Raw genomic sequence first — 108,197 nt, 5'->3', positions numbered from 1 at the left:
ATACACAGTATACACAACAACGAAAAGCAAACACCCACCCAAAGACCGGGTTCACATACACATTTGCACGTATCTCCAACACTCTCATCCTATTCAGACATAATCTATAAAAACATAACATAATCCAGAATATAACATAACCTATTAAAGGCATAACATAACATAACCTAAAACCTATCTCATTCCTTCCTACTCCCTGCTTGCTCTTTAGATAATGTTTCTTTTGTTCTTGTCATTCATATTTTGAATGTGCATTCTGGTTGCTGGTTGCTCATCCTTGCATCTTCTAAATATTGTTATTCAAGGCACAATCTATTTCACAATGAAATTAGGGATGTTTGGGGCAACAGGTTTAGGGTCCAGACTGACCAGGTGACTGGGATTTACACTGGGTGTGTGGCAGTCTGTTGGCTTTGATTTGCATTCTGATGGCTTCTGAGCAAGCTGCAGCAATCTCAGAATCTTCATGCCATCCTTGATGCAGAGAGATGCCTGGTTACACGACATTTCCTGTGATTTCTGTCCAGCTGCATACATACAAAAAACCCCAAACAAATGATAAAAGTTTCATTGTCCAAATGATAGAAGAATACTGCCTAAGGTTATCCAGAATGAAAATCCACAAGCCTGTGAAACCAGGGTGTATCATATCTTGATACCTTTACGACTTCAACATCCAGTATATTCCATCTGCGTTGCTGTACTAAAATGGAAATGCTAAGTTTATCCCTGGGTACCTGCAGCAAGCCTGTCTCCAACAGCAACTAAAGACAGTAAACTAGAGGTTATTGAAAGAACATGACAGGATATTACTACAGCAAAACTAGTTTAGTGGGGACAGATGGTGAGCGTGTTTCAGATAAATATTGGGAAAATGTAATTGTGTAGAGTTCTCTGGGGAATGGGGGAAAAACCCCTACATTTATTTCTCAACATGCAACACCACAACATTCAATAGCCAAGGTTTTAAAGAGAAAAAAAGCTGTTTGAGTGTGAGTGGGTGAGTAAATCAATCAATCAATCAATCTAGCAACTTTCTGGTTTTGGCACAGTACCAAGGTCAGGTGTCAAGACAAAGAGATTGGTTGCCAAAGTAAAGCATGCTTCTATTGTACTCATGCTGTGAGTTGGTGACAAGCATAACCAAGTGCAAACTCACACACAAATAAGGAACCCTTTATTTCATGCCATGCAGCCTTTAAAACCTCAGTGCACACCAGAATAAACAGCAGCTTTCCCATGCTAACAGCATTTTGCCTAACCACCTTCCCCCCACCCTGACTCTGTGAATTGCTCTATCCTTCCACACTAGATCACAACACAGCAATGACTGTGACTCTTAGTGTTATATAGATGGCAGCCTGTAGATAATGCTAATGCTTAGTTGGGTCAGTTTCACATATCAGAGGAAAAATAAGAACATCTTTCCATAGGTGGGCATACCGTAGCCAAGGGGATGCAATGACTATGGTCAAACCCATGTATATAAATAGGATTTCCATTGGGATCTTTATTTGGCAATTAAGCAAGTATGTCTTCATCTTAATATCTCAGCGTGGGTTTAAAATAAATTAACAAGTAACCTAAGTAACAGAGCAGATGAAATGTTTATACATAAAAACTGAAAATCAAACATAACATTTTGAGCCAATTCAGCTGCTTACAATAAAGAAAGTTGTGTTATCAGTTCAAAAAAAGCCTTGACAAACAGGTCTTAAAAAGGTAAAGGTAAAGGACCCCTGACAGTTAAGTCCAGTCACAGACGACTCTGGGGTTGCAGCGCTCATCTCGCTTTACAGGCCGAGGGAGCCAGTGTTTATCCGCAGACAGCTTTCCGGGTCATGTGGCCAGCATGACTAAGCTGCTTCTGGCGAACCAGAGCAGCACACGGAAACACCGTTTACCTTCCTGCCGGAGCAGTACCTATTTATCTACTTGCACTTTGACGTGCTTTTGAACTGCTAGGTTGGCAGGAGCTGGGACCGAGCAATGGGAGCTCACCCCGTCGCAGGAATTCGAACTGCCAACCTTCTGATCACCAAGCCCTAGGCCCAGTGGTTTAGACCACAGTGCCACCCGCGTCACTAAGCAGTCTTAATCTAGTGCAAAAATGTCAGCAGAGTCGGCACCAGGTGCCCCTGCCATTACAAGCATTTGCATGGTAGTAGTTGCAAGTTGGATGCTTGTAACATGGGTTGGTAGCTTCAGTTGCACAATAGCTTCAGTTGCATAGACCTCCATGCATAGACCTCCAGTTGCATAGACCTCCTTGAGCAGACAAATTGGGGGCTTGCCTCCACCACTGTGCCACTAAAAGGCACCAACGACAAGGCAGATGGAAAGCTAATGTGGGAACCACTTTGGAAATTATGGCAGCCACTGCCAAGGCTTCTTTTCCAAGCTATAATAGGGAAGTTGGAAAGGCTGTAGCTCAGTAGTGGAGCATCTCCTTCACATGCAGAAGGTCCTTGGTTCAATCCCCCACAGCTCCAGGTACAACTGGGAAAGACTCAATCTGAAATCCCGGAGAGCTACTGATAGCTTGTGTAGGCAATACTGAGCTAGATGCCCAATGGTCTGAAGCAGTGTAAGGCAGCATCCTAGGCCCAGTTGCAAATCAGAGCAGTTGTAGCGTAGCCATTATTTTATACTGTTGCAGCCCAGACCCAAATATTTTTAAACACTGAAAATAAAAACAATTTGTTGCATGCCCTGCTTTTCTTGGATAATGATAACAGGAAGTGACAAGGCTGAGCGGTCAGGTACATTGTTTTAAGAAGTGTTGCTTGTCCATAAAACCAGATTGACACCCCTGATGCTGTAACATCCTGCTCCATAATTCTCTGTAGAACAGACACCACAGCTTAGGAGTGTTCTGTATTAAACTAAAATTTCAACCGGACCACCTTGTTGTAGGCAGAACTGGTCAGAAAACCTTAACCACAACATCCTGTTTTAGTCAGTTTCAGGTCCTGAGATGCTGGAGTAGAACTATGCACATAACTACAGTGGTACCTCGGGTTACATACAGTTCATGTTACATACGCTTCAGGTTACAGACTCCACTAACCCAGAAATAGTGCTTCAGGTTAAGAACTTTGCTTCAGGATGAGAACAGAAATTGTGCTCCAGTGGTGCGGCGGCAGCAGGAGGCCCCATTAGCTAAAGTGGTGCTTCAGGTTAAGAACAGTTTCAGGTTAAGAACGGACCTCCGGAACGAATTAAGTACTTAACCCGAGGTACCACTGTATTAGAGACACGGGTGGCGCTGTGGGTTAAAAGCCTCAGCACCTAGGACTTGCCGATCGAAAGGTTGGCGGTTCGAATCCCCGCGGCGGGGTGCGCTCCCGTCGTTCGGTCCCAGCGCCTGCCAACCTAGCAGTTTGAAAGCACCTTCAGGTGCAAGTAGATAAATAGGGATCGCTTACCAGCGGGAAGGTAAACGGCGTTCCGTGTGCTGCGCTGGCTCGCCAGATGCAGCTTGTCACGCTGGCCACGTGACCCGGAAGTGTCTGCGGACAGCGCTGGCTCCCGGCCTATAGAGTGAGATGAGCGCACAACCCTAGAGTCTGGCAAGACTGGCCCGTACGGGCAGGGGTACCTTTTTACCACTGTATTGGAAGAAGAAAGAAGCTTCCTGAGACATGCACAAAGGTGAACACTTAGCTGCTATTTTTTTAAAAGAAGACGAAGAAGGAGCATACTCTGAATGAGATTATATTATATTATTTGAGATTATATGAGATTATATTATATATTTGAATGAGATTATATTATATTAAGCCTTTCACTTCACAGCAAAGTTGTCCTTTGGTTTCTAAAAGGCAGGGTGCATCATACAGACACTAACATTTCATGAAATGCCACAGTGATCACTGTTTCTTATGGGGGTTGTTATAAAAAGACATTAGGTCATCTAATTATTGCAGAAAGACTAAAGAACTAAAGTTGTGAGCTCTGGAAATGCTAAAGATTAAGTGTTATAGTGTGTATTGCTTCACAGTTCCTTTGATCAGTACAAAAACCCTTCTTAGTGAGCAGAAATCTCTTCATTTATATTCTTCTCATGTTAAATGTCTTCTTAATGAGAACATTTGTACTGAATGGAAACTAATTCTGGAGAAGCTAAAACGTACATTCACATCCAAACAACAATTAGACCCCTGCTGAGTGGGGTGGGGGGAGCCCTAAAAGGTATCTACAGATGAGAGAATACTAAACTGGAATTATCCTCTTATAACAGTCCCTCTCCTCTTCCCAGTCATATTCTGGATAAGACATTTTATTTTTGGTAACAAGCATTACATGTCTTCAGCAATTCTAAAGTTCTGATAAGACATTTAACTTCAATTTTTTTAAAAAAAATCATTACAAATTTCTTGCGCTGTGGAAGATGAATATGAAAATTTTAAAAAATGAAGCTCTGTGAGGAAATGAGCCCAGCTTCAAGGTTCTAATTTCAGGGCATTCTATAATCAATTCTGGTTGAACAAGCGAGACCTGCAATAACAAAATGTTGCAGGGTTGACTGCCTGTATCTGGTGTTCCAGCTAGTCTCCATTCCACCTGCCCACCCCCTGTTTACTGTCCCACCCTCAACCATCAGCATTCTGTGTCCCCTAAACATGGTTCAGTTCTCATTTGGCTGTTTCTGAGGTTTCTCCTCTCTTACAGTTTATTTTCTAAAAATTGCTGCAATTCTGCAAAACTTGGGATATCTCCGAGCCTGTTAATAACCTCCTTGCCAATGGCTGGTGCCATTTTGGATACACATGGGTCCAACCTCATAGAAGGAGTTTGCCATTGGGGTAGAGGATTCAGCCAGTGTGAAGTCAGATTCAAATGTGCAGAAATAATTCATAGGTCAGTCTTTCCCAGACAGGGTCTCTTCAAACTGCAGATAGAAATTGCATACTTGTGCGTTCACAGGCACAAAAACACACAGGGAACGTTCAAACCTGTAACTCCTTACCTGCAGTCTCAAGTGGACAGTCAAGGATTGTACTACAGACTCTTGGCATTCTGAAATAACTCATAATTATACATGTCACAGGACCTCTGTTGCTATTAGCAGCTTCCTGACTTGAAAACTGCATATTAAAATTCAGTGGAATTTTAAGCACTTTTGCCGGAGTTCCAAACTGTGCAGGGAAAAACAGCTTTGGAGGTGATGGTAGTGGAGAAAAAGAGGCCGGTGGAAAAAGGGATAAGCACACCTCCCCATCTGTTGCTTCTCTGCTCAGCAAGATCTCTCGCAAAGATGCTTCGGGAAAACTGGTCACCAGGGTTGTGCTATGTGCCTTTGTGTCCATTTGGTACTTGTCCCTGAATATTGGCTTTATGCATTCTGTCTTGCCTACTTCTTGCCCCTGCATTTCCAGCCTCAGAACACTTACTTCACTGTCATTTTTGGATACGTAATTAGCAATTGCACCTGAAAGCACACAGTGGAAGCTGCCTTATACTGCATGAGACTCTTTGCCCATTAAGTCCAATATTACCTACTCCAGCGGTATCCAACACGGTGCCTTTCAGTTTTTGTGGGCCATTATTTCTTTATCAAGTTCCTATCCCACCCTTCTTCCCAAAGCAACCCAGGCCATCAAGCAACAAAGTAGCAAAGCAGTTCTATGAAAAATAAAAACTTTAAAAACAGAGCATCTAAAAGACATTAAAAAATGACAACTCCTGTCAGCTCCAGTCAGCAAGGCCAATGGTCAGTATTGAGCACTTCCCATAACCGGCTACTTGGTTTTGCACATTTTTAAACTAGTGATTGGACTTGCACTTTCTGCATGCGAAGTATGTGCTTTCTACCACTGAGCTTTCCCATCTCTTCCTGGGCTAGATGCCAGCCTCAGGCAATGAGATTTCTGGTTCTGCCTGGAAAGTTGTGTCCTCATTTATCCAATTCACAGCGCACTGCTTCAAAACCAATCCAAGGACAGACCAGCGTTGTGTGAGCTGAGGATCACAATGAAAAGCTATGAAGAGTCCTCCTCTCACTGGTGGCTTCCTGCTGGTTCTCTGCTACCCAAGGTAATTTTCATCAAAGCATTTCATATTTCTAGTAAACACTTGTGTGGGATGGTGCCTGTATCGGATGACTGGATGGTTGCCATGGAGAATTAAGTGTGTGTTTTGTGAACAGTGCAGAAGTAAAAACCCCTCATTACACAAAGCTCTCAGCTGCCAAGTTGGAAGAGGGCAGAGTGGTTATGTGCAAAACAGATTGAATTGTAAACATGGCTGGACAGAATCATGGCCCAAACATCATTTGACAAAGGTCAAATGAACAGTATTTGCATTGTTCAACCCTATGAGATATATCTTAAAATATAGGTACTTTTGGCAGTCATCAGGTGCTACGTGTCTGAGATGTATCACTACATAGTGTAGGTGTGGAGGAATGTCACGTGACTAAATGCTCCTTCATGTAAATAAATAAATATCCCAGTACATAGAAAACGTAACATGCCAAGGAGAAAGCTAATCTAGAACTCTTATCCCTGATAATTAGTTTTATTTGTGAAAGTTTGTTTAAAAAGTTTGGTATTTATTTATATGCAGCATTCTGCTACTTTCCCTTGAAGTCTAAAGCAGTACAGCCAAGACACAGATTTACCTCACTAGTAGGAAGTAGGCCTCAGTATCAAAGAATATACAAAAATAAATAATTGCAGTGGGACCTGCTTTTTCACATGGCAGTTCCTTTCTTATTCTTTGGAGAAAATATGGTTATTCTTTCATATTTATGAAGGTGAACTGGCCTACTCAGTGATGATTTTGATCTTGTTTCCACTCTTGAAGTGCTACCTCCTCATTCCTTAGTCCACACATAGCCATTTTCAAGAGGGAACATGAGTACTGATTAAATTATCTTACATTTGTTTTGGGATGCTGTAGAATTATAACCAGTTCTCTTCTGCCACTATGTTTGAACAAGTTTTCAGTGAATATACAGAAAGAAGACTTTCCTAAGACTTATCTCATGACTCAAAATATTGGTGCATGTGTACTGATGGTGTCTCAAATACACGCCTTATAATTTTGACTCCTGGGAATCACATTTCTCTGCAACAGCTATGGCAAACAGCTGCTTAGAAACCAGCCCCACTCTACTCAGAGGAAACAGGAACTAGAAAGGATTTTAGATCTGGATGGTTGACAACAACTGCATAAAAATGTTTGCAAGCAGTTGCAAGATGCAATTAGAGAATGATATGCCATTTTAGGATCAGAATTAAAGCTATCTCCTATTGACTCAAGCTCCACACACCTGGGATATTGTACCTTGTGATCAGGGATGATAATGTGCAGTGCCACAAATTGTGCTTGCTTACAATTTCCCCTCCATATCGTCACAGGGGTGCAAAATGTCCTGCAAAATTTAGAAGTTAGATTTTCTATATGTCCAATAAGACAAGAGAACTGCTTTCTGACCAGCAATCCACCTACCAGTTGTCAGACCCAGTTTTTTAATGCTCCAGTAACTATAGGGCACTTGTGTCCTTAAACCACAAAAATAAGCAGTCTTTTGAGCATTTGTTATCAATGAAACTTCATTTAAGATAGTGTTCCAAAACTCCTCCACCACTGGACAGTTCCACCACATATGGCACCCTCTCTAATACAATTATGAGCCTCCCTCACCCTAAAAACCCAGATTGAGTTATAGTGCCATCAGTATAGGATTTTAAATAAATTTTCCTTCCCCACGGGCACAGAGTGCAGGTGTTTCCCAGCAACTCTCTCATGGTATTGTAGCATGGAACAATTTGAGAATTACTGTACTAAGGCATGACTCTTACCAATGTATGTAGCAATGCATAATAACACAAATGGGAAAGTGCTCCAGTTGTCATGGGTACCACTATTTCAAAATCCCAAAGATTACTGTTCAGAAATGTTTTCATCCTTCGATAAATTATACAGATAATAAATGTGCATTATATAGTCAGTTCTCCGATTCCAGGGGCACTAAGCTGCTAGGTTGTTGTGAAAAACCTGACTGGGAAATATGAAGCTTTGTTAAATGAATCAGTCTTGTGGTCTATCTAGCCTGGGATTGTTGCTCTGTAACTGGCTGTGGCCTTCCAGGTCTTCCACATCCCTTCCTACCTCAGCTGGTTTTTTGAAACCAGAGATGCCATGGATTGAACTGGGGATCTTTAAAATGCAAAGCATTTACTCTGCTCATTGAGTTATGGTCTCTGCCTAGTTATTCTTATCAAACATTCTCCTTTAAATTACACTAAGAATGACTTTGGGGGGGGGGGAGCTTTGATTTTTGAATGCAAAAATACAAATAAAACTTCCTTTGAAGATAATTATTAAATTACTCATTTTCCCCATGAAGTTTGAAGCAAGATTTTAACCTTCACAAGAGTCATGTGAGAGAAGTGAGACTGGGAGAGAGGGATGTGCCATTTGGTGGGCTTCATGGCCAAGTGGGGATTGCATCTGAGCTTCTGTCAGGAGTGGGGGTTAGGAGTAGATCGGGGTGGGGGGAACCCACAGCGTCAGTGCAGTTAGCTCTTTATTCAAGGAAACTAAAGTTGGCTCAGGAGGCCAAGCCTAGTGAGCACAGCAAGTCGTCCCAGTAGATCTTGCCCCTATGAGTCAGTTGTGAGGACTGAAGGTTCCCGCCTTCCCACAGTTGTCTCCTCCTCCCCTGCATCCTTCCCAAGCAACCTGAGACTCTGTTACCTTGCCTGTCTCTGCTCTTCCCTTTTTATACCTCTTCTTGTTCTGAGGGACCAAAGGGGAGGGGAACTGGTCACAGCAGGAGGGGAAGATACCCTGGTTTCTTTACCAGCCTGAACCATCTCTGCCTCTTGCCCCCCCCTCCTTTCCAGCCTCTGCTTCTGCCTCTGATTTTGGACTGCTCCCTGCCACAGACTCTTCCTGCTCATTAAACTCTGTTACCTCTTCAGCTTCTGACGCCTCCTCCCCCCAGTCTGCTCTCTCTTCTCCCTCTGACCACTCACTGTCATCCCATAACCAATACCCTGGCTCAGAGCCTTCTTCCCCAGGGTTTTTCTGTGGGGTTCCCCAGCTGGTGCCTCTCATCACTTCTCTGCATCCAGCCAGTCCATTACAGTTTTCCACATATAAGCCCAATACTCTAGTCCAGGGACAAGGAACCTGTTGCCCTCTGATGTTGTTGGATGACAACTATCATCCCTGACCATTTGCCTGTACTGGCTGTGGCTGATGGAAGCTGGAATCCAAACGCATTTGGAGGGCCACAGGTTCCCCAGACCAGCTATAGTCATTGCACTACACCAGCCTTCAGAACTAAACGGTTCACATTGCCACAATTCAATGGTGATTACATTCAACAATCAACTTATTCTCTGCCTTGGTCTTTTGTTGTTGTCATAAATTAAATAAACTTCACATAACCATTAAAACACACTTTGTTCAAGTGTCAGGTATGCCTTTTTGTGGTATATTCCACTTTTGTGTAGGGTGCCAATCTTTAGTGTTGCCAGTAAGCAAGCGGGCAAGATTGCATGTGAGCAAAATTAATGGATTAATTAATTATAGTTCTACCCTGCTTTTCACATGAATATTGAATATCTCCCGAGTGGTTCACATTGATTTTTTGTTTTTAATGGTGAACACACCCTGTCCTCGGGTTTATAAACTAAAAAACAAGATATCCAAGGAAAAGAAGTCAAGAGAAAGGAGATCAGTTTAACACTGAGAGAACCAAGTAGTGAGTTGTAAACTGGATATTTTATCCAGCTGGGGCCAGGATGATCTTCCCTTGCTGGTGATCTTGCATGGATAGAGGTGCTGCAAATGATCCAACAGCTCTTGTTCATTTTTGAAGTATGAGGGCATCTGTTAGTTGGAGCCAAAATTCCACAATATGGGTGCCCACCATCAAAGACACATCCTGCTCCTGCTGCTAGATGGACTCACCTCATGTCATATCCTATTCAGTGATCTCAACTCATGCAGGGCAGGTAGGTAAAAAGGTAACGGACCCCTGGATGGTTAAATCCAGTGACTACGGAGTGTGGTGTCATCTCGCTTCAGGCCAAGAGAGCCGGTGTTTGTCCACAGACAGCTTTCTGCGATCAGCATAACTAAACTGCTTCTGGTGCATCAGAAAACTGTGACGGAAGCCAGAGCACACAGAAACACAGGGCAGGGCACATATGGGAAAAGGTATGTCCTAGACCAGGCCCCATTTACATCTATAAATCATTAATTGAGCATGGAAACTAACTAGCATTCAGTGTGTTCTCATAAGGTCAGTGTTATATTCTATGTGCAATTGGCCCCAGTCAAAAAACATGCTGCTACATTCTGCACAACCAGTTCAATCCAGGTAGGGCTGGGAACTATTCCTGCCTGAAACCATGGAGAGCCACTGCCAGCTAGTCTTGACAATACTGAGCTAGAAATGCTAATAGTCTGACTTGGTATAAGGCATCTGCAAGGAAGATCTTGCTCCTGCTAGGCAGGGAAAGAACACTTATACAAAATGTGAGAATTATGTGTTTCATTCTAGATCCAAATATTATACCTGTGTAGAGAGGGAAGGGAAAGTGTCTAAAAGTATGTGGGTAAAGTAACATTCAAGTGACAGAACTGGGCAATTAAGGCAGTGAAACGAAGCATGCACATCTTCAAACATGAGTGCAGACTAGAGTTAAATATTGGATACCTCTTCCCAGTTGTTTTTGTGTGTGATGGTACTCACCAGTCTAGAGTACCATCACCTCCTTTTTGTTTCCTATGGCAGCTATTTTCAGCCAGCACTCACAGCACTTTGATACATGTACAGTACCAGCACTTCATTTTTTACTAAAAAAAAAAAAAAAAGCACTGCCTCTGCCATTTAGTCTCCGCTATTATCTTCTTAGGGATGCGGGTGGCGCTGTGGGTTAAAGCCTCAGTGCCTAGGACTTGCCGATCGAAAGGTCGGCGGTTCGAATCCCCGCGGCGGGGTGCGCTCCCGTCGTTCGGTCCCAGCGCCTGCCAACCTAGCAGTTCGAAAGCACCCCCGGGTGCAAGTAGATAAATAGGGACCGCTTACCAGCGGGAAGGTAAACGGCGTTCCGTGTGCTGCGCTGGCTCGCCAGATGCAGCTTGTCACGCTGGCCACGTGACCCGGAAATGTCTGCGGACAGCGCTGGCCCCCGGCCTATAGAGTGAGATGGGCGCACAACCCTAGAGTCTGTCAAGACTGGCCCGTACGGGCAGGGGTACCTTTACCTTTACCTATTATCTTCTTATTTATATCCTGCTTAAAAGTACAGGTGTCTATCCCAAACTACGGATGCAAATCAAATTATTGTGCATTGCTCCAACACAACAGGAATGCTCTGAAAGCATCATATGTTGAGCTAAATAGATGTAGGTCTGCTTGGTGACTGACTGGATGAGGAACAGCCTGAGAACCATCTGTGCACTGCCTCAAGTTCAGCGATAGAAGATATAAGTGAAATGAATTTAAAAATCTAGTGTAGAGTTTTTGGATGGGCAAGATGGGTTCATTGATTCTGCAGAAATCCTCTCCTCCTCTGACTATACCTGTTCTATGTATTTAAATAACATATACACTACAGAACTAGGGCATCCATGTCCACATGGGTTCTTGGATCACTTATTCTGTATTGAGCCAATAGCTTGTTGATCTTGCATACTCATGAGTCAGCATTCAATGTCCAGAGAGTGAATCTTCTCTCTGTGATTTCCTTCACACAGTGTACTGTGTCAAAGCAATGAGAGGGCCCAGCCATGCCTTACGAACGAAACATATGTCTAGCTTTGCATGCATAAATTCCTCCCGATGTCATTTCAGGCCATGGGCTTTTCAGCCTGGACGCACACTTTGTTTCTCCTGATGCTGGTGTATTTTAATGCTTCTGCATGGTGTGCTGGCTCGCAGCAGAACCCCTTCTGTCACGATTTGCTGCATCTAAGTAGTATTAAATCAATCAAGCATCACTAGTAGATGGCTTTAGGGCTGGACTCGTTTCCAGGTGAAACGCTCATTGCGTGCTGAACCAGACTTGGCCAATATCTTACATTGCACATACTGAAATAAGCACATTTGTGGTCATTTTGTATGTGACATGGAGGACTTGGAAACACCTGATAGTATAGCAGCTGAGGTTGCCAACTAGGCTGAGGGCCAGGGCTGGGGGAACTAGCCTGACTTTGCTTTTGTCTCTCCAACATAGATTTGATCTTCAGAAATCAGCAGGTGAGGCTTTCTTGGCAGTGAACTAAACACGTTCACCTGCTAACTGCTGCCAAAGGGACAAGGGAAGGTTCAAAAGCTGGCAACTTTAGGCAGTACTGATCAAAGTATATGGCCATGGGAGTGCTAAGGGCTCCATTGAGAGCACTACATAGTATTTAGTTACGCATTTGTCAGAGACTGCCTCCAGGTCCCAGCTCACAGAAGACCAACGCTAGCCAGTAGAACTGTACAAAAGTCTTTATTGAAGTTTAGTTTCCATTTTCAAGCCCTAGCGTGCGTCTCTACGTCTAGACCCTAGACCAGCGAAGCCTCGTCTGAGTCTCCGCCCCCTGTACACCAGTTTAAGACTCTAGCCTTACTCCACCTTCTTCGTTTCTCCTTCCGCCTCTGGGTCCTACTACCCCCCGGGGTGCCTTCCTTCCTGGACGCCTCGGAGGCGGACCCCTCGGACTCCTCCCCCTCTCTTCGGCGGGCTTTGGGACCTGGCTCCCTCTCCGGGCTGCTCATTGCGCCACCCTCTTGTACATTTGAACTTGGCGCGCGCGCGCTGCCTCTGACCTTCCTTTTGACCGTTTCCTCGCTCTCTGATGCAGGCGTGGCTAACCCTGACTCCTCTCCTTCCGCTGACGGAAAGCTGCCTGCTGCCGATGCCTGGGACTCCTCCCCCTTACTGCTCTCCGGTGGGGAAGCTGGTCCCGATTTCCAACTGCTGCTTTCTGAGTCCCCTCTGGCCCCTCCTTCCTGGGGTGTTCCCTCTGGCAACCCCCTAGCTCTGACCACGGGAGCCCCTTTCTGTGAATCCTCTGATTCGCTGGAGAGACTTAGAGACCTCGGACGGCTATCCTCGCTGACCTCTCCCTCGGATTCCTCTCCCTCGGTCTCTAATTCCTCCCTTTCCTGTCCCTCTGCTCCTGAACCCCTGACATCCATCCCCCCCTCGAAGCCCCCCCTTCCCCCCTCCCCTCCTTCCGGTGTGGGTACTGGGTGCTCCGTCGTAGCGGGGGTGCGTGCAGGATACAGTTCGTCCCCCATGTACTCGTCGACGTCACTCTCCTCTGCTTCCATCTCTCTGCCTCCTTGCTCGAACCCCACGTCTTCCCCCAACACGTCCATGTCCGTCTCGCCCCCGTTCCCCTCTGCGGGTGATGCCTGCCAAGGACCCCTCAGCCACTTCCCGCGCCACTGCTCCTCTGGTCGATCGTCCCACCAATAAGAGCGGTCTGAGGCAGACCCCGGTGGCGAACCCTCTGGGGAGCTTGTGACTGGGGCCTGTTCCTTGTCCGAGGCGAACCCCTGGAATGTGCTGGCTGAAAGTGTGGGTGTGAAGAGCCAGTCGTCGAAATACTCGGCTGGCATGGGCCTGTGTGGGAAGAGGGCATGAAACTCCTCTTTGAGCAGAGGCTCCTCCAAGGCATAGTCCGGTACCCAGCTGTTGGCACTGGCCGGGGTACCCTCTCTGGCTAGGAGATATTCTACTCCCTCTTCCCCCCATCTCGAGTCTAAAATCTCTGTGACCTCGTTGATGTGCCCCCTTCTTGGCGACCCCCCCTTTCTGGGCCCTTCTCTGAGCGGGTCTGGTGCTGTGTCTGGCTCCTGAAATCTATGAGGTGCTTTGTAGGGCGTGAGCACCGATCTATGGAACACCGGATGCATTCTGGAACCCTCCGGAAGAGCCAACCGGAAAGCCACTGGATTGACCTGTGCCTGGACTTGGTAAGGTCCTAGCTGCTTATGTCCTAGCTTCTTCTTCGCTAACGATCTGGTCGGCACTGCTTGCGCTGCTAACCAGACCCAGTCTCCCACCTGTATGTCTTCCCCAACTCTTCTGTGTCTGTCGGCCTGCACTTTGTATGCGTGCTTTGCTAGTTCTAACTGCCTCCTAAGCTGTTCGTGAACTTCCTGCAACTCCGACGCTAAGGCTTCCGCTGCCTGTGGCTCCCCCTCCCCCACTCTCTCTAAACCCGGGAAGGTTCTGGGATGCCTCCCGTTGTTGGCGAAGAACGGCGTCACCCCCGTCGACACGTGCTTCGTATTGTTGTAAGCGAACTCGGCGAGTGGCAGGTAGTCCACCCATGTCGTGGGCTGCTGATTGGCGTAGCATCTCAGGTACTGCTGCATGATGGCGTTGACCCTCTCCGCTTGTCCGTTGGTCTGTGGGTGTCTCGCCGACGCTAAATTGACTTTGACGTTCAGAATGCCCATCAGCTTCTGCCAGAAGTTCGAGATGAACTGTCGCCCCCGGTCGGAGAGAATAGACCGTGGCAGACCGTGGACTTTGAACACGTGGTCTATGAACAGTTTGGCGGTCTGCTCTGCCGTGGCTACCTTCGCACACGGAATGAAGTGTGCCATTTTGGTAAACATGTCCACCACCACTAGCACTGCTGTCTTTCCCCTCGAACTGGGCAGATCCGTGACGAAGTCCAGGGCCACCCTCTCCCACGGTTCAGACGGTGTCTGCAGCGGTTCCAGCAGTCCCGCCGGCGGTTTGTGAACTGACTTGGCCCTTTGGCAGGTGTCACATCTCGAGACGTAATCCGCTACTTCCCCCCGCATCTTGGGCCACCAAAAGTCTCTGGCTACTAGTTCGACAGTCTTTTCTTTGCCAAAGTGCCCGGCGGTGGGAGCGTCGTGTAGCTGCTGCAGTACCCTTGCGCGGAGGTCGTCTCCCGGCACGTAGAGTGCTCCCTTGTGGAGGAGCAACCCATCGCGTATCTGGAACTCGTCGGCCTTCGCTGTGCCCCTGTGCACCTCCTCCATCTTGGCCTGTGCGAAGGGGTCTTCCCGCAGCGCGCGACGTACGGCGTCCAGGTCCACGGTTGCCGACGCGCATGCCCACGCTTCCGGTGCGAAAATGTGCTTGGCCGCCGACGGTGCCGCCTCCTCAAGGTATTGCGGCTTTCTGGACAATGCATCCGCCATCACGTTGTTGTCGCCTGGAATGTACTCTATCTTGAAGTCGAAGTCCGCGAAGAACTCTGCCCATCTAATGTGTCTCTGGTTGAGGAACCTAGCCGTGCGCCAGTACTCCAGATTCTTGTGGTCCGTGTGGACCTGCACTGTGTGTCTGGCTCCGATAAGGAAGTGCCGCCATGCCTTGAACGCTGCATGGATGGCTAGCAACTCCCTGTCCCAGATGGTATAATTCTGCTCCGACTTGCTGAGCTTCCTCGAGTAGAAGGCGCACGGCCTCCAGTCCCCCTGCTGGTCTTGTTGCAACAGGACGGCTCCCACGGCTCTGTCTGAGGCGTCTGTCTCCACCCTCATGGGTCTGCTGGGATTCACATGCAGCAGCTGCTCTTCGGACGCGAAGAGACGCTTGAGTTTCTGAAAGGACTGCTCCGCTTGCTCCGTCCAGATGAATTTCTTCTTCTTGGAGCTGAGCGTGTCGGTGATGGCCGCTGTCTGCATGGCAAATCCCTTGATGAACTTGCGGTAAAAGTTGGCAAAGCCGACAAACCGCTGGACTTCCTTCCGATTGCGTGGGCTTTTCCAGTCTAAAACTGCGTGAACCTTGGCGCTGTCCATGGCGAGCCCCTTGTCCGACAACTTGTAGCCCAGGAAATCCACCTCCGTCATGTCGAACTGGCACTTCTCCAGCTTGGCGTACAGCCTGTGCTCCTTCAGTCTCTGCAGAACTTCCCTGACATCCCTCTCGTGCGCCTCTCGCGATTCTGAAAAAATCAGGATGTCGTCCAGGAAGCATACGCACTTCTTGTAAAGGAGTCCCGCCAGCACATGATGCATAAAGGCTTGAAAACAGTGAGAGCCATTTTGTAATCCGAAGGGCATAACTCTGTATTCGTAGGTGCCCAGTGGCGTGAACATGGCCGTCTTCCACTCGTCGCCTTCGCGCATGCGAATCAGGTTGTACGCCCCACGTAGATCCAACTTGGTGAAAACGCGTCCTTTCCTCACCGTCGCGAGCAGGTCGTCTATCTTGGGCATGGGGAAGGCTGAGGGCTTGGTTTTCGAGTTTAAAATTCGATAGTCCACCACCAGCCTCTTTTGGGGCGTGTCCCGCTTCTTCACAAAGAATACTGGACTGCCTCCCACAGCTTTTGACTCCCGGATGAACCCGCGCTTCAAATTGTGATCTATGAACTCCCTGAGTTCCTGCAGTTCATCCTCAGACATGGAATACAGTTTCCCAGTTGGCAGCGTCGCCCCCGGCAGGAGGTCAATCTTGCAGTCATAGGGTCTGTGAGGAGGTAGCTTGTCCGCCTCCTTCTCGCAGAATACCTCCAAAAACTCCGCATACTTGAGGGGTACTGCTTGCAGCGTGCCCAACTGCAACTGCGGGTCTTCCTCTTCCCCTTCTGGGCCAGGTATAATGCAGTGTTCCGCACAGTAGGAGGAGCCAAAAGTCAGTTGGCGCTGGTACCAAGCCAATGCTGGGCTGTGCCTGTGCAGCCAACTCATGCCTAATACTACAGGCGTGTCCGACAGTTGGGTAACATTGAAGCTGATGACCTCCCGGTGATTCCCAATTTGCATCACCATCGGCGGCGTCTGCTGTACCACCTGCCCCCCTAGCAGTTCCCTGCCATCCACCGTGACAACCTTCAGGGGCAGCGTGGCTGGCAGTAGCGCTATGTTGTGTTGTTGAATGAACTCCAGTCCTATAAAGTCTGCATTACTGCCAGAGTCAATTGTAATAGGCACTTCTAAGGTGAGTCCATTGGGCAGCTGGAGCGATGCGGTGAGCTGCACCACTGGTTTGGGCGGGAGGGGGTCTGTGGGCTGCAAAATCTCTGGGGACTTCTTCACTGACTCGTCTGGCTGGGCCCCAGTGCCTCCGTTTCCAGCCAGACTCCGTCGTTTCCCTGCTGTGGTTCTCTCTGCTGAGTTGCTTCCAGTACTGTCACTGAAGCTGCAGTGTGCTTGTGGAGCCTCTGGGGACACTCTTTCGCCATGTGCTGTCCACTATCACATATATAGCACTTCCTGTTCCCTCTAGGCAGCTTCGGTTTGACTGCTCCCGGTGTTAAGGCTCTGGTAGCTGAGTGAGCCCTAGCACCGCCAATTTCCATCAGCTCTTCGCCCCCTCCCTGTGGAGGCGTGGACTGCGCACGCGCTGCATCCCTGGGCAAGAGGGGGGGCACTCTCGCTGGTGTGCGTCCCCAACGCCCTTCTTCTTTGCTCCATGGGCGTTCTTCCTGCCTCACCCCAAGCGTTAGCGCTCTTTCAACCACTTGCTGAGTGGTTGTGGGTCTCTCTCCCCGTGCCATCTCATCCTTGATCTGTGGGCTCAATCCCTCCAAAAAAAGGTCTCTAACTGGTGGAGAATCCTTATCCCAATTCAGCGCGTTGACCAATGCAAAAAACCGGGAATGATACTGCCTTACACTTGCTTTCCCCTGTCGCAGCCCATGTATGTCCTTCCGGGCAATGTCAATGTCTATGTTTGATAAGAAACAGGAATCCATTGCTTTAATGAATGCATCTGCGCTTTGGAGCGCTGGATCCTTATCCCTCCACAGATTGCGCAGCCATGCTTTCGCGTCCCCATGCAAATGGGACAAGATAAACCCCACTTTCTCTTGCTCATCTCTAAAGTCTTTATCCAGCAGCTGCAGCGCAAACAGCACGTCTGCTCGGAAATTGGGGTACTGCTGCAAATTCCCATCAAAATGAGATACAATGCTGCCTCCTCTCTTCCCCAACCCAATCCCCTCGGATCTGGGTCCCGGTAGCCCCTGCTTCGCAAGCCCTTCCAACCTGGCTTGAAGATCTTTGCAGGCAGCCGCCGCTTCTTCCTCTCTCTTCCTGGATGCGATTATTTCAGCGCTGAGTTGTGTCACCGCTTCTTGCAGGGAAGCTATTTTCTGTTCTGTAGTCATCTCGCCTGACTTTTGTGAGCTCGCAAGGCACCAGTCTTCTTCCCTCCCTGCCTCGCTCCCGTAGCGATGCTTGAGGCGAAGAAAACCGATGAAATTGGAGACGAGGCTTACTGTCAGAGACTGCCTCCAGGTCCCAGCTCACAGAAGACCAACGCTAGCCAGTAGAACTGTACAAAAGTCTTTATTGAAGTTTAGTTTCCATTTTCAAGCCCTAGCGTGCGTCTCTACGTCTAGACCCTAGACCAGCGAAGCCTCGTCTGAGTCTCCGCCCCCTGTACACCAGTTTAAGACTCTAGCCTTACTCCACCTTCTTCGTTTCTCCTTCCGCCTCTGGGTCCTACTACCCCCCGGGGTGCCTTCCTTCCTGGACGCCTCGGAGGCGGACCCCTCGGACTCCTCCCCCTCTCTTCGGCGGGCTTTGGGACCTGGCTCCCTCTCCGGGCTGCTCATTGCGCCACCCTCTTGTACATTTGAACTTGGCGCGCGCGCGCTGCCTCTGACCTTCCTTTTGACCGTTTCCTCGCTCTCTGATGCAGGCGTGGCTAACCCTGACTCCTCTCCTTCCGCTGACGGAAAGCTGCCTGCTGCCGATGCCTGGGACTCCTCCCCCTTACTGCTCTCCGGTGGGGAAGCTGGTCCCGATTTCCAACTGCTGCTTTCTGAGTCCCCTCTGGCCCCTCCTTCCTGGGGTGTTCCCTCTGGCAACCCCCTAGCTCTGACCACGGGAGCCCCTTTCTGTGAATCCTCTGATTCGCTGGAGAGACTTAGAGACCTCGGACGGCTATCCTCGCTGACCTCTCCCTCGGATTCCTCTCCCTCGGTCTCTAATTCCTCCCTTTCCTGTCCCTCTGCTCCTGAACCCCTGACAGCATTCATAAGATTTATTACCTGCCTTTCACCATAAATTCTTAGGGCAGATTGCAATAATATAGTCTAGAGTAAGAAAAACAGGAAAAATAGAAAAACTATAAAAAGTAGTATCTATCAAAAGTTTCAGTGGCTAGTGGATATGTGCAAGTGACTCGGTCTTGCAGACATTCATAATTTTATGGAACTCCAAGTTGAGATCAGACAGGCCCTCTCCTTCTTGAGTTTCTGGCATCTAATTTCTTTTTCTTTCTTTCTTCCTAGCAGGCTTTTTCGCTGAATTCTGATTTTATAATTTTAACTGATTTTCATTCTCATTTTATTGAGCCACTTGTACACCCTTTAGAAATGATCGTAATTAAGTGGTATATAAATTGTTGCATTAAATAAAAATAAATAAATATTCTTTGTAATATGGGAGAGCCACACTTGGCAGAGGCCTCCTCCTCCGCCTTCTGTTTAGTAAACTGTATAAATTTCTACCATCAACACAACTAGATTGATTTTGGATCCCAAATAATGATCTTACTTGTAACACGCCTATTCACTTCTATTTTGGTAGCCCCAAGGCCTTGAGGTTAGTTGGGCCAAACATGAGTACTATCTTCATCTTGAGGAATACCAGCTGTGTGACTAAAACTTCCTTCCATGAGTCAGGATAGAGTCAAGACATAGGTGAAGAAAAGAACAAAAGGCCACACATTGCCCTGGCTCCTGCCCAAGACCAACAGCAGGTGCACTTCCTCGTAAGTGAAGGAGCCAAGCTTTATTTGAGCAGTTTGACAGTACTATCTCACCAACAGTCAAAGGCCAGGAATCAGTCCGGATGCTCTTGGGCACTAGCGATGCAGCAAGCATCAAACCAACTTAGGAGAGGAGTTTCAAGCTTCCCTAACACAATTCAAGGAGGCAGCCAGGGGTCAGGATTCCAGCATCAGCAGCTGCCATCTCAGACTGCACAGGACTATGAAGGCTTCCCCACAATCAGTCCTGCCTACCCATTACAAATTTAAACAAAGGTGGGGAAAGTCCAGCTACTCATGAGAATACCTATCCTGTGGAGAGCTCCTAGCCTGAAGCTGGGCGCTCCTTCCTGGGAACTGGGTCTTCTTCTGCCTCATGATGTGTTGCATTGCCTTGGAGACAACACACGGCAGCTCATGGTTTCTCTTAGACCATTGAGTTGAGCAACACTCTTTCTAGAGTAATGGCATGGCTAAGTTGTGCAATCAAGCCCACATCTCCATTATAAAGATTAGAGGGAGGAGGCTGGAATACCTTTATACCATGGGTCTATACTGCTCACTTGAAAGGAAGTCTCCTTTGTTTCACCAGTTTGGGTTGAGGTTGCAGCCTAAATGTCATTATGTGGTGGGACAGCTCCACACAAGCTACTTCGTGAATTTTGTTCTGGTTACACATCTTTATCGTTTTCCTTCTGAATCAACAGTCCTGAGTCTCTGATCACAAACTTTTCTCATCTTCAAGAGAAAGCTAAATATTTTCAGGTTATTCTTCTATCTCCTGGCAACAAGCTCTTGACTAAACATGGAGCAATTCTCTACACATTTCCTTCTCATTCTAGCTGATTATAATGAGAACTGTGGTGTTTTTGTGAAGATAAGAACCCTGCTGGATCAGAGCAAAGGCCTATCTACTTCAGCATCCCCTGGTCTTTTCCACAGTGGCCAGAGGTGCCTAGGAGAAACCCACAAGCAGCTGCTGTTCACTGGGGAACGACAGTCTCTATATCCTCTTTCACCTCATACCCAAACATCTTTATGTCTTTGGCCTTTACCTTCATCCTCTTGGTTTTATTCAGTTTAGCTCTGCTCTATAAAGCAACCCACTCCAGAGGAACCTTGGATGTTGGCGAGTTCCTTTTCCTGGAATAGCAGGAGATGGGTTGCAGCATTCATTGGAAGCAAAGTGCAGTGAGCTGAACACCAAAGACATCAGCAGGTGAACTCAGAGATCACTGTTGGCAGGTGATGAGTGGACAGGACAGTAGTGAGGAGGAGGAGCCAGAGTCGCTGCCTCTCCCTCTGGCTTCCATCCCCACTGTAGCTACTGGCTGCTTCTGCTTCCTCTTCAAACTTGTGATTGTTAACTTTTCACTTACTACCCATCAGCAACAGTCCTGACATAGTAATTAGTTTCTGGAGACTCCCACAAGATGCTGCGTCGGTTTGCTGGATAGCTAATTAACTAGGTCCTCCCAATTAACTAGGTCCTCACATGTGGCCATCAAATAACTAAGAGTCCCTGTGTTCCACAATGTTGCCCCAGCATGCAAATACAAAGAAGAAGCTGCTGGAGACTGTATTACAGATGCAATTCTAGCTACAACGGCAGTCCTAAAGTGGGACTGTAGAAACTGCATTAGCAGCAAAGTGAAACCAGCATAATGTGCAGCTTACGGTTTGATCAAATCGATAGATCTGCCAAGGCAAATCATCGGAGACTTTTTCTACTGGTCCTTGCATTCTTTATGATGTGTGCCACTTTGACAGCTTCCATGAAATGTGGCATGTTAATAAGCTTGCTTTGAATGATGCTAGGGATGTGCCTTTTGGGAAACGAGGACTGACAGAAAAATCAAGTGGTTTAATGGTGAAGTTCATGAGCCATAGCCTGAAAAGATAGCAGGCAGCTCACAGAACAGTATCCTAGCAAATGTTCTCTAAGGATATTTTATTGGTGAGTTGTCCCTCCATGTACACTGAGTATAAAGCCTGCAATAATGGTTGTTTTTAAGAGCTGTAACAAGAATTGCAGTTCCATGTTGTTTTGCCATGTATTGCTTAGATTGGATTGAATGTTAGTCTTTAGTGTTGGCATCAAACTCATTTCTGCAAGGTCCTTTAAGCAATCTTCATTTTATACTGAGAGTTAATCCATAATAAAGACCAAATAGCCTTTTAGCATGGATGCACCATTCCCTTCTTAAGCTCTTGAAAAAGGGATGCTAATCACTACATGTGCTTTTGATGAACTGGGTTACAGTGAAATGCATACCAATGACGAACCATGGCAGCATCTCAGAATCAAAGACCAGCAACTGACAACCCCAACAATTTATTGAGTGGGGTGATCAAAGACGTACAAATGGCTAATGCTCTGGGCAATTCATTGTTTTCTTCCAGCATTAATACTTTCCGTGGGTTGCTTCATTTCCCACACTTGCTTGTCCCACCTCAACCATCATGGCCCTGCCAACCCCACTCCCACTTAAGAACGTAAGAAAAGCCCTGCTGGATCAGACCAAGAGCCTCTAAGTCTAGCATCCTGTTTTACACAGTGTGCAAACAGATGCTTTTGAGAAGTGAACAAGCAGGACATGAGGTCAGTAGCCCCGCCTTGCTATTGTTCCCAGGCAAGTGGTGCTCAAAGGTATACCGCTTCTGATTCCAGTGAGTTGGAGAAAAATCTGAAAGGGGAAGTCTGCTTTTTACATTTAGGCTCCCCATGTGATTTAGAACATGACTTAGATTTTAATAATGATGGGAGGGGTGAACACCCGAATAGGTTTCTTGCATTATGTATATGTAAAACAAAACAAGTTCCACTTTATTAATTTCATTTATATACCACCTTTATCTTCCAAGGATCTCAAGGTGGTGTATATGGGTCTCCTCCTCCCTATTTCATTGTCACAACTACCCTGTGAGGTAGGTTAGTCTGAGAGATGGTGACTGGCCCAAGGTCACCCAGTGAGCTTCATGGCCGAGTGGGGATTTGAACCCTGCTCTCCCATGTCCTAGTCCAAAACACTCACCATTTTGCCACACTGGCTTTTCTCAATATTGTATGACTTTGAGGGTTGGAAAAGTAAGATGAAAGGTATTCCTGAGATTTCATGACAAGCTAGATTCAGAATACATATAGATTGTGGCTAACATTGTGTTTTCATTGCTTCCCAAACCAATTGTGAGAGCACACTGGTGCAGAGTACAGTGGTACCTCGGGTTACATACGCTTCAGGTTACATATGCTTCAGGTTACAGACTCCACTAACCCAGAAATATTACCTCAGGTTAAGAACTTTGCTTCAGGTTAAGAACAGAAATTGGGCGGCGGCGGCGCAGCAGCAGCAGGAGGCCCCATTAGCTAAAGTGGTGCTTCAGGTTAAGAACAGTTTCAGGTTAAGAACGGACCTCCGGAACAAATTAAGTACTTAACCCGAGGTACCACTGTAAACAGAAAGTGTGCACACAGCCTAAAGTTTCTGTAAAGGAAAAGTGGCAATCTTATTAAGGATAGAGTGAGAGACCAAAGATTAACTACAACAGCAGTTCAGCAGTGGAAGGGGGGGGGGATTAATTAATTAATTAATTAAAAATGATTGGACAAACTTGTTTTTATGGGCAGACATTCTGTACCTTGAATTAGTATACAAACAGAAATTAACAGACTAAACGTTTTCTACCAGCACGAAAATGCGGTGCTAGCGAAAACTTCACCAGTTGATTTCTGTTTTCATTATGCAGTTATTGAAGCCCTAAAGCTGTACAGGTCTAAAATGTGGTGTTTTCAGGGCTGGAGATTGAAATAGGTGATTTGCTGGGCCTCCTCCAACAGACATGAATCTAAGGAAACTATTTCCTAAATTACAAAGATAGTTAAAGGAACCAGAACAAGGCAGTTCTCAGAGGATTTCACTGTAGCAGGAGTGACCCCCACCACCAATCCCTTGGCAAGAGCTTGACACTCTTAGCCTAATCGTGCATCTGTGCCTGCCTGCCAGCCCTGCCAGTGCTCTGCCAACACTAGTCTTATTGAAGCCTTCAACAGGTAGGGAAAATGCCATCCTCACTGAAATAAATGGTGCTCTAGCTCCCTGTGACTCTAAAATATCAACGTGAAATGTTAATGAATGTTCAGCCATGCCAAATTCTTGTTTAGTTGCTGGGAGCTCTAGATTTGAGCAAGAGAGATGGGAGAGAGACATTGAGAATGCAAGGACATGTTCATCTCTGCCTTCAGTGAGGCTTGGCAGACCTTTATTAAAGCTGATGGATTCCTTTGATTGCCGCGGTCTTGGTTGTCATGAATGTACAAAATTGTGCCAACTCAGAGTGAGAAGGCAAGGGCTTGTGTTAATAGGGTTGGTTTCCCTTGGTTTCTAACAAGGAGGGCAGACAAGCAAATGGTAGCTGGCTATGCCAGAAGCCAGTTCAAGAAGACATAAGCAAAGACTTGGGTGGAGATTTGCCAAAAGGACAAAATCTCAGGATTGTGGCCCTCATGCTGACAAAGCTCTGCCTCAAGTTGATCCATAAATACAATGAAGGTAACTTGTCACAAAATAAATACAAAAGATTAATTCTTTTAAGAATATATTTTGCCAGTTTCAGTCAGGTTGCCAGAGAAGACAAACCTAGCACTGTTATCCAGCTTTGTTTCCTTTACTGAAGTGCACAGGGATGACATTGGCAGAGCTTAGCAATGCCCTGGAGTGCTGTTACTGTATAACTAAAAAGTCACATGAACTCATTTCCTTCATTCCTTTTTGCTCAGAGCAGGCTTGCCAAGTCAGGGGATTTTCCTGAGACACAGGCTGAACACTATGATACCTGTTCTGGAGCTTTCTCTTGTGTGCGGTGGGGAGTACACAACATTGCAGTCTAAATTACTTCACACATATTGGTCTTCCTACATTCTTAACCAAACTTAGGTATAATTCAAGCAGGTTATAAAACAGGCAGGCTTGTTGCCACTGTTGGGAACCCACCTGAAATGGGTGACACCAAAAGTGGATCGCTCCTTGTTTGGGGTGTGATGAGGATGAGTGCAGGATGTTGGTTTATCAGATTTAAATACAAGATATTTAACTGTCTTTCCAGAATCCATTATCAGAAAGTTTAGTTGGCAGTTTTCTTGGCTATTGTCTTAACATGCTTTAGTCCAGCTGTGTACACCTTATACCTTTAAAGCACATTCAAAACACATTTCCTCCCTCAAATAATTCGGAACACAGCAGTTTGTTAAGGGTTGCTGGAATTGCCAATCTGTGAAGGGTAAACTACAGTGCCCAGAATCCTTTGAGGGAAAGAATGTACTTGTAATGTGCTTTAAAGGTATAGCATGTCATTCAGCCTTAGGCAGAGCAGCTCTGCGACAGAGATAGCAGTGGCTGACGCAGTCTGAGGTGTAATGTAGTTTACTTAGCTGTTGAATTCAGGCAATCATTCTCTGAACCAGCATGAACTCTTTTAAGTGTTTTCCTTTCAAGAAAAAAAAAGACACCTTGTGTACTTGTAAAATGTTTGGTTTGTCTCTGGAGGATTTGTCTGTAGCAGTTCCCATTTTCCCACCGTCTGACACTGAAATTGGCTTTAAGGAACTGGTTTGTTCTGCATCCAGCTTATTGCCCCGTCCCTGATTAGCCCTCAGCTTCCTGATTTCCTCATATATGAGTGCTAGCAGGTCATGAAACAGGCACTAATCCTCTCCTCTCACAATGTCACTTGTTTATGCTTACAGTACCAAAATGCAGATAAATCTTCCTAAGGCCCAAGGGAGTATTGCTTTCACTCTCTGAATGTGTGCATAAGACTGTCAACAGGCAATGTACTGTGCCAGTGTGGAGAATGGGAGGTCTGGGCATGTGCCCCATATCACCATCTCACTCAACTAGCTGGTGAAGGAACCACACGGAACATACAAAGGGAAACCGGTGCCTGGTAGGTTTTGCCTTAGGCATTGAACCTGCATTATTTGTTGTTTATTACATTTATATCCCATATTTCCTCCAAAGGTGACTTACATGCCTCCATTTCCCCCTGTGATGTAGGTTAGGCTGAGATATAGTCACTGGCCCAAGGCCACCCTGTGGGGTTCATGCCTGAGCAAGCAGTGAACCTTGGACTCCCAGATCCTAATCTGACACCCTAACCACTACACCAGGGGCCTTTGTATTAAAACAGGACTGGGCATACTTCAGATTTTCTGGTTGTACATTGTTGTTGCTTTCTAGAACCCAAAGATAAGAGCCTGGTATAAAAGCCATACACATGAAATTAAACAATTCTCATCCTACGACTTTGTTTTGAGTACCAGAACTCATATTTTTCCATTTAAAAACAAAAACAAAACCCAGCCCTGGTTACCGCAAGCTCTCTTCATTTCATCAATATAATTTGGGCTGGGATGGGTGAAGAGAGTCATTTTGCTGTTGTTAATATGAAGCAATTGGGAGTCAGAAATACACTCTGATTTACTGTAAATCATCCAGAGATCACCCGTCCATAGTTTCAAAGTCTAATTTATGGATATCTACACATACACCAGGAACGCAGGTGGCGCTGTGGTCTAAACCACTGAGCCTCTTGGGCTTGCTGATCAGAAGGTCGGCGGTTCAAATCCCCACGACGGGGTGAGCTCCCGTCGCTCAGTCCCAGCTCCTGCCAACCTAACAGTTCAAAAGCATACCAGTGCAAGTAGATAAATAGGTACCGCTCTGGCGGGAAGGTAAACGGCGTTTCTGTGTGCTGCTCTGGTTTCGCCAGAAGCGGCTTAGTCATGCTGGCCACATGACCTGGGAAAACTGTTTGTGGACAAACGCCGGCTTCCTCGGTCTGTGAAGTGAGATGAGTTCCACAACCCCTGAGTCGTCTGTGACTGGACTTAAGTGTCAGGGGTCCTTTACCTTTTTTTACACATAGACCATAGTCACATTACTTTTTATGTTTATTTGTTTGTCCTGCTTGCTGCTTTGGAAGGGGAGGAATTTTTATTATTTCTGACCTTACACAACCCTCGTTTATTTTGCAACCCTACTTTACAGCAGCACCGTGTGTGTGCATGTGCGTGTGTGTGTGTGCGTGTGTGTGTGTGCATTACATCCAGATTTTGTAGCGCATGAGTACATGGGAGCACCTGTCTATCTTCAGGACTCTTTTTTGTTCTAAAAAGCAGGCAATTATTCCAAAGGGAGGAAATGAATTGCCCTACTCAGCTTTCAGCATTTGGCCTGGGTGCTGGCCAGTTTGGGACATCTCATGGGAAGTGAGTTCCCAACAAATGGTTGCTTTAAAGGGGAGAGAAAGGGGAGATACTGGATCTTGAGATGACTGTGACTACTGCAGTAACTATTGCCCTTTTGAAACGTATTGATGGCCCCTCTCCTTGCTAAGCAGTTTTTCCATGACAGCTGTCTGTGAACAAGGCAGCCATTTGCTGGCGTGCAGAAGTTGTGCAAACATGAGCCAGCTGACAGGTGAAGAACACTTGAACTATGATCCCAGCTGTGTGGAGCATGTAAGCAGGAAAAAGCTTCTCAGTCTGTGGCCAGTGTTGACACAATTAAGTCAGCTCTTACCATGCACTCACGTGAAACTTTTATTTCTTCTTATATCCTTAGGCTGGGGAAGCCTGACCCAAGGTCTTGCCCAAAGGTTTCCTGGCTGAATGATGCTCCTTGGTATGTATTATTGATAGTGATTTGGAAAGCTTCTGTACACAGTAGATATCAGCCAGATGTTCATGTTTCTCAGTTGTGGGATGGCTTCCCTAAGGAACACAGGACTGCTTTCAGAAAAAACACGGAAGGGCAACCCCAGTCCACCCCCCAAAACCAACAACCACTATGGGCAAAGATGAAAAGAATTGGCTGAATTAACAGTAGAACAGAATAATCCCTATGGGAATGTTCCTTACCTTTTCTCAGGCCAAGTTGACCCATGCTGAATCCTTGGTGGCTTGCGTGTCAATGTGGGCATGGGCACTGTAGAAGTGGGTGTGACAATTTCTAAGGGTGTGCATGGGGCAAAAACCTTCAGTCATAACAGAATCAGAGTAGGAGACCTGCAAGAGTAGTAAAAAAAATTCCATTATTTTTGCATTAGTTGCAAATATTACTATTTGCATTAGTACCTCCCCCAGATCTGCTCAGGGGGGTTGAGAGACCTTCCCAAACATATTTATAGGGTGTCGGGGGGAGGGGGACCTCTTTTTTGCACAATAAAACACACTCCTGATTATTCCTTTGTGAGCAGGGCTAGTATTCAGCACCTTTTAAATTTAGCAACAAATGCCAGCCTCAGTGGGATTGGTTCCACTTGGGAGCTCCCAAGCAGAGCTGATCCCTGCCAAAAGCAAGTGTGGACAACTCTCACTATCAGCTGAATGGGTAGAGAAGAATTGAAAAGAATTGCATCTGTGCATGATTTATTCAAGCTGATTATGTCAGTGCTGCAATCTGTTAACGTCTGCATGAACTGATTCTAACCGCCAAAGGATCAAAGTGGTTCTTGTGGCCCCTTTCTAAAGTGAGTGTTCATTCCTTATGCTGGAACGTCAGGCAACTTCTGCTGCCTACCAGCCATCACAACAATTATCCCCAAAGTGGAGGGTGGGGAAATGAGGCTATTAAATCAGGGAAAACGTCTGAGGCATGGTAGTGCTTGTTGGATTTGGCAGACCAGGGACAAATTTGATGGTAATACTGATGTGCCATGAATTTCTAGGAAACAGTGTATGGCATCACTCCAACTTGTAGACTTTTCCTCTGCTACAGTATTTAAGTTTAGAATAGCACATGCATTCATAATACTTGCTGACAGTGCAAGATTTAGAGAGCACCTTTGATGTGTTTATATGACATGAGGTCTCTGAAGACATGAGATCATAGTGTTTTTCCTCTGAGTTGACTCATATGACAGATGTGACTAAGGCAGTGAAGTGAAATGCTGTAGGGCTTCTGTAGCTCCCCTTGGGTATTCTGCATATTTCAAGGTTGTCGGGGGTTACACAAACAACTTCCTAGAAATTGCATCGTGCAGGCCCGAAGTTGACAAATGGATAAACCAACCAAGGTGGGTTTTCAGGAGCACAGGCTCCTGAAAACTCATCAGGCACTAATGGGGGAGCTCTGTTGTCTGAGTTGCACCTTGAGTTCAGTTGTTGTGAGAGAGGGAGAGGGAGATAAATTCTCTCTACCTCTTCTCCTTCTCTCTTTTCAGTTTGTGATTATTTGCTGTGAAATTATGGAACTACTATTGCATTTTATTCACCTTCAGTAAGGTCAATGAAGGTAGATTTAGAAAGCACAGAGTGTGAGTTTTAATCCCAGATAATCTCTTTCCCATCAATTACTGAAGTGTGTTTGACAGAGGACAAACGGGAATCGTGTTAGGCATACAGTACCCCCCCCCCACCTTTTTAAGAAGATGTTTTCAAACACAAGTGGAAAAAAATAATCTGATATGAAATTGCTAATGACTCACTTTGGTGTAGCTTGAAATGGTGGAGCACTTAGGCAATCATGCTGAATGTGATTTAGCCTACTGCATCCTAATAGCTTTGGGGTTTTTCTCTCTCATAGGAGCTTATAGACTTGCCCTGCGCAAAAGTTCTCTTCAGTAGGCAACCCTGTCTGGACACTTTCATGGACACCCACCCACACATCGGATGCATTGTGGATTAGTAGACATTTAGTTATTTACTAAATGCAAGTCAGCAGCACCGGACAACCCTGATCAGCTAGGTGCTGGGGTGGATTTCACCCTGTGCCTTGCAGAGCCGGGCTGATGCTGCCGATGGGCCCTGCGCTCCTTGGCAACATCCAAAGACCCTGATCTACTAAGTGCTGGAGTGGATTGCAGCCTGCGCCTTGCAGAGTCAGGCTCAGGCTGCCACCCAGGGCCCAGCACTGGCGGCAGCAACAAACAGCTCTGGATCACCCAGCCCTACCCATTGCCACCCTACCACTTACCTGACCTGGGGGTTCTGGATCGCGGGCTCTCCTGGTCAAAATGGGAGCCTCAGTGATTGCCCTCTCCCACTAGAAACACACCCAGACTGCTCCAAGAAAACACACGTGGCAAAATGGAGCAATAGGCCCTGGCGGGCTGTCCCCTTACCCGCTTGTGGTTGGCCAAGTGGTTAGCCATCCAATCAGGATTTTTAAAAATAAAAAAATGATTTCCTCACCTTTACTTTTCACTTCCCTCTGTGGCCCCCTAGTCATGTGCTATGGCCCCCCATTTACACATTTTTCACCTGCGGGCTCCTTGGAATATGGCCCCTGGTTGGGAAACACTGCTCTAGACTCTATTGAAGGAGGGAGAAATCCTTCCAGGATGATGCAGGCAAGTGTATTATGAAATAGTTCTTTCAAGCAGTAATATGATGGAGTCACCTTGATGCAGTCACACAAGGAAACTGCGCTATGTTCATCCAGAGATGCCATCTTGGGATCTGGAATCTGGAACTTGTGAAGTTGGGAGTGCTAGGGCAGACCATTTTCTGCAAGTTTGTGCATTCTTAAACAGCCATTCCTTTGCATTTACTCTAAACGAAAAATTGATATAATGCATTCAGAATGTTTCAAGCTACGAAAATGGTTCAAATTAATTTCAGTGTGGTGTGTACAAAAAGAGCTCCTAGTGGCGTGTGCATAGAGACTATAGATATACCAAATTCAATTCACTGACTATGTATCTCAACCAGTTATGTAGACCAGAATCATGTCAATGCAAAATAAATCCTAATCATACACATTGAAGGGGCACTTTATTCAAACAGTGATTTCAAATAAAAGTTAAGGGTCCTTGTGGCTAAGCTTATACTTTCAGCTCTCTGCCTGGTTCCCATTATCTTTCAGCGCGTGCCAATTATTTTCTCTCTTTTTTGAAAATAAAAACCAACACTTTAATTTTCACCTGGTAGCTGAAGAGTACCTTAACTACAAATTCTGTGTCTGAATGTAAAGAAAGATGCATAGATAAGATTATACAACCGTGAAACACTGGAGGTACAGGGAAGTATCTGGGAAGAACAGAAACTCTTTTTTTGAGTCACAAATCATTGCACAATAATAGTTCCGCAGAACCTACTGTACATTCATTTCTACCTCAGCCAAACATTTACAGTATGCCTCTATTGGGCCAGCAGGTCCAATAAAACCTAACAGCTCTCAACCGTTGAAAAACACGTGTGCTTTGCTCTTCATTTTTTAAATTAGTGTTACAGATAATATTTTTGGGTGAGAGTGGTACTCTAAATCAGAGAGCTAGTCATTCACAAACCATGATGGATGACCACCATGCTGTTCCAAATACATGATTAACATGACAATTAAGAGCTACTATTGCCAAAACAATGTTGGTGACATGTGGAAGTCAGTTGGTAGTTCGCCAACCTCACCAGTGTGATGTCTCAGCAGAGAAGGCAGAGCCCCAGCAGAGTCTTCAGAGATTTCCTGCTCCCAGCAGAATAGCTTCTTCCAGAGTTAAGGGGGAAACTCCTCTCCCACACAGTTCCAAGGGACAACGTGTTTATTGTCTCCAGACACAAGACAAAGCTAAATACTGCTATCTCCTGTATACAGTTCTTCTGGTCTTTGAAGTACAGATACATGTGTACAGATCCACCAACACTATCACTTTGCTAGCTAGAACTTCTTTCCCTGACTCACACAGATTCAGAGTCAGACCCTGACAGCAAGCAGGACAGGATGCGACATAGCAGACACATAATGAAAGCAATGCCCCTAGAGACTATTACACCCGTCTCTGCATTCCTGAACCAATGGGAGGGTGAATGACTCAGCATCATATCCTCAACCTTGCTGGTGTTGCTCTGGTAACCCAGTGCACCTGTTCTCTTATCTCTGAACATCCAGAGAGCATGTGGGGGGTGTGCTTCTAAAGACATGAGTCCAAACAAGCATGCTATAATTTAATCCATTGCTCACATTACATCAACAAATAACAACTGCCCTAACTTCCCCCTAACAGAAGTTTCTTTTTGATGAAGAACTTCCTGTACAGAGTGATCTGGAGCCACCAAAGTTTCAACATCTAGAGGGCTGTAAGTTTCTCAGTGCATAAAGTCTTAGCCTCCTCTCTCTTTTAAAAATTTGAACTAGCTGACAGCACCTATCAAATTTTCATGTGCCTTCCCCATTCTCCCTTCTCTGTGAAGAGGCAATGAGGCAATCCCAAGCTGAGCACAAGTGATACAGGTGGCCTGACGTGACTTGGCTTTCCTATTTGCCAGCATTCGCCATGTACAAAGTTGGGCTAGAGGAAGCAGGTGGTTCCATGATCTTAGGCACCTTGCACCTTCTCTATTTTGGTATCCAGTGCATGTTGGCATTTCTTATCCCCCTCTCTTCATGGGGGTTGAAAAATTGATTTTCTTCACTTTGGCTTATATATGTCTGCAAGGGAGCATTCTCCGCACATATTCTTCTGAATGCTAATAGTTGTGTGGCTAGAAACAGAATTTTCAGAAGCTGTCAGATTTCTCTTCTCTTTAAACCTTTAGTCAGCTCTCCCACCCTTTAAAAATGTCTTTTCAGCAGCCTTTTCTTGATCATAATAGAAGCTGCTGAAGCGTCTCATGGTTCTGTCTAGAAAAATTGAATTAGTTCCTTTAAGCTGAAGTAGATAATTCTGCTCTGAGTACAAAAATAGATATCTATTTAACAAGAATAAAAAAAATCAGCAAGCATGTGGCTGTTTCTAAAGAGGCATATGTTCAGGCAATTAATTTTAAACAAATTGAAAATAAGGCTGAGCCAACTTGAGGGGGGGGCGTTGTGTGTGGTGAGTTTTGGTTTTATCCTCAGCAGAAATGGCCCTTTTCAGATTTGAGATTTTTTTTTTTTTAAAGATGATGGTGATGAACTTGAAAATTGAAGTGAGGGGAAGGCACCAACCAGGGGCAGCTCTTCCCATTTCTCCATCTGAGGTGCTGCCTCACTTACCAGGATCACATGGCAGCAGCTTCCAGCACGATCTCACCAGAAGCCACTGCTTCTGCTGCACAATATCAACAGCAGCAGAAAGGGAGGCATTGCTTCATTGGGTTCCACCACCCAAAGAGGCTGCTTCAGTTTGCCTCATGGGTGGGCTGGCCCTGGCACAATCACCTTAGCTGGAGTTGGTAAATATAATATGAGTCATACTGGATTGTCCAAAGGTAATCTAGTCCAGCATCCTGTTTCTTACAGTACCCAAACAGTTGGCAGTTAGGAAGTCTCCAAGTAGCACACGAGGACAAATAGCCCAATCCTGCTGCTATTCTCTAGCAACTAGTACAGTGGTACCTTGGGTTACATACGCTTCAGGTTACATACACTTCAGGTTACAGACTCCGCTAACCCAGAAATAGTACCTTGGGTTAAGAACTTTGCTTCAGGATGAGATCAGAAATCGTGCTCCGGCGGTGCGGCGGCAGCAGGAGGCCCCATTAGCTAAAGTGCTGCTTCAGGTTAAGAACAGTTTCAGGTTAAGAACAGACCTCCGGAATGAATTAAGTACTTAACCCGAGGTACCACTGTATTTGGAAACATGCTGGTTTTGATCTTGGAGGGAGCATATATCCGTCATGAGTGATTAGTAGCCGTATCCTCCATGACTCTGTCTATTGCCCTTTTAAGGGTGTCCAAGTTGGTGGCTATCACTACCTCTTTTGGTAGTGCATCCCATAGTTTAAGAACACACTCTGCGTGCTTTTGTGTGTAGTGAAACCGTCCCCACCACACACACCATTTAGCTTCATTGGATGAATGCGTTCAAGTATTATGAGAGAAAGAGAAAGACCTTTCTTCCCAAAGCCTGTCTTGGGAAGGAAAGAGAGGAAAGATGACATTTCAAAGCCTAAAGCAGGAAACGCAGTAAATTATATAAACACTTTCAAGATACTGCACGACCCTCCATTTGTCCCAGGTGGTCGAAGTCAGCTAGGATAATGTCACAGCTCATCCATTACACCCTCTCTAGCAGCAAGGGTTGCTGGAATCCATCTGGGCTAAGAGGGATTAAGGGTGCTTCCAGATGGGAGTTCATTGTGCAATCAGCGCTGCTCATGCATGCATCATGCAGTTTTTAATCATCATCAAAATGCCAGCGCGTACTTCTTCTTCTTCTTTTTTTAGATTGAATCCATTTTGCTCTACTGTGGAAAATTGGGTGCATAACGATAGCCCATTCTACATCTGCAACATTGCCAATATAAAAACTCATTAGCTATTGGGCTATGCGGGTTGGTGGCGGTGGCCTTCTGCCACATGTGCAGAGACATTTCTGTGGGTGGCCTCTCACACCGCACAGCAACTTCCATTTTCTCCTCTCTTAGGTACAATCTGGCCATTTTATTTCTGGAGGCCCAAATGATACCATGTGTGCCTATTTCCACCGTTTGCAGGATGGGGACAGCATCTCCAGATTTTAGCAACCTGGTTAGGAGAGTGCTCTCTCTCTCAAGATTTCCACAACAGTACATCTAAGGGCTTACCCTAGAGACTGTAATCACCAGGCTTTAAAAAATATTATTATGTATTAATTTGTGGGTTGCCTTTTACATGATTTACAAACATACAACTAAAAAGGCTAAAAATAACAGCACAAAAAAATTAAGATAGGATCAATACACAGTACTGCTTCATTGCACTTCTGTGAGCCTTTGCCAGATAACTATCACTCTTTTACAAGACCCCAATATTTAAAAAATTAAAATGGGCATTTCCCCCTCCATTTTGCCCATTATGAAGCGTTATAAGTAATAGAGCAATGTAACCCCCTGTTGTCTGAGTTTGTCAAGAACTGGGGCACAGCAGTGGGGGCAGAAGTGGAGCGTGGTGCTGTGGGCCTGGAAGTGGCAATTCCCATTTTGCTTTGGGCGGTGAGATGGGGTGGGCTGCCCTTGCACCAGACAACACTTCAGCCCCACAAGAACCATTGTTTTAGGAATCTCCGTTGTTCTAAAATGTGTCACCAACCACTTCAGGGTTTTTGAACAAGTGCCAATAGGCACCACCTTCTTTTAGTCCTTTCTCTCCTCAGCTCAAAAAGGGACACGGGTGGCTCTGTGGGTTAAACCACTGATCCTAGGGCTTGCCGATCAGAAGGTTGGCGGTTCGAATCCCCACGACAGGGTGAGCTCCCGTTGCTTGGTCCCTGCTCCTGCCAACCTAGCAGTTCGAAAGCATGTCAAAGTGCAAGTAGATAAATAGGTACCGCTCCAGCAGGAAGGTAAACGGCGTTTCCGTGCGCTGCTCTGGTTCGTCAGAAGCGGCTTAGTCATGCTGGCCACATGACCCGGAAGCTGTACACCGGCTCCCTCGGCCAATAAAGCGAGATGAGCGCCGCAACCCCAGAGTTGGCCATGACTGGACCTAATGGTCAGGTGTCCCTTTACTTTTTACTCCTCAGCTCAAATCAGCCCACCTTTTCCCAAGAGACAGAAAGTGCGTGTCACTCTTTCAGCTTCTTCCTTCAGCTCCATATACTTCTCAAGGGTGAAAAAGATGATCATCCATGCCACCTCATGACCATGGTGGCAGTTGGTGGTGACTCAGAAGTTTTGTGGGCACCAGGAGAAGATCTCAAGGGCACCATTGCCTCCAAAACCACTGTGTCTTCCTTATAGATGTATGTTAATACATAATATATAAATGTAACTTCTCATCCCAATGGCTTATAGTAAGACTCCAGTTTATTCAATTCCATGAATATGTGCCATTTCATGTGGCAATAGTGTTGTGCAGAAATAAATTCACTTTTTTTAGCAACATGTTTTTTGTCGCTTTATCAGTCCAACCCAATCTGAGAATAGTTGAAGGCACCACTATTTCCATCTTTGGATGTTTCTATTATTTCTATTTCTATTATTTTTTCCCATTACTTTTTCATCTCTTCTGCTTTCTGTGTCTGTTCCACTGATTTAAAATCAATGTTCATGATAGTTTTTTTTGATGCTATCCTCACAGAAGCCAAGAGAACTAAACTAAAAATTAAAAGTCTAAACAACAAAATCTTGAAGCATCTCAAAGGACTATTATGGTGTAATCTTTATGTGCAAGCAGAAATATTACGCTGTGATAAATGTGTTAGCCTGCAAGATGTGACACAACTTTTTCTTTGCGGCAACAGACTAACATGGCTACCAGTCTGTAAATTAAAGTCTAGCACTTCAGCTTAACTGGGTTTAAGATTTCCCTGTGTTCATGCAATTAAGTTACAAAGGCAACAACACAACTCTCATTCCTCACACCCTTTATTTATTTTTTTGAAAAAAGCTAAATTTTCATAAGGAAAATATACAGCGTTAAATAATTCATGTGTATCCTAAATGTTTTATGATATGATTTTCAAGTTCTAATTGAAAAACCTTTTGCTGCCTTTCACACACAGAACTGTGCCAGAGAGTGGCACAGCTCAGGGGGATTCTAATGGACCTCATAGCCTTTCAGTTCTAGGTCACTGATTTCAGATATGGGCTAGTAAAAGATTACTAAAGGGCACATTTCTGTTTTCTTGTGCACTGATATCACACTTACAATGTGTACGAGTCATCTGTCTGTAGCTCTGAAGACTGAAGGGAAGAAAAGATGTATTATTTGTTTGGATTAAGATGGAACTATAAGAACTGCTATTCTAAGTAACCCCAATATTCTAGACAGAAGCCCCAGGACATGACGCTGCCATGTATTCTTTGTTGCATGCGTTCTGTGAACATAGGGGCATTGATCGACCATTCAGTGCTTGAATGGCAAGAGATGCTTGAAGGCCTGGCTGAGTGCATTACTTTTTATTTTGTCATCCTTAGCACAGGTGCCAACTCCTAGGGGCTCAGCTCTTTTGGCCCCCAATTTCTTTTGGAGGGGGGTCCCCGATGTTTTTAAAAAACCAGGGCGCAGAGGAAGCAAAGCGCAGAGTCAAGCATGACAAGGCTTCAGTGGCCAGCTACTTCTTCTCCTGCTGTTGCTGCGGAGGGGAAGGATGGGGGAAGCAGCCCCTAGCTGATGGAGGAAAAGGAGGGTACTTAAGGAAGACTAGAAAACATTTGTAGAATAGTTGAAGAATAATTGTGAACAGGCTAGAACGTTAGCAGGACTAGAGTAAATTCAGCAGTAAACATTCCGTTGAGATAAAATGAGGAAGGTGAAACATGGAGTAAATATATGCAGCAGTAAAGGGTAATCAGAAGGAACGATGGAATGGGGGAAGTCAATGTTTAATTTAATGTTTTGCTCTGTTTATGAGAATTATAAATAAAATGTATAATAATAAAAAAAGGAGGTCGGTCGTGGAGCCAAGTGCAGTCAGTGGCTGGCGGCTCCTCCTCCTCCTCTTCCTGCTTGGTAAGGAAAAGACAGGGGAGCAGCCCCCAGATGTTGGTAGCAGCAGGAGGAGGCCGAGCACCAGAGAGGAGGAGCCACCAGCCCTTGAGGCTGCGCTAGCAACACATTCAGCTCTGCCACTGGTTCCTCCTGATGTCCTGACATTGCATGTGTGATGTGCGACATCACACATGCATCATCCCCCCCCCATCTCCCTCTCTTGGTGCTTCTGCTCCTTAGCTACTATTTTCAGAAAGTTTCAAGGGCAGATAGGGTTGGGGAGGATGTTAGATCTCATTAATATATTTGCTGAGCCAAGCCCCTCCCCCACACCGAATAATTTGAGTACAGGACACAGTTGCCATGAATTTGTTTCAGCCTTTTAAAAGGCCACATCATAAAATGGTTATGCTAATTTATTGTGACACTGACTTTATAAGTTAATTATGCACGGTGAGAAGTACTTCCTTGTGATTTCCTCATCCTACTGTCAGGCTATTTAATTGCTTCTTAAATACTAATGTTTGCCAATGAGCGAGAAAGAGTCATTTCTTCATTTATTTGATTTCTCTCCCCCAGCCCCACCCCTTAATCAGATAAAGGGGAAAAAAAGGATTTTAACAACTTCATAAATTTATAACAAGGGGGGAAAACTCCCCTGTCATTTAATGCCCAACTTGTATCCGGCCCTAATGAAGTCAATAGAAAGGTGTCTGTAACGTGAACAAAACCCTTTTGGTGCACATTTAGTTGGAATGCCTCCTGCTTAATTATTTTCGGGAAAATGTTATGTGCAGTATTTGCATGTGTTTCTCAATGTTATGTGGGGTTTCTATATTATCTGAACTTCTGACCAACAGATAGCTCAGATAGATAGATATGTAAAATCCTGTTGAACCAAGGTAGTTCAGTGACCAAACCCAGATCTTTGTAACTACAGCTTGAACTTTCAATCACCTGATGAACTTTCCATTGTGTAATGATAGATGATTAGCAGGTGGATGACCCCACGTGTCAAAGGGGCCTGTGGAGATTTGGCCACTTCTGGATCTGGCCTCTTATTAGATCCACTTGCCCATACCTGAATTAGTTGAATCACTGATGATAGTTTATCAACAGTTGGTAGCAGAAGCGGATTTAGGGCAGCAATACAGGTTCCCCCGCACAGGGAACAGAGGTCAAGGGAATGCCTTCCCACCTCCATTCCGAGATCTAGTAAGTGCTGGGCTTTGGGAAGGAGGTGCATGGTTCTGACAGGGTCCTAAAGCCCTTCTTCCTCCTTCCCAAAGCCTAGTTAGTGCTTGCCCAGCTTTGGGAAGGAGGCATGAGGACTAAGACCCTGCTAGAGCCTTGTGCCTCCTTCCCAAATCCCAGTGTCCTCCCTTACTCGGCTTCAGGAAGGCATCACAAGGGCTGAGGGGGTGGGGCCTCACATTTTGGCCTGGTTGATAGCAATGATAGCTGAATCAAACTTATTTACTCAGACGTAGGGGTGGAGGAGAAGTTTTAATTTACTGAGAAACTACCTAATTCTATTGTTCATTTTGCAAACAACAAACAACAACAACAACCTAATTCACATTTCTTGAATCCATATGCGAACCAAATCACATTCTTTGAAATTCATCTGAATTTTGCAATGTAATTCTCAAATCAAATAATATGTACAAAATGCATATAATGGGGTAACATTGCATAAAACACATATATTTGTTACAAAACAGCATCATATTAGGGAATTTTTTTTGCAAAAATATGTATATTGGTCAAAATGTCATATAAAATGTATACATTAGGAGAAATTCACATTGACATTTTTTCATACGGTGTTTGTTTGTTTGTTTGAATGAAAATTGCTGCTGAAATGTGGAGATTTAAGTCTGGAAAAATGGGAAACATTGAGAACTGAAGTGGGCAGATTCTTCCGTCTCAGCAGAAAGAAGTGACTGAATAACAGTTACTGGAACAAAAAAATTGGAGGAAGCATTATTGAATTCATGTCCTGTGCTTGTATGATTCCTGGAAACATATAGTTGGCTGCTGGATTAAATATACCTTTAGCCTGATCTAGTAGAGTTCTTCTGAATGTATTCAGATGGCACTTCTTACACCCTAAACGTGCATGAAAAATCTGTAAACAGAAAACAGGCTCTTGCACATAGATGAAAATACAAAGAGTTGCTGTGAGATGTGAGGTTACATCATGAGCCAAAGGTGCATACCTGATGCTTTGCATCATTCACTTGCTGCTTCAGCTCTCTGAGCAGCACTGTAAGCCTAAGGCAAAGGCCAGTCACCAGACCCAGGGCAGGTGCTTTTCTCCCTTGCTCTTTCTGCTTGCCTGGTTAGAGATGTCAAGACTGACAACATGAATCACATCTTTGAAGGGGGATGAGGAGGGTCTCCATTTGTGTTGCAACTGCACACACTATATTCTGCTCCACTCTCTGATCTCTAGATCGAGACTTTGGCATTTGGAGTCCTACATGGCTGAAATACACAGGAGGTGGAACAGAAGCTTTAAAAACAAAGGATTGACATTCCATTTTTCTCTTATGCATATTAGATGTTGGTGGTTGATTGAATACGCACACCAATTGTGAAACGTGGTGAGCATCAGAAATAAGCGGTGCAAACAGCACAGCATTCAGAAACAGCAGGTGTGTGATCCAGCAGGTAAAACTCCTGAGCCATAGTTCACCTTCACCCCATAGCATCCAATGTTGTCCTTGAGCAAGTCACTGTACTTCATGGGCGTTCCCTACAAATACGATGGGAATAAGGGCAGCCTACTTTGAAGGGTTGGTAATTATGATGCATATGGGGGAAACTGTTTTAAGATTTCTTAGAAAAGCAGTGGGAAAAGCTTAGTAAATAATGGTACCTGGCAGCAACCATCCCATCAGGCTAAAGTAGAGGGAAACAGAGCTACTCCACTGGCTCTGCTGAGAGAACTTTTGCCTCTTCCAGTTTCCATTCCAGTTGCTCACTAGCAGAACTTTGCAACTGAGAGGGCAATCCAAATTCTGACTGCTGACTGGTGAGGCGATACATAGCCCAGTGATGCACAGTGGCCAGGGCAGCATTGAGGGTGGGCAGCAGGAGGACCATCACTGCCACCTTAAAACTGTTGCAACAACTAGGCCTGGACGAGACTTGCTGTTGTCACACAATGGCAGTTAAACCAGCTCAGAATCCAATGACTCTCAGGCCTGCTTAGTCCCTCCTGCTCCTGGAATACCCAGTTCTGCAACTTTAACCCACCTGCATGTTTGGCTGTGGCAGGGGAAGTGCTGCACTGAAGTGATACTTGTTTGTGTATTTTGGCCTGTGGGAGTCTGGATTGCTATGTAAGAATTAGTGTGTTTTTTACCTCCTCCCTCCCACTTACCTTTCCTTTTGTGTTGTGCATTTAGGTTGTAAACCTGAGGGCAGAAGATATCTTATTATTGACCTTTGGAAGGCACTCTGGGACCCTTTCTGGGGATAGCAAAAGTGCTTCAGATAAATAAACCACAGAGAACTGAGAAATGAAAGCTTATGATGAAGATAACCATCTAAAAGCTCCATGGAAATATTTTAACAAATAAATTCCAGAGAGTTGACACAGTGCAGGTTCTTTCACATACCCTTACATTTTTTAAATGGCATTTGTTGTCAAGCATTTCTCTCATAAGCATTTCACAAAGGAGTTTGCAGGATGATAAATTGATGTCCTTGGTAAAAGTGTGGGTTTAGAACAGTTTGCTGCTGTTGTGATGGCTTGAAAGATATTTTGTATTGATGATGTTTGAATTGTGTCACTTGTAACTTCTATTCATTTAACAAAGTCTTATTTTATCCTTATTGTATTTTAAAGAGGAAAATTTTTTTTTTGAGCTTTACATTGTGCAGGAGAGAGTGTAGGCTTTGACAGAGATGAGAGGAAGATACAGGCAGAAGGTTATGTGTGCCTATTCTCCTTGAATTCTCTCAGGCACAGTAAGGTATCCTTCAGTGCTATCCCATTTCTCTTAATGAGTGTCCTTTAATACCAGGGGTTACTGAAAAGCTGAAGGAGCTGAGGAAACGATCCCCGTACACAGAAGAAATGGGAAAATGAATACCTTTTGCTATTTATGCTTATTTTAATGTTCAGGGATAAATCATCTTCCTGTGTCTCAATCCCTCAAAATGATGAAAAATTTATAGCTTGTGTATCTGCAATAGTTTTGATGTCAGGCATAATGTTACAAAATACTGAGAAAAGCATACATCAAAGCGGTACTTCACTCTGAGGTCTTTATCTGTTGCTTCTTCATGCCATTTGATATAGCAGCATCTTTTCAAAGCAGTGCCAGATTTAGGGCGGTACGGGTGGTTCCCCCCCACAGGGTGCTAAGCTGAGGGGGCACAAAATAAAATATAATAATAATAATAGTAATAATAATAATAATAATAATAATAATAATAATAATAATAATAATACCTACCATATTTTTCGCCCTATAGGATGCACCGTCCCATAAGGCGCACCTAGTTTTTTTTTGGGGGGGGGGAAATAAAGGGGGGAAAATTATTTCCCGCCCAGGTGCGGGGCTGGGGCGGGGGAAGCTCAAGCTTCCCCCGACCCCAGCCCCCAAACAGGCAGTTCTCTGCAAGCCGTGGGAGCGCTCCCGCTGCTTGCGGAGAGGTGCGCGAAGCCTGGAGAGCGTGAGGGGTCAGTGTGCACCGACCCCTCTTGCTCTCCAGGATTCAGCGAAAGCCTGCATTCGCCCCATAGGACGCACACACATTTCCCCTTCATTTTTGGAGGGGAAAAAGTGTGTCCTATAGGGCGAAAAATACAGTATATTTATATGGCTCCCTACTGAGAAGATCCATTAAAGAAGCAACTGTACCAAAATGAATTATTTAATTTTTGTCCTCACTTAAGGCACCATATTACTATATTATTGGAAGTGTAAACATTTCCAGTTCTGTATATGGGCCTCAGGGCTGTATTCAAACAAGTTTTTTTGAGGGGGGAGCCACATCCAGCAGCCAGTGGTATTTATGAAGTGTTCTTATCCTCCATGCAGACACCCCCTGTGTCCTTTTTGTAGGTGAGGAACTAATAGCCTTACTACCCCCTCCATCAAGAATGAGGGCTGTACTCATTTCTGCAAAATTTAGGATCCTTTGCTGAGAGACCACATATACATATTACCATTTCTTTCTTTCTAAAATAGTGTAATATTTTTGGATGTCTGTTATTATTGCTGCTGGAGTTTTTTTTAAGTTTTTTTTTAAAGGGAGGTTGCCTACTGGCACGTTATTAGACATGGCAAATTGTAACCTTTATGAGCCAAAAAAAGCTGTTGTAAGTGTATATTTATAAATTCTAAATGCACAGGTGTTTTTGTTTTGTTTTTTGTTTTAGAAAACATATTTAGCAGAGAAATATGTTAAATAGTAAAACATGGGTGTTTCTGCCCAGTGGATTATGACATATTTTCTTTGCGCTTTTGAGAAGAAATACATTTTAAGATTATGATTTCTTTGACACAGACCTTCATCACCACTGGAGATAATTACTGTTCAAAGATGGATTTCCCCTTCCTGCCATGATGAGCCTTTTCTTTTAGAAAATCCAGATGGCAAAATGCAGCAATGCTCTATATCAAATATAAAACAAAGAGAAATACTCAATTGCAAACGCTTTCGCCTACCCTGTCACAGAATTCTACATTTTACTGCTTGTGCAAAACACACAATTTTCTAATATAAAACATCAAGCTGAAGGAAGATATTCAGTATCAAAGTATGAAAGTAAATGATAGCTCACAATACATCCTAGGAACCAGTTTTTTCTGCTGCCACCAATGTCTTCTCCTTCCCCCCTCCTCTGTTAGCATCTCTAGATATAAATTTAGAATATTTAGCATAAAATGTCAGCCCTTACTTTCCTCCCTTTTGCCATAATTTCAAAACACTCTGCTTTGCAAAACAAGAATCTCTCTCTCGAAGAAGGACTAGACAGGAGGAATGCTCCAACAGAGGTGTATTCAGAACTTCAGCGGGAAGAAACAGCCCATCACCCTCCGTTTGGGAATCCCAAAAACAACCCAGTGAGGACTGGGAGTGTTCCGTTTCCATGGAATGGAAGAATATATGGGAAAGGGGATAGAACAGAGCATGGCTGGCTGATGGAAACACCAAACAGGAATATTCCACACTGCAACGTATTGCTGTAGGCCTCATCTCTAGTTAGAATTGGCAACAACACAGTTTTGTTATCAACTTCTGGGTGGCATCTCAATGGAAAGCAAGACTGTAACTTCTGTCTTGCAGATTTGCAAGCAACTTCCATGCCTGAATTAGCACAGGCTTTTGGAGGCCAAGCTGTTAGATGCAAGGCTTCTCAGTTTGATGAGTGTAACCTTAGCGGAGCCAGAAGTCTGAGTGGGGGAAAAAATTGTTTCTGGGTCAAATCGAAATGTATTATTCATTCCCTCTGTGCATTATTCTTGCTGTCAGGGAATAGAAGGCCCTGGAGGTGGAATGAGATGACAAGAAAATCATAGAGAGTCTCAGATGCACTCCAGAGAGCGCTGCCAGATGTTTTATGTAGAAGATAGTTAAATCACAGCTGCATCTAACTAGAGCACATGGGGACTGCTCATCTTTTGCAGCATAGAAGCAGCTACGGCATTCTTGAGACCAAAGGGACGATATTTTCTGCTTCTGGACGGTGATTTATTGAGTCTTTCTGGCTTTCACGAGACAGTATGAACAGTAGTCTTGCATGCATGAGCTCACACACAGAGCAACCATACCATCTTATGCAAAAATAACAGCATATATGTCAACATTTTAATGGAACCATAATGGAGGACCTCTGGGTTTCAATGTGAATCTCTGATTTTCAATTAATATGCAGTTATGCCTTGTTAAACATTTCTTCCCCCCACCCCTTTCTACTAATTAGGTACGGTGAAATTTCAGTCCTGGGGGACATGGCATGAGGATAGTGTATCAGGAAATCCAGTTGGCAGGCTTTCATGTTTTAAAGAAGCTTTTCTGATTTCACGCTGTATCTGAAAATGCTGTGTACTAGTGGAAGGAATCCAGATAGTGATAAAATTATTATCAATGTGAAACTAGGTAATCTTATTTCTTTTAAAAGTCTGCAGAATGGCTAACTCAATGGGGCAGAAGATTCAGTTAACAATGGTATGAATACTTACTTTTAGTAACAATGCGTTTGTTTTTTTAAAGTTAACAAAGGGAGTGGCAAATGACAGTGATATAAAAAATAGCTGTCAGCAACATAATGTTAAAAATCTGAGAGAGCTGTTATTGTAGAACTCAATAACACACAATAAAGGGTCCAAAAATAGGCAGTTAAAAAAAATGAATAATGCAAAATTCTCTGAGAGCCAATTTCTTTTATTTACTGACAGTGCAATCCTATACACATCAACTCTTGAGTAAGACCCATTGAGTGTATATAGGATTGCAGCCTTCAAGTTTCAATTAATAAACACTGTGAAGTACCTCTGTTATAACTCTCCTCCATGCTACTTGCTTGTTCACCTAACTGCCATTCTTCATGCTGTAGTTGGTGTTGCCTCCTGTTGACAACCATGTGAACTGCAGCATGACAACAGCCTTACATTTTTCTGTATATAGGAAAACAATTTGAATTCTATGGAATTACAATTGCCACAACAGGCAGAACAATTCTGCCATGACCAATTGGTCCAGGGGGAGGGGAGTTAGGGAAGCACTGGAATCGAGATTAGCCTCTGAGAATATGGAGGTTGGGTCCTTACATGGGGAAAGTGCTGAAAACCAGAGCAAAGTTGGATATTATTTACACAATCTGTGCAGGAACCAATGGGCAGGGTTGTTGCTTCGCCGCTGTGCTTGGTCTCATTACTGAGAACGGTTCAAGAAAGTGAGCAATTTTCCTACCGCATGAAGGAAATTGCCACCTTCAGAATTACGCACTTTACAATAGGGAAAATGCCTACACTGTTTCACCCTTTCCATAAGTGGCAGTTACCAGCGTCAACAGATGTATTTGAGAAAAGCACACAGAAGGCCTCTAATTGATAGGTACCGCACTCACAGCTGCAACATAACTCTTCCCTGTTTGCACTGTGGTCTGCTTTACTTTTAGGCTTTGGCTTAGCTGCAGCTGGCCTTTTTGATGCATTGCTTCTCACCGCCATACCTTTCTTCCTGATGAGCTGAACTGCTGTGACTGGAAAATCTTCCTGTGGGGGGCTGCTGATAACCTTGAATTGCATGCAAGGGGGCAGAACACGCATGCTTACTTCTGGCCTAGACAGATTGAAGCCCGCTCAAAAATAGTGACAGCCTGGAAGTGCCCTCAAAGACTACATCAGCTTCTGATTTCCTACTCATTCCTGCTAAGTCTCCAAATGCTCTTTCCTCAAAAGGAAACTGACCCTGCAACACCCATTCTGCTCTGAGAATGCATAGCATGAAACAACAGAAGAGGTGTGATGCTACCAGGCCGACTAGTTATTCACAGCTTTTGATACTCTAAGGTTTGTTGTTGGCATCTGTCTGTGTGCCTCCAGGAATGAAGTCAAACTGCTGTGTTAGCTGCACCAACATGACCTCCCCAGGATGCAAGCCGGGACAGCGTGTATGGAAGAAGTCCTGGGTGGCCCAAATGACAGTATCCCCTTCTTAGCCTCGCTGATCGTGGTCCAAAGGAAAGCAGAGCAATATGTTTGGCACCAGCTTGGCTGCAGGAGTTGCCAGGAGGCGGCTTACAAGGCGTCATCCAACTATCTTAGGGACTCTACTCTGGATTTGTGTAGGGTTTACTCCTTAACCTTTTCTTCTCTCGAAGATATCCCGCGAGGCAGTGGAGGTTTAGACCAGAGTTTTCCTTCTCCTAGATGGGCTACCTTCCCAGGTTGACAAGCTCCATCTGCCCCTCACTTCCTTCTACAGCACATGCAGAAACCACCTTCTTGACTGTTGGACACACTATTGGTCTCATCTGCTCAATTAGTGGTTAATGCTTGATGGCACAGAAGAATCTAGCCTACTGGAAACATAACTCTCCCATATTGACCACAGCAGGCACTGCAACTCTACATCAGTTTGACTCCACCCCTCCATTGCCTCCAGAGACAGACGGATGCCAACAAAGGCAGAAAGGAAAAATGTGCCTGAATTACTCTGCCCACTTTCTCCACCCACCAAGTGACCCTTGGAAGGCTACACAGAAGGGAATGTGGCTCTATGGATGGAAAAGCTTCCCCATCCCTGGACTAGAGTGAGATGGCAGAATCAGGTGGGCTGCAAGAGAGACGAGAGCTGTCTCTTGTCTCTCGGAGTCCCAATACACCATCTTTCCCACTGTGGCAGATGGAGCCGGAGAAGATTCTGGGAGGCGGGGGAGAAAAGTTGATAATTTTTGCAACACAAGTGTGTATTTTTGGATTTACTGTCAGCACAAGCTCCTTTCACTTCTACTCAAGAAATGACTATGAGCCAACATAATCTGACTAAGATGCACAGTACCAAAGTACGAGGCTAACAAGTGCAATAACGTACAATATTCTCGGTACGCTTAGCCAAATAGCATCCCCTAATGACCCTCTGCTCAGTTCTTTGATCAGATGCCTGTTTAAAGAGCCTAAGACAGACATGTCAGCCATATTTCTGAAGGTAACGGCTGTTAATATCCCAATACATATGGCCATCTTTCAGAATGGCAGCTTCTCTGGGTTTTTCCAGCCTATCCTTCAACCCTTGCTGGCTTCAGTCCCCCTTCTCAAATATTTTTGTATCGATCTTGGACTAGGTTCAGTTTCCAGTTTGCAGCTGAATGCAGGGTGGCTGACATCGAGGTCTTTCTTGGAGGGGGAACGACGACTATGACACATGCTGAAATGAGCTTGTCTGATGAGATTACTTCCAATCTAGATGTGAAGACGGCTTCTAAAACTGCATTGTTCCTTCACATGCTGTAAGAATACAGGACTCATTTGTATCCGTAAAAAAACTGCATAGTAACAGAGAGTATATGTTTGTGCTCTGCTTGCAGGTAAAATTTGCTACTTGTACATTAAAAGAAAATCTTTAAGGGTGCTTATTTGTCTCCCTGCCCTCCCAACAGATTATTTTGCAGGTCCACCTTGTAAAATTTAGGCCGCATCTACACCATACATTTAAAGACATTTCCTCCCACCCAAAACAATCCCGGGAAATACAGCTTGTTATGGATGCTGGGAATTGTAGCTTCGGGAGAGGCAATTAGCAGGATTCTTTGGGGAGCCTATGCTCGCTCTCCAGTATGGACTATTGGGGATCAAAATGGGTGATGGCATAACCTTGTATTTAAGAGAGACCCACATTCAGATTCTTAATTGAGCAATGGGAAGTTGGGTAATCTATTTTCTAGGAGATGTTCAAGGAGCAAAAGTGAGCTGGTATCTTCTGTGGGTGTTTGAAATATCTGTGTACACACTATACCTTTAAAGCTCATTCAAATCCCATTCCTTCCCACAAAGAATTCTGGGCACTGTAGTTCACCCCTTCAAAGAATTACAATTGCCAGCAACCCTTAACAAACTACAGTGCCCAGAATTCTTTAAGGGTTTCTCACTCATGTGTTCTAAAGGTATACTGGGTACACAGCCATAGGATATCCTGCCTTGGGGCAACCGGATGACCTGCTATGTTCTTCCTTTCAGATCTAGGATGCTTTTTCTTCTTTTTTACTACACATATATATCCCATCACAATGACAACAGAGGTAGATATTTTGATTCCAAAGACAAACTTATCCTAGTATATAGCAAAGCTCTTGGGCACCATATTGTTTTATTCCTTATCTTTTCTTAGCAGTAGGGACAGCCCAGGTTTCAGACATGTCTCCTGCTTCCAGGGCTTATGCTTATCAGTGGGCTGCAATGTTGCCAGATAAGACAATACAATTACCTCTGAAATATTTTTATTATTCTTAGTTCTTTTTTTGTAAAAGCCAAAGTAACTTATTTTAAAATAAAGCTGCAAGGGCTCGTGGGCTGATTTACACAACACTTGGCTTCTGTAGGGGAGAATAATATAATGGTTGGAAATCGGTTTGCATACTTGGGTGTGCTATAGTTGGGAATGAGAAAGATGCAAAGAGGAGCCCCATCGAAGGGTGGGATTTGCATTATTACAAGGCAAAGCTGAATGAGGAGCAGATATGAATTTGCATGGGGAGGCTCAAGATTCAAAGTAGATTAGCCTAAAGCAGTGTGCACACAGCCATGCAGCATTCTGCTTTTTAAAAAAATATTTGTTTGTTGATTGATTGATTGATTGCACAGGCTTGAATTTTGTAGTAAGAGTGTTATCTCCATATAAACTTTGCATTTTTCTTCCAGTTCCTTGTATTTCGGAGTCCTTGAGTCCATTCTGAACACTGCCATCTTTGGGTAAATAAACTTTGGTTTTTAATCTTTTCGAACATTAATTGGCCAGTTTAAAAGTTTGGAAGTTTGGAAGACATTTTGATATTGCCTAACAGAAATGTTTCTGGGATCACTCGTAAAGAATAGCAAGTATTTTGGGTAATGGTATATATGACTTCTTGAAACCAGTCCTATTGATTGATTGATTGCATTAGCCGTAGATAGCAATTGCAGTTACATCTATTACAATTACATCACATAGAATCATAGAGTTGGAATAGACCACAAGGGCCGTCGAGTCCAACCCCCTGCCAAGCAGGAAACACCATCAGAGCACTCCTGACATATGGTTGTCAAGCCTCTGCTTAAAGACCTCCAAAGAAGGAGACTCCACCACACTCCTTGGCAGCAAATTCAATACACAGCAAATTACAGCCGGTACTTTCTTGTATTATCTAAAATACACTATTCCAGAATTTGTTTATTTTTTATTACACTTCCAGAAAAATTGCAAGTAATCTATGAATGATTCACTCCTCTAGCATTATATATATATATATATTATATATTCTGGTTAATCTAATGACACCGCTGTTAAATTATCTCAAAGAAATTCCCTTTGAGAATCTGATGTATATTTTTCAAATTATATCTGAAAAGTATATCTTGTGCTGTTTGTGTGCGTGCGCATTTATGAAGTAGTTGAACATCTGAAGCTGAAACTGGCTGTGTTGATTGGCTGGCCTGCTGTGATACTTCTGCAACACCCCTCACCAAATACAGAGGGAGCAAATGTGGACATTTTTCATTTTAAATAATTAAGAAGGTGATGAATAAACAGATATACAGAAAGAAGTGTGTGTGTGTGTGTGTGTGTGTGTGTCTGTATTAATATATTAGAAAACCCCAAGAAAGCAGACATCTCAGATTACTGAGGGATAAAAAAGACTGACAGCTAAGCCAGCATTCAATTTGTTGAAATTATACACCTATCATTTTGGTTGCCAAGCTGGGAGAAAGCAGGGCTCACCCTGAAGCTAAAGGATCTTTTTTATATTTAAATCTGAGTTCACCCTCTGAGCTCTTGAGTACTTTACACCCATCAGTTTATTCCTTATAGGGTTTAAGGGAGAAGCGTACATTAGTGATGGTGCTTGCTTTCCATATCATCTACATACAGTGCTACAATATTATTGTATCTTCTTTTAGTCTTTATTTTGCCCATATTGTTTTAATTGCAGCTCAACAGCTAGAGTAAATCATGGGGCTGACAAATGGACAATCCTACTTTGCCCTCTTCTTTCATTTAAATCCACTGATTCCTGCATCTAACAACCCAAAAACACAACAACAACTGAACCCAGGAGTCTGTTCAGCAGCCTCAGTTTCTGCAGCTGGAGTCAATCAGGGCCCCACCCACGCAGGCCAGGTGGGGAAAGGGCTAGCAAGGCAGGGAACAGATCTTCCAGGACTCAAAGCCAAGATGGTCTCTGGCCTCTTTAGCAGCCTCAGCTTCTGCAGCTGGAGTCAATCAAGGCCCCACACTCCCAGGCCAGGTATAAAAAGGCCTGCAGGGCAGGGAGCAGGACTCACAGCCAAGATAGCCCTGAAGCACACTTGCTGTGGAATATCCTGTGGTGATTGCTGGAGCAAGTAGTCTGAGGTCCAGCCCTGTGCAGAAATGAAGCTTCAAGTGCTGTTTCCTGTCTGTCTTAGGTAAGGCTTGTGGACCATGGCATTGGCTGGAAGGGGGGAAGCAGCAGGCTCTCTTTAGCTCTGCTTGCAAGGGGTCAGTCCTCTCCTTTTGATTCTTCATGGTGGCAGCAACAACAACACAATTAACTGCAAACAGCTAACTGCCCAGGTGTTATGTACTGAAGTTCTCACCCTGGGCCAGCAGGGGGATACTGTAGATAGTTTTCACTCAGGTCCACATGTGCAAATAAGGGATTGAAAGTGATGTTCAGTGATTGGATAGTTACAGAAAGTGTTACAGTTGCGTTGTAGTGGAGCTCTATATAAGCAGGCTGGCTGAACACTTCAGTTCAGTTCTGTTCTGGCCTGTGAATAAACAAGAGCTGTTTGAAGAATCGCTGTGTCGTCTGATATGCTCACCCACAATTTAACACCAAGGTCATTGATTCAATCTTACTGAAAAAGACAAAAAATGTCAGTATATTGAAGAAGCTCCTTCTGTCACCTGAATCTGCTTGAATGGGGTGTGTGCACATATGAATGTCTGAAAAGAGTGTGCAGGTGTGGATGTATATTTTGGCCCAGCTAGTCTGTGGCCCCTGCTCACTTTTTCCCCCGTGAGAAGAGGGAAGACTCCCTACCTCTGGCCTAAACCACATGGTCATAGCGAGAGGCTTCTCTGAGTCCCCCTTCCTTCTAAAGTCAGGTAAGCAGTGACTAGCGAGAGAGCATCTTCTCAGTCCTGGTCCCTTGCATTTGAAATGCTATCCCCAGAGATGCTTGCCTGGTGCCAACTTTGATGTCCTTGTGCTGCCTGGTGAAGGATTCTTAAAAATTTGCCCAGGCATCCCAGCATGTTATATAGCTGTGTTTGTGTTTTATGGCTTTTGTTGGATTTTTGCTCATCTGGTTAAAGGCTTCTTCTTCGGTGACTTTTATTACTCCCATTGATTTTGCCTTTTTATGGCTTTTGCTTGGTTTTTTTCCATATGAAAAAGGCGATGGCTGCTTCATTGGTTTTATGACTGCATTTTGTTGTATTTAATTTGTTCTTGCCATTGTATGCTGCTCTGGGAGCCTTATGCTGGGAGGGAACTGAAACATCTAAGAAATAAATAAAACATTCAGGAGGAGCAAAGCTTTATTAGCATATTAGCCAGAGCAGGCATGGGCAAACGGAGAAGAAAGGAACCTAATGGCACAGGATTATAATTAAAACTTGGTTGCAATTCAGGAAAGCAGTGTTTATGTTGCTTTTCAAACTGAAAATGAATAACAATTCGAGCAACAATTGATGTCTGATTTTGCCGTTCTGGTGCCTCCTTGTGGTCTGCTGGATTCATTCAGTCATTCATAGTTTAAGATGACTTTGACAGCCTGGGGCTGGATGGACCTAAGTTGAGTTGTAGTCTAAAACATCTGGAGGGTACCAGGTTGGCAAAAGCTGGAGAACACTCACCCTACCACTTCCCTTGTAAACAGGGCTTCAAACGCCTGCAAAACCTGGGAAATTAAATACAGAAGCAAAACAAAAACAGTCCCATTTGACCAGAAGCAAAAGTGGGGCAAGATAAATGTTTTTATGGCATGGGAAATAACTCCTTTCATTTATCAATTTTTAAAACCTGTTCTGGACTTAGTAAACATCTTTTTATAAATGATTCCCAGTGCTTGAAAATGAAACATTGGCCTCTGCCTGCATAATTGTCACCAAGATTTCAGCAACGTTGCTTTGTGAAAGCACCTTTCTGACAAAACATCCAAAATATGCTGCAAAGCCCTTTTTGACCTCAGCTGTCACTCGGGCACAATGAAGCCCTCTTTCAACTATACTCTGGCTATGTCTATTTGGGATTAAATATGAAACAATTTTATTATGTTAACTTTAAATGTACAAAGTTGGGATATAATATGGTGAATTTAGAAACATAATAACTGAAAGATACAGTAAGTTAAGAAACAAGGTAACAAATTGCTGAAACTTTTATTGCAAAGAACGCAGAGTCTGGAGGATGCGGGGAAGTCCATTTGGAATATTGGAAAAATTATTGAAAGTTGGATTGTAATGATCTTTTTATTATTTTTATTTTGTTTTTGTTTCTTGTATTCTCTTACTCCAATCTTGTGTCTATGACCCTAAGAAAAGAAACTCAATAAAAAATATTTTAAAAAAATAAAAATAAATATGATATTACTTGTCATTTATCATAATACCATTTAGGATAACTTATGTACCTCTTATCTAAAAAAAATACAGAATGTGAAACAAGTCTTCTGAAATAGATTAACACCACTGAACTAAATTACATTATGGTTTTATTGCTAGACCTGGTACTCAATCTGTGATTATATCTGAGCATGGAGTTTCATTAAATATTCTTACCTTCAGTTTTAATGTGATTCTCTAGAAGGTCGTTTCAGTATTTGAGGTCTGTTTTCATATTGTACTCTGCCCTGATAGAAATAGCTTTAATGTGGAAAATGGAACCAAGTGTTCTGGAGTAGATTTTTCTGCCACTCATGGGACATAGGACTAGCAGAGGACAAAAATAGCTCTGTATGTTTTTCCTTCCCTTTCACTGTTTCCACTGTTCCCTGTTCATTGTTCTGCAAGGCACTGCTGCATAGGCTGTCAGGCCCCCCTTGATAAAGGTGAAATTCCTGAGTGGTTGTCTTGTACAGGCTTCCCCAAACTCGGCCCTCCAGATGTTTTTGGCCTACAACTCCCATGATCCCTAGCTAGCAGGACCAGTGGTCAGGGAGGATGGGAATTGTAGTCTCAAAACATCTGGAGGGCCGAGGTTGAAGAAGCCTGGTCTAGTGGATGAGAAGAAGCAGCCGTACCTTGATCCTAGTTAGAATTCCAGAACACCTGTATTGCCAGTGAATCCATTTTGAGTCCTTTACTGGATTAGTAAGCAAGAAGACACTCTTGAGAAGAAAAGGCAGAGTGGTATCTTATCTCAATTTCTGTATGGGTCTGGAGAAAAGAAAATGGTCTGGGGTTTGTGGGCTTCCTGCCTCAATGTCTATTGTTTTTCAGAGTGTCCTGGTGTCCTGGGACACCACAGGTCACCTGCAGGGACAAATATATAATGTGAAAATATAAAGATTGTACAACTGCCTTTCTTCTTTTACTCTGAGTCTGTTCCTTGATTGGGAGTTCATTGTGCAAATACTATTCTTTGGGCTTGGTGTGTTCTGGCCCTTTGCAATGGCCCTTTGTGTTATGTGGTGAGAGAGCAGTGGAACTCTTCGTCTTTCAGCCTGCATTCTAGATGTGTGCTTTGTTTTTGGGGTAGCTGCTGATGTGCTTGGACTCTGCCATTGAGTTGGAAGGGACACTGGAAGTTCATCCAGCTCAATCCCCTTTTCCATAACACTGTAAAACAGAAAAATAATAAAATGGAAATGGGCTGCAGCAAATAAAGCCAGAAACTGGGTTCACCATAAAAAAAACACACCACCTGTCAAAAGCTTGGCAGAACAGGAGTTCTCACCAAAGTGATATTGCAAGGTGGTTACTGCATTCCCCCCCATGCCTTTGTACCCATTTTCCTCTATCTGCTGCTGCTTGGGTGGGTGCCATTTTTTCACTTGAAAAGGCACATTAACTGCAGGATTACAGCCAATTAGGAATCATATAGTGAAAACAATGACATCACTACATTGCCAATCAGAGGTGGTTATATCACCACGTCATACATGCTGTGATAACCTGCTTATTGCTACACTGATTATTATGGCAACAGGAATGCATTCCTTCTGACACTCTATTCCTTTTTTCTGCCTTTTTGCAAAGGGGCAACAACAACAAATCACCCAAAGGGCAACATTCATTCCATACAGGCAAAACATTTTGTGAAATATCCCATCCCCCCCCCCCCATTTTTGCTGTGTGCTATTGTGTTTATCGTATGAATAACATGGCAAGATGGTGGAGGGGGGGGAAAGAAAGCCATTTTTTAAAGCATTAAAGACAATGTTATCTCCTAATGATTTAACATAGAATTAAAGTGGAGGTGTTCATATATTTGAACTGAAGTGGGACACGGGTGGTGCTGTGGGTTAAACCACTGAGCCTAGGGCTTGCCGATCAGAAGGTCGGTGGTTCGAATCCCCGCGACGGAGTGAGCTCCTGTTGCTTGGTCCCTGCTCCTGCCAACCTAGCAGTTCAAAAGCACGTCAAAGTGCAAGTAGATAAATAGGTATCGCTCCAGCGGGAAGGTACACAGCGTTTCCGTGCACTGCTCTGGTTCACCAGAAGCAGCTTAGTCATGCTGGCCACATGACCTGGAAGCTGTACGCCGGCTCCCTCGGCCAATAAAGCGAGATGAGCGCCGCAACCCCAGAGTCGGTCACGACTGGACCTAGTGGTCAGGGGTCCCTTTACCTTTACCTATGCTTAGGATTGCAACCTACAGCTATTTTGAGGAAACTATAATCTGAATCTCAGTTTGTATTGTATTTATGTACTGTAGCTTGCCGTTGTTTTATTGATTATAGTTTAGAAATTATTTATTGTAACTGTTGAGTGTTTAACTTTTATGTTATTATTATTATTTAATACTATTCTAATGATTGTTGAATGTTACTTTTTTGATGTAGGTTGCCTCTTTTAAAGTTATGTTTCATTATCACATTTTTGTATTGCATTAGATTGTTATAAGATGTACATTTTTTGTTTCTTCAGCTTGTAAACCGTCTTGAGTATTGTAATCAGTTACAGATAGGTAGCTGTGTTGGTCTGCCATAGTCAAAACAGGCTCATCATAGCTATCTGCCAATCACCCATTCCCACCACCCTTCTGAGTAATATCCCTCCCCACCTTCTCACTATATAGAAGGATCTGGCAACTTCTGTTTCAGTGTATCTGAAGAAGTGTGCATGCACACGAAAGCTCATACCAAGAACTAACTTAGTTGGTCTTTAAGGTGCTACTGGAAGGAATTTTTTTTGTTTTGAGTATTGTAAGATAGAAAGACAGTCTACAAATTAAAAATGATGATGATGATGAATCATATGAGTAGAATGATTGTGCGAAGCTATCCCAACTAGGTGTGTCTATGGCTTTAGGTTCCATTTCAGATATAAAGTGCTTCACCAAATGATGAAGCTCTGTCCTACACTAACATTTGGAAATCAAACTTCTTGTTTCCCTTGACTTCCCCTCACGCACAGCCTTGCAGCCTGTCACATGAGGAAGTGAGACTCTAACCATCGATTTATCCGTTGTTTGTAGAACACACAGGTGTCACCTGTTAGCAGAGCAGCTACTTTGTTGTGACAAAGGTTGATCTTGGTTTGTCATTTGCAGTCAAATTTGGAGGGTAAGTGGTTCTGTCAGGTTGACTACAAGCTCATTTCCTTGAGTAGAAAAGGGAAGCGGAAAGGATGGCATAAGAAAAAAGAAGTGCAGCACTGTTTTATTTGGGTTGTTAATATTGTACATTGAGCCAGTGTAGTGGTTAGAGTGTTGGACATGGATCACCAGGGTTGAAATACAGTACCCACTTGGTCATGAAGCTCATTGGGAAGATTTTCAGCAACTCGCTGTCTCTCAGCCTAACCTACCTCACTGGGTTGTTGTAAGGAAAAATGAGGAGCGAGCGAACCATGGTCGACAGCTGCCTTGCTGACGTGGGGATTCAGGGCACAGCCTTACAGTGGCTGCGCTCTTTCCTTTCAGGTCGGGGACAGAGGGTGATGCTAGGGGAGGAGTTGTCGTGGCACCCCTTGGTGTGTGGAGTGCCCCAGGGCACAACCCTTTCCCTGATGCTTTTTAACATCTTTATGAGCCCCCTTGCCCAGCTTGGCAGGAATTTCGGGCTGGGTTGTCACCAATATGCTGATGACACCCAGCTCTATCTGTTGATGGACGGCCATCCTGACTCGGCCCCAGACACACTGACCAGATGCTTGGCTAAATGGCTGCGTGGGAACCAGCTGAAGTTAAATACTTCAAAGACAGAGGCCCTCTGGCTGGGTCGGGATGACTTGGGGTTGGGGGGCCAACTCCCATCTCTTACGGGGGCACAATTAGTTCCAGTTCCTTCTGTCAGGAGTTTGGGTGTAACCTTTGATGCCTCCCTTTCTATGGAGGCGCAGGTTTCAACCGTGGCAAAAGCGGCATTTTCCATCTGCGCCGTGCGAAGCAGCTGGTCCCTTACCTTTCCCACCCTGATCTTGCCACAGTGATCCATGTGATGGTCACCTCCAGGCTTGAGTATTGCAGGACTGCCCTTGAAGCTGACCCAGAAACTCCAGCGGGTTTATTATTATATATTCCCTTGAGCTCCATGGAGTAAAGATGGATACAAATGTAATAAATAAGTAGTAAATGGTTTGTCATAAAGAAGAGGCTGCACTGATCACAGCTGTATGGTGTATTATGTGGATATCATACCACAAACCAATGGGATCTCTTCTTGTTAAGTGGGCTGGTTCAAACATCCATCATCTTAACTTGATGACTGCAGTATATTGTGGTTTCCTGCATGAGCCGTCAAACACCAAAAATGACATTTTTTTTTTTTTTAACCTCAACAGTTCACACACATTATTTTGTGACTCACTGAGCACTGGATAATTAGCTGGTGAAAAAACAAGTCGTATAGTTAATAACTGACTATCTGTGTACAATTCTGTGATAGTAGCGGCACCTGCCTCATATAACAAGGATTAAATTTTGAGTGCTCTTAGCATGAAACCATTTCTATCACCCAGTGGGAAATTATTAGCTATAAAACTGAACTGAAAGAGAACATTGACCATGCCCTGTAATATCAGAAAACAAAGGCCATGAATCCAAAATACTATATAATCACTTGGGTAACGACAAGGTGACCCACTGCGCTGCTGCTATGTAAAAATATGGTATGTCATGGTCCTTGTCATTTGACTGAGGTCTACAAAGGTTTATGTTCCCATCACCTGACAGAGATCAATAAACTTTCACTTAGCTACAAGCAGAGTCAGCACACTAATGAGACTGAGGAAGTAAGTTTGATTGAACTCACTGGGAATTACTTCTGATACAAATAAGACAAACGTTAAAACCATGGCTATGTAACAAATTGAAATGCTTCAGTTAAGCTTATTATTATTCATTTCATTTCTATACAGCTTTATATTTTAAAGAAAAATTTCAAAGTGGTTTACAGCACATTAAAACATCGATAAAACAATCCAGAATAAAACATTACTGAAGAAAGTCAGATATAAAGCATACAGTCAAAGCAACATAATGAACAAGAAACTAAAATATTATCTTAAAGATTTCAAAATAAAATATTACAAAGAAGGTCAACTACAAAATGCATATTTAACACAAAGTTAACAAAAAAGCCCCTCAAACATTTCAAAAGAAAATATTGTATTATTATACAACTTCACTTTAAGAGTAAATAAATAGTTTTAAGTTGTGCCGGGGGACACAATGTACCAATTAGAAATCATTCACTTTCGAAAAAGTTCAGGAAAACCGGCACCACATGAACACAATTTGCACATCAGTGAACACAATTTGCATGTCAGTTGCAAATGACTCCATGTTTGCAAAGTGGGTTTGTTAGCATTTCCAGGCAACCTGAGCATGTTCCAGACAAGGCAGCTCGATTCAAAAGGCAGCCTTCAAAGATTTCTACACATTATGCTTCCTGGTCTTTTGGGGTGTTCACATGCAGCTAGTATCACGAGAGGCAGGCGAGCGGAGCTGCACTTCCTCAGTCTCATGCCGCCACCACATGGCTGTGTCCTACTCCTGCCCTCCCCAATACAGTGGTACCTCAGGTTACATACGCTTCAGGTTAGTCGCTTCAGGTTACAGACTCCGCTAACCCAGAAATAATGCTTCAGGTTAAGAACTTTGCTTCAGGATGAGAACAGAAATCGTGCTCCGGCGGCGCGGCAGCAGCAGGAGGCCCCATTAGCTAAAGTGGTGCTTCAGGTTATGAACATATTTGGAGTTTTGAGTGAATGTTGTGTGTGCCACACCTTCTGGTTACTTTCAATTGTTCTGTTCTGAGTAAAGGCTAGTTGAATAAAACCCATTGCATTTTTAAAGGAAGAAGGAAGGATCTTCATCCTCGATGCCTCACAACGAAAGGGCAATGAATGTGGTGTGGGGCTTGGAGATTTTGTGGGCACTGGGCATCAGGCAAAGACCTTAAGGGTGGTATGTTGGCAACCCGAGCACCCTGAATTATGCTCAAAAGCTAATGTATAGTCTGGAACATTGCGGTAACATGATGGCACCATCCCACCAGCTGAAAGCCTCTTGGTAATTTCATGTTATTGGAGTAGCCTTGGTATGTAGGTTTATGGGGATTCTTAGCACCTGTTTCTTAAATGGTCCACTGTATGTCAGGCACCGAGACCAATCTATGCTCTCTCCTTTTCCACAAGAATGGGAAAACCCGAGTGTATGCAACCCAAGTGGATCTGAAAATGTAGCAGGCAGGGTAGCCAGCCTGGATTTTGCTGATTTTACTTCAACAGGATTTTGCTGCTAGAACAAGGACAGCCCTTTAAAAAAACCAACAACAACTTTTCACTTATGGAACATTTTAAAGGAAATGTAAGGTTATACTTCAAAAAGTAATTGCATAAATGAGAAGCGTTAAGCTGGTATTTGATTCTGGACAAAAGCTGTGTCATTCCAAGTACATTAAATAAACATTAGAACAAATTGTGTGGCGTATTCATTTTTAAGATAATTTGAAGCCTTTTCCATGTAGGATGGAGTCCAGAGTAAATTAGCAAAGCTTATATAAATTGTAACCAGTGGGAGTTCTGATCATTTAAGAATGCAAGTCGCACCAGTTTCAGTGATGTAGGCATGGAAAGCAACTAGGTTGTCGTATAATTACTAGAAATGCACAAAACTTGAAACATGTATTAACTGTAAGATACTGGAAAAAGAGAAACTTCCATAATATATTTTATTTTTATTTTATTTATCAGGAGGTGAATACCCTGATGATATCCAGTCAAAGGAGAGTCTTTCTGGAGATCCAGCTAAGAAGAATTACTGTGGGAGCAGTCTCAAGAATAAGTCCTCCATTAGGATAACTGGAGCTTCGTTTTCAAAAGGAGAGGTAATCATTGTTCTGTTAGATTTATAAAGGCTGCTATTTATATATGAATCTTCAAATTGTCTTTAGACTCTGTTATATAAAGGGGATGCTTCTTGTGACTTTATTTCTGTTTTTTTAAACAAATTTGTAAACGGCGATAATTCATAAATTAAAACATTAAAATGATAATAGAAATAAACTAACAATGAGGTAGATTTACGAATGAGTCTACTCTTATTTTCTGCACTTTGAACTAAGGAGATCCTTTTCTAGTCTGAGACTAGAACTGTGTCACTCTTATTTAGCATCCCAGGGATGGGGACCTGGTGGCTTTCCAGATGTTGGATTCCCAACTCCTTTTTAAAATTAATTTTTAAAAAAGTTTTTACAAATATCATTTCCATTCAGGTATGTTCAATTTTATACATATACAGGATTCCATGAATCCTTGGACTTGCCTCCCCCCTCCCCCTGTGGTTTTCATAGTACTGCATTTTATACTGCATCTTATAATATTATCCAAAATTGTCCAGATTTCCATTTGTAACCATAGAATTATTATATTACAAGTGTTATATTAATCCTGCTAACATTTTTAACTGTGTACAGTATTCTGTAACAGAATTGATAAATGTTTTTCATTCTTTATTAAATTTCCCATCTTCTTGGTTTCTGATCTTCCCTGTCAGTTTTGCCATTTCGGCATAGTCCATCCACTGGCGGAGGAAGAGGAGTGCGGGCAGCACGCCACACCCCCAGGGCACGTGCCAGCCCCACCCTGCCTGCTCTCTGCCACTGAGTCCATCATCTTGATTATCTATTCTTCTCTGGTTGGAACTTTATCTTCCTTCCATCTCTGGGTGAAAAGCATGCTTGCAGCTGTCATCGCATACGTAAACAGTCTCTTCTTCTCCTCCGGTATTTCATCAGCTATAATTCTTAATAGAACAGCTACTGGCTTTTCCAGAAAGGTTATTTTAAACATTCCCCCCCCCAACTCATTTTATATCATTTCACAGAATGCTTTCGTTATTTTGCACGTCCCCTGCATGGATTCCCGACTCCTGTCCGCTCTGGCCCAGCGTGTCTGGTGGCCAGGGGTTATGGAAGCCATAGTCTAACAATATCTGGAAGGTCACAGACTCCCATCCCTCTTGTTGTCCAAGCCAAAATGCTATTCAGAGAGAAAAGAAAGTTAAAAATCTCCTCACTGTTTTGACTTATTAAAACACAAGAAAGCTGTTTCATTCCTCTGAGAGCGCCCCCTCATTAACATTGTGTGCTTGTTTTGAATTCAGACATTTGTAATGACTGCTGCCTCTGAGGTGGTTCTATACATAGCTGAATTGTGAGTCAATCAGAAGAATTTCTAAAGAATTCTTTACAAAGAAATTATTCCTTCTGTTTTTAGAAGTCTACCAAACTACTTTCATGTCTGTAGAAGGGCTGTTTCAATTTTACATTGCTGTTCTTAAATTTTTAAGATGGTCCATTTTTTTTTATATAATGCAGACTTATGCTTTGGGGCACTTTCCATCCACAGCCCCATTAATGTCCTAAAGCAAGGAGGGATGGGGGACCTCTTGACGCCTGGGCCTAATTAGGCCCACTAGGGGCCCTTATTTGGCCTGCTAGGCTGTTTTGCTCAAGTCACGCCCACCTGTCCTACACCTGACATCATATATGAGATCAGTTGTGGGGCTGGTAAAGGCAGGGCTTAGATGAAAGGGGTTTGCAGCCACCACTGATCAGCTGATCGGTGGTGCCTGCAAAGCCACATGCACAGCACTTTCCAAGCATTGACTATAAACTCATTGTCTGCACCTGAGAAGCGTGCTATAGGGAGCTGGCTTGTGGGCCAAGTTTGCCCACCCGTCAAAATCTATTGCAATCCGATATCTGATGCTTAAAAGTGGGAGGAGACTCACAAAGCCTTTCCTCAGTCTTCTTGTGTTTCCCTTTTAAGCCCCATGGTCCTGTTTGAGCCTCCAGAGTCTCAAACATGGGCATAAGGGCTCTCTTAAAGCTTTTGCAGAAGCCTCCTGTGCACAAGCTGCTTCAAAGGTTGCTTTTGCACAGGGCACAGGGCTTCAAGCTCAGCTGGTGAATGGGGATGAAATTCTGCTGCTTTGGCTTAATGTGGAATTAACCCGTTCTCCTGCCCATCAGCTGATGTGGGCCTGGTTTGGGGATAATGGCCTCATTGCAGAGGTTCCCCACCCTTAGCATAGGGGTATGTGTATGTCTAAGGGGCCTATGCAGGGAAAAGATGTCTCCCACCCACACTAGTTTAGAGCAATTTTCTTTTAAAAAGAATCTGACAATAAATTGCTGAGTGTCCCATTAATGTTAACAGAATCACAGCATGCACCACTAATATTCTTCTGAGAAATATTATCCATTTGCATTTTAATAAGAAACCACGGTGTAATTAAACCAGAGAACTTCGATTTATATGCTACTGCAGGGCACGTTCAGCCTTTTCAGAGCCTGTTGATGTGATAAATTTTATCAAGTGAAAGCTTGAGGAACCATGATGGCCTAGGTGAAGATTGATAGGGAAACCCGATAAACTGCAATGGCTGATGGCCTTAGGCTATGACAGACTTTTTAAAAAAGGATTTCTACTGCAGAAGTATTATGCCAGAGGACACTTCCTAGCCTGTGGCACAGTTGTGGTGCTTCAGCACAACAGTTCATTTTGGACTTGGTGCTGCTCTTGCCTGCAAGTTTATCGCAGTGCCCATATAACATTAACCTCAGAAAAATGCCAATTCAAAATCCCCCCCCCCCCATTTAATGTGGATTTACTGTTTTCCAAGGGGTGGGGTGGTGAGAGAGAGAGAGAGAGAGAGAGAGAGAGAGAGAGAGAGAGAGAGAGATTGTTTATCAGATTTTCTGTGGAAATGTTAAATCTGGAACAAAAGGGGAAATATTGGACAGTCTTTTTGATGAAGACAACATTGCATGGATGCTGCAAAGAACATACATGCATGCATAAGCACCAGAGTCTGCAGTAAACTTCCCTGCAGAAGGGCCCCTGCATGCATGCCAATGTGCACACTAGAGAAGTGGTTTGCCACCCCACGACTACTTAACAATTGCTGAGGGTCTTGGTGGACCACTTAATGCAATTGCTACAAGCAGCAGAAAAATGATTGTGTTGTGCTAGATGCTGTATGGTTTGTATTGGTATTTTACTGCTGCTTTTATTTATTACATAGTGGACTTTATTGTAGAATTCAAATGGTGTCATAGTAAAATACAATATAAGAAATAAAAGCAGCAATAAAAATATAATTAAAAAACCTATATGAATACGTAATATGGTGTGCCATCTCCTGGCTGCTTTTTCCAACTAGACTGGTAGTCCAGTAGGCACAAGTCTGGATCTAACCCATAGTTGCCTGTAAGCAATAATGGGCCATGACTGGAGCCCAAACTTCAGCAAGTCTCAAAGAAACACAATACAGATCAGATGAGCTAAATCAGCAAATAAGTGTTTTGGGGACCACTGGCATTAAGAACAAGGGTGGGGAGCCTGTGGCCTTCCCAGTTATTGTTGGGCTACAACTCCCAATAGCCCTGGCCAGTGGCTGGGAATGATGGGAGTTTGTATTCCAGGACCTCCTGCAGGACCTCCAGTTTCCTCAGTGCTACTTTAGGATGAGACTGGAAATGATACCTTTGCAGTCTTGAAAATGACTTCAAATTGCATTTTGGCAACAGTTGTTGCAGTTTTAGGTTACATACAATGTCAACCTGTCTTCAGTATGAATCCTTCTGAATGACCTGTTTATCATGCACTCATCCTAATTGGCTTGCAAAAAACTTAGTTGTTGGTTTGATTGTAGCCGTTCTTTATTGAGCATTCATTCTGATTTCCTTGCCAGATGGTGACAATGAGCATTCGTCCAACATACATCCTGATTTGCTTGCAGTGTGTTTACATGTCTGCATGTTAATGTTTTGTTCCATCTCACATATTTACCAATCACTTTCCTAACTGCAAAAAGTCTGATCCCCCTCCCCCAAACTCAAAACAATTTCTTGCATTAGGCCGACAGACTCCTTTAAACTGTGCAAAGCTAAAGTTCCAGTACAGTGGTGCCCCGCAAGACGAATGCCTCGCAAGACGAAAAACCCGCAAGACTAAAGGGTTTTCCGTTGCGGAGGTGCTTCGCAAGACAAATTTCCCTATGGGCTTGCCACCCCCCCCCCTTTTTCAAAGCCGCTAAGCCGTTAATAGCCTTTTAACAGCTTAGCCGCTAAGCCGCTAATAGCGCTAAATCGCTAATAGCGCTAATCCGCTTAGCCGCTAATGGGGTTGCTTCGCAAGACGAAAAAACCGCAAGACGAAGAGAATTGCGGAATGGATTCTTTTCATCTTGCGAGGCACCACTGTATGTGCTTGAATTATATTCCCACAAAAAAATGGCAGTCTGGAGGTGTCATACAACTGTTAGAAAGGACAGGAGTATCCAGCTGTTGCAGGAAAATGGCTTATTGGGAGAAATTCCTCAATAATCTGCCTCTTAGATATCCTTTGCCTCTTGTGCTTCAGATTCAGAGGGGCTGAAAAAATGATGCAGTAATTTTTGGCTTTTTAATTAGATGTTAAGCCAGTAAAGCAGTGTGAAAGCATGGCTTCTGTCTAGAAAAGAACTAGTTTTGCTTTTGAAGTTTTGCCACCTAAATGTCAGCCTATGATAGACTTCAAAGGGAAGTGTACCGTGTGACCTCTTCCTGCAGCAGCCCAATTGCCAAATTTCTGCAGCAGCTGGAAGTCTAAGAAGTTTAACAGCAAAAGAAAATCCAATTTATTTATCGGCTCGGTGCTTATTGGTAATAGCCTTAACTACATATATATCAGAACTGTTTGGAACAAATTGAAGAGTCAGAGCTGGCTTTGCTGTAATGTTGTCACTGCGGGGGATCACAGCACAGGATCAAACAAGGACTGAGAGCCCCCAAAGGGATTTTTTTGGGGGGCAGTTTTGTTCGTTCAACACCCTGGCCTAACTAGGGTCAGAGTTTCAATGATGAAAGAGCCAAAAAGGGAATGTTCTGGGAAGCAGTTGTGATCTAGTGACCTAAACCCTCCCAGCTGTTCACCTGAACCCCAAACTGGGTGGAAATGTGGACATATTTGTGAGCAGGTTTAAACTCACCCCTCACTTCCCCTTTTGTTCCAGTGTCCAATTAAAGAAGTAACTTTACTGTTCTGAAACAAGGAACACACACTATATTCCACAGGGAGCTTAAAGTTTAGAAACAGGGACAACCTTCTAATTCCCAGTCTTACAGCACTGGTAAAGCTACAGTGTAAAATGAGTACAATAGTCAAGCAAAATAGGTCAGTAGTTATAAAAACTATTTTTATTAAACACTTTTTTCATTGTTATGAAATAAGAGCAGTATTTTACAAATCTTATCATCTTCACGAGCAGTTGAAACATTATCTGGTTAAAAATCTTTCTACCCCACCAACCTCCCTACGCAAAAATAAAACCTGAACAAAAGTAGTATAGTACAAGTCCAAAATAAAATGTAGTTATTACACAAATTCAAAACATAGGTGGCTGATTAAAACCACCACCACCACTTCACATAAATATATTGGTTATAAACCTGGAGGCCTGCTCATTCATGATTTGGATAGACAGTGTTTTAATCACCACATTGTATCCATGACTGCAGCAGGATTGCTGGCGGAGTAAGACAGCACCAGCTAATTCTGGCACCATGGTCAGAAGTTGTTTGTGTCTGCCTTTTGCACCAACACTTCAACTAGTTTTCATAGAAAATCCAGCTAGTAGGTTTAATAGACTTGGCTTTAAGCCAACAGGATCTCAGCGGCTTTAGCTTAGCTTATTCTTCCTTAAATGATATGAGAGTCGCAGCCTTTATATTCGCCCAAGTGTCATCATTTTCCAAAGCTGAAAAAAGCACAAAATGTTAACTGTTGCCAGTGTAAACATATCTATGCTACCAAAAACAGAAGTTAACCACTGGGAAGAAAAATGAGACATGAGTAAAGAAAACAAGGCCAACAATGGGCAGTGTTGTTGTTTAAAGCAGCTGGGTATTTGTAGAGCCACGTTGTTTGCTGAACTTAAGGAGTTCCTTTGATTTGGAAAAGGGCAGCAGCAGCACATATATAGAATATGTAGGTCCTCAGATGCATTAAAAGGAAGAATGTAATGGGAACTTTCCTGCACCCAGCTCTTCTCAAATGAAATTCATGCTGGGCGCTGCTTCATCTGGGTCCATGTTGGATGTCCTTGGCAGAGACAGTAGTTTAGTGGCTCCCTCTACTGTGTCACTGGCAAGGCCACGTTCACAGGGACCTGGCTAGGCTGAGGTGCTGGAGACACATTGCTTAAGGGTTGCTGAGGAACAGTTGCAGACTCCATCTTGCTGATGTGTATGAAGCGCAGACGAAGCTTCAAAGCAGGCCTCAGGTTGCAAATAATCTTTTCAACCTTTAACGAAAGCCAAAGGAAAATAAAAAGTGGTTATAATGCAATAAAGGGCTGGTCCATTTATATATAATGCTATCACCAGCAGTCAGCTAACTTGCGGTAAAGCAAGCCAGCGGAGATTGGCTGGGCCATGGTGAATGCATGGTGCAGCAGATCCCAGTAGAAAGCGGAGATTAAAATCGGCTTCTATCAGCTCCATGGGTAGGACCTCACTAAGGAGTTTCCCATGGGAAGCTTCACGGTCAGCATATTCTTGAAGGTGCTTGCAAAGAGCGCTTTTGGCATTTTGAAGTGGCAAAGAACAGCTGATCAGCAGGGCTTCAAAGCAGTGCGCAGGGCTCTTTGCAAGCCTGGGTTGTGCATTGAAATCTTGATGTTCATGCAGACTTCAAAGCACCCCATTACCTGATGTTTCCGTAACATCAGGTGACTGATAGGTGGTCAGCACTGCCCACCTGCCAAATGTGGCCTGCTGGTTTAAAGTCTAAAATAAAAATTTAAAGATCTTCATTTACCTTCACAATGCTTACAGAAGAACACTTGTTAATTGAATCAGGATAACAGATTTCTTTTATATACAGGTTTTAATTGGCTCACTAATGGCAGGATGTCTATTGCAAAAAAATCTGTTTTTTGTGAATGGCCACCGTTAATAACGTAATTAACACCATCTCTACTGTTCTGCATTTCATTTCTCATTTCACTGTTTATAATTCTAACTACCCCCATGTTATTGCATCTGACAAAGAGGACTCAAGATTCTTTATTGGTTTTAAATAGTTTTTATGCTATTTTCATTGACTCACTTCAAAATTTAAAATAGAAAACATAATTCTAGTATGTAAGATTTCTTAACCGACATTTTCCCATAATACAGTGATATCAGGGCTACAAAAGATAAAAAAGAAAAACAGAAGAATAAAAGAGAGGAACAATAGAAATAAATAAAGGAAAGAGAAAGAGAAAATAAAGCAAAAGAAGAAAGACTTGGCAAAAAATACAAAAGAGGAGCTTCCGGATCACTTACTTGGTCTTTTACACTGTCTCCAGTAAACATGTACTTCACATGATACAGGAAATCACATATCGGATCCATGTAGTTGAGATGTGTGTTGCATTGGTCCACTTCCAGAAGCATTTCATAAAAAGCTACTCCAATCTATTGCCACACAAACAAAAATGGTACTGAATATGCATGGTATTGGGGAGCTGAGGGTGGTGAGCAGTGCAAGCAGGGGCAGAAGCCTACGGTTCAGGGGTTCTCAAACTTTTTTCTCTGGGTCAAGCTTTCAGAATATAAATTTGCTCGCAACAAGCCTAAAAATTTTCATGGATAAAAAATTCATTGGAAAACAAAAAGAAACAACTAGCAGTGCTAGATTTGTAACACGTCTACTTTATAATAGGTAAAGGACCCCTGGGCGGTTAAGTCCAGTCAAAGGCGACTATGGGGTGCGGCACTCTTTCACTTTCAGGCCAAGGGAGCCAGCATTTCTCCACAGGCAGCTTTCCAGGTCATGTGGCCAGCATGACTAAACCGCTTCTGGCGCAACAGAACACTGTGACAGAAACCAGAGCGCATGGAAACACTGTTTACCTTCCTGCCGGAGTGGTACCTATTTATCTACTTGGCACTGGTGTGCTTTCAGACTGCTAGGTTGGCAGGAGCTGGGACAGAGCAACAGGAGCTCACCCCATTGTGGCAAGCCCAAGAGGCTCAATGGTTTAGACCACAGTGCCACCCACATCCCCACTTTATACTTTTTGGATGCCCCATGATCATATTATAAACAATGTAGCTATGTAAGAACGTGAATCATTCCCAAAATATAATATTGATTGTCCTTGAATCTTCCCACCACAGTGGCGCATGACACTCTTTGAGAACCACTGTAGATCTGGTAAAGGTTTATTAAAAACAACAGATCACATTCTTTCAATTTAAAATAAAGTGGCCTGAATGTTGCATACAGATATACTACTGAAGCATTCTGCAAAAAGACTAAGCTTTGACGATGAGAGGTAATGGGATAGACAACTGTATATAGTTTAGTGGATATGTGTTTGCCGGATACACTGGTGTTCTGTGGTCTACCAAAGAACCACGAGGACATTTCTGGTGGACATTTTTTAAAATTAGTCTTTATCTAAATTTGGGGCTTCTTTAAGATGAACTCATCAATCCATAGCCATATGGGGGTTTCAGAGCTGGCAAATGAAAATTGGTGGCGCCATGGCAGTAACTCTCACTTCTAGGAGAAGAACTCAGGAATTTTTATTCTTCAAAGATGACAGGAAAAATAGCAGAGAAAAAGCTAATTATGCACTTTTCATATCTCTTGCTCTGCCTGGCTTACTACAGAAAGCAGAGTTTAAAAGGCACAGATGTTCCTTCCTGTCTTCAAAGACAGAGCTTGAAGTCAGCTTTGTTTAGCTACTTATGGCATAAGCATAATTAATTTTAGGACACTGAAAATGTCCTGGAGAGTTTATTTTAAAACTCCTTTGTTGTGCTTGAAGAGACAAGCTGATGAATACTGTAATTTGCTTTCTGCTGTGATTGAATGCAAAGTCCATATAATTTGAGGCTGTGCCTGTGGTGATTTCGGGGGAACTGGGCTGTGTTTCTTTCAACAAACTGACAAAAGCAAATGGGCAGCAAAGAAAAAAGGAAAATACCCAAAAGATTTTGTAAGTTATCCCAAAATTACATAATTATGTGATATATGTTCTCTTGCACCTATGACTATGGCAGGGATATATTAAACCTCCAACTACCGTATTTTTCGCCCTATAGGACACACTTTTCCCCCTCCAAAAATGAAGGGGAAATGTGTGTGCATCCTATGGGGCGAATGCAGGCTTTCCCTGAAGCCTGGAGAGCGAGAGGGGTCGGTGCGCACTGACCCCTCTCGCTCACCAGGCTTCAGGAAGCTATCCGCAAGGCTTGCAAGCCCGGCGGGAGGTCCCGCCGGCTCGCAAAGCTTGCGGGCAGCAGCCTGCAGCCCACAAGCTCGGGGGATAGTGGGGAGGCGGAGCGCCTCTTCTAGCTTGGGGATGGCTGCACAAACCTGGGGGGGGGGGGAAATAAAATTTTTCCCCTTGATTTCCCCCCCAAAAAGCTAGGTGTGTCCCATGGGCCGGTGCGTCCTATAGGGCGAAAAATACGGTAACTTGCTTCACTGCAAATGTTATATTGGAAGTCCTCCAAAGAGGATGGAGGAATAAACACAATGAAAGATATACAAACTATCTCTTTGTTGAACTAATTTTGTTGGAAGGATAGGAGAGCAAGGTTAATGTTTGCATGGAAATCCTCACCAGAAAGGCAGTATTTAGCAAAGTCCAAAAGCTTGCTGTCCTACTCTTCTGATGAACACTGCAGCAATTTCTCTTGATCTCACATACCTCTAGCATGCATCTTGTCCTCTCCTGCTGGAACCGCTGTAGGAATGGACCAACCAGGTGATACACGTAGAGTAACTGAAATTCCGTCTTTACTACTGGTATCAATACTTCAGTGAGAAACCTGTAATATGTTAGAAATTATATAAAGTTAGTGCTTTTATTAGCTTTTTGTTTTATATTTTTCTATTTTATACCCTGAAATTTACCAAATTCTGTTAAGAGGCAAGTGCCGCTAATAACATTAAGATGCATACAATCAAATATTCTGACACACACTTAACAGAGGACATTTACCTATCAGCTATGTCTTATGGCTATATGTGGGCTTTATATACAAGCAGCACATTTTTATTTGGCTGAAAATAATATTCAGAGATCATATAGGGTATGCCTGTCATGGCGGGAGTCAGCGAAAAAGGAAGCATATCTTTGTTGTCAGTGAAGTTAACTCTTTATTCAAGGAACTGAACATACTTGTTCTCAGCAACACTCCCCAGTAGGTCTTGCTCCTATGAAGCAGTTACCAGGACTGAAGGTCTCTGCTTTCACCATCTCTAAGGCTGCTCCTCAGGTGTTTCCCAAGCAGTCTCAAACTGTGTCTGGGCACCTCTGTTCTGCTCTTCTCATTACTTTGCAAGTTCTTGGAGACCAGATGAGAGGGGAGCTTGTTGCAGCGGAAGAGGGAGACTGTGTTCTTCAACAGTCCCTTGACACCCCCTCCTGCTCCAGTCTCAGAGTCTCAGCTGCTTCCTGTCCCGGGCTCTTCCTGCTCACTAAACTCTATTGTCCCTTCAGCATCTGAAACCTCCCCCCTCCAATCCACTCCCTCCAACTGCTCCTCTGTGTCCCACCACCGGTCCTCTGGCTCTGAGCCTTCCTCCTCTGGGGTTTCCCCAGCTGGTGCCTCCCACCACTCCTCTTCATCCAGCCAATCCGTGACACCTACTTTGGAATGAGGGAAAGCTGGCCAATGCTTGAATGGTGCCAGACCGCATGTGCCAATGCCAGAGTGTAGCTACAGCACATCTCGGAGTAAGACTGATGGCAAGCTGTGAAGTCAAACAGCTGGAATGGGTAACCAACCCATTCGGTCTCTGAAGTCAAGCTAGGACTGTTGATAACACTCACAATCCGTTCGTGAAGGACAATCCAGTAGGGCTCCTGGGAAAAGAGAGCCAAAGCAACTTCAAATCATCAGGACATTGTGGCCCAATTCTAATGTTTTAGGAGCAACGTGATTGCCACTCTCTTCTGGCTCCACCCTACACCACATTGTTGTAGCATGGGAATGTAAAAAACACAAGCCCATGTGTGGAGAACCATGTTTGTATCAAAAGGCAACTTAGTTACTGCTGCAGGAAACTGAGTTTTAATAACAAACATTTAAGAGTTCTTAAAATAGCAACCCCAAGCAATTTCTACACTGCTCAAGGTGTCCAATTTTCTGAATTGCTTCAGATGCACCATACTCAGTCTTTGATTCTTCACATCCAAATTCCGTTGAACAAACTTACAGTCAAAACTAAGAAAAATGAACAAAACTACCCTAACTTCTGTATTATACTTCTTGTACAGGGGTTGATGTTTTGGCATTCTTTCTCTTCACTTAAATCAGAGTTCAAAATGCAAGATGTCTTACAGGTAACGCAGTGATGATGAGTCCAATTGCGTTCATCCAAGCTGTGATATTGTCTCTGGGCACTAAAGGCTGACTATAAGAAACGAAGGGGGAGAGAGACACATGATTCTTTTATTTAATATTTTGGCAAAGGCACTTTAAAGGAATTGATACATTGAAATCAACTAAATATGGTTAGCTCAGTTGGTTAGGGCGTGATGCTGATAACGCCAAGGCTGCAGACTAGACAATCCTCAGGGTTCCTTCCAGCTCCCCAATTCTGTGATTTAGTTCCTGGGAATCTTTCCAGTTTGACAGATATTAGACAACATTTTGCAATAAGTTAACAGGCCCCTAACTTCACAACAGTATCCCCCACCCCCACCTTTCAGAAAGTTTCACATACCTTTTCAGCACAACATTGAGGAGGGCATTGCCCACATCCTTTCCTGGCACAGTCAATGCCATGAGTTCGACACAGGTAACATGGAGAGCGTGGGCAGCTGGGTTGGGAAATTCATTGAACCTCCAGTCACAGTTTGGGAATGGGCTAGAGGATTTGCCAGCCATCGGTGACAGCGATTAAGGTAAATAAACAGTTATAGAAACTAGGAAGCAGGCATTAGAACAAGAAGTTAGCATCCTATCAGGAGCATCACAGTTACAGAGTATGATGCGTTGTACACTTTGTGTTTTTCACCAAATAATGCAATGCAGTGTATTAGAAATTCTGAGCTGGTTTCCCCAGTTCAAGGAACTAAAGATGGTTTATTAAGAAAATGACTGGTCCTGTGATCTTTTGGATTTATAAATTTGACTTAGGCTGAAATTCCAAGTGTGCTTATTTATTTAACAAAAATTATGTACGGCTTGGCTGTAAAGAAAACATATTAAGTGGTTTACAAGAAATATTAAAAATGTCAACTGAGCAAAGGAAAATAATTAGGAATAAACCAGTCTGGCTCAACTCAGTGGGGTTTACTTCTGGTGAACCTGCCAATGCTTGGGATAACAGCTACACATATTTAACACACGAAAAGAGTTAAAAACATGTATGTTCTACTTATTTTGCAGTAGTAATTTGATAAAAATCTGTGGGCGGGCTGAAGCACTAGAAAATGACACCAGAGCATAGCCATTTACCAATTCATTATAATGAGAATAGTTATTTGCATGCAGCCTGACATTTCACATTTCTTTTGTGTTTTTTTTAAGGATATTATCAACCAGTCTCGCAATCAATTTGCAATAATAAATATCTTCAGGAATCCACAGGTTATCTTCTCGTGCATTCATGCCACATTTGAGGTAAGTATCACTTAAGCACCAGCCTTGTGGCCGATTGTCTTTGAGGGAGCCGATGATGGCATGGACGAGCTTTCGTTTCAGGTTCATCCTCTCCCGGAGGTGCCCCTCGTAGTAGTGAAGAGTGTTGTACAGGTAGGTCACTGGACGATCTGCCAAGAGGAGAGAACAGATGTGCTCACAAACTTAGAGCCAAGCCTGTGTTTAATCCATGTTATAAAACTAAACCTTCATTCAGGCAATCCAAGCTCTGTTCCAGTAAGTCTGGGATTTGTACCAAATATAAATAATGCAATCTGATCATCTCTCAGTTTGGGGAAAATTTAGCCTGCAATTTTTGCTATCTTGTAGACTTTACTTCGCTCATTGCAGGAGCTTCAAAGATTTCAACTTGTTTTGCCCACACACTTTCAAGAATATGTATACAACTGCAAGGACTAGCTTCCAGTTTTCATAATAATAGAAGCTGAGATTTGTACGAAGCTAAATTGTGCAGCCAGCATCACAGAACGCATTTTTTTTTTGCACTCTCGCTGAATCGCTGTATGTACACGTAGCCATGCTTGTAGCTTTAAGAATCAGAGGCAGAAGTTCAAATGAGCAGTAGTACCTGTTGCCTCTTTGATTAAAGTTCTCATAATAATTCAGCACATTAACCCTGGATTTTGTGAAAAACCAGAGAAAATCTCAAGCTAGGTTCATGTTAGAAATAAATTTTGTGTGCTCAATCTTTAATGTGGTAACCCTAATACACCTCTAAGTAGCAGCTCTGGCTAAAACATCTCTTCCCCATTTTTTCTAAAGCATGCAGCATTGGCACTGGTAACTCAAATATTTCTCCAAACCCAGAGAATAATATTTGGGTGTTTGGAATTGGAAAGAGCATGTAATAGTGACCAAAACGTGGAATAAAGTCACCCTAGAGGACAATTCTGCAAATACTTTACAGTGACAACAATGGATTAAAGGCCTTAGATTAGACAAACATTAATACATTAATGACATTGGAAAGAATTGCTAGTCTCTGGCTTTTCCAGATTACTATAACAGGATATGCTCATCAGCAGTGACAATAAAGAACAGCCTCAAAAGATGCTTCATAGTGATTTGAGCAAGATTCTAAGCAGGAGTGTTTAAATGCTTATATGGTAATGTATGAGGTTTCCTAAAGCAATCTATATAGCAACAAGCACACCAAAAAAGGGGAAATCTGGTAGTGTCAAAATCTGAAAAATTCTGTTCATTTTCCATGCCCCTTTAGTTCATAAAATGCTAAAAAAAACCAACGAGGCAAAAAACCCAAACAGTTTCACATGCAGAGTAAATACAAATGCCAGCATAATCTATTTTGCATTTATCTCAAATTTAAGCTGTTTGATCACATAATTTGGATTTATTTTTAAGCCACGAGGGATTAATACCTTTTTCTTAATCCTTGTTCTCAAAAAGGGAGGGAAGTTATGTGTGGCTGTTATTAGCGGTCTACTCAGCATGGTGACTATTACAATTCATGTTGTCCCTCATTACTGAACTACTAATCTTTATGGCTTCTCCTCAGCTTTTGAAGTAATTGGAAACATCAACAATCCAGTCTCATACTTCTCTCCCCACAGCTATTTCAAAAGAGGACCACCCCAATTAGCTCTTTCCCGCAACCTCATGAGCTTTGATGCATGCATGGCGTTTGACTACATACAAAGGCTTCCACTTTCCTGCAATATGCTTGCTGGGGCTGAGAGCGGGGGGGAGGGGGGAGCTCAGCATGCATACATCTGCTTTGTAACATGCAGAATTTCCCCAACACTAAACATCAACAGGGACAGAACTTGACATCTGCACATATGTGCCTGCAGTTTTGGCTCAGCCAAACATGGATGCTATCGCACCATCTCGGCTGCCATTTTTGAAATGTATATTGACACAGACTTTTGAAGAGGCCTGTAGTTTCCATAGTCTTCCTAGGAGTAGGGGTCGTCCGTCCCCCCCCCCCCCCGCAAGTCTGACGAAGCCATACGCAATTACTCCTTTACTATACTGGTGAGACAAGCAAAATTAGCACAGCTGGAACAAGACTCAGACACAAACAACGCTTCATTGGTGATATTGTTTATCATCCACTCAGTTTACAAATTCAGGTATTTACCGAAAAAGGGGAAAAAAAGAAACTTACCATGGAATTTGTATAAGCCTCCTAGATGATCTAGTAAAGTCTCCAGTGATTTGGACACCGGAAGGAGTTCCAGAAATCTGTGAATCACAATGTCAAATACTGGCAGGAAACGGAGACACACATTTCCAAAGTATATCGGCAAGTACTGGGGCTGGATTTGTACTGGAGGGTTGACTTGCTCTGCTAACCCTTCAAAATATAACTTTTCAGGATACCTCTGTAGAGGGAAAAGTTTTTAAAATATTAATTTATCTGCCTTGCTTTGGTAACATTCCAAACCTAATATTTTATTCTCTAAATGTTCTGAATGCAGATTCCCCCCCCCCCCCGCTACAATCCTGTTGTGCACTTGAAAAGCAATGGTGCTTTACATTCATATCTCACTGCAAAATCTCTAGCACAAACTGAGCTCTGTAATTAGAAACACATACAGGCAGCAAATCATAGAAGGGCTTTTAAAGATTTCTAACCTCAGGTGGGGTGCTACTGCTAAGAAAATGAATAGGCATGTTTTTGCCACTGGGGAAACTAGGGTGGTTTTTGAAGCAGTGAGATGAATGCAGGGAAGCCTTAGGGTGATTTCAGCCTCAAAGCCCACATCTCAGGCAGTTCACTGTGGCTGGGTATATCTACACATGCAGGAAACAAAAGCTACCACACCTTCCAAGTCCTGATGTGTTCTAGGTGGTAAGGCTTGGCCTAGCATCCTCAACTCCCCTAATATTTCCCAGCATTGAAATGGTTTTGTGTGTGTCTTTGCCTGTAAGATCTGCCTGTTTTCGAACTATACTCCCAGTTCAAATGTGAAATACTGCCAGCCTTTCTCAGACATAAGAAAACTAATCTTGGTATTAAGCAAGTTGCAGTTGTTAGCCTTTGTCCAGCGGTGAAGTCAAACTGCTACATTAGCAGCACTAAAGTGACCTCCAGCCTGAGCAGTGTGCATAGAGGTCCTAGGCTAATGTGGACCAAAGGAAAGCAGAGCAATACGTTTGGTACCAGCTTGGCTGCAGGAGTTGCCATAAGGAGGGACTCCCCTCTGGATTTGTGTATGGTTTGCTCCTTAACCCTTTCTTCTCTCAAAGGTATCTTGGAAAGCGGAAGTAGTTTAGGATCAGAGTTTCCTTCTCCTAGATGGGCTACCTTTCAAGGTTGATGAGCCCCATCTGCCCCTCACTCCCTCACTCTACAGCATGTGCAGAAACCACCTTCTCAACCATTAGGCCCCTATTAGTCCTGTCCACTCAATCCGTTGGAGCCTGTCTTTGTCCCTAAAGTACCCAGGGTTTGAGACCCATCAGCTACCCTCACCTGGTATAACCAGCCAGTCTAAGCCATTCCCTGGGTGTGGTTGCTGTCGCATGTTGACAGCTTTTAGCAGCCCTAGGTGAGTGCTGAGCGCAGGGTGGGGACCAAAGGTGGACAAACTACCTCAGAAGTAGCATGACATGTCCCCCACCAGAGGCACTACCCCCTCCCCTAGGACCTCATACACCCTTAGCAATTTGTAGTAATAAACAAATAAATGCCTTGAGAAACAAGGTGTAAAGTTAGAAAAAATATTCTAACTTTACGTATTTCACCACTAAGTAAAGTAACTGAAAGTACCTTGTGATATGACATGTGTTTTGTATGCCAGTCATTCTGCAGCCAATGCTCTGGGGAGTTGTCTTTCACAAATTCACTCACTCGGTTTCGGAAATCATTAGGTTTAAGTAAGAGCAACTGAATGATGAAGTAGCACACTTGGGCTTCGTTGCCCTCATGACTGCGCATTGCCTGAAATGGAGAGGATAAAAAGCATCTAAGAGGACAGCAAAAGACTACAAATTAAACATTTGTGGCTCATGGAGGGAAATAAATAAATTTGTGAGTCAAATCTGTAGCACATGAGCCAGAGATGTTTGGAGCCACACTGTGCATAGGCGTTTATATGCTAATGCTAGACGCCTCCATGCCAAGATGAGCAAGTTGGAATGGTTGGTTTTAAAGGAGCGCATGGATATCTATTTATCTCACACAACTTGTGCATTGTTTGATTGTTAAAAACCTCTAAGCAGTTTACAAAAATATAAAACGAAACTTTGAAACTATCAATAAAAAAAGTTAAAAACAGATATTTAACAATATTCAGAAGATGATTAAAATCAGCACTAGCTAAAAAGAAAGCACATGTAAGATATATAGTGGGCATGACAGAGACGACCAAAGAGACAATTGTATCTTCTTTGCATCTGTCGTCACTGTGGAAAATGTGGGGTTGATCCTTATGCCTGAATGTACTTTCTCAGAGTGTCTGAGGAGATGAGGGAAACAGTTGTAAAAATATGAACAAATCACTGGGTCCAGGTAGCATCCACCAGACTACTTAAAGAACTCAAACGTGAAATTACTAATCAGCTTTTTAAATTGTTCATAAATGACCTAGTTAGGAGTGAGCAGTGAGGTGCTATGTATCATAATCGTTCAGCGTGGTAAAAACAAAAAGGAATTGTGAGAATCTCACTAACTTAGGACTATTAGTTTTATGGTCGTCATACAAGAGGTATCCTCTGCTGTGGCGTTACTTACCAAACATAAAATCAATCTGTCCAGTGTCACAATGTTGTATTTCCACACCATGTCATTGAGAATCTCAATACACTTATTGAGCTGCTGGCCCCCAGCTGATGTGGAAAATTCATAGACCAAGAAATCTGCAAATGTCCTTACATGAGCCACCAGAGCTCTGGCTCCGATTCTTTCCAACACCCTAACAAACAGGATAGAAAAATGCAATGGTGGCAGATGCAGAATTAATTTAACAACGTGGACTGCTAAATATAGATACTCTACCCAAGGCTGCCATTATCAACCAACCAACCTCTAGAGAGCTACTATTTTTAGAACATTTACTCTCAAAATGCATGAAGTAGGGCAGAACTGATAAAAACCTGCACTAAAAATAGAGTGGTGATTCTAGCCCCTTCTGTCCTAAAACAGATTTCCTCTGGAGTTAGTAGATAGGTCTGCAGCAGCCCACTTTGTATTGATTTGCACTGAAAATGAATTTGGTCTTTCAGGATACGCCTAGCAGACTATTAACATTATACATAATGAATGCCTAGGGGATGAACCATTTAACCCTGGGCAGCTGCAGAAACCCCCATCTTTGGCAAATATGTTATGTTTCCTTTTACTAGTGTGCTAACCGAAATGTACCTCTGCTTAGAATGTTCTTCAACAAATCTACTATGCCAGAAACAATCCATCTTGAAATAACTAACCTGTAACCAATTTGGTTAATGTGATCAGTCTCCAGAAGCATCTTCCAGAGGAGACAAAGGAAGAGGGGTGGGGAGCCCTGCATGGAGAAGTGGGTGATGATGTCATTCTCATTGATCATGGACTTCCATTTTCGGTACTCCTCTTCCACGTTTTTCTTCAGGTTAAAGCGGCTCTCTTGCGGTACATTATTTTGTTTGAAGAATGCCTGTAATAAAGTGAATTGTTATCTGTTGTCAGATCTGAAAATGCCTATTTCATCTGAAATTAAGCAAACTACTGTGAGTCATTCTGCTTCTATAATAGAGACATTCAGATGTGGGATCTTAAAAACCTGGAGGAAGAAATCTTCTACCTGAAGATGGGACTTAATTTTGGGGCTCCAGCCACTTCCTAATGCCACCCAAGTTGACCCCTCTTGATTTCCCCCTAAATCTCCAGCATTGCCAATATAAAGACTGCCACTTTTCTGGCTTTCTTTCTCACAAGGGAGCCATGTGTTCCAATTTGTGCCAGAGACAGGCCTGAGTAACTGATAAAATATTTTTAGAATATCGGGTTGTGGAGGGAACAATTATCTCAGAAACCTTGCATCCTGTAATCATTTTGCAACTAGCAAACACTAATCCAGTTATGTCTAATGCCTCCCACATCTCATCTCAAGTCTCTGGCAATGTGTGGACTGCAGGGGTCCTACACCATGCCCAGCTTTTTCACTCCTCCAACCCCTTTCGCTAACTATTCAGTATGAAGGCGACTTCTGGAGAGTTTGAAGCTCACTGTTTCGTGATGGAGGAACTGGACATGGCTAGGCTGAATCCTTTCTTTCCCCCCAACACCCGTGGCTCAACTTTAATAGGTGGATGAGGCCATCCACCCGTCACTCACTTGATGTCATTATGACCTCAGATGACAACTGGAAAGGGGCTCACTTTCAAAGGGAACAGCTCTTGAATACAAATGGCATGCAAACTTACTTCAAAAGGGATGGCTCTCAGTGCCTACACTAGGGAATCCCAGATGGGGAACTACTTTGTACAGCCAATCCTAGTGGGGTTTCCTATAAGTGAGAGGGAGCCCTGCAAAAGGCAGTTTAAGGTCCTGACTGTTTCTTTGCATCCATGTCTTTACCTGCCTATACCTGACACCACATAGGATGTCCAGTGTGGGGCAGGTGGGTGTGGTCTGGGGAAACAGCCTTGCAGGCCAAATCAGGACTCCTAACCAGGCCTAATGAGGCCCACAGGGTGGAGGTTCCTCACCATTGCTTTAACTGGTCCCAAGAAAGGTATTAGGCTCCTGTGATGTCTGGTTTCTTTTTCTGATTTCTTAACGCCTTCTTAGAAACACAGTGCTTTCTCTATACAGATGAAGGCAGCAGAAATTCAAAGTTCATACTCATTTCACCAGACGAGGCCAAAAGCAAAAATGACCTGCCACACGTTTTGTTATGTGACTTCTGCAAAAATCCCTAATAAGGGGTACATTTTGTTGGTAGTGATTTCTTGTTTAAACCTTTAAACCTGTACCCCTTTAAATCTCATCCTCCAAAATATACAAAAAACACTGTTGGGAAGCTTCCTTCACGTAGTTTTACTGTGAGGTGACTTTTAAAAAGTAAGAGAAACAGTATGTTCTTCCATCCTAACTTGCTCAAAGGTGAAGACATACTTGCATAATTGGTTCTGTTTTTTTTTAACTACCTGAAGTGGAGCCGGAAAACAGCTCAAGGTGTGTGAAGCCCAGTTATGGGGAGTAAAGCTCATGATGGTCTGCAGGATATCCTTGCACCAAGTGCCCTGAATGGAATCCGACCCTGTGAAAAAATCTAAGACAGACATCTAAATGTAATTACTTACTTAAATAGCTAAAACAAATACAGTGGATTGATCAATAGTCATCTTTATTCCCCACAGATACTATATGCATTATTACTGGTATTGTAATTTTAACAATTCAAGACCTCCACAGGTTTCCTTTTCCAGATTTAATTCTTTATTCTGACTAGACTCTCTTTTAGATTAACCAGAGTTTATCGTTATATTTCAATCCTAAACTGTGGTTAATCTTAGCTATGGTCAGAGAAAACAAGTCAGCTGCATAAACTATAGTTTGAAGGTGGCTTATTTTACATAACTATAGTTTGTCCAGGTTAAGAGATCATGGCAAGCTGTGATTAGTTTAAAGTGGATCTGAAAGCTTCTAAACCTATTGTGACTATGATGGAAGAGGGGGTAATATGTGAGCCTGAGGCTAGATGTGGCCTCATAACAGTTCACTCCTTCAAGCATTGTAACAATGCAGTGAATGCATAAAAAATTCAAGACTTGTAAAAAAAATGTTTTAGTGCACAGTACTGTATTAATGCTCACATCTTGTGCTTTCCTTTGATATATTCAAAACCTTCTGTAAAACTGAGAGATAATGACTGTTACCTGTGACATGCGTTGCTCTTGCTAGAGTCAAAATAAGTGCTCTGTTAAGTTCCTCCGATTCTGCTGAAAGGACTGTCTTGGGTTCATTAAGGAAGCGGGTGAATTGTGGCTGGACCTCAGAGCTACCCAAAGCAGTAATCAGTCGTAGAGCAGTGCTTTCAACACTATAAGGAGAATATATTAGCTATGTTTTCAGGGAGAAACAGGGTTTTTAATGATAATTGCAGGAAATCAAAGCAGGAAACACCTTGCTTCAAGCATTATTACAGGAAGCATGGCAAGATTCATTTGACTTCATAATCACGAGATTTGAGTTTTTAGTTTTGCACTTTACATGAGTTCGCCCTGAATTGACTACCCATATTTCCATGAATGCATAATGGGCTGGTTGGCATGACTCGGTAAGCGTACCATGACTGCGCACACTTGTGGGCTCCCAAAGAGGAGCTAGCAGCAGCACTTCTCCTCTCTAATCTTGCTTATTCTAGCTCTGCACTGAGCTAAGCCAACCTTTTAGCTTAGTGTGTTTGCCTGAACCTGGGCACATGGTTCACCTTTCTCTTCTCTGTGGCCAAAGTTGGTTCTGTAGTGTTCGAATCATCTTTTGGCTGAGAAACATTTTTGACCCAATCCCTCTTCCATGGTTTTCTGCTCTGTGTGATGCTTCCAAAGCAGAAATAGATTTACAGTAGCAACACTTACCACAGATGAAGCTGGTTCTGATTAGTCTGTGCCACAGCGGCTAAGGAATGAAGGTTACTGAGCAGCTGGACTCTGTAATGAGGTTGGATATGGTGCATGCGATAGCTGAACATCTCCAGGAGAGTATGCAAGATTCCCCAAGCGTGAGACTTAAAAACAGTGGGTAGCAGTTGGCCTGAAAAAAAATAAATGAAATCAACTATTTTTTCAGTGAAACATTCAGAGGAATATATTTTTCTTACAGGCACAAATAGAATCAGGCAAGTTCAGGCATGTTCCTTTTCCTTTTTTTTTTTTTTTTTTTTAGCCCTACGGCATTGACAATATATACCACATAGTTAGATCTTAGCAACATTCAGGTAGAATAGGTATACACTATTATTCAATTACGCAGAATAGTACATTATTCATTTATATAATGGCTGCCTGAACAGGAGCTTAAAGCAGGAGTCCCTATTATTCAATGATTGTCATCTCTTCTTTAAAGAAGATATTAAATGCACTAAGTAATACAAATGATGTAGACAATTTTGTTGAAATATGGCATCCTTTTATAAAATACTTCGCTGATAACCCTGAAAACACAGATTGGACTTGGGCAAACCCAGCAGGGTTAACTGTGAGGTTAAAGCCTGCATGTTATTTGGGTTCCTTGGAAGAAGTGTGGGATAAATATGTTAATAAAAGCAAGAATAAAAATAACAAGACAAATTTCCTTCAGTATGCATAGTGCCGAGCTGGTTCGTTCTCAGTTCAAATACTAGCTTATCAACAAACTAACTGGGTCGTGCCAAGCAAGCCATTCCCTTTTTATCCTGAGTCCCCTATCAGTAAGTAAGGATAATACTATTGTTTCTGTCTTACACATATCATAAGAATGGTTGAGATGAAAGTGCTTTGGCTATTCAGGAAAGTACTATATGTATTATTATAATAATATAAAGGTAAAGGTAAAGGTACCCCTGCCCGTATGGGCCAGTCTTGACAGACTCTGGGGTTGTGCGCCCATCTCACTCAAGAGGCCTGGGGCCAGCGCTGTCTGAAGACACTTCCGGGTCATGTGGCCAGCGTGACAAAGCTGCATCTGGCGAGCCAGCACAGCACACGGAACGCCGTTTACCTTCCCGCTTGGTAAGCGGTCCCTATTTATCTACTTGCACCCGGGGATGCTTTCGAACTGCTAGGTTGGCAGGCGCTGGGACCGAGCAGCGGGAGCGCACCCCGCCGCGGGGATTCGAACCGCTGACCTTTCGATCGGCAAGCCCTAGGCGCTGAGGCTTTTACCCACAGCGCCACCCGCGTATTATATTATTATTATAATATTATTATAATATGCATGCTATTTATTTCTTCTTGATCTCAGATTTTTCTTTGTGATGGTATCACATATTAGAAAATAATTTAAAGTTATCATGCCAGATAGAGAATGCCTGCAAAATAACTTAACATATATCTAAACGAAAGTTATAATAACTGGATCTTGGTCCTGAACCAGATTGCATAGAAGTATGTATCAATTTACATTATGCAGGGCCCAAAAGTGTAAGCACTTTGGAGTATGCACAGGGCAGCCCAAGCCAGGGATGTTTATGTATATTGATTAGGCAGCAGAGGCCCAAATTTCAACCATATCTGTTGACATTTTAAAAAATCAATCAAACAAGATTTCTTACTTATAAAACCTTTGATGCCTAGGGATTCTATTTCCATATAAACCAGCAAGCGACTATATGTTTCCACAAGCGCTGGAGCCAAGGCTAAGCTAGATTTCGCATGGGCCAGTTTGATCACTCTGGTAGCTATGCTGTGAATGAGGCTGGGGAGAAAAAGAAACCATGTTATTTTCAAAGCCATTTGGTTGAAGTTAGTTTTCTGAGAATACAGATCTTCTGCACTGCAATACACACACTTGACTCTTCTGTAACTTTCAGATACTGAGCATACTCTACCTCATCTTGGCATGAACCGTCAGTGAATCCAAGAGGTTCATTGGCAAAGGTGTGATGGATCCTGAAGCCATACAATTGGTTCCTGGGAGAGGTATTCTCATGTTGCCATTTCCGTAAATAGTTTCCACTAGTACACCCATAGGCAACGTGAAGCATTCTGAATTGGTGGAATAAGCATTGCACAACAGGGCAATCTTGTAGTCATTCATCTGCAAACTTTTATTTCTTAGACTCTGTTGCAGGAATCTGCGGGGAAGTTAAATGAAAGGGAAAAGAGTGACTGTCGCAGAAATGCCTGAGCAACGGAAGTTTGCATCTGATGGTAGAGTTGCATCCTAACTCTAAAAAACAACAACCCATCAATCTCATTCTAGGTACAGTGGTACCTCAGGTTACATACGCTTCAGGTTACATACGCTTCAGGTTACAGACTCCACTAACCCAGAAATAGTGCTTCAGGTTAAGAACTTTGCTTTAGGATGAGAACAGAAATCGTGCTCTGGCGGCGCAGCAGCAGCAGGAGGCCCCATTAGCTAAAGTGATGCTTCAGGTTAAGAACAGACCTCTGGAATGAATTAAGTACTTAACCCGAGGTACCACTGTATTACAGAGGAAATCTATATCTCTGCTGCGTAAAGCCTTTTCTTTTCCACCAGGTCTTTGATTATGGGAATGCCAATTGTTTCTGCATTTTAGCATGCTGTGAAGTGCCTAGACAACCCAGTTGGATAAGCAGCATAAGCTAATTAATAACTCAAAGCCCCTTCCTATTTTCCGGTTGAGTTTTACCACTTCTCTGGTGATGCTTCTGTTCACTTGTTACTTTTTGCTGCAGTGGTTTCATTTATCATAATTAAACTGCCTTCCACGGTGTGTGTTTTATGGCTTTTAATGCCTGAGGTGTGTTTTTATGGGAAAGAAGTACAGAAATTCTGCACACGACTATAAAAAACAAAACATTCATCTTTTATTGCCCTTGCCTCTCTCCATTCTCTGTTGTGTTCGTTACTGTTCTCTATTCCTTACCCTGTCAACTTTTAAATATTAAGCTCCTTCAGGAAGTCACCTAGGTAACTTCACAAAACGGCAATTGTGTGAATGCTGCTGCATAAGTAAACAATAAGGAAGACAAGTGAGCAAGGTAACATGAAGCAGAGCTGGAGTAAGATTTGGGAGGATGCAAGTTATCAGGAAAAGAGAGACTCTGGGTCTTAGACGTCCCAGTACGTTTCTGAGTGCAATTCAAATTGTTGGTGCTGACCTCTAAAGCCCTAAATGGCCTTGGCCCTGTATACCTGAAGGAGCATCTCCATCAACATTGTTCAGCCTGGACACTGAGGTCTGCCTTCTGCTGGTTCCTTCACTGTGAAAAGTGAGGTGGCAGAGGGCCTTCTCGGTTGTGGCGTATGCCCTGTGGAACACCCTCCCATCAGATGTCAAAGAAACAAACAACTATCTGACTTTAAGAAGACACCTGTACAGGGAAGTTTTTAAAGTTTGATGTTTTACTGTGTTTTTATTATTCTGCTGGGGGCAGCCCAGAGTGGCTGGGGCAACTCAGTCAGATGGGCAGCATACTAATACTAAAATACTACTAACGATGATGATGATGATGATAATGCAGTAGCTACAGTAAAGGTGTGGCAAGCACACTTGACCAGGGATCACACAACATGAGATACTATTTGTTAACTGTCAGCTATAAGAGTCTGCTATACAATTGAAAAGAGGTATTATATAGAAAGCAATTACTCATGGTGAAGCTTGAGAGAATGAGGAATTGGAATTTGTAGCTTAGAATTGTCACTGTGAGCCTTCCTGTTCAGATGTATCCAGATACAGGTCATTGCAAAAGCGTGTGTTGATTGGGGCTTGTTGATATCAGGTACAGGAATACACTGAGGAAAGAAGAAACATGAAGTTAAATTCTACTGGCTGTCATACAACTTAAGGCATTTAGACTTGGTGAATCCCAGTTTGACTCTTAGGAGTCTCCACATCAATAAAGGAATTCTCTTGTAAATCAGTAGATAAATACCCCCAAACTGAAACCACTTTCTCTAACGCACTACAGTTAAAAGAACTGAAATGTTGCATGTAGATTGGCATAAAACCAAGGAACAGAGCTGGCATATCTTACATTAAAAGCAACAATGAGAATTCACATGCAAACACAGAAATAAAAGCACACGTCCTGGCTTGCAGCGGGGGCAGGGAGTGAGGATTAACATTGTCAAAGAATTTCTCTTCTGTGTAAGCTATTCACATCCTAGCTAGGCTGCAGATTTTTTTTATAGGCTGGCAATTATCCAAAACATTTTTATCTCACCTTTGCTCAAAAACTTTAATGAGCCTTAACGATAAAACCAAAGAATAATGTGATATGTAAAAAAACAAAACCCAACACACACACACCCAAAAAAGAAAAGCAGCAGAGCAAATCATACAGTTCAAAACACCCAATTAAAAGAGTTTCCAGCAGAGTTAATACATAAAAATTCAAAGGGCTTCCTAAAAAGGAAGGTCTTTATATGGCAAAAAGCAGCTAATGAGGGGCAAATCACAGCTATGGAGAAGGCTATTTCCCAACCAGATATAATTTTTTGGGGTGGGGGTGGGGGTAAACATGCAGGAAGGACACCAATAGCGAGCTGAGCAAGATGCCAGGGTTGTAAAGGAGAGGGCAGTCCTTTAGGTCAGAACTTTCCAAACTGTGTATCGCGACATGTCAGTGTATCAGCTGCAGTGTGTAAGTGTGTTGCACAAATGCTCCTCATACTCCTCCTGGGGCTGGAAAGGGGTTTGCTAGTAAAACTGAATTCTGGTTTGCTAGTAAAACTGAATTACTGTGTCGCAAAATGATGCATATCTAAAAAGTGTTACCAACATGAAAAGTTTGGAAAGTTCTGCTTTAGGGTTATTATTCTGAGCTGGCCCAAACATAAGATGACTGCTCCCATTTAACACATGGCCAGGGTCTGTAGTTTCCAGGACTGTGAGTAGCTGGAGCATCAGCAAAATCTCTTCTAAACCTTGTTCCAATCTCATTTTGATCCCTCATCATTTTATTTGTTATTCTTACAGGCATTATACTGTCTTATCTGCTTATAGGCATTGTATCGAACTGTTTATGTTCCTCCTCCCTTTTTGATTTTGTGTTACAATCCTGGGCAGGGGTCAGCAAACTTTTTTGGGAGGGGGCTGGTTCACTGTCCCCCAGTCCTTTTGGCGGGCCGGACTGTGTGCATGGGCACGCAGGGGAGGGCTGGGGATGTGCATGGGCACGCAGGGAAGGCTTCCCTCTCATCCCCAGCCCTCCCCTCCCCCTGCCTACCTTCTCTGCCGCTCTGCCTGCGGTTGGGAGCCAGTGGTGGCACCTCTCCTTTCCTTGCCAGCTTTCCCTGGGCAGGTGGCAAGTCTTCCTATTAAAGTCCAGCCCCCTTCCTCAACAGGGCAGGGAGAAGCCAGGAAGAGGGAGGGAAGAGGGGTTGCCGTGGTGTGTGTGGAGGGGGGAAATTGTGAAAAAAATGGCGCCCAAATTGTTTTTTTTTTTAATAAAACAGTGATCACGCCAATCCAAGCAGCGACTCCAGAACCATCCATGGGCCAGATCCAGAGGGCAAATGGGCCTCATCTGGCCCATGGGCCTTCGTTTGCTGACCCCTGATCTTGGGTTTCTGTTAATATGTCAATATTCTTCTGCCATGCATCGTTTCTCTTGACAGATCTTGCTTTTTACTATCTCATGTCTCCAAATTTATTCCGTTTCAGTTACTTCTTAATTTCATTACACAAAATATAAAAAGCTGCTTGTTTTACTATCTTAAATTTGAGCAAATCAGTATTTCCCAGATTCTTGTTCCCAAATCTCTTCTTTTCCCCTTTCCTTTCAACTGTCACCTTCTTGGGGATTGTAAGGCATTTTAAGAAAATACTTGTTTTATTTGCTGGGGGGGGGTGTCTTTTCAGGGGAAATATGAGTAGTAAATCATAATAAACGTATTTCACATAGAAGACTCACTTCCTTCTCTGGGTAGAGGAGGTCAAAAAGCTTCATAACAGGGAGGAAGTCTGCTAATGCATTTTTCTGAATGCTTCCAGAGATGAACTGTAATAATACCCACATCAGATGGTCTCTGCCTTTGATTAGGCCTCGTCCTGCTAACTGTAAAAAAGATACACTGAGCAGCAAGTCCACACTCCAAGACAAGAACTGTAACACTGAACATCTCTTCTAATTTTCTATAAAATATATACTTTCACTTGGGAAATAATACACACTCTCACCTTTCTGCAAGATGCCATGAACTAATGACCTGTCGGTGCATTAGAATTATGTAACAAGGGCACACGAAGACTTGTGACTAATATTTTTAAGTCAACAAATAACAGAAATTTGAAAGGTGTCCGCTGCCTTTTTTTTTTAAAAAAAAGACAGTTAATACATACTTTCAAAAGGAGAACTGCCTCTCTCATATATAAGCAATACCAAAATGAAGCTGACTGTTCAAATTGCTGTTTCACCTGGACAGACTCTGAAAGTGAGGGTAACACATCAAAATTTCCTCAAGGTACAGTTGTACCTTGGTTGTTGAATGGAATCCATTCCGGAAGTCCGTCCGACTTCCAGAAACGGTCAACAACCAAGGCATGGCTTCCGATTGGCTGCATGACCTTCCTGCACTCAATCAGAAGCCGCATTGGACGTTCAGCTTCCAAAGAACATTCGCAAACTGGAACACTCACTTCCGGGTTTGTGGCATTCAGGAGCCAAAACGTTCGAGTTGCAAGGCGTTCGGGATCCAAGGTACGACTGCATTTTGCACCTCATTTCTCTTGTAGCAACAAATATTCATTGCTAGGTTTCTTCCTTAATCATAGTTCACCATGTGCAGAGCAGAATGGCAAATCTCTCCACACACCCACACACCAATTTATTATTTATTTTCTTTGTTAAATTTGTATACCACCCTATACCCACAGGTCTCAGGGCTGGTGCTGGTTTTGGGGCATGGAAGCAGATGAAACTGTGAGTGGGCAGGGCAGAAGCTAATTTCATGAAGGTTACGGGATAACCGCCTACTCTTTATTATTGCTAGTGGTAGGTACCTTTTGATGGAGAGACAGGACCATGTGAGGGAAGCTTGCAAACTGGAAAAGTACAAAGAAGATAAGCTGGCTGGAAAGGTGCTGCCACAACAACTGGCTGGTTCCCCCGTCATCAAATTTCTCCTCTGTCTCTGACCGCTCCATGGCATAGACCACAAGATCCACCAGCTGGTCCTCCAGCACAGGGCACCGCTGTTTGTGCTGCAAAGCAGAAACCAGATAAAGTATTCCACAGTCGAGCATCCGTCATTTAAACTCTGCCATTTCAGTACAGTTACTTTAATGTAAGTCTGGGAAGCATGAAATGGGATCTGAACATAAAGCTTTACAAGATAAGCCAAAACATTAAAACTGTCTGATGTTACAGGTCATAATATTTTTTTAATAAAAAATAATAGACTACTTGTTATACCCGCTCTTACCCAGGTACAATTGTTTATGGAGCCAACAAATATCTAGAAAAACACCAGGTAAGAGCATGTTTTTCATATAAGAGTATGTTTCCAGCCCCGGAGGCTACAGTGTGAAGACTAATATAATACAATGGACTTGGACCCTTCCGCAGTTAATGGACTGCATGCAGTGTGGCAGTTCCTGACACCTTAACAATTCAGGTACACTCAAGATATGGTGTCAGTTCAAATATACCATCAAACCATAGTTTGGATTACAAGACAGAGCTCTGTCCTTGTGTGTTCTACCTCCTCACAAGGAGGTTAAACTATGGTTTTCCACAATTCAGAAAATAACTAATTAAGTGGAGTTTGTGAAAGAGAGCACGCGAGTGTGAGGCTCAGCCACGGTTTCGTGTTACGCATGAAGAAACCGATTACAAAACCTCAGAACAACATAACAAGCCTTTTGCTTGTGCACAGAAGCCATTCATTCCTCTTTTCACAGTGTGAGCAATCAAACCAGGGAGCCTCTAATAAACAATAGTTTCTCATTTCATCCAAACCAGGAAGCTACGGTTACCAGCTCTGGAAATTAATATCCTGATATGAACTTCAAACTATAGTTTCATTGAGATGAAATGGGAAACTATGGCTGCTTGAAGAATACCTGGATTGTTTGTTCATGCTACAAAATGGAGAAGTGCATACTGGCAAAAAGCTTGTTCATATCTCAGCTTATTAACACAGCTTGAGCAGTCATGATGTGGGAATACCAATTCCTATTTTCTTCCGTTTGTGTTTTGCAAACTGCTGGACCCCTTTCATTTTGATCTTCCCCTATTTAGACTTCATAATGCGCATAATTGGAACATTCCACAGTGGTACAGCATGAAGCCAATTCTTTACAAGCAGCTGGAAGAAACTGTGCATTCTAGGCACTACGATTGAAGTTACTGAGTCATTTCTGTATATATTATAGAATTTCAGAGTTTCACATAGTGAACCTGTAACATAACACAGCCTTAATAAAAAGAAAAGAAGTATTATTTTTAAAAGATAATACAGAAAAGGTACGGAGCTGCTCAGAATCTAATCATGAAGATGCCTTGTCCCTTTCTAGAGGCAAAAAAGAGAGAATTCATTATTTGTTTTTCGTTTCATGAGAAATGTGCTATGATACCCAAATACGATTTACTCAACACATTTCAGTGCTCCTCTTAACAAATGGTTTCTTGGATTAACAGGCAGTCTAAAAGAAAACCTTCTGATATTTTTTTTAAAAAAAACAAACAGAGAAAAAAATCCCAAGGTTGCTGGAAACAGATACTTATTCTGTGCTTAACAATGTGGATAGCTTTTTGCCATGAAAAAGGGATTATGATTTCAATTTAACAATACAATGCAAGAATGACAAAACTTTGGACAAACTCTGAGAACAGCACTCTCTCCTTCACATGCTCTTTGCCAGCTCAATATTGCCAAAAGCTACAAATCTAGCTGTGCTTTCTTGAAGCATGCTTAAAAACGGAATACTTCCAATCCAAAGGACATTAGTTGCTTTTGACCCTCTCTTTCAAAAAAACACAATGCCATTATCACAGATCAACCACGTTACAGATTTACAAAGAGCAATATTAACACCACCAGTTGAGAATACTTTTTTTTCCAAATGCAACTAATTATGAAGCAGAGCAGAATGCAACAGACAGTACTACAAACTATTTCATGATACAGCATGCAAAACTACTGTGTACAGGGCTTGAAATTCACTAGAATTTGGTAGAGAGGGGGGCAAATTTCCAAGAGCCCAAGAGTGCAAACCTATGTCAGTTTTGAATTAAGTTATTTAAGAGGAAACAACTGTCAGTTAATGCAGGTTTCTAACGACAATAAATTCACGAATGCAATTATATTTTTGAAGTGATTCAGAAGGAACTATAAAGGTCAGTTTTTGCTTTCTATAACACTCTTAACTTGACCAGGAAATGGAACTGTGGGATGGAATATGCAGAAAGCAGCAGGCTCAAATATCAAATGGGCTCAAGCAGAAAGGCTGTAAGGGAAGAACAAAAACTGATCTCCCCTTCAAAGTTGTGGGCACTGAGATCAAGTTTAGTCATGGTCCTCGAGTCATGTTGTGCATCTCCTGTCCCCAAATCAGAGGGTGAGCGGTATTTATTGCTCCCAATGCAACAGAAGCACAAGCATATGTGGGGTAGGGGAGATCCTTTTCTTCCCTGCTGTGATCCTGACACAAGTGCAATGGAGAAAGTCCCCCATTGGTGCCAATGCCAATGGGTGGAAAGAGTTTACATCCCCACCCCCACCCCCACCTGATGCAATCCGGATAACCAGCAGCTTCCCCAGTGACTACCATCTGAATGTTAATAATGTGCATGCGTTCAATCCAAATATATATTTCACATGATGTCCAGTTTGGCCCTAAGCAAAGTCTCCGATTTTTCTCCAATGGGCGAAGTTCTCTGACTCTCTCTGCTCAACCCCAAACTGGGCACTTCCACATTGGCTGAAGGAAACTCATGTGGGCTGTGATGCTTGGAAGTGTGTAGACCAAGATGGGTGACCTGTGGCCCTCCACACATGGCCTCTTCTATCATCCATCATTAGTCATACTGACTGGGCCTGATGGAAGTTCAATTCCAGCATCAGTGGAAGATGGAAGCTTCCCAATACCTGGTGAAGACAATGCCTAATGAAATCGTAGCAGCCAGAAAGGTCTGGCTGCTAAGAGCTTCAGTTTATCTGTAACACAGCATAATTGCACATTAAAGAAGAGAAATTATGCAAATTTGCTTTCAGAATCCAGCATTTCTTGGCACAGAATTTGGATTGCCTAGGAACAGATTTTTTTTCCTTCCTCCAACTTGGAACACACCCAACCCTTGCTCATTCTGTTTCTACTACTAGTGAAGACTGAGAAATGTTGTTATGATGTACAATACCAGCACTTCTGGAACCAATTGGAAAAGGGCTTTCTCAGAGAAATGCTGCTGTAATGCTATAAATGCCCAAATGCACCCAGACTAGGAGAATCAGTATGCACACATAACAGTGCGCAGCAAGCAATTGTACACAGCAAATACTACTGTACTAGCATGACTTTCTTGCACAGTAGCCACCGTTCCACAGATCAGTATGTTTACTGACTCTTGAGCACCTCACAGGGACACTGTTGCTCATACAACACAAGTGTATGGTTATAAAAATCCGAGTTATTTATCTATTTGACATCTGACAGGAGATTGTTCCACAGGACGGGCACCACTACCAAGAAGGCTCTCTACCAAGTTCCCTGTTAACTTCACTTCTTGCAGCGAAGGAACCGCCAGAAGACCCTTGGAGCTGGATCAGTGTCTGGGTTAAATAATGGGGGTGGAGACGCTGAGGCCATTTAGGGCTTTAAAGGTCAACACCAACACTTTAAATTGTGCTCAGAAATGTACTGGGAGCCAATGTAGATCTTTTAGGACCAGTGTTCTATGGTCCTCATGGTCAATCCCAGTCACCAGCCTAGCTCCCGCATTCTTGATTAGTAGCAGTTTCCGAGTCACCTTCAACGATAGCTCCACATACAGCACATTGCAGTAGTCCAAGTGGGAGATAATCATCCTGGTGAGACAGTGCACAGGCAGGTTGGGTCTCAGCTGGCATACCACATGGAGCTGGTAGACTGCCATCCTGGACACAGAATTAACCTGCGCTTCTATGGGCAGTAATGAGTCCAAAATGACCCCAAGTCTGTGTACCTGGTCCTTCAGGGGCACAGTTAACCCAGGGAGCCCCCGACAACTGCCCACCAGAAACAGCAGTTCTATCTTGTTGGGATTCAGCCTTAATCAGTTAACCAGCATCCATCTTCCAACCACCTCCAGACACTCATACAGGTCATTTACTGCCCTCACTGGTTCAGATTTAAACAAGAGGTAGAGCTGGGTATCATAGTGGGGAACATCCAGTCCAGATTCCCTGATGATCTCTCCCTGCGGCTTCATATAGAAGTTGAAAAGCATGGGAGAGGATGGAGCCATTGGAATTATTTAGACTAGATGTAGTGTTCAGCACTAACTTTGTGCTGATTTTTAAAAATTATCAGTTACAAAAATGCTGTTTGAAAGGGAGTCCCCTTACTTCAAAACGTTTGTTCATAAGGAGTCAGCATCCGTATTTGGATATTGGAGGGTTGTAAAGGAACCAACGGGGACGCGGGTGGCGCTGTCGGTAAAAGCCTCAGCGCCTAGGGCTTGCCAATCGAAAGGTCGGCGGTTCGAATCCCCGCGGCGGGGTGCGCTCCCGTTGTTTGGTCCCAGTGCCTGCCAACCTAGCAGTTCGAAAGCACCCCCGGGTGCAAGTAGATAAATAGGGACTGCTTACTAGCGGGAAGGTAAACGGCGTTTCCGTGTGCGGCTCTGGCTCGCCAGAGCAGCTTCGTCACGCTGGCCACGTGACCTGGAAGTGTTTCTGGACAGTGCTGGCCCCTGGCCTCTTGAGTGAGATGGGCGTACAACCCTAGAGTCTGTCAAGACTGGCCCGTACGGGCAGGGGTACCTTTACCTTTTAAAGGAACCAATATTCAGTTTCAAATGAGCTGGGTAGGTGTGAAGGTCACAACTATGGGCTGATTACGGATATCATAGGAGACATATCCTGACAACAGTTTCCTAAAGAGGAACCATAGAGGGATTTTTTTTCTGAAGATACGAAAGGAAATTAAAGAGAGCAGCAGCAGCAGAAACACAGGAGGAACAGGGCCCAGGAGGACAGCATAAAGAGCAGGGGAAGCGCTCCTGCTGACAGCACACTTCACTGCAGAAACAATTGTGTTATTGTAGCACTACACTATTCACGCCATCTGTTTATAACTGATCTCATGGTAAAGGCCCCAATGCAAAATGGGGTCAAGTCCAACACATAAATGTTAGGTGGAGATGTATGTGTGAAGCTTGATTCTATTTAATCATTTTTGAGTCACAAGTAAATTTTTGATGGAGCTGTAGGCAGTTGATATTGTAATGCAAAGCCAAGGTCTTAATTGCTGAAGTTTTCAGGGAATACAGATTTCCTAGCTGATTAATCTACAATAAAACCAACTTGCATAGTTTCAGTATTGATCATTTGATATCATTTGCAGCATTAGCCAACCAAGCAATGTCACACACAACCCTTTCATGCTTTTTTTACTGACAAATGAAAAAAAAAAAGTTCACAGACTGTTGTTATTATGGCAGCACACCTACAATTCATAGTTTGTCAGCATTTCCATTAAAAAAACCATGAATTTCAAAGTTTTGTTACTTGGCCATAAAAGTTTGCTCTGAGTTGAACTGTATGATGGAGGTAGAAATTATTTCTCCCAATCTTGATCTTTCAATGTACTTAAAAAGGTACATATGTAAAATGGATCAAAATGGTAATTTCTAAACCTACTATTGTGAAGTTGATGATGTTAAAAATTAAGCCACTAAATATTTAGTCTTATTTTATAAACATTTGTCTATTGGGAGGCTTAGAGTAGAGGTGAAAGAGGCAGAAGGTGGAACCGGACAATATTTTAATTTCACAATTGCAGCAAGGAGCTAAATATACTTGCAGAGCTCAGTTTTCTCCTGTGTAACCTTCCTTGGCCAAGCAGAGGGGGAAGAAAAGTGAATAGAGGCACAGGACATGCACAGAGAACTCTTGATTCTTCGTAAGAGCCTGTTGTGGTACTGTAGTGTGTGCTTTGGCAAGGAAAATGGGGCTCCAATATGCCACATTAGGAACCTAACACATTTGGGTACAACACAGGGGCTTTAATGTGCTTTGCAATATTTATATTTGGCAAAGATGAATTTAGCAATTTAGTAAAGCAGGGAGTTATTTAACAGATAAGGAAGTGAAGCTGAAAGGCAGTGGCTTAACCAAATTCATCAAGGGATTTGGCCTCAGGTTTTCCAGCTTTAAGGTCCAATTCATACTTTATGCAACAAACCTGTTTGCATACACCCAGTTGTGCAATGCTAAGCATTATAAAAGGATGAAGGAGAGTTGTACATTTCTGAATATTCATGGCCGTGCAGCAGAAATATGCCAGGTAGCCACAAATTAGACAGCTCCGCGTGCTTGGGCACTTCCAGTGGTACAGATTATTTTACAATTTAGCATTGAAGAAGCAATTTATAAAAATATTCATTTCTATCTCAATAAAAGCTTAGCTGTGAAAATAATCATTTTAAGCATTAACGCCACAACTGACACTGTACCATTCACCAAAGCTTTTTAAAAAAAATATTAACAAACAACACTATATTAAATAGCTGCATTATTTTAAAGTGGAATACTACTTTATAATTTCTTTGCAAAGTCAACATACAGCAAATCTAAGTCTAAAAGATTGTTGTTGTTTTTAAGTAATAACCAAAGTTTTAGCATCAAGCAAATGTTATGGTCAAGTACAACCCCTGAAATGAGTTTTTTTATAAAATGAAAACACTGACACAACCTTCACTATAGTATTGCAAACACCAACGCCATTGTACTTTGCTTAAATATCAGTTTGGATAAACTTGTTAAATTAAAAAGAAAAGACTAAAGAGGTCAAAGTTGAAATATATATGCAGACTAGTGTGGGTATTAAATAAGTTGTAAATTTATGTCCATCTTCCCAAGGAATTTTTTTCTTTGCTTTTTTTTAGCTCAGCCCATTTGGAGATATAAGTTAAAAGAGTTATTGGGTTTTTTTAAATGGAGGCTGAGTATGACCTTTCCTAGTCAAGTTGAATTTTTACATAAATACTTAAGTGTGCTAATATTTAGCAAACCGAGTTTTCTTTCACATTGTTATACAAACAAGTTTTTCTTTCTTTTCAAGGCAAGGAAATTTTATAGTCGGAACAAAATTGACTATGACAGTTTGGGTAAGTCATGGGTAACCCAAGCCAATTATTGAACTGGCTTCATAAGATCCTTTTTAAACTACACAGCATTCTTAAAACCTCAGATTTTTTAGGAAGTTAACCGTTTCTTAGCATGTGATGGTCCCACCAATTTCAAGCCCTGGCCAGACGTGTATTCTCGAACTGGAATCAGCGGCTACAAAGCAGCCAGCGTATCGTTAGTCACAATACAACAGTAAGGTTGTGAACATACCTGAGCAATGTTCAAGGTCTAGAGCATTGGAGGATGGGCAGGACAAGACAGGACAGAACAAAAATAAAGAAAGAAAAAAAGAAAAGACAAAACAGTGACTATGAGGCCAGCCTCAAGTTACCCCAAGTCAGACCAGGCCCTCCCACATGGTAAGGCAAAAAGAAAGGAGAAAAAAAAGGGGTGGGGAGTAAAGTAAAATAAATAAATAAATTAAAAAGTTTAACATTAATCCATTCATTACCATTGACGGTAATGAAAACATGCCAAGGCATTTCACAGACAAATTCAATAGACTAGTGATCTAAGCAGCACATCTACCACCACCACTGCCGCCAACCCTCCAAAAAAGAGGGGAACGTTTGTCTGCCATAGGTTCAGGGTATATTTGAGGCTGGCCTTATAGGGGAAAAAAGCAATGCCAATATATATATGTATATATATATTTAAAGTCTCTACTTTTCAATTTTGAAACCTTTAAAGCAATATATAAATGATAGGAATATTAGTGCCCAATTAACCTAAAGCAATAATACTGAAGGTGGGGGGGGGGGGAATCATGATCTGATCCTCAACTGTTTTGCTTAGTTAGCTATAGCAAAGAAAAAGAGAAAAGAAAAGTGCAGGTTCTATGCAAAACAAAAGGCATTACAGCACAATACAGTACCTGCTTGTTTAGACCTAGCATATTGCAGACCATATCTCTGGAATAGGGCTGCTCCAGCACATACCGCAACAAAGCAGTCTGAGGCTCAAACAGATCCTTGAAAACAAAAACAAAAAAGCATACAAATGCCAACCCTTTTGACACAAAAACATTTAACAGCTGAAATTAAGATTCCCCATCCGATTAAAGCATTACCAGTGACAGACATTAAGCAGGCTCCCTTCTTCCCGCTAACATGACTCTTACTTCAGGTATTGCTTCCTCTGATGGCAGGAGTTGGGGTAAGTGATTTAATGCTCTAAGACTTAACAAGAGTCTTATTTCAGCTTATTGCCATAACTATTCTCCACCGACCCTGCCCAAATTATTACCTATCAATTCAAGAGTAGGCAATAAATGGCAGCGTTTTTAGATAGGTGGGAACGGAAGCTTTTCACAGAAGCAGAAACTCATCTTCTGTGATGCAGAATTCATCACCACCGGCTTCATTTCCCAACTTGTATGAACATTCTCGCTGTCTCTCTAGTCCTGCAGGTTATTTTATTCTTGCAGTCTTATTAGCATGCACTAAGAATATTTGGCTACACCTTCGATCACCTCCAACTTCACCACGGAGACAGTACGAAAAGGACCCACTTGATTTTCTGACTGACAGATATGAACAATGGGGCACTGTGAATATGGGGGGTGGGGAGGAGCTAAGGTGGTCCAACACAACTTACCTTTATGTACCGCTTGCTGAATTTATACGACAATAAAAGTGCAACACTTTTTAGCTATCATGGCGGCGGCTTGCTTGCTACTTTTCAAAATACCTAAACACCCCAAAGCGTTTCTTGTACGGATCCGTGAGACGTTTGGGCAAAACAGAGAACCAGAACAGCTGCTATTTCTACCAAACTATAAGGAAATGTCACCCCCAGGAGCCATTTTCCCTGGATAGCATTAGTCACTCCCTCCAGGAGGGTTCTGTTCTTTGGCAGAGTCCTCCTGTGACATCAAGAACAGTTGAGGTGGCAACACTTGCATGCTCACTAGGCAGAAATGCAACTTCCTATTATGGGTGAACCCTCACTGGATGTGCTCTGCGCAAGGAGCTTCTGAAAGCAGCTGGCAGCAATAGAGTAAAGCAGGGGACTACATTTATCAAGCAAGAATACTGGATTTGCCTGTATATAGTTGACACGTTCAATTCAATAGCCATGTGCAAGGAGCCGAAACAGGCTTTGATAGGGAGCCAACATTCCAGCTCCGTACCAGCCCTACTACTCCGGTGAAAGGAAGGTGTGGCAGGGCTTTGCTTTTGATTTAATGCGGCACTTCACAAATGCTCCAAGTGCACACAAGGCCCAGCGCAACTGCAGGGACAAGCCCCTCCCACCTTCACAACTCAAATTCCCGCACATCTTGCCTCGTTTCAAGCCTCCCCAAGGGCCAGTGCAAGGATCACTTTCTCACAAGTTTCCGAGCATTATGTTCAGGTACACACCCCTGCTTTATAAGCTCAGTAGGGTGGAGATTTTGCAACAACAAGAAAAACAACAACGATAACATACTCTCTTTTTTTAGGACCCTGAGAAAAAGCTGTATATTACTTTAGCAATCAAAACATGCAATCAATGGTCTAATCCTCAACAACATTTTAATGCATTCTCAAAATTGCATAAGCACCAGCACTTTAACCGGTCTACGTGAAAAAGTTCCACAAATTGTTCCCCCTCACATTTCCAAGTTAGAAATACGGCTTTCACATCTGTCACATGCACATATACCTTATCATATGGCAAAAGGCCTTTCAGTGGGAAACGAAGAGTTGTAGGATCCAGCTTCCATGAATTGCAAATAGCACCAGAGTTATTTACTACAGGAAGGAGGCTACATCGCCCTACATGTATTGGAAACCAAAGAGAGAAAACCATGAGTCACAAAGTATACCTCTCCCTAAATTTGCAAGGCATAAAAACCCTAGGATATTGTTAGCCAATTCTTTTTGTATACAATAGAAATACTAGTAATAGGGCTTTGATTGTTCCCTGCCTACAGGCATCTGCGTGAAGTTACCACAGATGCTGCATTTTTCAAGCCCCAGGATCAGTTTATTTATTTTATAAAAAATAATTGTATACCGCTGTATCGTAAAGAACTACCAGCCGTTTACAACAATATAAAAACAGAAGAGCAAATGATAAAATCAAAACAAGTTAAAAGGCAAAAAATATAATTAAAAACAAACAGCAGCAGACCATCGTGGGGGATGTACTCTTAATTGCCTGCATAGGTCTGGCAGAATAGAAATGCTTCCAGCAGACATTTGAAAGTTGGCACAGGAGGAGCCAGCTGAATCTCTAGTGGCAGGGTGTTCTACAGGACTGGGCCAATGACACTAAAGGCTCAGGTTCTCATTGTTCTCAACCAGGAGCTCCCACCAGCAAGGAGGACGCTGCATTCAGCACCAGTTGGCCCTCCCGAACAAGACCCAAGGGCAGCCCCACAGAGAGCACATTACAGTAATCCAGCCTCAAAGGTTACCAATGCATGGATGACAACAATCAAGCTATCCTTACCCAGGAACCTGGGTGTAGCTGGTGAACCAGAGGAAGCTGGTGAAAGGCACCATTGCACAAGTGGTGTCAACACTGGTTCCCACCACAATGATCAAGTTTTGGAGCACTGCTCTGCTGGGCAGACTATAATGCTTGATCCCAGAGACCACCAAGTGGCAGATTAAGGACACGCAGGAATCAGTGGCACATCTAACTAATCATCAGACAAGCTATCTGTATTTAAACATTATGGGCTAGAAATTGCACATTAGATCCTTCAGCTGCTGCCAACAAAGCTAACATTACATTGCTATATTTAGAAACTCTTACCACAGATGGAATTTATTCTCGCTGTAGGTCTGAAGGAATCCACGAAGTCCGATACTAGGTTGCCTAACAACTTAAAAAGTAAATAAAACTGGAAGTCAAATACCCAGTTGAATTTGCACCCAACAAGCAAATTACTTTAACCAGTAAAAAGGTAAAGGTACCCCTGCCCATACGGGCCAGTCTTGCCAGACTCTAGGGTTGTGCGCCCATCTCACTTAAGAGGCCGGGGGCCAGCGCTGTCCGAGGACACTTCCGGGTCACGTGGCCAGCGTGACAAGCTGCATCTGGCGAGCCAGCGCAGCACACGGAACGCTGTTTACCTTCCCGCTGGTAAGCGGTCCCTATTTATCTACTTGCACCCAAGGGTGCTTTCGAATTGCTAGGTTGGCAGGCGCTGGGACCAAACGATGGGAGCGCACCCCGCCGCAGGGATTCGAACCGCCAACCATGCGATCGACAAGTCCTAGGCGCTGAGGTTTTTACCCACAGCGCCACCCGTGTCCCTACTTTAACCAGTACTATGAGATTAATCCAAATGCTACAAATCTTCACCAGTAAGTTATCATAATTTGAATTAAGAACTAGGTCAGCAAAACTGGCTTCAGCCACTATTATGTTATTCAAAAAAGGGCAAAGCAGGCTTTAGCCTGCCTCCTTTCAAATGTCAACAACAACATTAACTAAGTCTCTTCACATTATGAACCTCCACTGTCCTTTCCTGTGTGCAAAGGAAGATAAACAAACAAGAGCAATCAGCAAACTTGCATAAGGGGAGAACTCTTGAGTGCAACACCAGACAATAGGATTATAAAAAGGAAATGACAGACACACACAATTTTTTTAATGATATATAAAGGACCTATTCTTCACAAAATGAAGATGCAGTGAAATAGGAAATGCAAAGCATTTCTGTAGTTTCCTTTACAGTATAATCGTTCTAGGATGCTCTACAGTAAGTCTCAAGGAGCGATTGGTCCGAGACTAAGCTTGCCTGGTTAAAACATCTGAGGTGTGTATTTGTGATAGTGACGAAATCCTTTTGATCAAGGGCTATGCTGCATGCCAAGTAAGAACCTGGCACACTGAACCTAGATGTCGTTTCCCTTCCCTTTGGAATAAACAGGTACCATACTACTCCAGGCTTTAAGGAAATGAAGGCATTTTGTCCTTTTAAATATATATCTTAAGCCTTACCCAATGTGGAAGTTTTCCTTCGGGATACAACTTTCGGATCTCTGTGACCGCAAAGTAGGCAGGTAATAAACAAGCATTCCTTTCCAAAATGTAGGCAACCACCTAGGTAACAACAAAGAGAGGAAAAGTGAAGAAAAAAAATTGTTTACAAAAATTAGAGAAAAGCAAGTGAAACACAGTGAAATGTTGCCATATGGAGCAATCCTGTTCATGGTTCCAGAAAGCTAGTCATACCCAGACATCTGCCTCAAATTTCTGTCTTCCTCTAGCCACCGAACAAGCTCAGTCTTCATTGGGTTGTCCTCCCTTACATTTTGGACTTTCATAAACCTTGCAGTTCCCCCAAGCATTTTGTACTTGTTTTATGAATGTAATTTTATTGTTGATTTTATGCTGCCATTTTGCCATTATATTTTTTCTTAATGCTGACAGTATAGAAATTTTTGCAAATAAAAATAAAATAAAGCATGGCACTATCTGCCTTCTTGTTTCTCAGTGACCTCATTCTGGCTCTATGGCCACCAGCACTCAGCACCTGTGTTTGTTATTAAGAGGGGACGGGACAGAATGGAATGGAGGGAAGGAAAAAACAAGGTCAGAATGAGGAGATTTGGTTGCAATGTTTCAGACAAACAAGTTTCAGCTTTAATTTTACATTCAAACTACGATGGGGTGCTCCGACATCTCAGAAGGCTAAAAATGGAATCGTTGAAAGGATGCTAACCATCTAGATTTTTAAAGCAGTTAGCACTCTTAGTTGAACACATTGAAAATACTATATCCAATATTAAAAAAATTCTTTCAGGAAGGCTGTGCAACAAGAAAGAATTTTTTTCTTCCAGGACATAACATTCTAAAGAACCACAGTGATTGGAACCAAACTTCATATTTTAATTCACTTTCTTCTTTTTTTAGTAGTTGCAATGCTTGCTTTGCATAAAGATTTGGATGTGTTGTCTGAATATCTCAAGAGACCTTTAAGAAAATATCCTGTCAAGAAGGTGCTGCAGATACACTACTATTGCACTCTGCATCTTACACACAGAGAATAACTTTCTCTAGTAGATGCATGTCAGATAAACTTTCTCAGAGGTCTCTTTTAAGGCAACCAAAGATTAATTGGCTTTTAAACCAAATTGAACGTGTAAATTTCAAATGCTTCCCCGAAGCCTTGTTTGACAGACGTCTGCAGTTTAAAATAACTTATTGTGTTATTGCATCCTGCATCACTTCACAACTTTACCTCTCTTGCTGCTAAAAGTTGCTGCACAACAGCAGAGCTCACTGTGTTGGGAATAGTTAGGATTTTTTCTAGGATACCCTTCAAAAGATCTCGCACACCCTATAAAAACACACACACACAAAATTATATAGATAAAATCTGGGAAAACATAATGTACATGTCTGAATTTTATAGAAACGGAAGATACACACACAGATATAGGATTTTCCAGTCCTTAGAATTATACTGATTGTCATCCACTTTCTTAAAGCAATGAATACCATATACACAGATTCATCCAATGGGTTCAGCTTCTCTTGCCGCCCAAATGAGGTTGCTTGTTAGAACTACACATTGTTTCCCAGGAGCTGGTAAGGAAAACTGTGTGAAGAAGTAAGCTACTGTGCATTGATTCCCCTGCTGGATGTTGGGTGTGAGTTTATCATCGTTGAATGCCTCAATTCAGCTATAAGGACTGTACACACAGCTTCCAATGCTGCACTGGAAACCAAAGTACAATGTTTGAAATATGGTCCTACAGATGAGATATGCATGCAATGATTATGACCCACATCATCACAGCACAGTTACTATGCTGATATACTCTGCACCTTTTTCGAGGTGATGATGAAAAGGCATGGCCCCTATCCACTGTTTGGATACTACGCATAATTATTCCTATGCGAATCCCACCAGTTTGGGAAACCCTACAATTCAAAGTAATTTTTGGGTTGTCAACCACCAACGGTGTTGGCAATCAGGAAATCTGGATTAAAAACATCAGCTCAAGTCCTGGAATCATTAAGTGTCCTCAAGAAGCAATTTTTCTATCTCTGTTTCAACTCTACTCTCAACAGATATAATAAATGATAGCCTACATCATACAATTATTGAATAAGGACAAGGTATAGCAAGGGCAATCCCAAGCCTCAGGATAAGGTAGGCATTAAATGTAAATAAACAACCTAGAAAACTGTTTGTAGCCTATAATAGCAATATAAAAAGCACAATGAAGTATTGCAACACAGAGATTTTTAAAGCCCATTACCTTGTAGTCTACACCACCGATTATTTTTTGGACAAGCTTAAATGTTAGAGACCAAAGCTGTGTCCTTTCCCACTCTAGGTTGTCAGAATTTAGCAGAGATTCACAAACCATCCTGGAGAAATTGAAAACAAAAGTGAGTGATGTATTTTCTAAGAGAAAGTTGTCAGACTCCAAGTACTAGTGCATATGAGGACAATCCTTAAGCACCCAATTTTCCATCATGCTTTTCCACAGGCCCAGTTTGTCTGGAAGAAACGTACCTTGGTGGAAGCAGCCCAGTCTCCACAGCCATTGCTAAACAGTCATACAGAAAAGAAATTCTTTTAGGACTATGCTGGCTATGTATGAACCTTACAATCCACTGAACACACTGTTCATGAGATTCCTGTAAAAGAAAAGATAAACATGTCAGTAATTCAGATTTCATAAACTTGAAAAGAGATTGGGAAGAAGTAAATATTTACAGTAAAAAAACCTCCAAGCAAGTATCTTTAATAATTCCTGTTTGTGAAGAGGATGGAAAAAGATTCTCAAAACAATTCTCTGGAAGACCATTCAGTAAAGTCCATTACTATTAGTCTAGTCAAGCAACACAGATTACTGGAAAGAAGGGGAGTTGGGAGACTGCTGAGATTTGAATTTGGAGTTGTTTCATAAGAACAGCAAGGGCCTAGGAAAGTACAGAATGGTACGGTGGGTTCTATCCTTCTTGCTATGCCAGCCACATGCTGGTGTAGCTCAGGGGTCCAATGGCAAGGCCCCTTGGGGGATCTGCAAGGCTTAGAATCAAATGAATTTGAAGCCTCCAATGGGCCTCCCTTACACTCCATTCTGGGGTCTTTCCCCTGTCTACTGCTGGTAGAACTGCCAGCAGGAGCTTCCTGGCCACTTGTGCAGAGCTAGTTTAGGAACAAAATATGAGTAAGTGGGTATCTGATAGAGGTGTATAAAATTGTGCAAGATGTGGGAAAAGTGAATGGAAAGAATTTTTTCTATCTCTCTCCTGACACTAGAACTCAGGGTCATCCAATGAAGCTGAATTCAGGACAGATAAAAGTACTCATTCACATGGTGCACAGTTGATGAAGTTCACTATCTCAATATATAATAATGGCCACAAACTTGGATGATTTTAAAAGGGAATTTGACAAATTAATTGAGGATAAGGCTATCAGTGAGTACTAGCTTTGATGGCTGTGTACTATCTATTGGAGGTATTATGCCTTTGCATACCAGTTGCTGGGAATCACGAGTGGGGAGAGTACTGTTGCATTTATGTCCTGCTTATGTGCCACAGGCATCTCTTGGGCCACTTGAGAACAGGATGCTGGACTAGATAGACCTTTGGTCTGATCCAGAAGGTCAGTGATCTTGTATTCTTATATCCTTGCAAAGCCCAACATATGAGCAGAAACCAGGAACAGCAGCTTATAAAGCAGAACTGGCTGGGTGGTGCACAGAGACCCTAAGACAACATTATGGCATCTTAAAAAGAAAACAGCACACCCTATTAATATGCTGAACTTCAGGACATGCCTGTGGCTTTTAACTACTGGAAGCTATCTGAGATCTCTAAACAGCAGAAATTCCACTCACAGAGTTACTGGCATTATTGTATAGAATTATGAAAACCTGATCTGTAACTTGATGCTTTGGGAAGCTTTGGGTGTTGTTTCTAAATAATGTCAGCAACAGATGGATTACTCACCTGAGAAAGATTGCTCCAGAACTGTCTAAAGGCTCCCAAGCAACTGATCAATTTGGTTCTCTCATCTTCAGGAGTGTCCATAAACATGCTGTAGAAAATAAAACCACAATTATTATTAATTTTTTTTTGGGGGGGGGCAGACGACACATTCCATCATCAGAAAATACAACAAGATGTTTGCTATCATGCAAGCAAATAGTTTCAGTGCACTTACCCAGGAAAGGCTTCCTCTATGACCTCTGTTTTCTACAAAGGGGAAAAAACAAAAACAAATCAAGTTATTGATGACAAACGAAACTTGGCTTCTCCCCTACATTTCCTCTACCCTATGTTAAATCAAAGGCTCCACAGTAACTGGGGGAAGCAAAGTCATCAACTAATCAAAAATGTAACTGCTGAAATGAAAATAAGCTACAAGAAAAATGAATGCTGAAAGATCCGGGCAGAAAGAGAGGCCTTAACAATTTTTATAGCTATACCCCACTTTTCAGACACTACTGGTTCCCAAAGAGGCTTAAAATAAAAATTCATAAATGAATATAATATATTGTTGTCAGTATCAGATGCTGAAAATAACAGAAGAAGGTTAAGTTCCCATATCTTGATGCTTTACTAATCAAACACACAACAGCAGCCTTAGACACTACTTGTAGCACCAGTCTGTCTCTGACTTTTAGTGGCCAACATCTGAAGCCTGTAGATTTGCATCCTGTATACCTTTACCAAAATATTCAGCTTGCTTCATCAAGCCTAGACTGTAGGTGTGGATTGCAGGGCCCAAGCAGCGTTAGAAACAGATATTAAAGCTAGGAGCCAAATGGCACCTTAAAACTAGGTTATGGGTGCAACAACAGAATGTCTAGGTGTGCTTTTTTATAACAAGAAGACAAAGCTGAAAATGAATGAATGAACTGCAGCTAAAATATTATGTTCATTTTTCATATGGTCTAGTTCTTCCCCTGCCCACCCTCCAATATTCTTAAGAGGGTCTCTTCTCCAGAGAGTAATTAGAAGTGGGGAGGCAGAAAAGGGTCCTCCTTTTCTTCCACTCTGCAGTTTTAATCTGAAATCTTAGGCGCAGTATTGCACCCAGAGATCAGAAACTGCTCGCAATAATGAAATTCCCTGTCGCAAAATGCACAATGGGAGTTTTGAACACTGAGTCCAAGAGATCCTACAGTCAAATAAAAATGTCACCTGCCAGTTCAGGTGTCCTCTTTTACACACACGGCCCAAGACTCACTGCTGCTGATCATTATATAAAATACTGTAGTATTTGGATAGAGATGAAACCAATTTACTCTATTCTGTGTACTGCAATTCCTTGGAGCTCTTTCTAGGTCTTCCCACTGCTTAAATATTTCCTATGTTTTTATATATGCTGTAAGCCGCTCATGGTGGCTGAGGAAACCCAGCCTGATGGGCAGGGTATAATAATAATAACAATAATGGTTGTTGCAATTATTATTATTATTACAGTGGTACCTCTAGTTGTGGACACGAACCGTTCGCACCCTGAAAAGTCCGCAACTAGAGAGGTGCTTCTGCGCAAGTATGAAGCGTGATAGTGTGCTTCAGCGCATGTGCGAACGCTTCTGCGTATACACTTCTGGGTTTGCTGCGTTTGCAAGCCAAAAAGATGCAACATGAACCTAACGCAACACTAGGCATGACTGTACTATAATAAAGTTCAGTAGATGTCATACTATATGACAGGGATGTCAAACTGGATCCTGTCAGTGGGTTTGTCCTTTATGTCCCTCACCCCATCCAAAGTTTGCTGTTAATCACATAGCATCACAATAATGTCAGGTGATCTGTGTTGGCAGTGAAAAAGCCTTAACAGTCAGCTGATCATCCAGGCTTGCAAAGTGCAATGCACAGTGCTATGCAAACTCCATCAGCTGATTGTCAGCACTCACAAAGAACTGCAAAGAACCACCTTTGGCCCAGCAAGGTCTTTACCTGTCTCACATCTGATGTCATATGTGACATCAGGTTGAGAGCTGGTGGCAGTGGCTTGGCCAAAATGGCCTCATGGGCCAAATGGGAAGGCCTGGTGGGCCTCTACCATTGTTACAGGATGAAGAACCAGTTAACTAGAGCAAAACTCCATCAGTTAGGGGTACTTCTTTCTCAAATTTTTCAAATGCTCCTAGGAAATCAGTTGGGAAACCATCAGAGTCTATTGCAAGAATCTCAACTAAAACATCCACAACATTCAACCTCTGCTTAAAAACCTCAATGGAAGGAAAGCCCGCCACCTTCCAAGGGAGTCCATTCCACTGTCATAAATTTTTTCCTGATATCTCCCTTTGGGTGCTCCTAACCGAAATCAGCACTGCTTTGTGAACCCTTCCCTTCAATAGATACCATCCAAAAAGCATCATACTCCAGCCCCAGCCTTCTACCCCAGAGACATTCTTGGCCTTACTACCACTCCACTTTCTCCACATGGTGTCATTATGTAGCCTTGTATTTAACAACCTGCAGGGCAAGCAGGAATTCCATGCAGGTGAGGGGGATGATGGAGGAGAGATGTATCACTCAATTCCTCTTCCACCCCCACCCCACTTGGTTTCCCTATTAACATGGAGGAAGAAAGGGGAATAATTTAATCCACAACCAGCATGGAAACGCAGTGGGCTTATTATTATTATTACCTTAAGAAGCTAGTAGCCTGTGCTTCCATGGTGGTTATAGAGTGGGCATCTCTCCACAACAGCCTGCATGGAAATGCTAGTAGCCTTACTGTTTTCTTTTTTAAAAGGGTAGTAGTCCTTATCCAAAAGCTGTTTTCAGGCATTCATCCAGGACACATGGAGGGCAAGAGTATGTAGATCAGGGCATGCTTACATGCAAGTTCCCGATGCTTGTAAGTACGATCAACCAGATATGTTTGCAAGTCCTTTTCAGACTTCCATGTTGAAAACACACACGTCAAGGTAGGTGCAGCAGACCAGCTCAGTAACATAGGAGTCAGGGCTAACATGTGCAGCCCATCCCTTTAAACCTTTGCATGCGTCCAGAGTGAATATTTTTGGGGTTGCCTCAAAGCGAAGCTCCCTGCGTTGTTCTTCTTGGGAGAGAGCGCCACTGGAGCTGCGGCCCTCCTTCCTCTCTCCTGGCGACCTGTGGCCCTCCGTGGATGTGACTGGCCTCCGGGTCCCCATCAGCCAACACGGCCGGTGGTCAGGGGAGCTGGAGCCCGGCAGCATCCACGGAGGGGCCCTTCCCTCCCCCGGCACCACTGCTGCGCTTCCCTTTCACGACACGGGTCTTGCCCGCCTCAGTCCTCCAGCGCCTTCCTTCCGACGACACGCAGCCACCCACTGTCCACGCGGGCCGCGAGAACTCACCACCACCTCCTCAAAGATGCTCTGCAGCTGCGTCTCCATCGGGACCGCCATGACGCCGGCGGAGGAGGAGGCCTCCTCTTTCGCTAGGAGCCGGCCGGAAACAAGGAAACTGCAGAGCGGCGCACCGGACGCCGCTTCCTTTCTTATCCGGGTCGCCGGCGCAGCTGCGGCGTTTCGGTTCCGGCACCGCGGGCTCCAGCCTGGCGAGGGAGGCGGGAGGCGGCGGGGCTCTTTCGGCTGGGCCAGGGATGCGAAGCCGGTCCCGGGTGGGTGGGCTCGAAAGGGAGGTCCGCCGAAGTTCCATGGAACTCGCTCTCAGGTAGACGGGCCGCCGCCTCGTTCTGCAACCTGTTCCTAGGCAGGCTCCCTTGGCTCCGCGGGCATTTCCCGCAGAATTATTATTTATTATTCTTAGACTTATTAGTGGTTATTCGGGAGTAAATGCTAGCCAGCAGCGACCGTGGGACGCAAATCGAGGCTGTCTCATGCCACTGAGAAAAAGCTACAGATGTGCCAAGCGTGGGACATTGCTACGGAGAGAGGAGTTAGGAGAATGTAGGAAGATGCCTATCAGAGTTAGGATGCCGGCTTGACCTTAGTATACAAGAAACACGCGGAGAACAACTGGGCCTCGGTCCAGTACAGTGGTACCTCGGGTTACAGACGCTTCCGGTTACAGACTCCACTAACCCAGAAATAGTACCTCAGGTTAAGAACTTTGCTTCAGGATGAGAACAGAAATTGGGCGGCGACAGCGGGACGCCCCATTAGCTGAAGTGGTGCTTCAGGTTAAGAACAGTTTCAGGTTAAGAACAGACCTCCGGAACGAATTAAGTTCTTAACCTGATGTACCACTGTATACGTGAAGGAGCATCTCCACCCCCATCGTTCTGCCTGGACACTGAGGTCCAGCTCCAAGGGTCTTCTGGTGGTTCCCTCCC

General features: G+C 43.2%; 1 protein-coding gene and 1 long non-coding RNA gene across 5 annotated transcripts; one reads left to right on the top strand and one right to left on the bottom strand.

Annotated features, from left to right (window-relative positions):
- Positions 1-27,244: 27,244 nt before the first annotated feature.
- Positions 27,245-59,405, top strand: LOC144327263 (uncharacterized). The gene is made up of 5 exons (XR_013392244.1): positions 27,245-27,364; positions 39,582-39,691; positions 46,830-46,994; positions 48,403-48,453; positions 59,090-59,405. It is a non-coding gene; the product is annotated as an uncharacterized LOC144327263 (long non-coding RNA).
- Positions 59,406-64,559: 5,154 nt separating this feature from the next.
- On the bottom strand, positions 64,560-107,392 carry MED23 (mediator complex subunit 23). 4 transcript variants are annotated; one of them, XM_028723431.2, is made up of 30 exons: positions 107,257-107,392; positions 104,112-104,143; positions 103,898-103,985; positions 102,450-102,574; positions 102,190-102,301; positions 101,163-101,261; positions 99,920-100,021; positions 98,726-98,795; positions 97,625-97,737; positions 95,853-95,948; positions 95,189-95,206; positions 87,648-87,848; positions 86,560-86,703; positions 84,291-84,436; positions 82,539-82,784; positions 82,263-82,405; positions 80,590-80,764; positions 79,888-80,051; positions 79,156-79,280; positions 77,455-77,660; positions 76,760-76,940; positions 75,797-75,967; positions 74,189-74,405; positions 71,934-72,170; positions 71,120-71,285; positions 70,735-70,807; positions 70,042-70,256; positions 69,096-69,216; positions 66,715-66,846; positions 64,560-65,687 (listed from the first exon to the last, which is right to left on the bottom strand). In XM_028723431.2, exons 1-30 carry the CDS (start codon positions 107,305-107,307, stop codon positions 65,517-65,519), a joined length of 4,140 nt encoding a protein of 1,379 aa, XP_028579264.2. In that variant the 5' UTR covers positions 107,308-107,392; the 3' UTR covers positions 64,560-65,516. The 4 variants fall into 4 exon arrangements, with proteins under 4 accessions (XP_028579264.2, XP_028579267.2, XP_028579266.2 ...); XM_028723434.2 differs by lacking the exon at positions 107,257-107,392 and adding an exon at positions 106,754-106,966; XM_028723433.2 differs by lacking the exon at positions 107,257-107,392 and adding an exon at positions 106,385-106,404.
- Positions 107,393-108,197: the final 805 nt, after the last annotated feature.

This window comes from Podarcis muralis, chromosome 3 (genome assembly GCF_964188315.1).
Source record: "Podarcis muralis chromosome 3, rPodMur119.hap1.1, whole genome shotgun sequence".
Classification (NCBI taxonomy): Eukaryota; Metazoa; Chordata; class Lepidosauria; order Squamata; family Lacertidae; genus Podarcis; species Podarcis muralis.
Note: the sequence above shows the minus strand (reverse complement) of the source record. Positions and strands in the feature narration are given on the sequence as shown.

Bases quoted from the DNA above. Each gene is read 5' to 3' on its own strand.
- MED23 (XM_028723431.2), bottom strand. From the start codon at position 107,307: ATGGCGGTCCCGATGGAGACGCAGCTGCAGAGCATCTTTGAGGAGGTG. The intron at 103,986-104,111 runs GTAAGTGCACTG...TATTTTCTACAG, and splicing joins ATAGAGGAAGCCTTTCCTGG to CATGTTTATGGACACTCCTG. The intron at 70,808-71,119 runs GTATGTGAAACT...CGTTTCTTATAG, and splicing joins CTCAATGTTGTGCTGAAAAG to TCAGCCTTTAGTGCCCAGAG.